Below are 144,179 nucleotides of genomic sequence, written 5' to 3'. Positions count from 1 at the left end.
TGCTGTTAACATTGCCGTACCTGTTAGCAGGTTGTTATTGGTTACGGTATTGATACTTGACTTATTAATGAGTGATCTGTTCTTACTTAAAATAGTTTCAGTGGTTCATGCTCCGTCATTGATGCTGCCAATCTCAACAATATTGAATACGATATTAACAAGGTTTTATCAAAGTTTTTATCAGTAACTCATTAGTGAACCAATAAATGTTTTTTTTCCAAATCATTTGCACTTGCACAGGAATGGAAAGAATAAAAGATTTATTGTATCTTTATCTTCGATGACTCAAGATGTACGAACTTCTGAAGAAAATAGCTACTTGAGTTAACGAAACGTCAGGAAGCAATTCTAAAAAACGTTTAAATATATTGATAGTGAACAACGAATAAATTTATAGTTTGTGTACACGGAACACAGAAGGGGTCCCATTACTGTGCTTTGCGGTACCCCCCTAAAATTACTTTCGTCAATTCTCATCAGAAGCATTTGTTTTCAAAAAAAAATTCATCCAGTCTAGGGAGTATGAAACATGAATCATGTTCTGTCCTATATTTGCGGCTATAAAATCCCAGAACGAAAACGTTTATATCAATCTCCGCAAACCTCGAACGATCCAATAAAAAACAACGACTGAAGTACACAAAGCCGCAATTGGAAACGAAACATTCACCTCTCATACTCGAATGAAACGAATAAATCTCACGGACAAAAGCAGGGCGAATTCGAAATATTAGTAATAACAACCAGCAGGCATGGCGAGGAATGAAACATTTGAGAAGCAATAAATAAATACCAGAATCAAATAAAGCCGTGAGGCACGAGGCAAAACTGTGCGCGCTTAAAAAAGTAATTACACATCAAACGAATCGGGGAAAAATGCGGTTTGGAATTCATATTGTTTTCATAACATAACGAGATAACAAGGGAAGAGCGCGATATAAACTGTCATATATCAAGAGATGATGAGGAGACCCGGGGTCTCCTCCAGGTCCGACTTGTTGCCAAGTGACGTATCGTAAGAGAGATAAGTTGGAATCCTAATTATAATCACTTTATAGGAGAAAGAACTGTAACTTGGATGTACAGTGCAGACGTGAATAGTACCCCTCAATTCTGAACTTTTGTATAAAATGTACGTCAAATGGTATCACTCTTAGTACTTTTTGATAGGTTTTTTCATTATTGTTTGAAGGTCTTTGACAATGTTTCGTGGTGTATTTCATCAGTTTGGACTTCCAATGTTTAATGTCTAATGATTTGAAATCCCTGCTTTCCTGAAGCACATCAACAACGTAAGTCGTTCCATCACTTTCACAATGGAGAAGGAAGTCCACAACGAAATGCCTTTCTTAGACGTATTGGTGAAGAGGACTGACACTAAATGGGAAACATCTGTATATAGAAAAACCACTCACACAGGACAGTATCTGAACCAGAAATCCAACCTCCATCAATCGACTAAGAGAGGAATCATCAAGACTCTACTAGACCGTGCTTTCGGGCTCTGTAATACAAAGGAAGGTTTCGAAAAGGAACTAGGCATCATCAAAAAAGACCTTCAACGGAATGATTACTCCAGAGTGATGGTAGAACAGGCTCTAGCTAGAAGACAGCAAGAGCCCCAGTAGCAGCCTCACAAAAACCAGGCCACCAAAGGCGGACTGCGATTCCAAGAGTTGCATTTACCGGATACCCTGCGAGTGCGGAGAATCATACATCGGTGGAACTAAGAGGCCATTGAAAGTTCGCATTGCTGAGCACAAGAAACACACACAGCGAGGAGAAACCAGCAAATCCGGAATAGCAGAGCATGTTTGGACTCATCAATATAACATCAAGTGGGCTCAAGCTGAAATCATCCACAAAGAGGAACACTGGTTTAGGAGGAAATTCAAAGAAACCGCATACATGTTGTCCTACAATGTATTCAACTGAGCGTAGAGATACGTAACATATGGAAACCTCTAGACTAACTCCCGCCAAACGGTCATCTCCCGCTATAACCAATGAAGCGGGGAGAGGGAAGAGGGGATAGGTGAAAGCACTCGAATGACCTATAAATAGTCAGATCTCGGAGCAATAAGTCCAGTTATCACCCGAAGACGATTGTGGATACTAACAATCGAAACGACGTGACGTAACTTGGTTTGGAATCTTTCAATTTTATTTTTTTCTTTTTTGTTAATAATATTTTTTTTTAAAGTTTCCTACCTTTCTTCACCAAAAACTAATCCCTTGCAATCCGAGCAAGCTTTCTGTGGCTAGAATCAAAAGAAATGACCGTATGAACGTCATTTCGTACTGTCATAGATGGCATGATTAGATTTAACTCATTTGTGACCTAAAGTCCTAATGTTATGAATAAATTGAGTGCTTTATCTTGTAATGTTGTACTGGGCCTGGGCTGTAGTGATACGAGAGAGTAGTGTTAGTTAGGTACCTATTTAGTTCCAGTAAGCAACTCCATCATGAACAGTAACACCAACTCTTAGCAACAAGCGGAAATACCCTAATATGTTTATCGAGAACAATAGAATCTTCCACGCGCTTCGGGTCTAGACTAGAACCTTCCTTATCGATATAAAAGGAGTGCGTCGGCGGTGACGTGAGTCTGTCGAGTCGAGTAATCGAAGCCATACGGTCGAAGAAGGATTATATCGTTGTACTGCGAAGTACTGATTGTGAAGGTATTGTGCATTTGTTTGTGTCGTGCGATTTTCATAATTGTTGGGTCCAGTTCCATGTTTGCTACTATTTGATTTAATAAATAAAATATTATAGTAAATTATGTAAATTTATTATAGTAAATAATTCCACAATTATAGTAAATAATCAGTTAATCTTATTCATTTGAAAATACCGAGTGTTTACGGAATGTATTTATTGAAAATATTTTTGTAAGTTCATAATAACATGAAAGATATCGAAAAAAATCAGATATTCAGTTATTTGACAAAAAATTTCAGATAACAAATAAGCTATATAAACAGCAATAGAAACAAATCGTACAATAAATGAAGAAACCATGAAAATTCTTCATACGTGCAATAAAGGACATCTTCATCTTCTAGAAAATTCATTCCGATTTCTGAGAGTTTTGTAGAAGATATTTGAGTTGTTTTTTTATTATTTATTTTGGGAGCTTCATTATAGCAATTGTGAAATTTACAAATGACAAGAATGTCATAACTTCAGAATTACAACGTGAGCTAAGCCAGTCCTGAAACCTAGGCAAGGGGGTGTCTTGCTTTCGTTTGCTTTGACATGATTGACTATGTTAATATCATTTGTCGGCATATCTAAAAGCGGAGTCAAGGACCGGTGAAAATCCGATCTACGAATTTTATTGTACGACTATCGTCATTAAGGGTGAGGATCTGTCTAAGCTGGGAGTTATTGCTTGCATAAGGGTTGTACATGGTGAGTCGAACAGAGGTATTTGTAAGAGCGAGTTTCTATTGTTTCCATTCTATTTACTATGCCACATAATGTTTATGTGAAAATTTGTTTATTGACACTCGAGTTGATACAAACACAGCTAATTTATTTAGAGAATCAACAAAAACTTATTGGAAATCGTACAAAACATGCATAACACAATAATTTTTTTTTATTTCTTGATTTTGGTAAATTTTTCAATTCTGAACAGGCAAAACTGATTCGTTTAGTTTCACAACTTGTGTTACCAACTTTGAATTCAAATTGTAACATTTCACCATCTTAACATCTTCCTCAGATGTATTATATTCCACCAAGAGAATATTTTTTCATAGAATAATGAAATGAGTCTTTGGTGAAATGTCTACTTCTTCATACATATGAAAAAACAGAAAAACCGTTGAAAGGATGGGAAAAAAATAGAAAAATAAAAGTATACCAATACAACTTTTTATACAGTCCACAGTATGTGGACAAACAGAAAAAAATCCAGAAGTGAATACTTTTCCTAATGAACATTCCCACCAAAAAGCAAAAATATGAAAAACAACCTAAGGAAGTGTATAAATAGAGTATCATTTAAAAAAAACTGAAATATTCATTGAGTGCTGTATATTCTGTCACACAAGTAATTTTTTAGAGATTGTAGGGTTTCTCATACAACTACTTAGTTTAGAAACATTTTATTTCTTTATTGTATTATTTTGTATCATAAAATTTTGTTAGGAAATTGATTTTTTATAACTCTATTATCGAACAGTCGTTCAAAATATCCATCTGCTTGGGTTTTTATGTTATTTCATTTATTCTAATTTTCACTCATCATTTTCGTATTTTCTCATCGCATATCATTGAAATGCTCTCTTCTCTCAAAACGTTTATTGCCGAAAAACAGATGACTATTTAGAACGACACCACATGGGATGTTTCGAGAAGGTACTCGTTGTAAACACTTTCATAGATTAAGACAAGGAATTCGGACCAAGTGGTTGACCCTTCTCGACAATATTCATGTTCCCGATCATTGTCAGTGAGATTTTTCGAAAAATACTTCGAACACATCGAGTAATTCTGATTCTCTTCGTCACGAGGTTACACTGTTATTTTCTGTTTGTCGTTTTGTTGATGATATTAATACATTTTTTTATTGGTAAACGCCGTGTCCGTCTGATTATTAATTCACCCATCACCAGTCCCGACAGAGGATAATGCTTTGGTGGATTGCCACTTGTTTTAACAAAACTCCCCTCTCTTTTTCAATCATCTAAACATTGTTTTCAAGGATTCAACATGGCCTAGTGTCTTCAACAGCCACATCCATATTTTTCAGTTCATTTGATCCCTTTTGACGAAATAACAAGAAGACAGATTCATAAAGAAAAAAACAAGAAATAATGTGCTGCCTAAAATGGTTTCGTTAATCCGTTTCACAGTTTTCAACACAGCTCTCAAATTTACAATTATTTCCAAAGCATAGGACCCTGGACAGTGTTGCTGCTTCTCACTCGCCACCCCTTGTTTTGCCGTCGGCTGTGACAGGACAAATACAGAAGAAAGTCCTCCAGGTCATTCTGATGACAGCTACTATGACAGGATTGGATCTGAAAAATGATTCAATGCGAATCTTCTCAAACTGAATATGGGGAAAACCCAGAGACTGACGTTTTCTTCCAATAACATGCTTTTGGAAGGTAAAACAGCCCAATTACTTGGTATAACTTTGGATGGCTCCCTAAATTGGACATGTCATATTGATGAATTAAATACAAAATCATCCAAATATCTGTTTTTGTTGAGGCAATTGAGAGAATTTGTTTCTATTGACACTCTTCTTGCTGTCTACTATGCCTTTTTCAATTCGCTTATTAGCTACGGGACACTTCTTTGGGAAAGATAGACACTTCTGCTGGAAAGATATTTGTAACACAGAAAAAAGCAATACGGATAATTTTTAATGCGGAATATCGGGACATATGGCGTCCATTGTTCAAAAAATTGGGAATCATGACTCTTCCATCGATTTTCATTTTTCAGTCACTGCTGGAGGTACATAAAAATAAGGGTACTCTTTTAACTAACTCCCACTTTCATAACTATGAAACACGTGGTGCTAATCTAAATTCAATCTACAGAAATCTTCCAAGAATTCCTTAGATGTTAATATATACGCCAACTACAGTCAAGAACTTATCACAGACACTTTTTAAAAAGGGCATAAAAAATTTTCTCATTGATGAAGGCATATATAGTATAGATGAATATATGGCTGATTCCATGGTAATGCCCGGATATATCTTTTAAGCGAAAGTGCGTGTAATAATATCTTTCAATATTTATTTTATTTTGTTATACAGTGCTGCTTATAATAATGTATTTAAAAAAATATGGTATCCCTTGTGGGTGCCTTGAGTTTTCGTTATACTGCAGTGTTAATGTTTTTTATTTAATTTGGGTATTATTCAATTGCAAATGTTTGACTTATCACCTGACTTACAACAAATGTTTATTACATAAACGTAGTCAAATAAACTATCTATCTATCTATCTATCTTAAATGGATCTACCTGTCGCTGGTACTTCAGTGCATACCGTTTGGATTAACTCTATTGTCAGTTTTAGGGTGTTTCCTGAAATTTTCAGGAAGTTTACTTCATAATTTTGTGAAATAGCAGTGATACACTGAACAGATTTCTTAAATGTTTTTTGGGAAGGTATATGAGTTAGGTTTGGCATTTATGGGTTTCTACTATCCTGAAAATGTAAAAAATCTTCAAAATAAATCGAAAATTGAAGACAAATCACTAAATTCATGATGGTCCAGACCAATATAATGATCTACTTCCAATGTGAGGCGAATCGCAACTTTTCATGCATTCAAATTAAGAAAAGCTGATTCTGTTTTCATATTCTTTGATGAATTTTCAATTTATTTGTATCCATTAGTCTTTTGTAAATCCTATTAATCATATCCGTTATGTCTGTCACTTTTGGTATATGACACATTGTGAAAAATAATTATTTTTCAATATTATTACTGTTTTGGATGGTAGGATTCATAATTTATAATTGGGAGTTGGAATGGACACCAATATGTATTGTCACAATCAATTCCGCTGGAATTGCAAAGGCAAACATTAAGTTTACAAAACAGAATCCCTATCCCTACTAATATTATAAATGCGAATGTGAAAACAAACAAACGTTTGTTACGGTTTCACGCGAAAACTACTCAACCCATCATCATGAAATTTTGTACACATGTTCTTGGAGGTAATAGAAGTAACATAGGATACTTTTTATTAGAAAAATTATTTTTTATGTAAGATATAAAAATTGTTTGTAAAAAAAATCTCAAAAGCTAGCTACTTTAACGTCATCTAGCATTCCAGTAATGAAGTTCCAACCCTTAGTACCGTAATACCGTCGCACTGTATTATTCACATTCACGACAATATCCAATACAATTGACTAAAGTTTCATCTTGGAATTTGGAATTTTTCTATATTTATTGTTATTTTCTTCTGTCATTTTTATTTTTAGGTTAGGTTAGGTTGGGTAAGGTAAGGTTAAGTTAGGTAAGGTTAGGTTAGGCTAGGTTAGTTTATGTTATTTTTTTTACAGTGAATTATATTTTAACATTTGTCAAGCATTCAATTCAGTGAAGCATATTTTAAATTTTCGAATCTTCATCGTATGTAATAATTTTTAAAAATTGATAATCCCAGCCAAGCATTAAAATATAGTTCTCATATTGATTTATTTCTATTGTAACTTTGATAACTATCTTGCAAACATACAAACAATGTTGTCTAGAGATCCTAGCAGATTCTGGTCATATTTTCACTCTAAGAATAACAACACAAGAATACCAGGATCAGTAAACCTACTTAGGAAACAAACTCGAGAATCCTCAAGATATTGTTGATGCCTTCAGTAATTTTTTCAGTGAGATGTATTCAAAATCTGGCTCACTTTTAAGCAAAGTTAGTACAGTGAATAATAATGTTCATATTCATTTTTACCCCATTCAAGAAAATGAGGTTATATCTGCAAATAAAAAAATAAAGTACAAACTGACATCAGGCCCAGATATGATCCCATCATTTTTGTTAAAGGATTGTGCAGGAGCATTGGCAAAACCTTTAACGAGAGTTTTCAATTCATGTCTGATATCTGGAACATTCCCAGATATTTGGAAATTAGCTAAACTATGTCTTGTATACAAAAGTGAATTTCTTGTTGCTTGGTGTAGCAATAATAAATTGAAAAGCAATGTGGAGAAAAGTAAAGTCATGAGTTATAGTCGAAAAAAAGAGGTTTATACATTCCAGTATGTAATACAGGATTCAGAACTGCTGAGATGTAATGAGATCAAAGACCTAGGGGTAATATTCGATCATAAATTAACATTTGGTAGACATATTTCACAAAAAGTTTTAGAATCTCTCAGAGCTCATGGTTTCATAGTTAGAAATTGCAGAAACTTTCATAATATTACAGCCATGAAGGTGTTGTATTACACCTACGTACGTTCTAAGATAGAATATGCAAGTATCGTCTGGTGGCCATTCTATGAGATTTATAACATAGCCATTGAAGGAGTTCAAAGAAAGTTTTGTAAATTTCTAATTTTCAGAATAGATGGTTCTTACCCTGAGAGAGGTATCAGTAATGATGTCATATATGAACGTTTGGAAGTTTTTAGTTTAGAGCATCGCAGAAAATGTGCGTCGCTCATATTTTTATTCAAGTTAGTGAATGAGAGAGTTGACTGTCCTAAAATTCTTGAACAAATTAACTTCAATGTACCACGGCCAGCTTCACGATCTCTATCCATTTTTAGACCTCTCAGAGCAAGAACTAACATTATGTTCAATTCCCCAATATATGTTATGTGCACAAATTTCAATAGCATTTGTGCCCATGGTGATTTATTTTTCACTAACCTTCATAACATTTTTAGAATTGCTAACATGTACTTGAAGTAGGTAATTAGAATTAGTTTTTCTTTTTTGTTCATTTTATTTTTCGTTTATGGTTGAGTATTCTGAATGAAATTTTATATTGTCCTGTAAATGAGTAACTGTTGGACAATAAAGCTATTATTATTATTGTACTGACAAAAATGCGAACGAAGCCGCGAGTAAAAGCTAGTGGAAAAATAAATTTTTCTATGTTATTCTGAAAAAACAATGCTTACCAAAAATATATTCCAGTTCAGTTCAATTCGTTAAAATATTTTGCACGTCTATGGTTTTCCGATATGACCCGCGCTTTTTCATTACTTCCACACCACAATTTTGTTTTTAATTTTGCATTTCATTCAACGTTGCGAGAAGTTGTTGAACTTTTATTACGTTTTTCGCTAGGTTATGAAAATTCCCGAGGTAATGGCGCTTCTGTATCTTCATAAACAGAGTTTATACAAACATTTTCAATGTAATTTGAAATCCCCGTGGAACGAAAAACAGAAAATGGATTTTGATGATCATATATGAGGAGAAAGTCATACAGCTCATGTCTGAGACCTCATTACTTCTATCACAAGTATCCCATGATGTCATAGAATATTAAAATTGGTTGTAGCAATTGATTTTAAAGCACCCTCACTTCGATTGGTTTGTCGGGGGAAGGAACCGTTCTCATCCCCAAAATGAAGATTCGTCGATTCCTAAGAATTACAGACCAACATGCTCAAATTCGTGTCACAAGTTGTGTACGAGCATCTCATACACACCGCAGTTGATCGAGTATTCCAACGGATATATGAGCAGAGAGGGTCGAAGAGAGGAGTCGCTGGATGTGCAGAGAATCTGCTCATCGATAGATGTGGAACGCAGGACTCGATTGGTGTATTTCTAGACGATTCCCTTAGTCCTCTTCTTTTTTGTATACAGGGTGAGTCAACAAGATTCCCTCGGTCCATTGCTATTATAGGAAACAATTTTTTTTTTATCTGCTCAATTTTTTTTGCAGTTATATCGATAAATACTATCTTTCAAAATTATTTTCTCGCATACTGGGTGATTCAGCCAAGCGTGGCCAAACAAAGTTATATGTTTTTAAATAGAACGCCCAGTATATGACTACGTCATTCGATTTCATAGTTGTTTTACTATCTAAGGAGTTTTTGTTTCCGAATTTCCATTGCGGCATTGCCAAGTTATTCCAGAAAAACCTATTTTTTGCGGACAATATTTTTTTAGTTCACTACCCGCATGTCTGCTACAGCAATTAAGTGAATTTTCCTTAGGAATAGTTAGTCAACATCACTATGTAAATTTCTGGAATCTCAACTTTTGGAAACAATATATAGAGTGATCGGTAAAACCAGTCAAGTTTCATTCACTTTCAACCAGACATAATTCAACTTTTTCAAAAAGAACACCCTGTATTTTTTCATTCGTATTGAAATCGCAATTGGACAAGACTTACTATAAATAATTACAGAAAGCAAGAACTTGGGTTTGTGGCTAGATGCTGGTCTGAGATTTCACAAACATATAAATTCACTTTGTCGTAGCTCGTTCAGTATTTTACGTCAACGCTATCAAAGTAGAGATAAAATGACTTCGAAATTGAAATTGAAACTTTGCGAAACCCTCATATTGTCTAGAATAGCATATTGCGATTTAATCTACGGGCCTGCTTTGATACAATTTGACGTAAACGAAAATACAAAACAATTGCATTCGTCTTTTGTAAGGTGTGAGAAAATTAGACCATATATCCCCCAAGTTCGTGGAGTCAGGTTGGTTACCGATTGCTAAAACTTGGCAGTTCCACCTACTCGTCAACACACATAAATTCCTCATTCACAAAAAGCCAAATTATATTAATGAAATATATGAAACTTTCTAATCTCAGAATAATTCGAGGACAAGAAACCGTCACACTTTTATTATTCCAAATCACTCGACAGCCTGCTTTTCTCGTAGTTTTATTTACAACTCTATCAAACGATATAACTCTCTGCCCTGTGAATTTAGACACTACGCCATATATAATTTCAAGAAAAAGTTGAAAACATATCTGAAGTCTTCTGGATAGGTAATATATTCATGTTATGCCTTTCTCATATGGTTTTCCCTTTGTCCCCTTTGTTTTGCTATATATTTTACCTTATTTGAGCTAAATAGATTTTTAATGTTTATTTTGAAATTTATAGGCTTTGTTTATTTCCAAGTTTTACAAAGATTCATCAACTACTCACTTATCAATGTAGGTATACTAGGTAATTATTTTTATATTTCTATATAATAAATGCTATCCCCTAGGTTAAGTTGTGAAACAGCCTCTGCTGAATTTCCCCCTTTCATTGATTTTTGTATCTATATCTTCTTCATGAAAAATGTATGTCAATGAATAAAGCCTATTTATTGCTAAAATTAAATGTTTTAACATTTCACTATATTTTTTATCAGAAGTATACTATACGAAAAACTGATATTTTAAAAATTATACCAAGTTTTAATCATTGTTGTAACCACAAAAAAATGTATTTTCTTACGTTCACTTACCTTTGTTTTTCGAATATTCAAACTAATCGCTAGTACATTCGCATTTTTCATACCATCTAGTGATAGTTATCAGCGGTTTGAAAGGTAAGAAATACATAAAAAACCGAAAGAATATTTGTACTGCTTTTTCCTTTAAAAACCCAGTTATCCATGACTGACATCAAAAAATTAATCTCGGAATTTGTCAATAACGCCATGTGTTGACGTTTCTTTCGCGTGTAGATTGAATCATTTTCATTAAGAATTATGTATTGGAAAATATGGTGCAAATGGTCTATACTTTTGGGGAAAGTGACAGAAACTGCCTCCTTGCTTCTAGGATTTACAAACAGAAGTTCCCCGAAAGAAGACAACTAGATGGAAGGGCATTTCAGTCTCTAAAAGCAAGATTTGAAAGAACTGGTAATGTCAATCACGAGAAGTTCGAAGTGTTTGCCCTGTAACAAATTAAGAGAATACATTTCAAATTGCTCTTCACCTTTAGCAACTTTGGTAAATTTTCGTTATGTGATATTTTCACAGTTGTAAATTAAGACACTGTCATATTTGAATTTTCCATGTGCCCCCTTTCCATAGATAATTTAAAAGTAGGACTTTTGGTGTACTTCAAGGTCCTAATCGGAGTCCACGTCTGACGTAGATGATTTTGGGGTCAAGTAAATGATCAACACCAAAAGAAAAAAGTTGCGGTAAATTTTCGTTATGTGGACACCCGGCGATTTTGAAAAAAATTTTGACTGTACTTACGTATTTTGATGCGTAGATTACGAATCCGAAAGAAAAAAGCGGCGCTCTCCCTTATTTAAAAAGTTACGGCCCTTCAAAGTTCAGAAAAGGGCAACTTTTCAGCCTTCTTTTTCACTAAATAAACTATTTAAAAACACATGCATTTATTCACTAGGTCACCTTTACACCTTATTCCTCCTTCTTTAACACTTTTCACTTCAATAATCAACATTTTTCTTATGAAAAACTTAATTTAAAAACGAATGCTTCTCCTGGTGACATTATTCTATTTTTAGGTTAGTTACTAGTGACATTTCAGAAAAAAGCGGTTGGTATTTGCCGTCGCCTACTATTTCAAATTCGTAATACACCACCAAAAACCAATTTACGATCTAAAGAATGAAGGTAAAAAACATTTGAATTACTTCAGGAATATGGACTGCATCAGTCGTACCAACCATATCATTAACCTTAAAAATGTAAAATACAGTGATATGTAACCAAAAAGCAGCTCCGTACATTTTTTAACATTTTCATAAGAAAAATGTTGATTATTGAAGTGAAAAGTGTTAAAGAAGAAGGAATAAGGTGTAAAGGTGACCTAGTGAATAAATGCTTGTGTTTTTAAATAGTTTATTTAGGTTATTTCTGAACTTTGAAGGGCCGTAACTTTTTAAATAAGGGAGAGCGTCGCTTTTTTCTTTCGGATTCGTAATCTACGCATCAAAATACGTAAGTACAGTCAAAAATTTTTTCAAAATCGCCGGGTGTCCACATAACGAAAATTTACCGCAACTTTTTTCTGTTGGTGTTGATCATTTACTTGACCCCAAAATCATCTACGTCAGACGTGGACTCCGATTAGGACCTTGAAGTACACCAAAAGTCCTACTTTTGAATTATCTATGGAAAGGGGACACATGGAAAATTCAAATATGACAGTGTCTTAATTTACAACTGTCAAAATATCACTTATTCCAATTATTGGAATAATTATTAATAGTAAGGTTTGAATAATTACTATAAATTCCCAAAGATGTTCCATATTGCCGCTGATCAGAAACGTTAGATATTTCTTGAAGAGTTGATTCCACAATTTATTCAGATATTTCAATGTGTTTGGAAGAAGATGGACAATTCAATATTTTGTTAGAAATCTCTATTTTGTTATTCAAACTATCTTCTGCTACGGAGGCAGATATCCAGCCACTTTATACAAAAATAACTATTTTGTCGACATGTCTTATACTGGCCACAGTGATAGTGAATCGTGAAAATTGAAGGTTGAATGGATCACGCATCATTCACGCATCTACTGAATAATCCACAGGGTGCGTCAAAACTAGGGTCCAATAAGTGAATGAGAAAAATAAAAAACCCCAACTTTTTCGAATGGGAACCCCCATTTTTTTCCCTTAAGGTTCAATTCTATTATGAAAATAAGCCCTAGTTATGATACACTTCCTTATACCCAAAACTCATAATTTTGGTGATTTTCCGCAATATAAGTTATCACGCGAGGATTTACGTTTTTACCCCCCACTTTTGTCCGGTGAAATTTCTTTGTTGCCTAGTTTTCATTGAATATCTCGTGAAAAATAATTCCATACTCAACGTGTCTTATACTGACATAAATTGAATTCTCATACAACCGAAAGGTTTAGTGAAAAAAACCTCAGAATCAGTGATTAGGTATTTATTTTAAAATCATCACAATGCTGCGTTCTCAAAATACTACTAGTTATAACAACAAATTGATACTATAATAATAGACTTTGGTATATATTTGCACTACGGATTACACATTCAAGATTGAGTCTGAACCCTTTTCCGTTTCAGGTGAATCAAAAATGTGAAAGTCTAGTGAGAAGAAAAAAGTTCAGACCCAATAAAAAATCACAGATATTTACAAATTGTATTTCAGTTATGTACAATAAGAAATCAATGAGTGTTTCCATCTGTACAGAGGTTTTCCAGTTCAGGTAATTGATATTTTCCCATTGAAACTTTACCAAATTCGGTTGAATATTGAAATCTGATACTTTCAATATATCTGATCCATACCTCGTCTATGATCAACAAGGTTCAACTCAAGTTTGGATGTGATAGTGGATACATAAAAAGATGTACCTAAAAAGAACACTGAGGCAGATTCTTTGATAAATAACCAACATGGGATGGCAGAAAACACAGATTTAACTCAGGCTATATCAAGAAAAAAACCAAAAAGGAATCATAAGAGCAAGCAATAAATATAAAAAAGGACCAAGAGATGTTCTGAAACTAACTGGTGTGGTTTCAAATGAAGAGGAAAGAAATAAAAGAAGAAGAATACTGAAACCAACATCGTTGTTAAAATAGTTAAAGCAAGAAGAAGAGAAAAAGAAATAGGAATAAGACGACTGTCTGAAACATCTTTCGTGGCAGTAGGTGCACAGAAAGCACGAAATGGGGTATGCAAAATGACAGAATAAGAAAACCTGGGAAGAATCCAGAAAAAAATGTTGATGAACAGATGAATAAATTAACGGACCAACTCGAGCAGCAACAAGGCCTCTATGAGTTAGAACTCCGGAAAACAATGAACATTTGTTGTGGAAAGTGATGGCAGGTTGTAAAAGAAAAAGTCTGCTGCATCAGCTGCATAATGCTGCTGCATAATGACCAGCAAAAACGATTACTGAAGAATCATGAACTCTTTTGAATTGCGATCTGGACAACAAACAAAAGGTTTTCAGCTGTCCTTAGGTTTTTACTTCTGTCATTTCATTTACCACAGCAGTAGATACTGTCGAAGATGAAGATGCAACCAACGCAGTGCTACTCCATTTAATGTCTGGGTCTTCGGTTTTATTCCGTCGTTGGCGAGCGCGATTTTGTTTTTATCAGTTTTATTCGTATTCATCTTAATGCAGGTAGCTAATACTGTATTCATGTTAATTCCCTTTACCTTCTGATTGAAAGCAACTATATGCTCATGAACTTTTATCGCCTGCCCTCTGTGAACAATATGGGTGATGACGACAACAACCACAGGGGATCTTAAGGCCTATGAGTGCGGAGTTAGGTGGGAAAATGGGATCCAGCTGCAAAACTAGGGCATCGGCATATGACTTCTGGAAAAGATTTCTCATAGTATTCCAAAAAAGAGTTCACCGAGTGTAAAGAAATGGTGGGGTTTTCCTAGATCAAAGTGTCATATCCGATGGAATGAAGATAAAATAAATCCCAAGGGCTCGCTAAATTCGGCAGTCGATATGTGCTACAGCCGTATGATTGATCAGCGAGGGAGTGAATTTTCTGTGGATTACTGAGGAGGAAACGAGAGGAAAATGACGATGATCTAAGAGCTTGGCCTAATTATATTAGCAGAAAATGTCCAAGGCCAGTACTGGTAGTAAAGGAGGATCGTAGGAGGATCAACAGAAGCCCAGAGATAAATGGTAGGTACTCCAATTCCACGAGGAATCAATCATTGCACTTGAGCACTGTGACTGAAAAACGCACCTACAGATTCCGGAATGTTCCATGTGGTGTTCATCTAGGGAGTGAGGGGAACTTTTATAGGCCGATATAGGCCATCGTGGGGCCTCAGCAGATTCAGCGAATCACAGGAAATAAATATAGTTCCGTTCATATTGCAAATCGGTCTAACTAGAGGTGCCATTCTGCAGGGATCAACTTGGCGGTGGTTGGGCAGTGGTCTCAATAGATGAGTTACTTCCAGTGACTGGGATATATTTAACGAACCGGAAATAACATAATGCATCCATAACCCTGTCCAGTTCCATGGAGAAGATCTAATTTTTCGATGACATGGCTCATAAAATCGATAATTCATTCTTCAAGTAGACTTTCCCACTGGAATTGAAACCGAGTGGATAAAGACAGTTCCTCCTCCAACCCAACAAACACATCTCGTACAAATTGAAAACACTCGATCTAATCCCTCACCCCATATTTAGCGCCCCGGCGTTTCTCCCCTTTCCCAAGATGAGGCTCACGTATCTGTTCCCGAACTATTGGTGTCTTGCACGTCTGGCTGAGCATCGTCGAGAAGGAGTTGTTGCTGTTTGAGAACCGCGAGACGTTGATGTGTCAATTCCAAGTGATGCTTCCGCCATTTGATCCTCCTGTTTTGAAACCACACCTTCACCTGGAAGCGGAAACGATTAATTATCGAATGGGTTGTGGTTTTCAGTAAACAGTTAGGGGTATGGTTTGGTGATAATAGGATGAGATTAGGAATATGTTGGAAGGAGGTATACTCCTAGGTAATGAGAAGTGTTTGAATTTATTCATAATGTTCATGTCCTCTTTTAGATATATATCTTATGATAATCCTACTCTAATACACACATCGGAAAAGTCTAGGGATATTTTTATACCATACTAAATATCATAAAAATAAATGCATGAGGTCGTTTAATTTCGATTAAATTGGTACACTCGACCACCCTGTAGATTTCTATGGGTTGAACAAAGCCTGCAAAAACGGTAACTAATCTTTCATCAAGTTTTTTACAAACTGTAGGTTTTCGGCTAAAATGAATAATCTGAAAGTGTCGAGTTTGTACATTCTATGCAGTTCTTGCTCAGCAATTAAACTGGAAATATTGTGCTTTAACATGGAACGCCATCACTTACCATTGGCTGAGATGAATAGAGCTGTAGGGCTTCTTCAAGGTGGCATGCGACAAAATGATGTAGCTCTTCGTTTGGGGGTCTCCTAAAGTGTTATCAGTCGATTGTGGCGGCGTTTCCGTGAAACTGGCAGTCCAGCCGAACAACATCCAGGACGAGGACGCGCTACAACTGCAGTTCAAGACAGATTTTTGGTCTTAACCGCAAGAAGACAACCGACAATCACAGCACCTGAGTTGGTTAACGTGTTGCAGCAGACGCACCAGGTAACCATTGGTCGTGATACTGTCAGAAATCGACTGCATGAAGCAGATCTCCACAACAGAAGGCCACTTAGATGTCCACCTTTATCGAGAGGCAATCGCGGTAGAAGATTAGAGTGGTGTCAAGAACATCAAAACTGGGATGCAAATGATTGGGCCACAGTTTTGTTTACAGACGAATCCAGATTTGGATTTCATCCAGATTCTCGTCGAGTAAGACTGTGGAGACGACCTGGAAATAATGAACGTTTGAGACACGTCCAGGAAGTCCACACGTTCAGAGGTGGTACAGTAATGCTATGGGGCGGAATCATGATCGGCGGCAGAACCGATCTCGTTTTCCCAAATCGCTCCCTCACAGCTCGACAGTACCTGGACACCATTCTTCTACCTATCGTCCGTCCGTTTGCTGGTGCTGTTGGTGAAAACTTCCACCTAATGCACGATAATGCTCGTCCACATGTCGCGCGTCTAGTGACTGACTAGCTCACCAACGAAGGAGTTGATGTATTGCCATGGCCAGCACAATCACCGGACCTGAATCCCATCGAGCATGTGTGGGACATGCTTTAACGAAGAATTACTCCGCATATGGGGAATATTCACACAACGTTTCAATTGAGAGAGCTTTTAATCGCTGAATGGGCGAATGTACCTCAACAAGACCTTTACAATCTCATTTTGTCGATGCACGATAGATGTAGGGCCGTAATAAACCAGCGTGGAGGCCATACTTTGTACTGATTCCAATTTTTTTTTGTATTATGATTTTTTTTCGGGGTGCCAAAGAAGAGCCATATTTTTTTTTTTGCTTATATGCGCACTCAATATTTTTGACCATTTAATAAATTTTGTTGTGAGTTACATTCGTTTAATAATCATCCGTCAACTTTTTTTTCCCTAAAGCGATCTAAAAAAAATTATTGCCATTTTTAAAAATATCCCTAGACTTTTCCGATGTGTGTAGATAAAATGTATTGTTTGTTGTTGTATGATCACGATGAAAAAAGTTTCAATAATCTACATTTTGATATGAAATTTGAAACATTTGAAACAATTTTGAATTTATGAAGTTCGACGACACCTTTTCATAAATCAATACTTATTCTGCTGGGCATTTTTCTTCTGAATAGATACGGGGGTCGAGTTATAGTATGTATTAAACAGGGCATTTCTTTAATGCCCCAAACTCGATACATTGAAATTTGAGATAATGAATTTAATGCATGAATGCTCTATTTTGAAGTGATATTGACAGATGAAACTTTCAAGATGGCGACTAAGCGCCACAGTAACCTCAGGATCTCTACAAATATTTATTATTCTCTGCCATATACTTGTGATGTACTGTTTGGAACCTTTGGTGTAGTAATGAATATTACTGGAGTTTTTTCCCTACACCAAATCGTTATTTTCACACCTCGACACGTGTTTCGATCACCAAGTGATCATCTTCAAGAGGAAGATGATCATTTACCTATATTCCTCTTCGAAAGTCTCCACACAGTAGAAGGAGACACCTCACAAACCTTCGCGACGGAATAAGTAGACTGTTCGGGATTTACTACCATCTCACCAATTATTTGCACTTGCTGTTCATTCGGAATAGACTGATGACATGGGGGCTTTTTGTTATGTACACTACCAGTAGTTGTGAATTTGGATACAAGTTCCCTCAAATATTTCTTACAGATAATCAATCGTTTTAAAACGCCGTTTTTATGGGTCTCTTCAATCTTAAGAATAGGTAAAGGTCGCAGAGGGCCAATTCTGGTGGTTGAGGCGTGGTTACGGAGTTCTTTTTGGCCAAAAAACTAGGAACGAGCAATGACGAGTGAACAAGTGGTGCAAAAGCCATGAGTTGTTTTCAACAATGCCGGAAGTTTTCTTCATATTTCTTCTCGCAAACGGCGCATAACTTCAAGATAATACTCCTTATTGACTGTACGACCATGTGTCAATTATTCTTGATGCACTACGCTACGGCAAAACCTCAACATTTGATCAAACTTGGCGTGCTTGTTTTGGTTTTGCCTCTCCTTGGCTCTCTCATTGGGATGATTGGACAAATGACCTCTCCAAACAAATCTGCGATGCTTATGCACCGATTTTTTTTTTGGTCAAAATTCAGCAACTTCAGATAGAACGTCGCTGCCACACGCTTCATGCTCAAAATTTCCGAAAAACATACATGGCATATGTCAACATTTTCAGCAACTTATCTAATTGTGATTCGACGATTTTCCATAACATTTTTTTTAATTTCCTCAATATTTTCATCAGTTGTTGATGTGCTGGTTCTAACTTTCATGCCTCTCACCAACAACCTAAACGTGCTAAACATCTGCTAAACATCTGAAACTGTAAACATACGTTCGAGACATGTGTACCAACTTAAAACATTTCTAACTGTATGTAAGCACCGCGCGAAATTTAAACATTCACCTCTGTTTTTGAAGAGTCCACGTATTGATAGTGAGAAGCTGAGAGCTCCATCTTATCGCAACAGGCATTTTAAAAGTAGAATTTAATTCACCACCATCTTCATCTCAGAAAGAACATAGACAACAATTGAAGTTACTTACTTGGGCTTCTGTTAACTGAAGCGTATGGGCCAAATAGAGCCTTTCTGGACCAACCATGTACTGCTGCCTTTCGAATTCGGCTTCTAGTCGCTCCAGTTGCTCCGGAGTGAAAATCGTCCGAACTCTTTTACTTTTGCAGCTTTTTTTGTTTTGCAGGAGATTCGATGACATGTGCTTCAAGGTTCCCCTCACTGAAACAATCACCAGATTATCAAATTTAAATGCTACCACAATGTTGTGGGATATGGAAGATATTTATCTGGCTCTATTTTCATTCATGATGATGATATCACTGAAAAGTATTCTGTTTTATCTGGATTCCTGGGAACTGATCCATTACTTTGTCGAACATTATAGGTACAGGGTATATCTTGACGAGGTAACGGGATCTATATATATAGAAAACTGAAAATTGATAGGATAGATGAAGAACTAATAGAGAATTCAACTGAAATATTTTCGTTGAGGTGACGTTTTGGGTTTAACCGCAGTAGGGCGATGTCGTGGGATACGGAAGATATTTTTGACTCTATTTTCATTCATGATGACGATATTACTGAAAAGTATTCTGCTTTTTCTGGATTCATAAAAACTGCTCCATCAATTTGTCGAATTTTGCAGGTATATTGAATAAACCAAATTGAAGAGCAATATAACTTCATGAAGTTGTTATAGGTGAATGCTTTTTAGGAAATCGTTTTCCTAACACCAATAACAAATTACTCTTCGAAGATATCTTTCATGAATGGTGGTTATAAGTCATAGATCGACCATGAGGTCAACAAATGCATCAACATTTTGAAAAAAATATCACTGTCTTATTGGAAGAGCTCATTACTTGGTCCCATTGGATTTACTAATCACAGGTAATACTCATGGTGTCGACTAATGAACACTAGTTTCACAAGGGTCATAACTGGGACCTCTCTCATTGAAAATATATGACTATTCAAATTCTTTTCATTTTAATTACCAGTTTCGAAGTCCTAAATTCAACTTTCGTAAAGACGAGTTTCTTTTCTTGATTTCAGAAACTTCATCTATAGCATTTATGTCAAAACATATATTGATAATGCCAGAATTCTAAATATATTTGCAGAAAACGTTGCCGAGTGGTAATAAATTCATGGTTTCAGTCAGTTGAAGTTTATTTTTTCCTTTCTGACTGGTGAGTGAAATTTTGTACTTAACAATGTTTTTGCTTTTGATTTATCACCTGTTACTTTTGCTCAAATTTGAAAAACTTGATCTGGCGTTAGAAATATGTACAATACTCAGAGAGAACATCAGTTGAAAGGGTAATGAAGCCAGGCTCCAGTCTGCTTGAAATCATGACGACAAACAATACTCAGAGAAACAAATTATTTGAAAATCATGAAGGAAACCTTGGATTTGCTGGAACATATTAACAATTACCGTAAAGATGAGTATTTTCTATCGATCAATGAAGAGATTATGTTTTCTTGCAAATTAATTATTGAAATATTAAGTAGAGCCACTCATACGGTTTATTCAATGATATCCTTTCGTAACTTCAACTTGGATCGGATTACTTTTTGAAAGAAACCCGATATCTGTTATATATCTTCTCAGATGTTCGGATGATATAACACTTTGAAACAACAGGTCATAGACACTTACCTGTTTGTCTGGAGGGTGGGCATCCATGTCCAACGGGGGATAATGGCCCGTCGCTACGGCTGGAGCTCCATGTACAGGAAGTTGTAATCTGCTGCAACCTGATACCAGCGACCTCTCAGGGCCAACTGGATGCACTGATAGGTTCACAACGCTAAGATCGGTGGATGGATTTCCTTGAATGAAAAAAAAAAGGTTCAGCTTGTTATATACAGTGTGACCCATTTTTAATGGAAACACCCCCCTAAAATTTGAAGTTGTAAATCGATTTTAATAATTTTTTTTCAAATGTCAAGTACTAAAAGGTCTACTTTGTGACAAAATTTGAAATGTTCATTTTTTTCTTAGTCGAAAATCGGGATTTTTTATTAGCGATTTTTTTATTTAAAAAATCACTACGCCACTGGATTCAGAGTGCCTCTAAACAGGTGTGACTAAAATTTCATGAAAAAATATTCATTATTAACAAAGTTACCATAACTTAAAAATTCGAAAACTCACACAGCTAACAGTCACAATATATCATTTTTCTTATGATTTCAACAATAAAGTGCCGCCAGATGAAAAAAAACAAATAGCGTAAATATTCTTAATGAAAATAACGGAATTACATTCACACAATTCAACTAACAATGAAGCAAAAAATTTTAATAAACGTAACTAATAACTAATTATTGAAATGTTTCGATTCAGTGCAACAATTAATTCTAACTCATATTCTAGTAGCCTCTACTAATCCACCACGTATTTCCATACATGTGTCGTAGCGTTTACGAATGTTTCTGATTACGTTCCTTAGTTCTTGAGGGCTAATATCTGCACATACCTGTCGAATTCTTGCATAAAGTTCATTTCTATCTCTTGAGCGGTTTTTGTAAACCTTTTGTGTGAGATGTCCCCAGAGAAAAAAGTCCAAAACTGTGAGGTCTGTAGATCTGGGTGGCCACTCTATAAACGGACTACCACGGCCTATCCATCGGTTTGGAAAATGTTCGTTAAGCCATTGCCTCACAGATCTGACATAATGAACTGAACACCCATCTAACTGGACAATTAAATTTGATCGTTCATTGATTGGCAGCTCGTGAATAGCATCCCAAAACTCTGTGTTTAAAAATTCTAGAAACCTCTGCGCATCAATGTTTTCCTCAAAAAAGAAAGGACCAATAATTCGTTCGTTCAATATCCCACACCAGACGCTGATTTTTTGGGAATACTGGCTTTTACAGTTTATTAACCAGTTAGGATTTTCCGCTGCTCAATAGCGACAATTCTGTGATGACACTACTCCATTTGTAGTGAAAGTGGCTTCGTCGGTATATAAAATATTTTTTAGGAAATTTCTATTGTTTAAATATTCCCCTTGGGCCCATAAACAATATTCAAGGCGTCTTGCTTCGTCGCCTTCTTGAAGTGTGTGTAAAAATTTTGGCTTGAAAGGTTTAATATTCTTCGTCTTGAGACATCTCCGAATAGTTTCTCGTGGAATATTCAAATCTAAAGTGGCATTCCTTATACTGGCATTAGGATTATTTCCGAAATCATCTAAAATGATTTAATCATTCCTGTCATTCCTGTTTCGTATTTGTACAGGATTACTTTTTAACATCATTTTTGATACTGCACCAGTTTCATTGAATATTTCATTTATTTTATTTACCGTACCGCAGCTAATACGAGGACGATCTGGATGTCTCTCATTAAATACTCTACAAACCCTCTCTAGCACTTCTAACGTCATCTCCCGAAAGGCGTACAATTTCAATTTTCTCTCTTACGCTCAATCTTGCAGCCATGACATAAAATAATTCGAAGAACTGTAAGGTGAATATTGTTGACAATAGTACACTTAAATCTTTCACAAGTGTCAAACTGTAATATCATTTCCATGGCAACTAAGATTTAAATTGAAATATTAGGTCTTAGTTTTAGTTAATTTGCGTGAAAACTTGAATGTAATTCCTTCATTTTCCTTAAAAATATTTACGCGATTTGTTTTTTTTTCATCTGGCGGCACTTCATTGTTGAAATCATAAAAAAATATTCTCATGGCTATATCTGTTGATATAGGGTGTTTTTTGTAACTGTTAGCTGTGTGAGTTTTCGAATTATTGAGTTGTCATAACTTTGTTAATAATGAATATTTTCTCATGAAATTTTGGTCACACCTGTTTAGAGGCACTCTGAATCCAGTGGCGTAGTGATTTTTTCAATAAAAAAATCGCTAATAAAAAATCCCGATTTTCGCCTAAGAAAAAATATCGTAGTATGCCCTGAAACTTTAATAAACATTTCAAATCATGTCCCAAGGTAGACCTTTCAGTACTTGACATTTCAAAAAAAAATTATTGAAATCAGTTCACAACTTCAAATTTTAGGGGGGTGTTTCCATTAAAAATGGGTCACATTGTAGGATGAGAGAAAAATGAAGGTGCAGTCCTGATAGTCCTTCATTATTCGCCATTGCTAAGTTACTTACTTGATGTGCATAATGGCACTATGACTTGGATAATAGAACTCGAGGGGAAAATGTAGCAATTAGTATTTTATCCGTGTTTTCCCCGTTTTCATCATTATTATCATCCTTCGCTATTTTTAGCAATGATTCATTTAACTCACCTATATTTTTACTATCACCATTCAAGCCTAATATCGCAGCTATTGTAAAGGACTTATTTGTAGCCGAAGAGTTACTACGGCATCGGCCATCTTCTTCCTGAGTCAGGTCGTCGCATAAAGTTGGAGTCGTCTGATCATTTTCCCGAGTTTGCTCCTCCAACTGATGGTAACTCAAGAAATGACTAAGCGAAGTCGAGTAGTTATAGTGGTGCAACATCCCTGACGATTGTCTCTTCGAAATGTTACATCATGCCCTGCAAATAAATATGTGTAGATAAAGTTAGGGAAAGTTTTTTTTTAATTTACTTTATTTAAAGTCGCATCAACCTCTAGGGTTATTGGCGACTGAGCAATGCATCAGTTGAGGGGGTATTATATGGGGTTGAACAAAAATTTTACAGTATTTTCAATATTACACTTAGGTCCTTATGCCATCGTTGAGATGCCATTCAGTTAAGGAATAACAAAACCACAGGTGATTCTGTAATTCCCGTATCCAGCTGGGCTACCAACGATGACTGAATCCTAAGGTGTGTGTATCCGTGCCGGTAGGATGAATGGCACTGAGCCTATCAGCTGTCTCTACGGAACCTTCGAGATACCGGGCGCCATCTCGTCGTAGCATCGCCTTGTCACGGTAATGCGGAGCTCTGACGTGATTGACCTTCTTTCCCTACCTACTCGTGGGACTTTTATGGACAGAGTAAATTCAAAAATTCTTTCTGACACTGGGTGTACAGAGGAGATGGATGTCGAGCTCACGACTCCAAGTGACCTCCCTGTAAATTTAGATCAGGAGCGAGAGCTTTTCTTCTGGATGAAAAGAATCGCTTGGGATGATAATATCAGTATAGCAGGGTTTTCTGAAAACATTGAACTCAAATTTATTCTGATTGTGTGTCAGGTCTAAGAAATTTATCTGTTTCTCGATCTCTATTTCGAGTGTGAACTGAATGTTGCTATTGAGATTATTCATGAATGTCATAAATTGGTTCAGCTGTCGTGTAGTACCTCTGAAACAGGCGAGAATATCATCTACATATCTGTACCAATAATGAATATGCTTTTTACCCAGGTCGGAATTTACTATTATAGTCTCCAAGCTGTTCATAAATATGTCTGCTAAAAGTGGACTAAGGGGTGAGCCCGTTGGTAAACCTGATTCCTGTTTATAAAATTTGTTGTTGAACTGTAGGTAGCTCTGATTCAAGCACACATCGAAAGCTGTTGAAACTTCAAAGGAAGTGATATGGTCTACTTTGGCTTGATCTAATATATCTGAAATGAGGGACTTACACTCGTTGTTGGTATGTTGGAAAACATACTCTTTACATCGAATGAAACTAAAATTGAATCATGTGGCGTGGTTTGGTTCCGTATGTTTTCTACTAAAGTCAATGAATTTTTAATGATGTGAGGTGGGACGAAATTGGTAATATTTTTCAACAACTTGTTAAGACGTATTCCTAGTTCTCTTACTGGACTTTTTATATACGAAACTACCGGTCTTAAGGGGTTATCCTCTTTATGTATTTTTATCAGGCCATATAGTTTAGGGCAAAAGGGGTTCATGTTGGAGATTCTTCGTTTCTCTGATTCCTGAGAGAAAATTTTTCAGTTCATTTTGACTATTTTTCGTTGGGTTTTTCTTGATGACAGTAAGGTTTTCATTCTGAATGACTGATTGAAGTTTCTGAAAATATGTTTCTCGTTCAAGGATAACGATGGCATTCGATTAATCAGCTTCCTCTCGATATAGAACCACACCACGCCTTTTGTGAGTGAGCCTTAATTTTTCACTTCAATACGACCATTTGTCATCATCAACTGGAATGTTGAGGCCTTCTGCTCAAACCAGTGAGATCATCTTTAGAAAATTTGTTTGTGATGCACGAGGAATCAGCAGGTCACTAGTCCTATAGATCGCAAAGGCTGCACTTGGGCCAACAGTGACAATACTAAGGAAATATCGTGAAGAACTGGAAGAGCTCGCGGGCAAGAATATATTGATTTTTTACTGAAGGCAACAAATAAGCTTATGAGTGTGCTAGAGAGAGAGTGTCCTGCGATAGTTGTGGAGGAACCAAAATTTATGGAGTGTGAGCAAATCAGGAATTGGGTCAATGAGAAATATAAATGGTACTGGGAAAATATACCTAGGAATGGACACGGGAGAACCTTTGAAGATAATTTGAGAAAAGAACTGAAGAATTGGATACTGCTCATTTTGAAGACACCTGAACAAAACAGGAGCGTACGTCGAAGACCCTAGCTGCGGCAATTCTAAAGAGATACAGCTCGTCATATTTTATGCGAATGTGGAGCACTGGAACAGGAGGTGAGAAGTCTATGGACAACCTAACATCTTGTAGGTTATGAAAAAAATGTGGACCTGAATGAACTGGTATAGGAAACAATATAGTTTGCAAATGCAGGAGGCTACAGTGTTTCATGGAAAAATGAACAAGCCGGACTGTTCTTAAGCAATAGAGAAAGGTACTATCTTGAAGAAGGTACTGAGATGAATCAACTGTGACCATTATAACTTCGAGTCTAGTTTCAAAAATGCTGGCAGTTTCCTGTGAGCATTTTTGAAAAGCTTGATTCTTTTCTTCTGTACTTGAAACAAGACACATTGAATTGGGAAGCAATATGAATTGCTCTGAGATGGCATTAAACAATAACGGCAAGGCTGGTGGAAATATGAGTAGCTGCAATATTCCTCTGGGTATTGGAAGTTTATCATCCTACATGAACCAAATTCTTCAAAGCTAGGGCCGCAAAAAAGTATACATTTCTGATCTATCTTAGTTTCAATTAGTTTTACTATTTCAGATTACAAATTCTCATTCAGTTTTACTTGAAACTAAACTGTTTCAACTATGTAGGTATTTTGTAGTACTTTCCCTGAATGGCAAAGAACAGCTCCAACAAATTATAATATCGAAGATTTTCGACCAATTTTCCTCAAATTAAACCAAAGCGCTGCCTAAACAGCCACAGCGCATTGTTCGACGTTGGTTTAAGAAATTTCGTTAGGGAAATTTCAGCCCCGAAGATAAGCTTCGAAGTGATCGCAAAATAGTAATTCAGGATGAGGATTTGAAGATCCTGGTGGAGACTGACCCATCACAAACGGTGCGTGGGATAGTGGGATATCTAGGTGTCAGCTTCCATACGGTTTTTGATGGTTTAAAACGTGCTGGAAAAGTCAAAAGCTCGAAAAGTGGGTTCTCCAAGATGTGAACAATCGACAGAAATGGTCACCTTTCGAGGTCTGTTCTTCTTTGCTTTTGCGCAACCAAACCGGTCCTTATTGGATCGGATACTCATGTGTGATGAAAAGTGGATTCTCTACGACGACAGGAGAAATTCAAGGCAGTGGTTGGATACCGATGAACCAACCAGGCACTTCCCAAAGTTGAAACACACCAGGAAAAGACTATGGTGGTCAGAGGTTACGGAGATCAACTATAACTTTCTGCAACGCCAGAGATACATCACCAAACTTGACGAGTACAGTAATTAGTCAAATGAAAGAAAAAACTTTCAAATATATCAGAAGACAGTTGGAAAAGTCACTAAGAATAATTATACGTTTTTATTTCCAATTAAAACAACGATAAAAATGAAATAAAAACAACAATAAAAATTAATTGGTGCTCCGGGGCGACTTCATTATAGGTGATCTGGCTAAAAATTTATATAATTATTTCATTCCAATGGAATGATTTGATTCGTCTTTTACATACATAAAGTACTGTTCCCGAGTAGAGAGAACTGGATCCTACAGGAGTTGGACATATTAAGAGCAGATAGTTGTTGGTTCACAGATGGGTCAAAAACACCTTCCGGTTCTGGTGCACGTGTTTTCAGTCGCAGACCCAGGACAGAGATATCAACCTGCCTAGGAACCTATATGACTACTTCAAACGGAAATTAACGCTAATGAATTGTGTGCAGAGATATAGTCTAATCAACAAGTTCAAAAACATGAAAAATATAGATAAAGGTCCTAAAAATATGAGCGATAGCTCATTCGATTCGAAATCACCTCTAGAAAAATGTTTTTGAAGGATTTTGGTGCAGGTAAAAAATTCCAGTTGTTATAAACGAAATAAGATTTAAAAAAAATGATATTCAGTTTTTCGTTAATAACTCAAAAAATATTATTATTTAAGCAATTTTGAAAAAAGCTCGTTACAGAGGAGGAAATTTCCGATAAAAAAGTGCCCGAAACTCTATCTACATTATTTATAATTTTAATTTGACGTTGAAAATTAGATTTCGCGCGGCTGTTACGGCATGCCCGCGGAATACTATCAAAAGAATCAAAAGAAATAGTTTTTTTATAACATAAAATGTCATTTTAAAAATTTGAAAAAAATCTATGCTTCACGCGATCCTGCGATAAAAGTTCATAAAAATTTATTAATTTGTTAATTATGATTTTTTACAACTATTGCAAAATGAAATATCTAAAAATTGTTGACAAAATTTTTTAGCTGAGTATGTCTGTTTTCACATTAAACAATGGCAAATATTAACAAAGGATAAGAATTTTGTACGTAATTTGTTTATTAAATTGTTTTAAACAAATAGAGAAATTCAATATTTTTGAAAATTTTTTTTACTATTTTGTTGTCTGGAGATAATTATGATAAAAAAATTCTTTCTTAATTTCAATTCTTAATAGTTTGAAATCGATTTTTTTATATTTCTATTATTTAAACAATTAGTTAAGAAATAATTTTGCTTTTAAAAATTATAATTTACACTTTTGAATAGTTTGGCAGAAAAATTATTTATTAAATATATTGCTGTTTTTATAATTTCTTTCTGCTTCAGAAAAAAAATATCACGTTGGTCAATATTTGTTTATAACAAACTGTTAAACTAATGAACAATTAAATAATAAAATAAAAAAAAATCTGCCAAACTATTTATAAGTGTAAATTATGATTTTCAAAAGCAGAATTATTTCTTAACTAATTATTTATACAATCGAAATATAAAAAAATCGATTTTAAACAATTACAAATTAAAATTAAGAAAAACATTTTTTTTAAAAATCATAACTATCTCTAGACAACAGAATAGCAAAAAAAATTTTTCAAAAATATTGAATTCCTCTATTTGTTTAAAACAATTTAATCAACAAATTACGTAAGAAATTCATATCCTATGTAAATAACTGCCATTGTTTAATGTGAAAACAGACATAGCTGAATGTCAATTAAAAAAAAATTTATCAACAATTTTTAAATATTTCATTTTGCAATATTCATAAAAAATCATAATTAACAGATTGATAAATTTTTATGAACTTTCATCTCAGGATCGTATGGAGTATATATATCAAAAGGGCTCCACGAAGTTTAAAATTTATAGGCTAATTATTTATACCTTTTGTCCCATTATTTATGCCAACGGAGATTGGAAAAACATTTGTTAGTTAACAATTGAATAACTTTTTGAAAAATGGTGATAAAACGGGACTCGATTCATTCAAGTTTTGAGAAGATATTAGATTTTTTTCAAATTTTTAAAATGATGTTTTAGGTTATAAAAAAATTATTTCTTTTGATTCTTTTGACAGGGTTCCGCGGGCATGCCGTAACAGCCGCGCGGAACCCTATTTTCAACGTCAAATTAAAATTATAAATAATGGAGATAGAGTTTCGGTAGTCGGGACTTTTTTATCGGAAATTTGCTCCTCTTTAACGAGCTTTTTTCATTATTTTGTTTATAACAATTGCAATTTTCTACCTGCACCAAAATCCTTCAAGGACATTTTTCTAGAGGTGATTCCGAATCGAATGAGCTATCGCTCATATTTTTAGAACCTTTATCTCTATTTTTAATGTTTTTGAACTTGTTGATTAGACTAATATTGGAAAAATCCATCCTCATACACAGGTCAATAAAAATATCCTCCGACACTCAAGCGGCGTTGGAAGTTCTTGGCTCCTACCGAGCAACGTCTAAATTGGTAGCAAATTCTCAAAAACGACTATTCTCGATAGGAAGACTTAACAAATTGTCTCTGGTGTGGATTCCTGGCCATACTACTGAAGCTGCTGACTCCCTTGCAAATGAGCGTGCTGCAAGTAGCTTCATCGGACCAGAATCTGTCATTGGCATTGCTGTAGGCTTTGCCAAACAAAGATTGAACACCTGAATGGGAAAAAGACTTATGAACTTCTGAAAGAATCTTCCAGGATTGGCTCACTCCAAAGCGTTTATTCACCCTTCGAAGCTGGATACCAAACAGTTGTTGGACTACTGTAGGGATAAACTATGATGTCTGACAGGCCTTCTTAGAAGGCCGAAGAATCATTTGAATCATCATATGTAGAGACTCTATTTGGAAAATAATGAAATAGCAGCATCTTTTGTTTCTACCTTGAATAACTTATCCACTATTCTGAAATACCGATTAATACCAAAATAAATATTATGTGTAGTGGTTAATATATGTTTACATGTGCCGTGGCTACTTTGCATGCTTTGCAGCCTGCTTTGTCACTATCGTTCGATATGTATCTGAAAATACTTCACAAACATTGTTAATTTTACCTCATTTCATATCACCATAGATCCAAATATTGAAAGCCACTTCACACTACAGCCGCCAATATCAATCCACTGCAAAACCGAACAGCGAAACGCCTATACCACAGAAAACTACAACTATATTAGCACAAATGAAGACGTAACTTTCAGGATGAGAGTCTGTTATCTCTAGCAATAATATAACTGACACAAACAAGGTGTACTATCGTGCCGGTGCTCATCATTCTAACCCCTCCAACCACACAGGAAGGGTGTGTCCACATCGGAATCCCACCCTCCTAATTTGATTGTCTATGCTATGCGACTTCAGCCCTTCGCGGCTTCTGCTCATCCCACTTTGTGCGAATCGACCTCTGCAGGTTGTTGACTGATGAAAAGCTCATGAAAGTGGAGAAAATCATCTGGTTGGGGTTACTTCTACTGGGTTTGTTTGTTAGGAACAATGCCAGATTGTTCTGCTGTTACTTTAGTTAGGGGGGCTTTTATATAGGACAGGGTGTACACTTATGTCCATTGTAAGAACATTTTATTTATCTATTCATTTATGGCATTGTCTACTTTCATAAAATTATCAACAAATGCAGACTGTAACAATAATTCCACACTAGAATCCACAATGCCGGAAAATACAACGTCTAGTCAGTCGAATTTTGAAACAGCTTAGTATCAACAAGGCGTCTAGTTCTGATGAAGTGCCAGTAATCGTTCTTGAAAAGTGCGCAAAAGAACTCGCACCAGCATTTTGCAGACTTTTCAACCTATCTCACGAAGAAGGGGTTTTTCCTTCTTGTTGGAAGATTGGCCATCAGCCCATCAGCTTGTTGAGGCTACGGAATAGGTGATACTCAAACTGTCTAGCCTGGTCCATGGTCAGGCGGAGCGGAACGCCGTAACGTGCGGCCCAGGTGGACTAGAACGCCCTGGCGATGGTCTCGGCTTCCTGGTCCTGGTCCTGGCCATCGCAAAAAGTGATCGACGCAGGTAAGACGATACCTATATCCCTCGGAGTACGGCATGATGATGAGGTCGATGTGGACATGTTCGAATCGACTAGATGGTGCTGAGAAATTGCCAATCGGTGTCGAGACATGTCGTGAGAACTGGATAGCACTAGATGCAGGCGCGGGCCCAAGCGCGACAATCTCCGTTGATGGAGGACCAGACATAGCGCTATCTGACGAGCTTGGTGGTCGTTCTGGTAGCAGGATGCGACAGCCCGTGGATGGCATCTAAGGCTGGTCTGCGAAAGGCGGCTGTAGAAGTGGAGACGTCGCAAAAGATGGCAGCGTTAGATCCAGAGATAGATCAGGCCAGAGTCATTCCTCTGACGGAGTTCCTGGAGTTCTGTTGCTGGGATGCTGCGAACTCAAGTGGGGCAGCGATGGCATCGACTCGGGAGAGAGCATCTGCAACCACATTATCCTTACCAGAGATGTGCTGGATAACGGTAGTGAATTGCCTGATAAAATCCAGGAGGAGGAATTGGCGAGGAGAACACTGGTCACACTTCTGGCGGAAGGAGAAAGTCAGCGGCTTGTGGTCGGTCAGGACGGTGAAGTAGCGTACTTCAACCATGAGCCGGAAGTATTTGACGGCCTTGTAGATGGACAGAAGTTCTGGGTCGTAGGCAGAGTATTTGGTCTCGGCGCTGCTCAGCTTCTTCGATGAAGAGACACCATAATTTTTGCTTATATCTCATATCTGGTAATTCGGATTATTGGAACATTAGGACATTAGTGTAGGTGTTCCTCAAGGGTCAGTAGTAGGCCCAATATTGTTCCTAATATATGACATCGTTAGAGCGAACCTATTGATACATTCCACTTTGTATGCGGACGATACGTCCATATTTATGGTTTATATGGTCCATAAAATGGTTTAGACTTTCGCGGCTGAGGTTTTCGGTCATTGGTTTTTGAGTTTGAAAGCCGTGGATTTCTGGAATTTCTTCCTGACGTTTCGCTGGCGCGATTGGCTAGCTTCTTCAGAGGTTTAACCATCATGGCTTGCTGTTCCATTACTAACTTTAAGGCTTTAGTGCAGGTACAAGAACAGGTACAAATACAACTGATTACCTGACAAGGCATAAATACGCTTTACGAAGCCTAAAAGTTAGTAATCGGACAGCAAGCCATGATGGTTAAACCTCTGAAGAAGCTAGCCACTCACGCCAGCGAAACGTCAGGAAGAAATTACAAAAATCCACGGCTTTCAAACTCGAAAACCAATGACTGAAAATGTTTCATATATGAGGTTTCTGGGCCTGTGCATCGATGACTGGAGGAGACACTGTGAATCAGTAATTTGGTGTTTCTCGTACCTGTAGTTGTGGAGTTTTTTTTTAAACTTTTCAAATTTCAACCTTGCCGTGTACATATTTGAAGTGTGTGTTTTGTACTCTGTAATTTAAACTCTTTTAAAATTAATGAGCAAATACATACTGTGTGGGAGCAAGTGAGATAACCACACTGTCTGCGCATACCTACGTATATATTTTATATTAAAACAAATGGGCTTGAAATAACAAGCCAAATTGAAAAGTGAATAATAAATAATAGTTCAAAAAATGTTTTAATAGCAACACAAATCAAAAAATAAAAAATAATGAGTCCTATGACTTGATGTAACTAATGACTTTCAATAAGTCCGAAATCATAGTCATAGGATATTATCGATGTTTAACCAAATCTTAAAGTAGTTTCGAATTTTTTTTTGTTTGTGTTGCTATTGAAGCGTGTTTTTTAGTAATTTAAAATATTATTTATTTTAGTTAATCAGCTACAGTTTTTTGACAAATTCTATATGTTTCTGCATTATTAAGTGTTATTATTATCTTTTTAAGTAAGCACACCTATTTATTATTATGTAATATTTCAAATTAAAATTATAACAATAATAATTGTACTATATAGGTATCAGTTTCAACAAGTATTTTTTATTAAATGGGTGAACCTTGTAACTTGTAAAGTATGATAAACCAAACTATACCAGCTGTGGCAAATTATAACAAACCTACAAAATTTTGTTTGCATTGTTGGCATACTTTTATTATGAGAAAACTCAGATTATAAAAGAGATGACAGTTTCCAGAATTTGAATTGATACATCCAGAAATACCCATAAACCTAATTACCAAAATGTACCGGTCTGTATAGGTTTTCTTGCTGATATAGTTAAGAGGCTCTGCACCTTGCTGAGTTTGCAATCTCAATCCAAAATATCGTTCGTTAAATCTCTGGAAATAATTCAACAAATTTCCCTCGTAACCTCACTAAAACGGCCTATGATAACCCGTGAGAGCAGCGTCTCTTCTAGCATTCCAGTTCAACTAATGATTAGCCAGCGACATTAAGTTAACCCCATAATTAACTTGTCGTGCAAACAGCGATAATGAGCGAAACATTTCGGGAGTGGGGGTGGTGGATCTCGAACAACATTGCGGGGGCGTACCTGCCACCCCCTGCCACGCGCATAAACCATCCCCAGCAGGATGAGCTCTTATAGGCGGAGTCGTCGACCCCTGATCCCCTCGATTGGGGTAGACAGATACCCACCGGGGTTGGCGACAGATAATCATCTTGCGTAACCACCTAATCTTCTGGTTAACATCGTGTTCCGTGTCACAGAGTGAGAGAGAGAGGAAGAGACTGTTTTGTCTGCCAAGGGATGAATTAATGTGATGCACCTGAGGTAAACAATTAACAGTAGGTGTTGTTTTTATTATTGTCTCGATTAGTAGGTGTTCAAATTTATTTTTGAGACCAGTGGCAGCGCCAGACCTAAATTTAATGTGGGCAACGTGAAACTCGCGATGGTACAAGAAGAAGGGTACAGAATTCAAAAAATTTGACATCAAACAATTTTTTACTCATTATGAAACACCAAAATTTCCACTTATGTACCATCTTGGAATAATAAATAACAAAATTGAAAAAAACCGAAACCGACTCAAAAGTAACACAAAAATATCATGTTGTAAAGTTGTAAAGCTATTCGAGATCAGTGCTATGAAAATAACATTAATAAAATTGAAGACAGTATTTCTGATAATCCAAAGGCCTTTTGGGGTTATATTCAGAGTAAAAGGAAGGATAATAAGTTACCTTCAGCCATGTTTTATGAAAATGAAGTCTGTAAAAGTACTTCTGACATTGTCAATTTATTTGCCTCTTATTTTTCAACTGCATATGATTACCAGACAAATATCTATACACTTTCGCAATCCTATTACGAAACATCTTCAATCAAGATTTTTCTCTAATCACCTTTCCAGATTATTGGAAACATAGCTTCCTGAAACCAATACATAAACTAGGAGATAAGAAAAATATTAGGAATTATAGAGCAGTTTGCAAATCAGTCAGAGATGGCTAAGATGTTTGATTCTATGCTTACAAAGAAACTTTTCTGGAACTGTCTTTACTCAATTCCTAACAATACAGTTTCTCAAGAGGTAAATCCACTTGTACCAATCTTGCTCTTCACACAAACTACTTAACTGAAAATCTTGAGAGGAGGATACAAGTTGACTTAGTCCATACTGACTTTTTCAAAACCTTTGATAGAGTCAAGCACGGCCTACTTATATCTAAAATTCCATCGCTTGGTATTGGAGGTAATATTTTGCAAGTAATCAATAGCTTCTTAACTGGTAGAACTTTGTCTGTAAAATACGGAGATACAACATCTACGCAGGTTACAACAGGGGTATTGCAGGGATCCCATATGGGCCCACTACTGTTTAACTTGCCGTGTTACTTGCCTCATTGAAACCTTCGAAATGAGCCCAAACACGACGCGTCTGCTGTAAGTTGCTGAGGAATTGGTCCTTCCTTCGCAGACAGTTCTGGTCGCAGCATCAAGTCAAAGCAATAATGTACTTGTGATGCACTATTTGAAACCTTTGGTGTAGTAATGAATGTTACTGGAGTTTTTTCCCAACACTAAATCGCTATTTTTAACACCTCGACACGTGTTTCAATTAATCACCGAGTGATTATCTTCCAGAGGCAGATTAAACTGTGTTTCAATCACCTGGTGATTGAAACACGTGTCAAGGTGTTAAAAATAACAGATTTAAACTCCAGTAACATGTTACTGTACATCCTCTTCAAATTATCGAATTCTTGTTTGTTCAGTGTGTTCGCTTTGAAATTATGTAACACTATCTTTTATTCTCACCAAGTGATTGAAACACAGTAAATTCTTCCTCTGGAAGATGATCACCAAGTGATTGAAACACAGTTTAATCCACACGTGTTTCAATCACTTGGTGATTGAAACACGTGTCAAGGTGTTAAAAATAACGATTTGGTGTTGGAATAGAACTCCACTAATATTCATTACTGGAGTTTCAAAACAGTGCATCACAAATGTTTATAAAAGTTGTAATTATCACTAAGTGTGGTACATTGTCTTTGTGAAGTTTTAAAGTTGATGAATTTGTTGGTCGTTGGTCTTTATGCCTTCGGTTGAAAAGTGATAAATCGGTCTTTGAAAATGAATACGAAAATAGCATTTTTAATCTTCGAAATGATAGAAATATAAATGTTTATAATTGAGTAACGATAATTTTATCATTTCATCAGTTCGGACTTACAGTGTCTAATATAATATAAATTGATTTGAAAACCCTGAAAAAACAATTAAAAAATTAATAAGATTAACGGAAAATAACAATTTTATTAAACGAAAAACTGAAACTACAAAGAAATAACATACAAGCAACAACCAAACAAATGAAAATTGAAATATTAATAAAAGCTGAAAAATAAAAATTAAAAATTATTATTAACCAAAATGAAAAATAAAAATTAAATTAAAAGATTTCAAACCAAGTTAGGTCACGACGTTTCGATTGTTAGTATCCACAATCATCTTCGGGTGATAACTGGACTTATTCCTCCGAAATCTGACTATTTATATCCCCTCTTCACTTTTTTCACTTGATTAGAGGTTTCCATATGTTACGTATCTACGTCAGCTTGACTAAATGCGTTGTTGGACAAAATATACACGGATTCTTTGAATTTTCTCCTAAACCAGTGTTCCTCTTTGTGAATGATTTCAGCTTGAGCCCACTTGATGTTATGTTGATGAGTCCAAACATGCTCTGCTATTCCGGATTTTCTGGTTTCCCCTCGCTGTGTGTGTTTCTTGCGCTCAGCAATGCGAACTTTCAATGGCCTCTTAGTTTCCCCGATGTATGATTCTCCGCATTCGCAGGGTACCCGGTAAATGCAATTCTTGGAGTCGCAGTTCGCGTTTGGTGGCTTGGTTTCTGTAAGGCTGCTACGGATAGTGTTCCCAGATCTGAAGCACGTCCTGATGTTGTACTTGGACCCAATTCTTCTTATCTTTTCCGATAATCCTCTGATGTAGGGAAGTACAAGTACTAGTTGTGGCGGCTTCTCTTCCTTGTGGAGTTCGTGTTGTCTTCTAGCTAAGGCCTGTTCTACCATTACTCTGGAGTAACCATTCCATTGTAGGTCACTTTTGATGATGCCTAGTTCCTTTTTGAGACCTTCCTTTGTATTACAGAGCCCAAAAGCACGGTCTAGTAGAGTCTTGATAATTCCTCTTTTAGTCGTTTGATGGTGGTTGGATTTCTGGTTCAGATACTGTCCTGTGTGAGTGTGTTTTCGATATACAGATGTTTCCCATTCAGTGTCGGTCCTCTTCACCAATACATCTAACAAAGGCAATTCGTCGTGGACTTCCTTCTCCATTGTGATAGTGATGGAAGGACTCACGTTGTTGATGTGCTTCAGGAAAGTGTCTAGTTCTACATTCCCATGGTTCCATATTATGAAGGTGTCATCTACGTATCTCAACCAGACTCGGGGCTTCTTGTGGGCTTCTTCAATGGCCAGAGTTTCAAACCACTCCATATATATATTGGCTATAACAGGTGAAAGTGGCGATCCCATTGGCAGTCCCTCATCTTGCGTAAAGAATTCGTCCTTCAATTGGAAGTAGCAGTTTCGTACACAGCATCCTGGTAATTCCATGATTACTTGTATCGGTAAGTTTGTTCTATCTTTCAGGTCCCCATCTTCGGATAGATTCTTCTGTATGATTTGAAGTGCTTCTTCGACAGGAACATTGGTGTAGAGGCTTTCCACGTCGTAACTGATCAGTTTATCCTGCTCTTTGACTTCGATTTCCCCTGGTAGTTCTAGGGGAATCTTTTAATTTTTATTTTTTCATTTTCTGTTAATAATATCTGTAATTTTTTTTGTTTTTAGCTTTTATTAATATTTCAATTTTTATTTGTTTCGTTGTTGTTTGTATGTTATTTCTTTGTAATTTCAGGTTTTTGTCTAATAAAATAATTTTTTTCGGTTAATCTTATTAATTTTTCAACTGGTTTTCAGGGTTTTCAAATCAATTTACATGGTGTATTTCATCAGTCCGAACTGATGAAATACACCACGAAATATTGTCAACCACCTTGAAACAAAAATAATTTTATTCACTGTTGCCATTCTAGTTTGTCAAAAGACGTGTCACTAGCATTCAAATTTATTAAAAATTATTCAATATGTTGCTCTAATAATATTGTCTATTTCCTACATTTCGCTCCACTTTTTGCTGCTCGTGATCAATAAATTTTTTCTACTTTTCTGACGTGATGTAAATACTTGCAAATACTAATTGCTGCTGAGAAAAACCTCTGAAACTAAATTTACTTTTCTGAACGCATCTATAAAGTGACATTTTATTGAAATAAAAAATACTGTACTTTAACCTCCCTCATATTCGAAAATTAAAATCCTCAAAAGCAAATAAGGGATATTTCATGACCAGTATTATGCGTTTTTATGAGGATCTCATATTATAGCGTCGTAATAAATAGCACAAAGTTTCCATCCCTATACCTATACATGTTTATCGTGAAATATATTCTTGCTGTTATTTAAACATCTATCCGTACATTAATTTTTTTTGTGCAAGAGTACGCATTGTTTTATAAATGAATTGGTTGAAAATATTTTGAGAAAGCATTTAGTGTGACATAAAATCTTCCAATGAGAATTATCTAGTACATAATTTTTCGTTCGAAGAAGCAAGTGAACATATCGTGATAAATACCAAATCTACATATCAAGCACGTCAAAAGCCGATCATCAAAAAGTCCTCATTAACTTTGTTTATCGAATGGTCAAAGGGTCAGGTAAATTGGAAGTGTAACGTAACAAACTCAGTAAGCCGATTTGTGTACAAAATATTCGTTCTTAGTGCGTTGTTGCAGGAGATTTACCTTGTTAATGATTCTACTCTGTGACCTGCTAGTTAACATTTTTAATTAAATCCATTTCAGTAGAGGCAGCGGTAGCAGAAAACAGTATTGGTTGACAGATCATTAATGGGTTTGGGGGCAAAATTATGCAACTCCATTGAGATCTTTGAGCATCCCAAAAATCTCAAAAGAAAAGAAAGAGCTATACACATCAACGTGGTATCCTGTATTTGAAGTATTTTCTATTGGTCGAAATGAATATTCATTCTTGCCTACTCATGAATCTTGAGATTATACCGGCCGATATGTTGGTCGAAAAAAGGTAGGACGCGGTCACTTAACTGAGTATCATCAGCAAAAAACGTTTTTATAACTGTAGTTTGACAATCAAATGTATAAACGGAACATGGCAATGGTCTCACTTCAGATCCTTGAGGGTTCACTGGATATCCAAAGAGGATGTGATGTTTTCGTTCACTTTGACACTCCTATTCTATGAGAGAAAGATAACTTTAGGAAAAAGGCTCTGCTACAGGTCATGAGCGATTGAATGTGTCGAATAACAGACAGTTTGCCAAAGAAGTTTTTATATTTTAGTAGAAAGTCGACTATGGTTTATACGACTTTTCATACCTAAGTTGAAATTACACAGCAGAGGCCACCTAAGTTCCCTGACCTAAGTAGTTTGGATTATTTACTGTAGGGTCACCTCAAAACATCGACAATAATCAGATATACTCCCAAAATGTTGCAAAGAACAAGAAATGTTTTATTTAATAACGTTTTCGGCACAGTGCCGCTGTTTGCCTTTTGTATCCTAAATTAACCTGCTTTAAAAAATCTGTTCTAAATCTGTTTTCCCGTCAACCAGCTACACTACAAATGGAAACAGTCACTATAAATAATATTAAGAAAAAACTAGCGTCGAATATTACTGTTGTATTACAAAAGATATTATATTCGTTTGTTTACTCTAACGTGACGTAATTCGCTCTGATTGGCGTTCGAAATGTCGTGGTGACCTGCCGAATTCTGTAGTTTTACATTATCGAAATATAACATTAATTAACAGTCAGATTCGTAACAAAATTCTTCGTTGAATTTGGCCTTCTGTGATTATGCAAATATTTATGACAGACAAAGGTATGTGGAAATGTACTTTCGATGTTTTTGATAACAAACTGAATAATGCCGATTGGAATACAATCTTTTTTTGATATATTGACACTGTGATGTATTTGTTGACTTGTAGATAGTAACAGTTATCACTGATATGTGTACAGTGAGTTCATTGCAGAAGAATCGTTTCAGTTTTTTTTTCAGGAAGAGAGTTATTCAGATAATGAAAACTCAAAAACGTAGAACACCCACATTATTATGAGAGTGAGCCAGAGATAACTGGCAACAAAAATATAACAATGAGAAGAGAAATGAAAATTTCTATGTTTTTTACCACTTTTATTTGTATATTGTATACGTTTGAGAATGTCCATATAAAACGAAACTGCATTAACGTTAGTTACAAATAAAAGTGGCAAAAAACATAAAAATTTTCATTTCTCTTTTCATTATGATCTCCTACCACGGCTACATCCATATGGATAAATTATAGAGTAGTCAAGTTTGTTGACCTAATAGTTCCAATTTTTTTGCCTAAAAATACCTATTTTAGAATATTTCAAATGGGGGGGGGAATTTATTGTGAATGTTGCATATCTGATACGTAAATGATAGCTTGAAAAATTCGTGAGCATGTATAGGAGGAGTTATTAACCCTTTGTGTCGTACATTGACGTTGTGAGGCTTGGTCTATAGGTGATATCTGCATTGTTCAAAGATGAAAGAACGAGACTGTCACATAGAGTAATTCTTGTGATTTTTGAGGGGAATTTTCGATTTCCGCAAATCAGCTTGAGTGAGAGGTAAGCTTTCTGGATTCGTTTATTCACATGTGAATCGAATCGGAGATCACTATCTACAGTCACCTCAAATTTTTTTGCTTCCTTCACAATTTTCAATCCATTAGAGCCTATACTAATATTGAGTTGTTGTTTGACAATATCTCTGTGATTTTTTGGACCAAATATTAGTATTTTCAACTCAGATGTATTATTCATCAAGCATATGTTTTCAGCAAGGGATAAGAATGTGTCGAGATCATGACTGATCCGTCTATTAGCGTCATCTAGCCTGTGTGCTTCAAGAGAATAATAGATTTGGGTGTCATCGGCATAGTGATGTACACTGCAATACTGAAGGCATTTCACAGATTGACGGGTGTATATCCTAAATAGAAAAGGGCTAAGGATTGATCCCTGAGGAACGCCCGTCTTTAAATTGAAAGGTGTGGAATGTATTCCATCAAGAACAACTTTCTGGCGTCTGTTGTGTAAATGGTTTCGACAAAAAATAACAGAATCATCTGACAAGTCAATATAATGTAAGATCGACAATAACAGCTCATGGTTGATCGTGTCAAGTGCCCTGCTGAAATCTAGAAGAGCCAGGAGTACATTGATTTCGGTCACTTGCTTTGAAAATAATCATCGGCTACCTTCAGTACAGCTGTAGTACAGCCCAAAACCTGGCTGTACTGTTGGTAGTGTTTTATTACTATTAGGCTGAATTTGGTCGATGGCATGGGTTATGTTGGCTTGAGGATCCACACCAAACAGTGACTTTTTGGGATGCATTGGACGCTCTTGGATCTCATGTGGATTGGAATCGTCCTGAATTAAACAACTTTGTTTGTTCACGTACCCATTCAGGTTCAGTTGCCAAGTTGTGGTCAGCGAAAGGCAAAGTTCTCGTGAGCAACGAGAAATCGACTGCCTCGAATTTTCCTGCACAGTCTCACAGACAGCGGCGATGTCTTCTGCAGATCTTGCGTTTCTTTGACGTACGAGAGTTGATCGATCGTTTATCGAACCAGTGGACTCAAATCTATCCACCACAATAGTGGTAGGACGATTAGTGATACCACACTGTATTGATGAAGGTAAACATATTTTCAACGAGTCCTTCAGACAGGGCATTTTCCAGATGTTTGGGAGGTTGCTAATATAATTCCAATTCCGAAAAAGAATGCACCTACCACGTTCAGTGACCTACGCCCTATCAGCATTCTGCCCTCATTCTCTAAAAAATTCAAATAAGAGCTTTTCTTGAAGAAAATCGAATACTCCCGTACGAGCAGTCTGGGTTTCGCAAAAAACACGGAACACAGACTGCCCTTTTGAAAGTAATCGACGATCTTGCGAGTTTCAGAGATCAATAAAGAGTCACCATTTTAGTACTGCTTGATGAAAGTAAAGCTTTCGATTTAGTTAATTTCGATTTACTCATCAGCAAGCTCAAGTTAATAGGATTCGATGACATTTCTCTTAAATGGATGACCAGCTATCCCACAGGCCGACCACAGAGGGTCAAACTAGATGATTACTCATGGTCATCTCTGAAAGAAACAATCTCAGGTGTACCGCAGGGAAGTATTTTAGGACCCTTGATGTTTTCAGTGTTTATTTTTGATTACCCCACTTTCTTATATCACATTGTCAAGTACATCTATACGCAGATGATATGCAGTTATACTTGTTTTCTCATAACACTCATACAGAAAGTTGCGTGGCCAATATAAATACAGATTTGCATAAAACATTCCTATACTCGGAGAATCATGGACTGAAAATCAATCCTAATAAAACTTTGACCTCGTACATAGGATCTCGAAGACGAATACTAGAAACTTAGTGTAACTTTAGGCTCACTCTCGATAACGCAGACATGGACTGGGTAGACAGTGCTAAAAATCTTGGCGGAATTGGAGCTCGGGCTCCAATTCCTGCTCTCTCATGGTTACGGACCATGAGAGAGCAAGGGGATCCGAACTCCTGACGACTTTACAGGCTGTAACCAGCACCATTCTGTCATGTATACACTCCAAACTCAAAAGTTCACGGCTTCCTTGTTGTCGGGGGAAGTACAACCGTGGAACGGACGATTTGGGATGCAAACTCCTATAGAGATGCATCATTTTTCGGGTCTTTACATCGAGTTGATAAACTCCTCCCGAGTTCACTTCACTACTCCAAACGAGTAGAGTAAGGTTGGAACGGCAAGCATATTTGTTGCAGCAACTTTGTTCTTCCCCGACAGTTCCGATAACCAGATCTGTCGAAGTTTATGCTGATACTTGCCGCGGAGAGAGTTTTTCACTGTTGTTACCTCTTGTGAGTGACGTTGTTCCACCCCGAGGTAAGTATACGTCTCTCCGGCATCCAGATGGTGTAAGATGCTTCCATCTACGAGCTGCATATTCACTCCGTAGTCCCCGCATCGTTCTCTTTTGAGATGGACCATTGCACATTTGTCTATCCCGAATTTCATACCCTTAGCATGTGTGTACTCTTCCACCACCCTCAAGGACTGATGGAGATCCTTCTCTCCAAAGGCATAAAGTTTAAGATCATCCATATAAAACAAATGGGTGACCTTGTGCCTCCGGTTTCCGGGGGTGCCACAGTTATACCCTCGAGTGTTTCTGAGCGCAACGGATAACGGCAATAGTGAGATGCAGAAGAGAAGGGGACTGAGGGAATCACCCTGAAATACACCCCTTCTGAAAGTGACCCACCCTGTTTGGACTCTTGCTTGACCAGATGTTATGGTAAAGCGAGTTCGCCAAAGTGGTATCAGTTGTTCAATGTATCCCACTATTTTGTTGGGTACCGCAAGGCATCTGAGCAAATGCAAGATGAGCTCATGCAAAATTGTATCAAATGCCTTACGGTAATCGATCCAGGCCATAGAGAGGTTACGCTTATATTGTATCGAGTCCTGCGTTACACATATATCGATGAGCAGGTTCTCTTTACATTCAGTGACTCCTCTCTGCGACCCTCTCTGCTCATATATCCGTTTGAACACTCGGTCAACTACGATGAGTATTCGTGTGTATAAGATGCTTGTAAATAAATTATAACACGAATTCAAGCGTGTTATCGGTCTGTAATTCTTAGGAATCGACAAATCTCCATTTTTGGGGATAAGAACGGTCCGCCCCTAAACAAACCAATCCGGAATATGCTGCTCTCCGTTTAGCCGTGAGTTGAAAACTTTAGCCAGATGGTGGTGGGTGCTTGGTAGTGTTTTCCACCAATAAGTGTTCAGCCCATCTGGGCCTGGAGCAGCAAAGTTCTTGGAACCCACAAGGGCTCTTTGAACGTCATCCGGGGTTATCGTGTTGCACAGTTCATTGAGCTCAGGCTGTCGAAGCTCTCTGTTGATAGCTTCGAACTGCGCTAGGGCTGGAGTGTCTAAGTTGAGTGGCTGCGGGTGTTCATAGATATCCTTCCAGAAGGATTCCACCTGGATTCAGTGGTCGGCGGATTATCCACACGTGGAGGCTCTTGGAATAAGCGAGAAGGTTTCTCGCGGAACCTAAGGTTTTCCGCGATACCTCTCGTTCACCTCACTAGTGACTTCTTAGCAGTCACTAGCATTGGTATCCTATCAAGGTAGTGCTGTTTGGTGGTCAGTAGCACGCTTTGACTTAAAGTGTGATGGATACGTCGTAGTTTGGCGGCTATTCGCCGCACTGCGGGCGTGAAAGGCCTATTGGCCGCCCTGACATCCATCACACATTAGATACGAGACGCGTGTTGTCTCGCCGACTTTTTCTTAGCCTCCATCTTGTGTACACGCCGTTCAATCTTCCGAACCGCAAGGCCGGGATTTCGTCCTTCCGATTCGGAAAGCGATTGGACGACGTTATACACGGCGATGTTGATTTGCCAGATGTCAGCCTCTTCTGACATCTTCTTCTTTCTTCTTTCTTCTTCTTTCACATCACAGAGCATGCAATCTCGCCATGTAACCTCTTCGCGCGGGCTCACTACTCTCGTAGCAATGCATAAGGCTATCTCTTAGCTCATGTGTCCACTCAAAATGTCCGTTTTCATTGCCAGGGTTGCCATCGGTAGACAAATCATCATTATGGGCCCCACCACCTTGCTTCTGACCCCTCCGAGCGGGTCGATTGTGGGGGCCCCTTCCATGATTATTGGGAACCAAGTGTTGGGTCCACCGGGTGGTTAGCCCTGTGGACCCATGGCCGGTACCGGAGGGAGAATAGAGTTCTCCTTCCCGGGTGCGCCTGGGCTGCCGGTCCGGTTTTGCACCAGTTGCTCGGGTAAGTGGTGTCGCAACTCACCAAAGGCCAAGGGTGTTAGTGTCCATTCCTGCTATTTTATTATTATTATTATGGTGGCCTTTAAATGGGTGAAGCGCGCGGTACGTTGCCCAAACAGAACACCCATTTTGATTGAGAAATTTAATTATTTGCACGTATTGTCAATTGCTGTAAACGTCCATGGTGATTTGGCAAAACAGACTGAATACATGAGAATGAATGACAACTAATTTGACAGATGTAGATGGCCGTTCCTGTAGGAAGACCCTGTATAACTTCTCAGTTTTTCATAATCCCATTATTCCTGTTGAAAACCGATCCATCCCTCTCCTTCTTCTTCGGGGTTTGGATCTAATCTATTGAAACGAAGAAGTCAAAAACGCTTTCAAAACAACCAGAAGCAATTATAAGTGAAACATTGGGTGGGTAGAGTTGATCTCGAACTCCCATTAGGCAAACGTCGCCGCATAAGCTATTAATATTTTCCGATATGAGTGACAACTGTTTCGCGGTTGAGTATTTGATTTTCCTCGGAACACGACGTGGTAATGGAATTTACGGATTGCGCAGATCAGGGGTTGGAGGATGGATGGAAATCGTGCCGTATATAAGAGATTATTAATACAGACTTTATTTAGTTAATGACTATACTCAATTGCAGCAAAACACCCTTCAGCTACAGGTGAGCAGACGTCAGTACTTTCAACTGCGTTCTTCATTTTCCAATCGCAGGAAATTTTGGTGATTGTGATACTGAACCAAATATTTGAACTGTTTTGTATTTGCAATTCTTATTGGTGTGAGATTGCTGACTTTGTTTCCAGAAATCTTCGAGTATACTAGCAGGTGAGTTACAAAAAAGATCCACTTCATTTGGGATAACTCTTTAATAATTAGTAACCTCTGTAAATTTAAAAAAGATTTGTAACTGACCCTTGACAGATATTTTTGTCAGTTTTCTTGAACCTTTCTGGGACTCAACATTTCTACTGTCTTCATTCTCAAAATTTTTTAAAGCTGTACTATGCAAACGAGTGACGGATTTCTTCAGGCAGTGTAATATTATCAGTAAGTGGCAACATTAATATCAGAAAGGGAAATCACACATACAGCAATTTTTCAGTTCATTCAGAATATCTTGTTACAACTTGAGAACAATAATTTGGCATTGGGATTATTTCTAGACCTGTCAAAAGCTCTTGATTGTTTGAACCACACAGTTCTTCTTCAAAAGCTGGAATCATATGGCATACATGACCCTGCGCTGAAATGGCTTAAATCATATATATCAGGTAGAAAAAAAATGGTGTTAATTAACAAGGAATTAAAGCTGAATCAGATATAAAAATCAATCAATACTGGCGTGTCACAAGGTAGTATAATTGGCCCAATGATGTTTATCGTTTTTCTCAATAACCTGGAGGAGATTTGTGGGGAAAATTGCAAAATGACAAATTATGCGGATGACACAAACTTGCTGGTCCATGCAGTGGACTATCCCGGTCTGATATCCATAACTGAAGAAAACCTCTGTAAGGCAGTGAGTGGTTCAGGAGAAACAAACGTATATTGAAAGACCAAAACTGTAATGTTCAAAACAAACCATGCAGGATTTGACTTACCTCAAGAAATTCGGCTGACGGAAATTTCACTCAAAATAGAAAATGAGTGAAAATTCTTAGGACTGCACATAGACAGCACACTGAGTTTCAACAGTCATATTCAAAATGTTTGTCAAAAATTGAACTCAGTGTTGTAGTCAATGAGAGTTATTGGTCAGTATGTCGACACAGATGTAATACAAATGGTCTATCATACAAATTTTGAATCTGTTTTTAGGTATGGGATTATTTTTTATGGAGATAGTAGAAATGTTAAGCAAATTTTTATTGTACAAAAACGAGCCTTAAGAACTGTGCTGAAACTAAACTCAAGAGAATCATGTAGAGGCAAATTCAGTAGTCTTAAAATACTCACACTTATAGGAAAAATAAAAAAAACACGTCAACAATAGTTGACCCAGAGCATGTCACCAATTTTATTAAAATGGAATACCCTATATGGTTTTGCATTATCACATACTCCATGATTAGCAGAATTCAACGAAGCTTATGGTTCGGGAGCTACAAATTATTTGAGTTGGAAACGAGCCAGCCTGAATAACTTTTGAAATAATGATTTAAAGGAAAAATAAAAAAACAGATCTTGCTGATGACTGGACAATGCGAGAAAAACATTTTCTATAGTAAATGTTCTTCACATGGTTGAAAATCTCCGGAGTTATATCTTCATGACATTCTCTCTCAAACCTTCTAATGTTATTGATTCTATCTCGTACACTTTCGACTTCAAATGACCCCATAGAAAAAAATCTACAGGAGTGAGATCTGAAGACCTTGGTGGCCATTCTGTAGGGCCTCTTCTGACAATCCAGCCACCAGGAAAATGATCATCCAAAAATTGTCGCACATGAGCTGCATAATGAGGAGGTGCACTATCCTGCTGGAAAACTATTTCGTTTTCGAATAAATTTATATCTTCCTCAATTGCCCTATTGATGCATGGTATTATTCAATTCTCCACCGTATCCAAATATCTATCACTAGTCAAATTATCATTGATAAAAAAGGTCCTATGAGGTGGTCACCTAAAATTCCTGCCCAAACATTCAGTTTTTGAGATCGTTTGGTATGAACTTGACGGTATAAATGAGGGTTCTTATCACTTCAATGTTGACAATTTTGCCGATTTACCTCTCCATTTGAACTGAACGTACATTCATCCGAAAAACAGATTTTATACAATAAATTCTGATGCAAGTTGATCCGTTCAGTGAGACTCTTACAAAACTCGATACGTCTAATCTTATATGGATGAAATTTGTACTCATGAGGGATCCTGCAAACATTTGAGAATTCTCGAGATACCTTAGTGAGAAATTGCGAATTTCTATTACTCCAACGTGTCCTAAAACTGCAGTACATATAGTTTCATCTTTGACAGCTCCTGAACGGTTATGCTTTTTATTATTAACAGATCCAGTTTCCATAAATTTTTTCAATAATTCCGAAACGTATTTGTGTCGTACATTTCTTCCTGGATGATTATCATTGAACATAGGAGCAGCAGCTCTAGCACTACCATTCTGGTAGTACAAACTCACTATTTCGATGTTTGTTTGAAGGTGATTGGCAATGTTTCATGATGAATTTCATTAGTTCGGACTTCCATTGTCTACAATATAAAATGATTTGAAATCCCTGAAACAACTAAAAAAGAAGAATTGAAAATGAATAGCTGAAAATAACAATAATATTAATCAAAATAAACCTGAAATGGAATAATAGTGAAATAAAATACAAGTAATAATAGAATAATTGAATAAATAAGAATGAAGAAATGAAAAAAGAAAATAAAAATAAAAAATGGAGAGATTTCAAGTCACGTTAGTTCACGACGTTTCGATTGTTAGTATCTACAATCGTCTTCGGGTGATGACTGGACTGATTCCTCCGAGAGATGACTATAGGTCGTTCGAGTACTTTCACTTATCCCCGCTTTCCATTTTCCGCTTCACTGGTACCGTGGGAGATGACCGTTTTGGCGGGAGTTGGCCATTTTTCGCTTGATGATGGGTTTTCATATGTTGCGTATTTCTACGCTGGCTTGGCTGAATACGTTGTTGGACAACATGTATGCGGCTTCCTTGAATTTTCTCCTAAACTAATGTTCCTCTCTGTGCAAGATCTCAGCTTGGGACTCGATGTTGTATTGATGGGTCCAAACATGGTCTGCTATTCCTGATTTGCTGGTTTCCCCTTGCTGTGTGTGTTTCTTGTGCTCGGCAATGCGAACATTCAATGGCCTCTTAGTTTCCCCAATATAGGATTTTCCGCACTCACAGGGTATCCGATAAATATAATTCTTGGAATCGCAGTCCGCGTTTGGTGGCCTGGTTTTCGTGAGGCTGCTACGGATAGTGTTACCGGATCTGAAGCAGGTTCTGATTTGGTTCTGTATTTGGAACCAATTCTTCTCATCCTCTCCGATAATCCTCTGATGTAGGGAAGTGCAAGCACTGGTTGTGACGGCTTCTCTTCCCTGCTGTCTTCTAGCCAAAGTCTTTTTTACCATCGCTTTGGAGTAGCCATTCCGTTGAAGATCATTCTTGATGATGTCTAGTTCCTTCTCGAGACCTTCCTTCGTATTACAGAGCCCAAAAGCACGGTCTAATAGAGTCTTGATGATTCCTCTTTCAGTCGATTGATGGTGGTTGGATTCGTGGTTCAAATACTGTCCCGTATGAGTGGGTTTTCGGTATACAGATGTTTCCCACTTAGTGTCGGTCCTCTTCACCAAAACGTCTAAGAATGGCAATTCGTTGTGGATTTCCTCCTCCATTGTGAAATTGATGGAAGGTCTCACGCTGTTGATGTGTTTCAGGAAGGCGTCTAGTTCAGTATTCTCATGGTTCCATATTATGAAGGTGTCGTCAACATATCTTCACGAAAGACGATGTTTTTCCTTGTGATGGTTGTATTAAGGGAAGTAAAAATCTAGACAAGTTTTGAGTAGCCGAATCTCTGGAGCTGATGATCGGTCTAAGCGGAACGTCCTCCTTGTGGATTAAGGGTAGTCCATACAAGTGAGGAGACTTACTGTGGTGCGGTGTTAGCAATGATCTTTCCTTGTCCGAAAAATAGACTTGGTGTTTTTTCAAAATCTGGTACAACTTCCTTTCGATTGATGCAGTAGAGTCCCGTATTGCCGACCACAAGAAACACACACAGCGAGGGGAAACCAGCAAATCAGGAATAGCAGACCATGTTTGGACCCATCAACACAACATCGAGTGGTCCCAAGCTGAGACCTTGCACAGAGAGGAACATTGATTTAGGAGAAAATTCAAGGAAGCGGCATACATGTTGTCCAACAACGTATTCAGCCAAGCCAGCGTAGAAATACGCAACATATGGAAACCCATCATCAAGCGAAAAATGGCCAACTCCCGTCAAAACGGTCATCTCCCACGGAACCAGTGAAGCGGAAAATGGAAAGCGGGGATAAGTGAAAGTACTCGAACGACCTATAAATAGTAATCTCTCGGAGGAATCAGTCCAGTCATCACCCGAAGACGATTGTAGATACTAACAATCGAAACGTCGTGAACTAACGTGACTTGAAATCTCTCCAATTTTTATTTTTATTTTCTTTTTTCATTTCTTTATTTTTATTTATTCAATTGTTCTATTTTAACTTGTATTTTATTTCACTATTATTTCATTTCAGGTTTATTTTGGTTAATATGATTGTTATTTTCAGCTATTCATTTTCATATCTTCTTTTTTAGTTGTTTCAGGGATTTCAAATCATTTTATGTAGTAGACAATGCAAGTCCGAACTAGTGAAGTTCATCATGAAACATTGTCTATCACCTTGAAACAAACACTCATATCATAAATAGCAATTTTTACATATCGAATTTCAAATAAAAATATGTTTCATCCGTAACACGATGGGCGAAGGACGGATCCTCTACTATTCAGTAATTAAGTGGATGACATGAATGCCAGTAACAGAAAATGCTTTGAACTATAACAATAAGCGACAATCTTCGACAACATCAACCAATGACCCTCGAATCGATAATGAAAAAAATTCCTTCCCACCGATTAAAATTCTAGCAACCCCAGGAGCTAATCCTCTCGTCTCGAGTCAACGAGGAACAATCAAAGCTACAAAACGATTAGAATCCAGGGGTGTTTCGCCCCGTGCCGTATACTCCACTGAGAGGCTTTAACCACCCCGCATTCCGCGCTGCCGGGAGCCAAGAGGGTTTCATTGTAGCGAGCCGGGGGGCCGCCAATAAAGCTCATTCATTTATCACTGCTGATAAAGCGCTTCTTTGGAGTTCGCTTGTCCTTATATGCGAAATTTAAATGGAAAAAAATTGGTCGTTGACTGATTGTGCTGTTTGGGAAAACAACAACAAATGCAGTGTTTGACTACACTGTTTTCATACAGAGGTATGCCTAGTAATTTCACAGTATTTCAAGCGGAAATTTACGGTATTGAATTGTGTGCGGAGAGATTGGATAAATCCAACCTCACTCACAAGTCAATAAAAATATTCTCGGACAGTCAAGCGGCGTTGGAAACTCTTGGCTCCTGCCGAGTAACGTCTAAATTGGTAGCAAATTGCCAAAAACGACTCTCCTCGATAGGAAGACTTAACAGGTTGTCTCTGATCTGGATTCTTGGCTATACTGGCCTGGAAGGTAATGAGTCTGCTGATTCCTTTGCAAAGGAGGGTGCTGCAAGCAGCTTCATACGACCAGAACCTGTCATTGACATCGCTCTAGGCTTTGCCAAACAAAGATTGAACGCCGCGTTATACAAAAATTGACATTTTTCAGTATGACCATTTAAAGTTTTTGACGCAGCATTTTGGCCAATATCTTAGCAAATAACTGGAAAAAAGAATGCAATTAATTTTATTAGTTAGTTTGACTATCTTATTTAAGTTATATACTGAAAACATGCCGGTAAATTATGGAGTTATTTCGCATAGTGCCACTTTTGATTTCCGTAAACCCACCTGTTTTAGAATAATTACCCATTACTACCGAAAAATCAATAATGGGAGTTAGAAAAATATAATAGAAATAAAAAGAAATTATGTCATAGAAACAAGAAAAAATATTTATTTGGCAAAACAATTAGGTTAGAAAATCTAGAGAAAAAAATTGGATTGGATAATTTAGGAAACACTTGTTACATGAATAGCATTTTACAAGTGTTGTTCATGACGAAGAATTTCAAGAACGAAGTTTTAATGATGAACGAGAACGGGAATGTGTCCTGCCTATTCATCAAACTCAAACAACTGTTCATGCAGCTGCAGTTTCGTAAGAAGGTATCATCTTTCCCTCCAACCGATTTCCTGGAGTCTTTGAAGTCCACTAGATACTCGTTAGGACAACAAGAGGATTGTTCCGAATTCTTGGGGTTCTTGTTGAATACTCTTCGTGAGCAAAACAATAACAAAATCAATACTCTTGACCGCTCTGGACTGAATGATTCCGTACAACCCATCTCGTCTTGTGTTTGTAAATCTTTTGCTGGAAAAATCCTCACTTGTTTACTTTGTGGTAAATGTTCAAGAAGTACTGAAAACTTATGTGAATTTCTGGAACTTCATCTAGCTTTTCCTAATACGACTAATTACCAGTCCGTGCAAAGCTTATTGTTAAATCATCTGAAAATGGAATTTTTAACAGGTGATGATCGACTGTATTGTCAAACATGCGCCAAACTAACTGACTGTTATAAGGAAACAAGTATAGCTGAGGCACCAGTCAATCTAATAATAACACTGATGATTTTCAAACAAGACTCAACCTCTAACGGAAGCAAAAAACTCTTTGGAAGGTTCGAAATAGATGAACATTTCAACCTAGCAGACCACTGTTATAATATTCATGCAGTCATTGTTCACTGTGGTTCTGGCGTTGAATGTGGTCATTATTACGCCTTGGTCAAAGAAGACTGGTTTAAGTTCGACGATAGTCGTGTCACGAAGTGTTCTGGCGATGCATTGAATTTATTGGAGCCTCTGGAGACACCCTACATTTTGTTTTATGAGAGAGAGGACATTGTTAGATCAAGATCTTCAGATGATGTGGTGCTGCAGGTTTTTCCGGGTTTTCCTGCAGCTGAAAAAGCGAATGCGCCACTGGAATCAATGAAGTCTCCCCGGAGCGCCAATTAATTTTTATTGTTGTATTTATTTTATTTTTATCGTTGTTTCAACACATTGTAATAATTTTATAAATTCTCTACAATATTTTGGATGAAATTCAAATGAATATCAAAAATAATAATTCCCTGGTGATAAAAATTAGGTTATAATCAGTACAATCAAGATACACTTTAATTATGTAACGTTTTTCGTTGAAATGCAAGTTTTAGGTATGTATAAATCACAATTTTTGCCGGTATTACTTAAATCTTACAACAGTAATAATGAAACAAACTTTAAAATTAAACATGAAATTTAAATTAAAAAAAAAATAAAGTATTTTTCAGAAAATAAAAAATGAACTCTTCTAGAAAATAAACTGATCTAGGTACTTATGCTTATATTAGTGATACCAATAATTTTAATGAGATCGTTTGAAATACGTAAGTTGTATCAAAATTATCGTTTGGTACATACATACTGCTATACTGCTGAAATATACTTTCATAGCAGGAGGTATAATAACTGGGAATCAAACCAGCATTAATGAGGCTCCTTATGTCAGTCTTCTTTCTTTCGGATATTTCCAATTCACGCTGATAAAGCGGTTTGCGTTTTGTATGACAATTATTTCTATTTGTTCTTTTACTCAAACCAAGCTCTTCAAAATCATCAAAATACGATGTCTTGTACTGTATTTTTATCTCATTATGTTAATTATTCTCAATTTTGATAACTTTTATGTCTGACAACTCTACAATTTGGCCATCTACATCTTTATTTAGTCTAGGAACTGGTAGTTGAACTGGTAGTAACCCATTTCATTTACAATGAAAGGTGTTCCACGTTTTTTAGCGCCTCGAATAGCAGAAATATATTGCGAAGGCACGTATATGGCCCCAGATCTAAGACATCGTTCAACTTGTTTCTCTATTACAGAATGTACAGAATCTCCCTCATTCTGAGTATGACCGCGTATCAGGAACTTTTGTGTTATGGACTTAATTTTTAAGTATTGGACTGCGTAAATATACAATCCGATAATAAACTCTTCTGCTGACCACAGCAATTGTCAGAGTAAAAAGTTATGTCCAGACATTTGTCGGCACAAGAAGATTTTTTTTGCAAATATTTTAATACACAAGTACATATTTCATTTGCTTCTTGGTGTCCTTAAGATTCATCCCAGAAGAAGCATTCAGTTTTGTCAAGTTCAAGCTCAGAGATGGTAAAGTTCATGCAATTCATTTTAGACTTATAATAAAACGTAGAAATCTCTAGTTGTTGACAAACTGTTTGAATTGGATATTGAGGCTTTAGGATCTGAATAGTTTTCCTTGTTTGGAATTGCTAGCATTAATATTTTTCTACCCCTATCTCTTGTCGGATTCATTTTGATAACCTTGAACAAGGAAGAAAATTCTTTCCTCAAATGCAACAATGAAATCCAAATATAGGAAAAACTATTCCCGAAATCTCTATGAGTAATAGGAAAACATAATTTAGTTATAATTCACTATAACAATATCATTTGAAAAAATTGTAGATGTCATATTTTACAAAACAGTGGCGGTATTCTCAATATGACGCTTATCTAACAAAATGAAACATTTTCATCCTCTTTACTGTGTGTGCCTCCATGTTGTCTTCAACAATCAAAATATTTGTACCGTTAGCATAACTTGTAACGAATGCCGAGTTTGTTTTACTGATGAACGTAATCAGATCATCAGCAAATAACAAGAAAAAAAAGGGCCTAAATTCGAACCCTGGGGAACTCCCTGCTTTATATCACGATCATCGCCGGTACATTGACCAATTCTCACTTTTTGTCTCCTACCTATAAGATAAGATCTCACCAAATCATGTGATACCCCTCTTACACCTGATCTATAAAGCTTGGATAGTAACAGTTCATGGTCCACACAATCAAAAGCACGTGAGAAATCTATAAAAAGGCCCATGACACATATAATGTTATTATCTACCAAGGCTATGGCTAAATTTTGGTGGCACTCTAGTACTTGCCCTGAGGTAATTCATCATCCACTAGAGTGAATGATAAAACTGAAGTGTATTTTGAATTATGTTTTCCCAAAACTGATATAAAACTGCTAATCCCTCAGAAATGGTTGATCCGATTTCCAGAAGTGGACTAGTGTTGGACAGAATACTGAAATATATGTCAAACAAAATTTAGCAACACTTCCATTTCCTGAAAAAATATATAATGACCTCCATATACAGTGTGTATATAACAACGAAAACTTAACAGACCCGTTTTTGAATATAAAAAGTAAGATTTTTAAAAAAAGCTCGGACACGTCTATTTCTAATTGAAGGGGGACACCTTTCAGACTAATCAGATTTTTTGTAGAACGCACCCCCTCGGAGGGATGCGTCCGACAACCCTTATTTAGATAGGGAAAGTAGGTCGAGTGGCACCTTGTTTTAAAGGTCTTTCGAATACCTTCACAACTCTATTAAAAAAAAGTTTTGTAACGTTAGTTTTCGAGATAATTTGAAGTTAAAATTGCCATGTTAATAATACATTAGACAGACGAAACTTGTATGCCTAAATAAAAAATTTTTCGAGCAGTTCTTCTTATCAGTTTTTTGTTAAATGAAATCCCTTTTTTAAAATCAATACCCACTCCTCTTCTTCCAGTTTTCATTAGTACATCGTTCGATTGTTTTGTTTAAACGGGTTGTGTATTGTTATGTGTTTGAAAATGCCTTACACTACTGCTGAAAGGGTTCCAGTTATTGCTTTATTTTTTGGCAACGACCAAAATGCTAATAGAACATCAATTTTATTCAACGAGCAAAACCCTGGTAAACACCTAAGCAGAAATCACGTTCTGGATTTGGTCACAAAATTCTGGGAGACAGGTTCGGTTTTAAATAAGAAAAGAAATGTTCAGAGAAGGGCAGTGAATGACGATAATGCGATTGGTGTGATTAGTCAAGTCATCGCCAATCCCAGGTTAAGTACTAGAGGTTTATCAGCAATGGCCGGAATAAGCCATATGGGCTCATGAAGAATCCTTAAAAACCACAAATTCCATCCTCACAAAATTAAACTTGTTCATGAACTCAATGAGGATGATTTTGACCGAAGACAGGAGTTTTGTGAGGGCATGAGTGAGAGATTAATGCAAAATTTCGAGCTGCTTTATAACATCTGTTTTTCGGACGAAAGCTCATTTTATTCAAATGGTTGCGTGAACCGTCACAATTGCCGTTATTGGTCGGATGAAAACCCAAGACAATACGCAGAAATACATACCCAACATCCTGAAAAGTTGAATGTCTGGGCAAGAATATTATAGACAATCATATTATAGTCCATCATTGATGGAAATTTAACCTTCTTGAAGAGGCAATACAACCTCGTATAGTTGAAATAATTGAACAGGATCCAAGATGTCAAGATGAATTCATCCATTTTCAACAAGACGGTGCATCACCCCATTATGCCCAGCAGGTTCGAAATTTTTTGAATAATTTAAAGGACAATGGATTGGCAGAAGAGGTCCGATTGAATGGCCAGATTTAACACTACTGGACTACTTTTTGTGGGGATATTTAAAGTCTAAAGTTTACGCTACACAGCCAGCCAATTTGGATGAATTACGTCGTGGAATTATTGATGAATGCCGAGCTATAACTCCTGAGATGTTGAATAATGTAAGAGCAAAATTCGAACAAAATCTTTATTGTTGCATGGAACAAAATAGCGCACATTTTGAATATTTACTCTAAATTTCCTATGTGAGTTACCCTTATTAGGTGTTACTTTTTTTGTGTGTGCTTTAAAAACAATTATTGGGATTTATTAACCCTAAAACAGTTTTTTAAACTTTTCTGTGTCATCAGCATTCAAGGAAATCAGCAGGTTGTATTCGTTGTGTAGGTGAGTTTTTAGTATGATTCACTATTTTATCAGAAGCATAAAATATCCACGTCAAAAGGCAACCTTCATAAGGAGGTGCCACTCAATTTACCTAAAATGTAAGGGTGGTAACCAACCCCATCCCCCGAAAAAATCTCCTCGTGATAAACAAATAATTCTTACTTTTTTACGAAATCAAATGGACACGTATTAGCAGGTTGTCATAAAAAGCAAAACGTAAATTGTACCTTAAAAACAATTTGATTTATTTTAAAAAGAGTTGAACTCAATAAAAATACCTTTAAATCTTCAAATTATCTCGAAAACTAATCGTTACAAAAATTTTCTTTTAACAGAGATGTAAAGGTATTCGAAAGACCTTTAAAACAAGGTGCTACTCGACCTACTTTCCCTATGTAAATAAAGGTCGTCGCCCCCTCCGAGGGGGTGCGTACTACAAAAAATCTGATTAGTCTGAAAGGTGTCCCCCTTTAATTAGAAATCGACGTGTTCGAGCTTTTTTAAAAATCTTACTTTTTATATTCAAAAACGGCTCTGTTAAGTTTTCATTATTACACACTGTATTGTCTCGTTGAAAAGTTATAACTTATATATATTATATCAAATTCTCACAGACTTTATTTTTCAGAAACTATGTCAACGGTTTCATCAATGCTGATCGTGATTTGTGGTTGTGCAGTAGTTTGTCTCCTGTCAGAAGTTGGATCTCTCTATTTGCCAAAGAAGGTAATTATATCGTGGGTCTCATCTTTTCGAAATCAGATCACTCGGGTTGACTTTAAAATAATCTCCCTCTAAGAATTAGTTTGCAACAACATGGAACAAATTCATTAAATCAAAGGTGTTGTTTCTTTCGTAAATATGCTCGAACACGTCGATTAGTATTTTGAAGTGCCCTTATTTTCATGCAAAAAAAATTATACAGTGTGTCTCAAATACGAGATATGACTTCATCGATAATTTTTTTTAATGACAACCCTGTTTTTTTAATTACCAAATCAAACTCTATTTCCTACACCAACAACTGAAAGTGAAATTTATAGCATAATAGGGCTAAGTGGGGTAAATGTAAACGATTTTTGCATTTCATAATTGAACATAAAATATGTCGAGTTGAACAAAAAATTATTGATAACTGTAATAGTACCCATACCGTTCCATCTGTTTCGAACATTTTTCCCAAATTTCAACTTCATGTGAGTGTTTTTCTGAGTTTCAACAGCTGTTTACAATTACCCCATCAAAAAATAGACTCTACCTAATATAGGGGTAAATGGAAACACGTTATTCGGAGTCCTATCAGTTTATTGGTGAATCTAGTAGGGGGAAATATGAACAGCAATGAGAATAAGCATTTTAACTTCACATAATATACTTTACTTGCCTGTTCACAATTACCCCTATGATATTTGGTACCTACGTCTGAACCCCGGTATAACGTACAGTTTACCAAAATAATGAAGGTCAGTTTAGTATAAACGAGTTTAATGCTTACAAAATCATTTTAATGACAAAATTGAGTCAAAACAAATGTTATTTTTCAAAAACACTCACTGATCCAGGAAATATATGAATTGTTTTCCTTTCTTTAATTGAAATTTCTGGATCAGGTAACAAGGCTTCGATCATTTCAAATTCAATTGAAGAGATATCAGTTTCTTTCTCAATATATTCAGCTCCAATTCTGTCATTGCGTCTGAATCCAACAATTTCAATATCTCCAGTTTCTTCATCTACATCACGCACACGACAGACATATTTATAGGATATGCTACTCCTGGATCCTCCGAGGAATTTAACTAATAAGTAAATTCCAGGCTGAATCAAGTGCCACTCAGGCAGTCTATATTCTACCTCTGGATAGGTTTTAGCTACAACTTCTTCTGCCCCTTCATCTTCATTGAGGTCTCCTTCAGAGTCTTCATCATAAGGAATCACTTCGTTCTCTTCCCCGCTTTCACTATCTTCCTTGCGCTTTCTCTTGAGCTTTTCATTGGTATTCTTTTTCATGCGGGGTCTACATTTTCGTGTGGCTTTTTCTTCTTTCCTGCGTTCTGCTTCTTTCAATCGCTCTAAAACTTCTTCAGTCGTTAATACCTCTCCATACTTGTCCTGTTTCAATCTTGGAATGACCTTCTTCGGCTCAGCAGAAGTTTTGCTAGAGTCAACGTTCAAAGTTTTAACGATTGCTGATGAAAACATACCAATGATATCTGAAGCTACAGTGATACGATTAGCATTTGAATCAGCAGGTGTAAACGGAATTGATTGAAGTTGTTTCACTTCCGCTTCTTCTGGAATTTCTTCACTGTCATTCGATTCTGGTTCGACATCAGTGATTTCATACTGTAGAATTTGACCATTTTGTTTATCAGCTTTTCGCTGCTGTTCTTTGAATCTCATCAGATCAGTAGGATTGAATTCATCCTCTGGAAACTTTTCAGCGTTGACTGGAAATATTCCAGTGGTAACAAATCCGCTAATAATATTTTTTTCAGTGAAAGACTCTTTCCAGACTTACCCCAGAAGTTCGGTGAATTCATTTTTCTTCAATCGCCCTGCTCCAAGCCCCATGTGTTTCTTTCCATGGGCAATGAGTTTTTTCTCCCAGCAGGTTTTCACCGGACCGAAAACACATTTATCTAAGGGCTGAAGCCTGTCTGTCAAATGGCTTGGAAACTTGAATAGTATGATTTTATTTTCGAGTGCACATTCAATGATTCTCAAACTTATGTGACTTTTGTGTCCATCGTACAAAAGTAACGCATTCTGGTCTGGTAGATTTTTGACATCTCTCAAATTTTTCACCCATTTGACAAATACAGTTTCAAACCAGTTGAAGAACTGGGCTTCTTCCATCCATCCATTGGTGGACACAGAATAAACAGTTCCTGGATAGGCCTTGGGTGAGGTCCATCTAGCTTGCACTGCACCGCCTTTGAAAACGATAAAGTGCGGCAAAAATGAACCATCAGACGCTACACAAGCTAAGACACTTGTTGACTCCCTTCCAGACCCACCAGAAACTCTTGACAAGGTCTTTCCTCGTTCCCCAATGGCTTTATCCTGGAGGGATCATTTCCAAAACCGCTTTCATCAGCATTGAAAACAAACGCAGCATCATCAATTCTTTCTTTAATAACCACCTCTTTTAATTTTCTATAGAAATTATAGATTACTTCTGGTTTTCTCTGATCCTTTCTTGCTTTTTGAAGATGCTCAGGCTTTTTGAATGACAAAGTTTTATTTCTATTCATGAAGCTATAATACCAGTCTAAGCCAGGCCGGCCATCCTTGAAAGATGTTTTCAAATGTCTTTGTTGGACAGATGTTGCAATGAGGTCTCGTAACTCTTCTTTGTTACATGGATAACCCATCCGTGCTCGAGCTTTCAAACATTCCACTATTTGCTCCTCTACTTCGGTACTTAAGGCAGTCCTGCTCCCATTTTGGTTTCAGGTACATTTCGGCCCTTTATTCTATGGAATACAACTGCTACGGGAATATTATATTCTTGTGAGGCCTGACGATAAGTTGAATTTTTATTTTTAACGTCACTGACTGCCCTCAGGAGATCGTCTTTAGAGTATCTCTCCGTCGTCTTCTTCTTTATATATTTTCTAGGCATCCTTCTGTTTGTCTGGAATTAAATAAATGCGCTTTTGTAGTGGTAAAGTGTTGTTTACATTTACCCCAAATTGGCGTTCACATTTACCCCTTGTGCATATTTCAAAGGGGTAATTGTAAACACTCATTTGCTCAATTCACAATGATAATTTGGAGGTTAGTTCCATGAAATATACTTCTTCACATCAAATCACTACCATCGCAAGCAATATTCACTTGAATACTCACCTCGAAGCACTTTAAACACTAACTACCGGTACTAGTGTCCAAAACGAATTATAAATGTTTTAACACCATCGAAAACTTTTCGTCAATGCAGACATAAAAACAACTGTACGGAACGAAGACATGCGGCTACATTACCGGCTGGAGTGTGTCGACAAGCGTTAGCGCGCGAAAGTGAACAATTTTGAATACTTTATAATACACAGAGTTGTTTCCAATTACCACGAGTTCACAGTTACCCCACTTAGCCCTACTATCTCTAAAAAACATCAGATCTGTCGGCTATGATGAAATTCCTGTGAAACTACTGAAATTCACTGCGCAAGAACTTTCAAAACCCTTAACATTGATTGTCAACATGATGCTCAGTAATGGCATATTTCCCAATAAATTGAAAATTGCTCACATAAAAGCAATTTTCAAAAAAGATGATAGAAATCAAATTGAACATTATAGACCAATAGCTCTACTATCCACCATTAGTAAAATATTCGAAAAAGCCTTTATATAATCCCCTTATAGCGTATCTATAAAAGTTTGAGTTATTGAGTGACACCCAAAATGGCTTCCGAAGAGGCAAATCTGTCTAGATCTGTCAAAAGCTTTTGACAGTGTCGACCATAATAGGTATACTAATAGGCAAGCTTCGTTATTGGACAGACAGAAACCCATACTGGGTTCAACATCCAGAAAAAGTCAATGTTAGGGCAGAGATTGTTGGTGATCGAGTTATAGGACCGATTTTCTTCCAAGAGAATCTTACTGGAGCAAGATATTTAGAATTCTTGCAGGAGGACCTAGTTCCGAATTTGGCTATTTTGTTCCCTTGTCCTATAGAAGCTGATGTCCCGAATAGAAACATCTGGTTTCAACAGGACGGCGCGCCTCCTCATTTTGCAAGACCTGTCCTTGAGTACCTGAGTCATGTATTTCCAGGCAGATGGATTGGTAGAAGAGGACCCTAAGAATGGCCACCTAGGTCTCCGGATTTAACACCTTTGGACTTTTTTTATGGGGTTACTTAAAGAGCAAAGAGCAAAGTGAAAAGCAAAGAGCAAAGACCATACCGGCATATATTGAGGATTTGAAAGAACAAATAAAACAGGAGTGTTGGCTAATTTCCGGCGAAGTAATCAGAAACGTTCAAAACGAGTTTCATTGACGTTTAGGGTATTGTTAGTTAGTAAATGGACAACATTTTGGATACTTGTTAAAGGAAGACTATTGAATTGAATTCATTTTTTGAATTAGATAATGTTTGTTAAATATCTTTTAAAGGACAAGGAGTAAAAAATTGAAATTTGGCAGGCACGTGCAACTTGTTGAACCCTTTAAAAAAAGTCATTAAAAAACAGGGTTGTCATTTGAAAAAATTATCTATGACGTCATATCTCATATTTGAGACACACATATTTGAGAGATTTTGGTTTGGCTGCTGTGCCAAAGCAAAATCTTCGTCGAAGATTGATGTCGATCTTTTTTGTTCCTCTAGTCTCCAGGAATGCGGTAGCTATACATGAGAGTTTTTCTGAGCACAATGAACAGTTTAAAAAATTAAACGTAAGAGCGTGGAATACAGCATCCAAATTGAGGTTATGTGTAGCAAAACAGCATCAATTGTTTGATAAGTGTTTACAATCACGTAACTCTGCATTTTTGAATGGCGGAACATCATACTCGTATGTAGTTGTGATTGTAGTTTTTTCTCTAATTCCCCAGGGTCTTGCACCATATCACACAAGAGAAAGAGTGTTCTTAGAACCTGAGAAGAGGCCTTTTTGTAATGCATTCACAGGTGAGTAGTTGCAAAATGATCAAATATGAATATTTACCTGGATATTATGTAATCTAGAGGGCGTTTGAAATTCGATCCTCAACATTGGGATCTGGGAAACTATGAGAGATACGAAGATGGTTAAATTGGGGCAAAGTTACACATTTACCTGACTAACAATATGCCATTGGGAAAGTTCTGAAATTTCGAGTATATCCGGAGATATCAGGAAAAAACAGAAATTTCGAAAAATGGTTTTATTTTTTCTGGCTTTATTTTTCGAAGGGGTCTAAAATAAATTGCACTTTCACATTGCCACTTTTTCCCTGCCACATAATGGTGTTTTCAGTTCTGCTATCCGACGTTTCGTCTTCCGAACACCAGCATCAACTAAACTAAATTTGGCTTTCATGAATTTCACTCAATAACATTTTGTTATTGTACAAGTCATTAAATTTTTGACGAAAAATGGCTTTCACGAATGAAGAAAAAAGAGATATGAGACAAATTTATTACAAAAATACAGAGTTAGAACATCGGAAATGTATTTAAACTTATATCCCGAAAGACGACAACCACATCGAACTATGTTCAAGTTATTGGATCAAAATCTCACCGAGTTTGGTTCGTTTGAAAAGCCAATGAAACAAAACAAAGACAGAATCAACAATCAAAGTTTGATAGATGAGGTGTGTATGAGATAAATTAGACAGTGTGTCTTTGTCAATGAAAATAGACCTTGAGCAAATGTTCAAAATGCTGGCTGTCCTAACACTGTTTCTATCGTATTTATCAAAAATTTGTATCATATCTCTTTTTTCTTCTTTCGTGAAAGGCATGATAAGAATTAATTTTTTTCAATATCTCCAATTTTTTGAAAAAGATTGTTGACTTATGATACATCGTTGGAAAGGTAAAATCTGGTTCTATTCAAAACAGAAAGGATCCAATGTAGCGCCCATAAGAAAAAATGAAGTTGATGATGGTGGCCGGCAGAGGGAAAGTCGGATAGCAAATCTGAAAACACCGTTATGTAGTAGGGAAAAAGTGGGAATGTGAAAGTACAAAATGAAGCCAGAAAAAAAATAAAAACCATTTTCCGAAATTTCTTTCCCAACAAAAACGACATTCGATGCTATCTTGAATCACCAAACCTCTCGCAAATAATTTGCTTTTCCTTCAGGTTGCGGCAAAAAGCGATCCAACTTGCCAGCCCTGGCGGACAATGGAGAAGAGATGGACGAATCCATAAACAGCCTGCTAGAATTGAGCGCGGAACCTGCAGTGGAGGACCTCTCGCGGCAGATCATGTCGGAAGCCAAAATCTGGGAGGCCATCCAAGAAGCGAACGTCGAGCTGAATCGGCGTAGACAGAACCCCAGACTACTAGATGGCGAGCAGAACGACGCTCCCGTTCCCGCCAAGAGCGCCACGGCGAGCTGTGCCCTGCCACCATGTTACATCTAAATATCGATTTGGTTATTCAAGGGATGTTGGAACGAATAAGTCGTATTGAGGCGAATTTTTCACGTAGACGTCGAGAATACAGGATAATCTTTTCGTGGCTTGCTATAAACTTTCTTAGTTAAATTCTACACTGAGAGTCAGAATTATTATTATTATCGGATTTTTCCACGTCTTTTGCTGGGGCTATTCACACAGGTCCAATATATCATGTGATAATTTGAATTTATGAAGTTTTCCGTACAGTAATTTAGTCTCAAAGATTTCATCATTAAAATTACTACTTTACTTCGTGAAATCAATAAAACTGTTCATAAAAATAATTACATTATCCTTTATTATCCTTTATTTAGCACAAAAAAGCTAATCACATACAGTTACATAGAGTTTGTCAGAATACATAAAATACAACACATTCAACTTGAGTTATTCACAGTTGAAACGAGAGTTGAAAAAAATGCAATGGCTAAAGTCAGTACTCAAATAGATACAGGTAACTTCAAAATATGACGCTTTAAAGTTGTTTCAAAGGTATAGAGAGAGGTTGCCTCTTGAATAGAAACATGTAATTCATCAAAAGCATTTGTAGCTTTCGTAGTCTACATACCTTGGTAATGATAGTTCATCTTAAATGCATTAGTTTTGATTATATAGTTGGCAAGATCTTCAAAACATAGCTTGTTTTCTATTATGTCTTCTAAGTGTTTTACTTTTTCTTCAACTGCAATTTCTTCATTACCCACATTCATTTCATATTAAAACTCCTGTTGTAAAGTTGAACTGACAGATCAATCTATTTTCTAATGTCTTTTATATAACAAAAGATAGTTACAACTCAATTAGAAAAAAGATTAATTCTAGTATAACAGGTAGATTTTGAATATAGGCGAAGCATATGAACATAATTTTTCGATGATATTTGGACAATTGTGACAATCATCACGATCTAGAATTCTTCAAACAACTAAACTCTTGAGCAGAACATAGTTTATCCCAGTTAAATATTTCACATAGTTCATTAACATAAGACAGCAACAGTAGAGGCCCTAAATTAGAACCCTGAGAAACACCTGAGCCAGCATAAATTGACGATTGCATGATAATATTTGCCATGTTTCCGTTGACTACAATTATATTGGTGGGGATGGATGTCTTTTCAGTAAAACCACGTTAATACATTGAAACATAACCCCGGACTGATGAAAATATATTCTACTCTAGCTCCAATAAGAGCCTGCATCATCCTCATGAAACGCCCTAGTTCAAAAGATTTGACAGTATAAATCACAAGAGTTAAAAAAAAAAATCTAAAATGAAATATGCAGTATTTTTGTCTGTGGATATTTTGAATGGTGATTAACATTTTGTTTCAATAGTTTACTTTTCCTTTACTGTTCCTAATATTTCACCTTGTTGAAATGCCATAAAAAATAATGTTCTCCAAGAACTTGATATTCACTTCATTTTATCATGTATACTTCATTTTTTTATGTATCATTTTTGACGATTCTGAATATACCAGTTATGAGAAAAAAATAATAAATTCATATATTTATGGATGTTGATGTTTTATTGAACTGAAATTTGCATTTTTATCTTGAAGACTGACAAATTCATTCTGAAGTGAATATACAGGATGTCACAACAACTAGTATTTCTCTGAAGTATCAGATTGGCTGACCGACACCACTCTGTATCATAAGTTGAGTTGAGTATTCCACAAGGTTACATTCGGAGGTCCAAAAATTCGCAAAATGAACTTCATACGACAAAGCATGGAATTTAGTCATCTCCTGATGATGCTTACTTGGTTGGCGAAACGCGCTAAATGACAGCTGACAGATGACTGTCATATTGAAACACGAAGATACAGCTTAACAAAAGGGAAAAAAATGAATGCAGGCAAAATGGTCGAAACGCATGTAAAACAACGTATTTTGAAATGGCATTGCCCTACCTTCGAGACACCCTGTACACATTGAGGGATCGCACGTTGAAATGTTACAGCCTCGTTAAACTGTCACGTTTTTCAAGATATATTTTTTGTCGCACCTTGTACACATCGACGCCATGAATGTTGTATTTTGACACACCCTGTACACATTGAGGGGTCGCCCGTTGAAACCTCACAGCTCCGTTAAACCGTAATGTTTCTTTCTTAAATGATGTATTTTGACGCACCCTGTAAAACTCCAATGAATGCCTGCTACTTTGCCGCCATGTTTTTTCCTCAATCTGATTTTTCATTCGTCATTTTTAGTAGTCCACTTTCACGCTTCCAAAATTTTCATCTACATTTATTATTTTTATAATTCAACCACGCTCTTGTTTTTGAATCCCTCCGATATTCATTCCATCCTTCTCTGCATCGATTACGCCGCACATGTCCCACTCACTAACGTCTCTCTGAAACACTTACCAACGACGCGACGCGAGACCTTGAAATGCGCCTTGTTCCCCCACTTTGTCCTTTGAAGAAAGTATAGCAATGCATGCAGTCTTGGTTCATCATAGCAGCACTGATGATACCTAGGCAGGTCGAAACAGCGCTATCTGATGTTGGGAGAATCCTTTCTCTTTGGGCTGTGGTGCCTAGTTGCCTAGCAGTAAAAGCTGTTCTGAAATATATGACATTCGATTCAATTTCGGTTCATATTGGAAAACTGACGCCCATGAAAAAAAATCTTGGCACTTCCGAAGTGTGGATCCGAAGTGATGAGGTTGTTATTCGATTGAGTGGAAATCCTTGATCAAAAAGTCGAAAGTGGTTTTGAATACCATCAACAGTGATAGGGAGAGTTAAATGGGCTGTATCCTTTTTGGGGTGTCATTTCAAAAACTAGGGGAAGACATGAAGTTTCAAATGAACTGGACAGTTGTTGTGGGTGTGGTTTCCTAGGAACTGCAATGATTACAATCATTTCAAAGATGGTTTCGGTAGATCATTCTGATCTACCGCCCTTGATTTATTTGTCTAGCTTTACTAATAACAGAAATATCACGTGTTAACTGAATTTTGCGACACTCTGTACATATAATGATACTGATAATTTATTGATCAGCTGAGTGATAGGTTCTCCTTATACTGGGTGTACATTGAAAAAAAATTCACTTAATTTAGTGTGCTAATACAGTCTACCAACACGCTAGCGAAACGTCAGGAAGAAATTCCCAAAATCGACGGCCTTAAAACCCTAAAAATAGTGACAATGAAAACTTCGGCCGCGAAAGTCTCAACAATTTTGCCAGATTATGTAACTGGGCTGTTTTGGAATGGACGCATAATACAGGGCGTAACTGAATTTGAGGAGGAGATTCCTCATCGAAAAACCTATAGGATCTTTCATATAAAGAAACTTCATTGGAGCATCCCTTGTTAAGATACAGCTCCTTAAAGGAGGTACATAAAATTTGTATATAACAATTTTTTTCATAAGCACTGAAAAAGTTGCAATATTGAAATTAACCTGACGTTTTGTACTACCCAAAAGACACTTAGCCAGTAATTTATTTGGTTTACTCCATGGTTGTAAGGGGTGGAAAACGCAACCCCTAAAATTTATTTCCAATGTAACTTTTTGTCTTATCATTTGTGTACCATTTAAAAATTCATTTCCAATAGCCTGTTTCATTTTAAACAAAAAATGTCTTTTGGGTTTTTTGCCCAAAATAAACCAGTTCGCAGCAAAAAAATATTTTAGGAACAACTACAGAGATACATTGTCATAAATGCGAAAATAAGAAACTAATCTATCTAGTAGAACGCTATTAGCGATAGTGACAATTAAATTGGTATGACGCTGTAAGTTTGTGAATTTTCGAAATTGAATTAATACTAATTGTGTGTTGTTGTTCTGTTCTCAATTTGTTACTTTAATAATTCACTTTTTATTAAAATGGCATACACAAATGAGGAAATGGCTGATATGCATTACGTTTACCGTCTGTCCCAGGGGAATGGGTAAGAAACTTCTAGAAGATATGCTGAAATGTATCCTCAACGGCAGCATCCTTCACATAGAATATTTGCTCGACTTCATCAACGATTACGAGAATATGGTTCATTCGACAAAAGAACGCAGGATTCTCAGACAAATGTAGTTTTTCTTGGGACAAGATTATTAATTTTCATAATTACCACATATGGGCTGATGAAAACCCTCACGCTATTGTCGAAACTAACCATCAAGAAGAGTTTTCTCTTAACGTGTGGCTCGGAGTTATTGGGGATGATTTAATTGGGCCTCATTTTCTACCTCCTCTATTAAATGGTGAGGTATACGTTCAATTTTTAAGAGAAGTGCATCCAGTACTGCTGGAGGAAGTTCCTTTGGGCGTCAGAAGGAATATGTTTTTTATGCATGATGGAGCTCCCGCCCATTTTAGTCAAGTAGCACGTCAGCATTTAACTGAAACATATGCAAATCAGTGAATAGGTCGAGGAGGACCACAGAACTGGCCAGCTCGATCCCCGGATCTCAATCCTCTCGATTTCTCTATTTGAGGCCATTTACAGCATTTGGTTTATCGTACTCCTGTTCGCGATGTAGAGGACTCAAGAAACCGCATCATCGATGCGTGCAGGATAATCAGAGAGACTCCAGAAATATTTGAGCGAATACGTGGCTCAATGCGCCGACGTCTAGACGCATGCGTAATGTCTGAAGGTAGACATATTGAACATTTACTATGATTTCTACATGTTGTGTGTTTTGTTAATAATAAATTAGTTTTGTTTATTACCCTTCAATGGTTTAATGCAGGTAATAATTACAAAATAACAATAAATCCAGTTCGCATTCATGACGATGTATCTCTGTAGTTGTTCGTAAAATAATTTTTTGCTGCGAACTGGTTTGTTTTGGGCAAAAAACCCAACAGACATTTTTTGTTTAGAATGAAACAGGTTATCGGAAATAAAGTTTTAAATGGTAAACAAATAATAAGGCAAAAAGTTACATTGGAAATAAATTTTAGGGGTTGCGTTTTCCACCTCTTACAACCATGGGGTAAACCAAATAAATTACTGGCTAAATGTCTTTTTGGTAGTATAAAACGTCACGTTAATTTCAATATTGTAACTTTTTCAGTGCTTGTGAAAAAAATTGTTATACAAATTTTATGTACCCCCTTTAAGGGGCTGTATCTTAACAAGGGATGCTCCAATGAAGTTTCTTTATATGAAAGATCCTATCTTTTTTTCGATGAGTAATCACCTCCTCAAATGTTTTACACTTACACTTACAGTTACACCCGGTATTACTTTAGCTTTATGGTCGAAACTGTTGAAGTCTATCTGTAAACCTAAACTGGGTCAATGTAAATAATCTTTTTTAGGAATATTGAGATAGTCTTATTTGAATAAAGGTTTAATATCCAGCCAAACTAAACAGTAACAAACATTTGAACAACATCCATTTCAGCAAGTAACAGGACTAAAAATATTCGTCAACTTCTCGTATAAAAACCACCATTTGGTCGAAGGTCAATGTCAGTGAGATCTTGGCAACGATCAGGCGTCACCAAGATCGTTAGTCATATCCCTTGCATCGGCTTCCACCATGTTTCTCTGCTGAAAATATGGATATCTCGATTTGGCCAACCAAAGCTCCAGTCTTAGACTTGGATCCATGGGTATGGGTAGTGCATCGGTTATCGAGCTTCTTTTCTTCAGGTAATTGAAGCAACAAGTCCTGAAGTGTCTAGTGCCGCAGGCGGATTGACATTCTGAGCCGCAGGAGTTGCAGGATTGGGCTTCGCTCCAAACGACACCTAGTAAAGTAAGGTTTTTTTAGTCTATAAGGATATTAAAGTACTTTTATTTCGTGTGAATTAAAAATGAAGGGATTGCTTTTCCGACCTACAAAAGTATGTTATACTGAGGAAATTGCCTTGATTAAACTGCAAATAAAAATTTCTGATAACTGAAAATTTGATAGAATATTCATTACGATTCGATAATAACTGTTTTATAACAGTTTTTGGCTTTCTTTATCTCCATCAATAATAAAAAAATGTGGGATTTTTCTAACTACCCGTATTGAAGGGAAATATGGTTAGTGGCGAAACAAACTAATATCAGAAAACACCTTGTATTACATTGTATGTATGTATGAAAGGGGTATATTTCTAGAAGGGAATTATTTTTTTGGGAAAAGACGTTTTGGCTTTCTACTTCTTCATCTTTTTTACAAAGTAGTTATAGAAAGTAGTTATTTCAAAAGGGCGTTTTCTTTCAGTTTTCGTCTGAAAGTTACTTCTTTGCATGATCTACATAACTTTGTAAAGAGTTTGTTTTGAAATAAATGAGTTTTATTTACAAGAATGAGATGTTGAAAAAAATTACAAAATTGAAGAAACTAAAAGTTAAACTTTCCCTCGGTTATCTTGAAGGCGCGATTTTGTTCCATCCTTTACATAAAAGAGGACGTATGCTTCTCCACTCACAAGCGACTTTGGTGAAATTGGTGACACGTGTGAATCGTTGTATTTGTGCCACGCGCTAGTATACGGGTGTCTGCAGTATGCTGTATAATGTCCTCTGTTAGTAGTCCCACTGTGATTTAAAAGTGCATATAGATTATAACAAGTAGCCACATTTTCTCCTGCAAAATTGTCCATATCCAATCCTTCTAGAGGAAATTCGATGACATCATTCAATTTGCCTCTATTTTCAGTTGTAGAGAATCTTTTTAAATGTATTACTAAAATATAGGGAAACTTGTGGATTGATAGGGACTTTATGCATTTTCTCCTTTCCTTGCATTTCGAACACGTCGGTTTTTCAATTCCATCCAAAGTTTCTTCTCTTGTAAAATAATCTAAGCATTGCCACAAAGTCAATTGGTCGGTTCTTTGTGGTATGGAGAGATACAAATCCCAGAAAGGATCAAATGTTACTGAAGAGTATCCACAGTGTGTGCATTTCATCGTGGATTTCAATTGGCCAACGAAATTATCTACAATCTTAGAGTTATGTATCCTCAAATATGTGAGCCATGACTCTTGTGCATTTCCGCTGTCGCTCAATTTTTCGTCAATCTCCGTTAAGATTGGTTTAGGTTTCTCATTAATTATATTAACCTCTTCATGTAATCCTTCTAAAAGATAACGGAGAAACTCCTGGGCGTCTTGATGGGAATTACCCATGAATCGAGGAGCAAAACTTTGAATCTGATTTTTTAAGGAGGCTGTATTTACTACTTTATCAAAAGAATCTTCTGACCACAACTCCTTGATGACTTCTGCAAACGATTTTATTAAAGCACCCTTCATACTAGAAATACTAGTATTGATATCTTTCATGAATTCATCCTTTTTCAAATATTGAAAATATTGAAATTGATTGATTTCTTTCTTTCATGTTTGCAGTTGATTGATATTCGTTACACGAAGAATAATTTAATAATCTATTTCATAATTACCAGCGAAATGAATATTTTCATTAGCAATTTGAATAAAACGATCAGATTTTCATAAATTTCGAATTTCATCGTTTAAAATAGATTGTCAAAAAATTTAAGATTTACCAAAGAACAAACAGAATCAACATGAATGAAATATTAATATAAAAAAAAACAAATATATTAACTTTCAAATGTACTTTAGAAGATATGCCTCTAGAAAATGAGAAGATTGAAAATAAAGACTGCACAAAATTTTTGGGCATATATAATGACAGTAAATTGAAGTTTGAAGCACACCTCAACCAATTGAAGAATAAAATCTCCTCAGGGAGCTATGCAATGAGAATTATTTCAAGGAAGATCAAAACAGTTTTAATCTTCCTCTTTGAAAATGATCACTTGGTGATCGAAACACGTGTCTAGGTGTTAAAAATAATGATTTGGTGTTGGGAAAAAACTCCAGGATTATTCATTACTACACCAAAGGTTCCAAACAATGCATCATAATTATTATTAGTGGAAGTCAAAGTTTGAAACATTCACTGAAAATCATTATCAACCATCTTAAAACAAATCAGACTTTTTTGTGAAATTCTACTTACCGAATATGAAGAGCAGTGCAAGAAGAGCTAACTCTTTCGTCATAGTCAATTCTCTGAATGCTGCGTCGATGACAAAATCACCACCGAAAGTGAATTTCCAATTCGGCAACAAGTTCTTTTATAAAGTTCCATCAACTCGCCTATTTTTTCCTCCAGTGCAAGAGAGGGGATTTGCTGTGTATATCTTATCAATGTCGTGGCCAAGAGGAGGTAAAGACCCAGTGGTGTGTCTGGTGGAAGGGGTTCACGAGGATTTCTGACAGGAATATTTTTCCATTACACTCCCACATGCATGGGAATCCCACAAATCACAATCTTTTCCGTCGTACCAAGTGTCAACCAATCTAGCAGAAAAGTCATGATTTTCAGAATATTAGATGTGTCAAAATGACATTTAGTCTAGGTTTTTTTTAAAGACAAAACACAAGTACTACAGAAAAATCCTCAAGGCGCTATGACAGCGGTGCCTGTTGGATTTTAATCATGACTCCATGGATTTTTGCGGAATTTATTCAGAATATTTGCCGTGCAGCATGTGAAGGAACGTTTGAATATCTCTTTCTTATGGGAGGGTATAGTTATAATTCCTCTTCTACGAATATTGACATTATGAACATGGCTTATAAAGATGATTTTTTTGGGTAAATATGGATTTATTTCTTATTTTAAAATTTTATAGAAGAAACAGGTTGTATGAAGTAGTCTTCGATTTCCACCCAGTTTATTTCCTTCAGTCAATCGACACTCTCTGTCTTCGCCTTATACCAAATATCATATGTTATCACAGAAGTTCATGTGTGAGAGAACAATTAAATTACATAGTACTTTCTTTCTGCTTTGATTCATAAAATTTCTCTGGTGGTAGATCATTATCAAATTAGCATAGCCAATTCTCAACTTTGACGTGACGTGCTCCGTGAATTTGAGTTTATTGTCAGTTATCAAGCCCAGATTTCTAGCGGATGATCTGAAAGAAATAATCTCATTAGCCATCCTGATGTTCAAAGATGCCTGCAATTCTTCTCTGATTCTATCATTACAAAAAAGTATAGCCATGGATTTTTTTGAATTGATTTTCAATAAATGTTCATTTGATATTTCAAAAAGTTTTTGCAGATGATAGTTGAGGGAATATTCTACTCCTGCAGTATCTGATGGGTTAAAGAAAAAGTATAGCTGCGTGTCGCCTGCGTATAAATAATACTTGCAACGAGTTAATGACTTTACGAACTGTGCAGTATAAATTGCATAAAATAATGGACCCAAAATAAAGAATTCGTCCCTCAGTTGGTAATAACAGTTTCGTACACAGCATCCTAGTTATTCCATAATTACTTCTATCGGTAGATTCGTTCTCTCTTTCAGTTTCCTGTCTTTGGATAGCTTTCTCTGTATGATTTGGAGTGCTTGTTCGACCGGAACGTTGCTGTAAAGGCTTTCCACGTCGAAGCTAATTAGTTGATCCTCATGTGTGACTTCAATTGACCCTAGTAGTTCGACAAAATGCCTTGAATTCTTCACAAAATACGATGTTTTTCCTTGTGGTTGTATTATGGGAAGTAAAAATCTAGAAAACTAGTGAAATTCATCATGAAACATTGTCAATCACCTTCAAACAATTCTTTCAGAATATTCAACATTGAATCGATTGTATCTGAGTCCCCTAAAATAAAATCAGTTACATACCGCACTGGCTCAATTGAATCTCAAAGGAAAATCTGCTGCAAATTAGGTGATAGGTTTATGCAAACAGCATTTTTATTTTGGAGAATCAAGTTCTCGCTGTTGCTTGTTTAGTGTTTCAACTTTATGCCACGTAAACTAATTTGAGAAGCGGGCTTTTGATATTATGAACTTTTCCAATAAATACATCGAGGGAATATATAATCGGCTGTCGATCGGAAAAGTGCATTTCATTGTTTTGGGGTGCTAAGTCAATTTTGATGTTTGTACTAGGTGTATTATTATGTATCAGAATATGAAACAAACTTGTACTTTATCGACCTTTTTTGGGTAATTGTTACCTTCCACAATCTGAAAAAATATAAAAATTATAATGGAGAACTTTATACAAGTGTAGAAGGGCAAACTTTTTAGTTTACCCCGATAAGTTACTGCGTAAAAATCGAAGTATTTTTCACAGAGAAAATCTTCTATTTATCAGTCGTATATAACAATTTTGCCTATCAAAAAAAGATTATTAAGAAATAATACTTATCTTTTACGTTTCGGAGGCCAAAATGTGCCTCCGTCTTCAAAAATGGATAAAAAAAATTCGAATATATACGCAGTTATTCCTTTTTTGATAGCTTATTTCTTTACTTCTTCGACAGATGTCAAAGAAGTTTTGAAATATGAAATTATGTCAATGTTGTTGATTGACAACTGAAACATTCGATGTAATACAAGGTACTCTCCGATATCAGTTTGTTGCCATTTCGCCACTATCCAAAGTTTTCTTCAAGATGGGTAGCCAAGTACGGTCTATTTCTAAGGAGCTATTCGAGATACAATTCTCTCCAGACATGAGAATATACGCTGATTCTTTTAGCTTACGTCTCTTAGAATGAGGCTCATTGGTAATCTTTCTTGTTCTATTCCATTCCACCCGATGTTCACCGTCTGATTTTAAAATGTGTTCTGATAATTTTGATCCTGTCAATTGTCTATTTTTTATATAATCTCGATGTTCATTCTCACGCACTTTCAATGGTCTTGAGGTTTCACCAATGTAACTTTTACCACAAGAACAAGGTATTTTATAAATACAATTTTTGTTTTTTCTTCAGTGTTGTTGGGTTTTGTATGTGTGAGTATAGATCTCAGCGTATTTTTTGTTTTGAAAGTAGTTCTAACATCATATCTATTTCCAATTCGTCTTAATTTTTAAAGGGATTTGTTCCTAATTCACATATTGGCAACAGCGCCTATATCAAGTTGAAATAATTTATACGTACCTATATATTCTACTAAAAAAAGGAAAATTATCTTTATAAATCAACAATTAAGGCAAAATATAAATTATAGTTCAATACCACCTCCACAAGCCACATAAACAACAGTTGTTTTGTTATTTATTTATATAGAGGAAGATAGGTTAGGTGCACAAAATGTCATATGTTACAGAATGACTCGGAACATATGTAAACAGAACAGCACGCCTCTGAAATATGTCATCTTTGTTTGTCTCAGACAGGTAACAGATTCATTGTCCTTTATTAGCTATAACCGATGTTGCCAAATGGTGAAATAGAAACGAATCTCTTTAAATGTTCAATGCATTATTTAATTCCTCTTTTTTAAATATTCAAATAGTTTTTTAAAGAAAAAGGTTGAAATGATAAGTTTGAAATGCGTTGTTTTAGAGCTCTTTTATGAAATCTACTTGATTTTCTTCAGGAGGAACATTCCCCATTTCTCAAGGCCAGCTATAATGGTATCCATAAAGAAAAATATGTTCGATTTATTCAAAACTTAGGTTTTGGCACAGTCGTCACAATTGTGGCATTAGAGGCAAAATCCTAAATCCGTGCACATTCATGCAATACATGAAAATGAACGCCACATGGGAAGATACACATTCTGATATGTTAAATGTTGTTATTGGAGTTCCTCAGGGGTCAGTATTGGGACCCCTAGTATTCCTTCCATATATCAATGATTTTCTTCAACAGATAATAACATCGTCGATTACACTCTGTGCTGTTGATACATTTGGTAACAGATGAAAACTCGTCGCTTACTTGCATCTAGTGTCAGAGTTAGAAATGCAAGTGGTGTAAGATTTTCACAGACTGTCGCCCTGGACGCCCCAGCACATCAACAACCGATCAAAATATTGACAAATTGAGGAAAATTGTAATGGAGAATCGTCGAGTCTTAGGCATGAAGCGTGTTGCAGCAAAGTTCGTTCCAAAGTTCCTCAATTTTGACAAAAAAAAACTGTTACATGAGCATCGTCCAGGGTTCTTGCCACATGGTCGTTCGGTCAATAATATTTTATCTTGAAGCTATGCATTGCAGTTGGGGTTGTTCTCATGCCTAAGCGTCGCGGAGCCATGAGAACGGAGCACTTGAGGTCCTACTCGAACTTCCACCATTGCACATCTACATACAAAGAGAAGTTCGACTGGCGACACAGAAGCTAATGCAGGAGCAAACTCTAATCAGTCAGTCACACGGTGCAGAAAACTGGAAACTGTACAATGAACTGAAGGCAGATCCAATACTAGTAATGCCCGTGGATAACATAGTTCCGCAGTACAACTTTCAAAAAGATTTCAAACTCATCATACCAAGTAGAGAGGACGAAATGGCCCATCGCTAAAAGCGCAAGAAACTTGGTATACAGATGGCTCAAAGACCCAAGAAGGAGTGGGAGCTGGTATGTATGGAGGCAGAGCAATGACGAGAATCGCACTCAGCCTCGGGCATAATGCAAATGTGTTCCAGGCAGAAGTAGCGGCCATCCAACATTGTATAGGAGAAATAAACAGGCGAAAGCATGTAGAAAAACATCCATAAATTCATGGATGCAAGCCGAATAGATAGATTGGTGGAATGAGCTTCCATGGATGAGGCAGGCGAAAGATTTCATAAAGAAACCATCGCCCAGATTCACGGAAGACCTGCTAAACCACAACCTCAAGTAATATATGAGCAACATGGGTCTGACAGAAGAAACTCAATGCAGGTTCTGTCAAAAAGCGGAAGAAACCGCACTGCATGTGGTCTGTGAATGCGAAGCGATAGCAAGGCTGAGACACGCAAGATGCGGGAAGAGAAATCAGCTGCCAGCTATATGAAGGGGTCAGTGTCAAGGCTATGGAGTCTCATCAAAGAAATCAAGCTAGATAATGAGCTCTAACAACCAAGAAGCATCACAATAGATCTGAAGCGGTCGCAGTGAATCAAGCTATTGGCTAGCTCCCCAACAATCGAATCTAATCTAATGCACTGCTTGCGGGAAATAATAAGAAGAAAATGGCCGGTATTGTGGAAAAACGAAGCATGGTTTTTGCATCACGATAATGCACCTGCTCAGCCATCGTATCCACCAGATTTGTCCCCCTGCGACTTTTTTCCCAATATTGAAGAGAGACATGAAAGTACGGCATTTTGCGACGATTGAGGAGATAAAAACCGAATCGCTAAGACAGCTCAAAGACATACCAAAAAGTATATATCAGAACTGCTCTCACAAGTGTATTACATCTGAGGGAGGTTAGGAATGAATGAATATTTTTTGAAAAAAATTTAAATTCACCATATTTTTGAACAGACAGCGTATATAGGTTTTACGTAAGAGCGGTCTGTTATAAATAACCGATTCATAATATAATATGTTTCACTTTGTTATTTGGATTTATTGGAGCTATAACATCCCGCAGTTTTACTACAAGGAGATAAAAATCCCCTCATTACAAGCTAGATTGTAATACCTGTTTATATTATGATTTATTATCAGCTATTCAGTACATGAATTAAATTTTTAGTGTCAAGGAGGAATAGTTGTGAATATTCGACAACCAATATTGGAAACTGCCATTATTTATTATATTTCAGTTTTGCCTCTGGAATATGACATTTTGTGTATTCCAGATCTTAGAAATGAAGGAAATTTCTAGAATTTGACTAACAAAAAAGTTTAATAGGGTATGACCCTCCTGAGGTGGGTTGGGGTTATCTATCGGGCGCGTCTCCAGGTGGTGGATAAGGAAACGGCCAGGGGACTGGAGACCAATGTGGCCTTATAATAGGGGAGCCCAAGCGGAGATTTCGGGATTCACTAAAGCGCGGCAGATTAATATACAGGGGGATGCCTTGTACCCGGTCAAGTACCTCCACCAAATATGAGCCCCAAATATAAGGTCGCCTGTGAGGGATAAAGGATCAGATTAGTAAAAAAAATGGATCATTAGAAATTGTCGAGCGCGTCAGATTAAGGTAGGGTGAGTTAATTACCTGCTAAAAAGTGTATATTCCAGTAATCTGACAATTTGAGAGTGACGTAAAGAAAGGGGAGGGCAGCAAAGTTGTAAAAAATAACGTCAATTCGACATTCTCGAGCGTAGCTAATTTTTTTTTTATTTCGAAGGAAATAATTCAAGGATAACGAAAAATATATAATCTGACGATTTCCGTAAGCCGAAATAACAAAAATTCGTCGATAAAATTTAATGCGTGCAGCTGTGTGATACCTATATTTCCCTCTCCGAGTTTCTATTCCTCTATTCTTTATTCACTTTTTCTCTATTTATTACTCTCTCCCTCCGTCCCCACTCTGAATTCTGTTTCCATAACGCCATCACAGCTGATCACAGAGACTCGTTCGAGAGTGTGTGTTCGGCGAGTCTTGGCCTACACCTGCCGATATAAAGAAGATGTCTCCCAGTGACCTGTCCACCTTCCTGGAAAGGACAAGATGGACGATGACCTAGGAGGACAACTTCTCGGGAGGATGTACAACGGGTCACATGTGGTCTACACTCACTCTTCCTACTCTACAGATGCCAGACAGACCCCTCTAAAGATTGTACTTTGATTGGTCACGTGCAATGAAATGAATTGAAATATATCAACAAAAAAAATTCATTTTAGGGAAAGATAAGTTTTGGCTTTCTACTCCTCCTTCTTTATATAAAGTAATGTGGGAATCTTCCAAAAAAAGAAATTAATCAATTTCAAACAGCTGCTTTCATATAAACACTGAATTATACAAAAAAACATTTTTCAATTCAATTTGTACTCCAAACATTTGTTATGGAATCGAATCAGATATCATTCACAGGATCGCTGCACAATATAGTATGTGAAAGAGATAAAATTTGATTTACATGGAACACTGTTATCCTCACCGGTGGATATCTGATGTTTCGGAATAAGACATCAACATTATTGCCTCTTCAGCACTAATGCACTGATGTGGATAACACTACCAGATGAATCATCCAATTCATTTATCAAATTACGACTTCCTGTCATGAATGTCATTTCATCGATAATGACATTCATTCGCTTCTTTGATTAAATCTCAGCCATAGGAATCTTGTTCAAATTGAAAGGAGTATTCAAAAAACACGGTCAGAAATAAGGCAGAGAAGTTTTTGCGGAAAAGTAAACGTGCGTCTGTTATATCTGAAAATAGATAACGGTTGAAGCAAGGTGGCGGAAAGAAAGCTGGAATAAGCTAATGAGTTTCACAAGGGTCGGTTTTGGGTCCTATAATCTTCTTCATATACTCACGACCTTCTGAGAAATGGAATAGTTGGTGTACCAAACAGAAACTATTCGCATATGATATCACAATATTGAGTTTAGTTAGTTTTTCTTCACTGTCGTCACCAGCAGTAACAAAACTGCGTCATCTTTTGAAATACTATCACTTCTTTCATCAACAATCGAACCCGAAGAATCGCTTCCACAACTTGAAAAACTCGACGAAGATTTTTTCTATACCCAACCATCTCTCAAATAATTTCAAGGAACAGGAAGTTTCGTTAGCGCGAGCCCTGCTGGTTTATTGAAATCAGAATCAGCAGCAAGCTACGTATACACAACAAACCTCTAACCAGACAAGTTTAGCTATATGGTCAACGGCTCCAGGGACCTAGGCCATATTTACTGCCTGTGACAGTTGTGACAGGTGACAGTGTTGCTTCTGTTCACAGAACTAATTGTAAGTTATAGTTCTGTGGTTCTGATCGAGACAACGGATAGATGACAAGATCACTGCCTCTGCCAAGCTCTCGGTAGATTTTCAATATACCCTTTTTGAACCGTCTTGTGATAATGGTGTTCAACAAAAGTCGGACTGTTTAATGGCGAACTACCAATCGTTACAAATTCACTAAACATTTCACAATAATTGAGTAGAAGACCGTATTATGATTTGTATGAATTTTATAATACCTCTTTATATATTTTTCAATCTTCAGGCCTGAAGTCAGTTGGTTTCATTTCATTACTTGCACAATTTTGATCATGATAACGTCATACGCTATTGAATTTTTAAGCAAACTTTTTTCATAAATCATCCAGTGTTTGTATTATTCACGTGGCCATCGTTAGAATGAATATTTGATTGAACGTAATGGAAAAGATTAATCAGCCGTAATTCAATCGTTGTCCAATACTTACGAGTTTTGTTGGTTGGGTGTGAAAAAACATAATGAGACTGAACTACAGTAAAAAATCCATACTTTTTCTAGAGCCGTTATCAAAAGTGGCGGTATTATTTTGTATATCGCCAAATTATAATTTCAGACGTCGTACAGTTTCTCATGGAAAGTTTTTCAGCTACTATAATTGGACGGCGTTACTCGGTATGATTTTTAGTGAGATATTCATTTTACACTACAGATTTGTGAAAGTCTATATTGATTACCATCCCATACAAGTATGTCTGGATATATCGACAGATATAATTGGATGTATTATGTTCACACTGTCAGTATATGGATCTTCATTCGAAAAGACAAATGCATGGCAAGATCTATTCAACCACTTCGAGTATCTGGAAAGTCTTGATAATTTGGATTCGGCTGGTATAATCGAAAAAACTACCCTAAGTAACACCTACTACATTTACTTTCTGGGAAATATTTTATATGGTGTTAATAATTGCATTGGAATTTTCTATAATGATTATGTGGACAGTATCCAAACTTTGAAATTATTTGGAAACCATTTCATCTTGGAATACGTCAATTTTCTTCAAAGTTCTATCATTTCGAATTTGTACATCTACGTCAAATATAAGTATAGAGATTTAAATAATATATTGATGGGGGAAAATATTCATGTGGCTGATTTAGCAAAACTGGTAGATAAATCTGAAAGGCTATATTTGGTCATGGATAAGATAATGGAACAATTGAACGAAATGTTCGGACTACTACTATTGATGAAGTTGCTTCACTTTGTTTCGACAGTGCTATACGCCTTGACTTTTCCATTTCTCAAGGAACATTGGATTTTCCAGGAAAACAGGGAAAAATCGTTTTTCGATTATTATTTTTCCACATCTACCTCGATATTCTCTACGGTGAGTATGTACTCCTTGTTGTATTAGATGCGCATTTTTTTATTGCCAAGATGTGAAAGACGTGAAAGGACTTGAGGGGATACTGGACGGATACATCAGGAGGGTGGCATTATGTGCATCCCTCTGAATAACCACCAGTATGCTTATCAAACCGGCAAATCGACAGATTCAGCATTAAACAACTTTGTAGAACGGTATAAAATCGAACAAAACTTGCTTGATTTATGCCGTGCTGGTAAACAGAACTACAGTAACGACTCTTCAAGGCGAGGTCATCAGGTTCAGGGTCACCAGAGGTTGACCTCAAGGTGAAGTACTATCTGTGGTCGCTCCTGATGAATAGTCTGCTTGATGTCCTCGACAGAAGAAAAGTAGATATGCAAACTTATGCAGATAACCTTGTCATCTTGCCAAGTCCACGTTGGAAAGGGTAGCTTCTAATATCCTCTAAAGCACGTTGGACGTTGTTCACAGTTGGTGTCTGAGGGATCAGATGTCTGTCAACCCCAGCAAAACTGTTATAATCCCCTTCACTAGAAGGAGAAAATTGGACCATCTAACGCCACTTTCCCTCAATGACGAGGTCATTCCATTTGGAACGCTCACTTGGAAAAAGTTCTACACAAAGCAAGACTATCCCTATGGACAAGTCGAAGGATTTGTGGTAAAACTTGGGGTTTAGATCCCAAGCAAAATTATGTGACGATTGTCAGACCAATGATCTGGTGGCCAAAAGCTTTACAGAAAACTGCTTTATAAAATACTGTTCTCGAGTATAAAGAACTGGATCCTCCGGAAGAAGGAAATAATAAGAGCAGATAGTTGTTGGTTCGCAGTCGGATCAAAAACACCTTCCGGTTCTGGTGCAGGTGTTTTCAGTCGCAGAGCCAGGACAGAGATTGCAACCTGCCTAGGAAGATGTGCGACTGTATTTCAAGCGGAAATTTACGCTATTGAATTGTGTGCGGAGGGTTTCGAAGAATCCAAACTCATACACAGCTCAATAAAAATAGTCTAAATAGTCTCGGACACTCAAACGTCTTTGATAGCTCTTGGCTCATACCGAGCAACGTCTTAATTGGCAGCAAATTGCCAAAAACAGATTGTCTCTGGTCTGGATTCCTGGCCATACTGGCCTGGACGACAATGAGGCTGCTGACTCTCTTGCAAAGGAGGGTGTTGCAAGTAGCTTCATGTCATTGGCATTGCTTTAGGCTCTGCCAAACAAACACTGAACACCTCGATGGCAAGAAGATTCATAGACAAATGGCAGAATCTTCCAGGAGTGGCTCACTCCAAGGCGTTCATTCACCCTTCGAAGCTTGATACCAAACAGTTGTTGGACTACAGTAGGGATGAACTACGATGTCTAAACGGCCTTCTTACAGGTCACTGTCATTTGAATCATCATATGCAGAGACTCGGACTGTCGGAAAACGGTGTGTGTTGCCTCTGTTTGGAAAATGATAAAACAGCAGAGCACATACTCTGTACCTGCCCCGCTTGAGACCGAATCAGGTTTTGAGACTTCGGCAGAGCCGTACTCACCATGCAAACTAATCGGCTTCGTTAAGAAGCTGGGTTTATTTAGTCGAGTGTGAATAGGAGTGAACCACAATAAACCCTTGCGGATTGCGGAGAAGAGTAGACCCACTCACTTTGGACCTAACCTAACCTAACCTTACCTTTTGTGGCAGCGAAGTTCATTCCAAAATTGCTGAATTTTAACCAAAACAAACCATCGCATCAACAACGCTCAGGAATTGTTGAATAGCGTCAACGGCCATCCAGATTTGTTTGAAAGGGCCATAACTGGTAACGAATCATGGGTATATGGCTATGACTTCGAAACCAAGGTTCAATCGTCCTAATGGAAGAGCACAGAAGAGGAAAGACCAAAATAGGCCCGCCAAGTGGTGATTGGTGATTTGTAACTTCAGCTCCTTCATGTTTTGAAATTCACTGAAAATAAAATCCTCCTACCACACATCATTTATTAGTTCATATTTATATCCTATTTCATTGTATAAATAGAATTCCCAGTAATCGAAGATAATCTCGTGATGTGTGAACATCTGAAAAAGCTAGCCACTTGACAGCCTTCAAAACCAAATGAAAATAGTAACATTGATGAAGTTAATTCATGTCGAAAAATAACGAGTACGTATTCAGTTGCAGGTTATGGCACTGGTTTTTTGCATCGATTCGGCTACCAAAGAACCAAACTGCTCAAGTTCTGCACCAGTCTACGTAGGAAGTTTCCTCTGGGAACACCACAGGATGAGAAAATCAAAAACCTCGCTGATCTACTCAAAGATTTTCCGCCAAACTGCACTGCCGCGGATTTTTTTCCGATAACACGATCTACATTGCTCTCTTTGACTGGCTTTATTACTGCATATTTCATAGTTATCATACAACTGTTGCAGAGCAACCTATTTTGAGCAAAATAATGCATCAAACAAATTTGACCACGATAGTTTGTAACTTTCACATCGCACTGAAGTAGCAATGATGATTTAGGAATAATAAAACATTCTGCGAATGAATGATTCTGAAAAATTTTCTTGTTATTAGTAATTAGGAACATAATAAATTCAGTGTGATCAAAAACAAATAGTAAGAACTCTATTGGAGCCATCAAAGACGGCTGTAAATTTAGATCAGGAGCGTGTCTACAGAGGAAATGGATGTTGGACCGGACATACCCAGGTACCTGTATTGGTAGGGGAGGAATGTTGGAATGTCCTGCTCGTTTACCAGATTTGACTACTATCGATTTTTTCCTTCGGGGTTATATCAAACTGAAAGTTTAGGTTACGCAACCCTGGGATAACACGGAACTTAAAGAATTGCAGGAACGTATGCTTATATTGCCTCAGAAACATCTCAAAATGTTATAAATAGACTCGAAAATAAACCGTTTCGCTATCAGGAGGTTTATACAGTACATTTTGAATATTTACTCAAAGGTTTTTTCCTAATAAAGAGGTTAAAATGAAATTCCCTTGAAATAATCCGGAAATTTATAAAGTCCGGACTGTATAAAGTCTGGCTACCTTCCCTAAATAGATATCTATCAGATAATTAATCTCTAATCGTGATAGTACACAATCTCTTATTTTGAAAATAGTCAATATTCAGTCTGGCTAGCAACTTATCCTAATAATGGACTGAATCAATTGTTGATGAACAAAAAGGGTTCTCAATTTATAAATAATAGTCAACCGGGACATAACAATATTTATTTCCAACTGGCTGAAAATCATCCAACATATCTCCACGATCATAAGTTCGCTTTCCATATAACAATAATAATAATACATAACTATAGAATAGAAAATTGTGTTTCCTAAAAAGTAAAAAACAATTATATTGAAAACAATATTATTACTCGTATTCTATCTAATCTATACAAGAATAACTTCATAGTCAACATCGAGCTAATCATTATATAATTCGATGGCCATTTTAAACTATTTGGGAAGAACCAGAAACTTCTAAGCGAAATTATTTTTTCAGTTTCAAACTTCAATACATCGAGATTTTTAGTCGGTATATTATATTCTTTTTCAAGTAACAAAAAACCGAAGTACACAAATATATACAGATATCCTTTTAACATTTATATTATACCCCATAAGTTATACAGGGCGGATATATACTAGGAAACTGAATTCCGGAATATTTTCCGTATTATCTTATAGACTCACCCTGTAACATGTAAGTAAAATATCTAACATCTCACGTACATATAACATTTTATAAAAATACATTTTGGAAAAACAATCTGAGGTACTTCTTTCAGAACGGTGATTTTTCGAAAATGCAATTTTTCGTATAGCAGATATTATTTTGAATCCAGAAAAAGAAAAATGTTTTTTTCATCAAATACAATCTGAAAGAGGCCCTCCGAAATTACATGTTGTCAATTGAAAAGTCAAATTCCATTTCATTTTGGCAGCAGAGCGCTCATTATAGAAGACGAATACAGGGCGATACTTTGGTGTTGGTTATTCTGAAAAGTGGCTCCTTATTTCTGAAAAGTTTTAGACCCCCCTATATCCATCGAAAATAGCACTCAGTTATTTGAAGCAGCTGTACTTTACAAAAAAAAAAAGATTTGTTTCGAACATTTATTCATAAGAGCAGTACGATTCTTATAGTCTAGAATTGATTATACTAACGTCAATAAAATGCATCTTGGAAATGTTTACAGCCTTCAACTTTAAGTCATAATTTTTTCAATGATTATTATAGAAAAGTACGTTTTACAAATCAATGTACAAACTTCATTCTTTCAATCCCCATCGTGAACGAAAATTCTGGCGCATTCCCCACTACAAACTCATCCCCAACGAAATATCTCACCGTTAATTATAAGCTGATGTTGGAAATAAATCTTTCGTCAAAAAAAAACAATTTTCTGGTTTCCGTGTTCCCCAAAAAAAAATCTAATGTTTTACATCAGCACGTATAGCATCTGCGTGATTTATTACAGAAATGCCCCACCACTCTGGAAGAGCTTGGCAGACTCCGAACAAAAAAGGTAATTAATTTTTAATCGAAATTGATGGAAACAGTCTGAAGGCAATAAATCTCTGGGATGCATTTTGGGCGGGAAAATTGTCAGCAGCGTGGTGGATTAACCGTTCTTTCTAGAATATTTTTCATTTTCTAGTGGAGGAATATATAAGGAATATTTTTTAAAGTTTCACAAAAGTCCTATTCTCAGAGTCTTCATTTTTTCAATATTATGATAGTTGGTTTGACATTTTTTGATATACATTGGAAATTGGTGGTGATGCTTCCATTTTGGGAAATGTACTTTTGAAGTTTTCATTTTAAAGAAATTTTCTTTCATTGAAGTTTAGGATGATGTTATGTAGGGCTTTAATCCTCTCTAATTTCATCCATTCATACCTTATGGTCCAAGTTTGATCAGTCAATATAAAGCAAAATTCAAAAAGCTCAGAATTCCTGCTTGCGACTCCTTCATAGCATACGGAAGCGTCAAATAATAGAAAAGTTCTCCATTCTGCATTCCTGTTTCATGAAATCATCTCGAGTGAAATCTCACATCTGAATAGAAAAATTTTCCGTCGGACAGATCACAACCTCATTGTTAGATTCTCCCCCAGCCATCCATGTTTAACTTAATATGAATAATACCGCCATCTATCAATATGTAATGGAATTAATTAATCTTGAATTGGAGATGATACAAATCAGAAGAAGAAGCTTACAAAGGCGATTTTAGTGTTTCCTGAAATTTATAGTATCCATCCTTGCCATCAGAGGGCGATGGCAGCACGGTGTCAACAGGTTCGGGTAGCAATCAGCCAAAAGGATCGCTGACAACCAGTCATCCGGATCATTAATAGTTCGTATGTATGCTAAAATTAAATTAAATCAAAAGGCTGACTGGTTGTCATTGACTGCTACCCAATTTTGTTGGTAACTACATTAAATACTGACATTATACTGATTAACGGAAAAACAGATTCCAAACAGATTTTTTTGAACAGATATACTGTCTTCACTCTCTGGTGGTCAGAGTAGGTACTATAAATTCCAGGATACACTAAAATCGTACTTATGAGCTTGTAACTTTCTATGGGCGTTGTTTTGGTGCAATTATTTTTGATATGAGAAACTGATGAAGGGGTGGAATAAATTATACTCGCTCAAAGGAAGCACAAGACATCACAACTATATGTTGTGAAGTAGTTTTGAAATGTCCGACAGAGGTCGTATCTGGACCAAGAACTACTCTACAGAGCTTCAAAGTTAGCTACAGTGGTTGCTAGGTAGAGTGCTGTTAATGAACTAGAATTATTATTTTACACGCTTCCTCGCTTTCACTATTGGCTTCCTTCCATCTTTTAGCGAAAACACGGAGGCAATAGTGGGGTTTTTGAAGGAAAAAAATCATTTTGAAATCAGGTACTCTATGATGTTTGGATTCTAGTAGTCTCAGAAAAATAGAAACAATTTGTATGACTGAAATGTCTTCTCAACAATCGTGATATTTCGATTGTTGAGAAGACATTTCTGTAACATTGTTTGTGGATATCTAACACTACATTTAAGGCATAGACATGATAATGATAATATATGGACAGGCCATTACGTCACTTTTACATATATTCCACCTACAGATGGCATAACGTCTTGGCCACTGCGCCACATCATTATGTAACAAATAAAATCTAAAAATTTCCATATGGAAATATGCAACACGTAAAACATCATGACGTTGAATCTGAGTGTATGAGTGACGTGATGACAGGACGCGTATCTCCATCTTTTTTTATTTGTTGGAGTCATCTTCTTCTCTCTTCAGTGGCCAGTCCATATTTATCATTATGTCAGTGGTTTGAAGCTTGGTAAAACAAGTACGAAGAGAAAAAATCGACGCTGTGAAGTAGATACACTCCAGTTAATCCACCATTCTGGTAGGGGAACATCTAGTTACAGTTTTTCAACTATACCGTGGGCTTTCGAAATAAATTTCCTGTTTTTCTGTCCTAGTGGGGATAAACTTCAGACCGAACTACAAACATGTCGCACACATCATTCTATCTCGAAACGTTCCGATGGCACTATTTTTCAGATTGAGTTTTGTGAATTCAAATTTCTTAAGTGGAGTGGATGGAAAGATGGAATTGGATTCGTTCAGCTGTAACATTGCTGAAACTTTTCAAATTATATAAAATGCAGCTTGTCAAATGTAGGCAGAGCTTTTAAAATTCCAATATGGTTCTGTCCATTAATTGCGCGTTCGTTGAAAGATGGCGAGAGTGAGAGAGAGAGAAAGAAACAATTCTACAGTCTCTTCCTACATTCGACCAGCTGGAAATAATACCCGTATTGTGTTATGAAACTTTTGTTGCATAGCTTGTAGTTTTACTGGGATTCACAAAATGTTTTCACTAAAAGGCAAGAAATATACAAAAAAAGTGGCTTTTCATCAACGGATGACTCATATGATGGTTATTATCAACACAAAAAGTGATATTTGGAAAATATTTCATCTGAATGACCTTTAATTTCCTTCTCGTTTTTTATGGTCTTTTCTTCCCTTCGGTGCAGTAGACCGAAACTTGAATTTTATTTTTAAATTCTCTGGTGAAACGTTGCCACATCTTCATTCGACCGTTACGGATGAAGCAAACAGGAAGCAATAGTGAGATTTTATAAAATCTTTCATAATTATACAGTCCGGCCAGATGAAAAACTATCAAGTTTGAGACAAGAACATATACTGCAGTTCAAGTATGGAAATAAGGGCCATAATGATTCACTAACTGAATTCTTGAAGTTGAAATGAATGATACAGGTAAGTTTCAAAAACAACAGAGACTTCAGAATTCAACATACATAAGTTGTAACTCACAGAGGTGTATTCAAAGAGGACAATCGTGGTAATTATGCCCCATAGAGCATATTAAGTTTGACACTGCCATGAATTCAAATCATGAATATATTCGTATCCCATTTTGAAATTTACCTGCAGTCAAATATTCAAATGTTACGGAAATATTCTTCATAAACGCATTATGCATGTCGTTTACATGTTAAAACGTTGAATTACGATTTGCAATTAGTAGTTGCAAGTAGTTTGCAATTAGTAGTTACGAAGACGTAAAATTCCACACGGCGGAGCATCTTGCGGCAGTTAGAACTTGGCTCCCGTTTTTTTGGAGGGAAAAAATATCAACCTCAATTTGTATGATGTGATTTAGAAATTCCTACATAAAAATCAGACTTCAGACATTATCCCGTATAACTCAACCTATCCCCAATCTGAAACTGAATTTATTCATAATTCTTACATGAATTAGGTTCTTAAATTTGTTTATAAAACAAATATAAGATATGTTCTATGGAAGGTACCTCTAAATAATTTGAAAATGAAGTATTACTGTTCATTTCTCTGTTTGAGTAACATATTTACACATGATCAACGGTTAAAAAAGTAAAATACTCACTTAGAATTTGATTGTGTATGGAAATAGGTGAATATGTTATTAATTACCTTCCGAACTCTCAGCAGTTGACAATGAAGCTCGGGTAACTTAACTCGGTAATATTGATTACCGAGAACTGATGAGTTTATTAATCAAGAGGAAGAATAATGAGAATGTCAAAATATTCAATTTTTTCTACTGAAAATCTTGGATTATAAAACATCCTGTAAACAACCACGTCATCGCCTACCCTCTTTATTGAATAATGTAGTAAATGTATTGATTTTCTCGTTGAAATAAATTAAAAATGACCAATCCATAGTGAAGGGACACAACTGAACTATCATGTATTTCCATTTTATTTATAATTATTCATTGACTCTTCAATAGTAGAAACACGTAATACCAATGCTATTTCTCTGCTGACCTTTTAACTCGTAATCACTTGAATGACACAAATGCGTTTAATATACGGTTTGTTTTTTTGGGTTATGAATAAAGTTTTGAGCCTGGCAAAGGTCCAAATGAAAAACTATCACCAAGTAAAATCATGTTGTCTATTTTTTATTGAATTCTCACCCGATTTTGATCGTCACTAGTGACAAGAAATATTTTCCAATTATCAACGGCATCACTGAAGGACAGGTAATTATTCAAAGAAAAAATAATATTACTATCAAATACGTGACCAAAATCTACAGCCTGTATCAAAAGAATCTCCCTGTTAATACCTCTGAATCATCAATCCGATCTTTCCACCCCACCCTACACCTCTGACACCATTCCACAAAGTTTGTCCCAATGCCCTAGGCCTCTTTCTGCCGAATCACCGGCAAGTTAGCGTCGAAGAAGAAGAAGTCCACGATTATCATAGCACCGCGTCAAACATCTGCAATGACCTAGTGATGACGTCATCTTTTAGGCACGATTCCATGAATTCCTCTATGGTGATGACCCCGTCCTGGTTGAGGTCGAGCTTCCGGAAGACTCGGTCTATCTGTTCTCTGGCTTTGCGATCGTCCTCGACCTATGGAAACAATCGACGTTTTAGCTTTTTGTCACGGGGTGGCTCAAAACTTTGAAAGATACGGGGTGGCTCAAAATGATTCGTATAAAATTTCTAGATATCAATGCTTTTTTGAAATGTTTTTGTTACTACTAACAACTGACCAACTTTCACACCCTTAACTTCAAGTTCTGATGATTTTTCTTACCTGGTGCGCTCTTCTGCCCATCAGCTCATGTACTGCCACGACAATTTCTGAAAGCTCTCCTCGGCTGATGCATCCATCACCATTGACGTCATATAGTTTGAACGTCCAACGCAGTCTTTCATATACCGACCCACGTAGGAGAGTAGAGAGCGATATCAATAAGTCCTGTAACAATCTGCGATTAAAAAAAATTGTTCTCTTCATTTCAGAAATGGAAAATATGTTCCAGTGATGCAATCTCGCAAAAGGACAACGTTCACAGGAAATACAGTCCACGTACATTCGATACCCAACAGCCACAATAATATGACTAGCCTGTCTAAGGAAAATAATAGATCACTTCATAAACACCAATTTGGTTTTCGTGCAGGTAGATCAACAGTTAATGCTGTCTGTCAAGTTGTCGCTGCTATCTTAAAAGGATTCGAAGGCTTTAATTTTATGTGACCTCATGAAAGCTTTTGATTGCGTATCCCATGACCTACTGGTCAAAAAACTGGAATTTTATGGTATAAGAGGTCCAGCACTTTTTCAATTCGTTCATATTTGACCAGGGGGGGAAACAATATGTATCTTTGAAGAGCGGCAAATGGGAAATATACGAAAATCCACATGGTGTCCCACAGGGGTCTGTCTTGAGACCACTCATATTTATCATATATATTAATGACCTATTCTTTTATATATTCTTTTATGATATGGTGTCATACGCGAATGATGCTACTTATTTCGTCGGCCTTTAAGTTAGTAGTGAGAGTATTGACCCTTTCGTAGTAGTCAGATTTATCCAGAATTACTACTTTGTTACCTTTGTCGGCTTCCAAATAAAAAAAAAGCTTATTTCTACACTCTCATAGGCATCCAGCCTATGAGAGTGTAGAAATAAGCTAGCCTAGGTTGGATGCCTATGAGAGTGTAGAAATAAGTAAACACAATAATATTATGAATAACGATGACGAACCTATACCAAAGATCATACTATATAGCTTGTTAAAATAAAATAAAATAATGTTGTTGGGTTTACTGATTACTACATAAGGACACATTGCAGAAATAAATTTTGTGAAATTAATTTTTATATAGGTGAAAATTGTTTTATATAAACATATATTGTAAAATAATAGATAAAGCAGAATTGTAAAATTAATTTAGGTTGGCATACCTGTATGGTTGGTACGCCTGGATGGTTTACCTGTATGGGTTACCTTTATAGAATAAATAGGTCTTAGTTTTAATCTTCCTCTTTGAATATGATCACTTGGTGATCCAAACACGTGTCGAGGTGTTAAAAATAACGATTTGGTGTTGGGAAAAAACTCCAGTAATATTCATTACTACACCAAAGGTTCCAAACATTGCATCATATGTGCAGTATAAATTGCATAAAATAATGGACCCAAAATACTCCCTTGAGGTACACCAGTGGTGAAAGTAATCGCTGTCGATGTCTCATTTTTATACACTACAAACCTATCTATCTATCTATCTATGGATAGTATATTGTTTCTTTTGTGACAAATCGCATCATATATTCAATATTGGGATGAAAATCACATCTATGTTATACAAGTGAAACAATTATTAATAATCACAAACTGTTTCGCCAAACCGTAACCAATAAATAACGTATTTAATATTTCAAGTCGAATGGAATCAGTCAACTTGTCAGTTTCTCTATCGGGCAACAGCTGGGCTACCCCGCAAGTAATCTGGCTAACGCCGCTGGCAATATATCAACGTCGGCATAAAACTGGCAGAACTGTATAAAGCAATCCATCCTAACATCATTCAACAAACAGTGGCATAGATTGATTCGGTTTGCTGCGTTTCTAAAACATCCAAGGAGCGAAGGGTCCAAATTATGTATTAGAATCCGATATTATTTTATATCTGGACTGTCTAGGACTCGAATTTAGTCTACCAACTAGTAATTTTTTTGCAGCAGCCATTTTGGAATTTGCTTAATCGTATCCTCAAATATTTCATTTCAATGTAATATCCCTGTAAATATGCAGTCGATGTTCGTGAGACCCATAACCCTAGACGAAATCATAGAACTATCTAGAAAACTAAAAAATGAACATTCCAGTGGAGAAGATGAAATTCCTACTAGTGTTATGAAAAAAGCTAGATTGCCAGTGACGAAATCATAGCCTAAATCATCAATAATTCACTGAAGTATGGCATAATTCCAACAGGATTTAAAACCTTCATTGTGAAGCCAATCTTTAAAAAAGGTGATCCAGAGAGTCTAGAAAATATACCGGCCAAATATGTAAGTAAAATTAGAAGGAAGATATGGAATAAGAGGTTAAGCGCTGAAGTGAGTTGAATCCTACCTATCAGATCGCTTTCAATCTGTAGAAATAAAACGAAATGGAAGAGTCTACAAATTCGAAACCCTTCCTAGAGACGTGGGAATGCCGCAGGGGAGCATTGCCGGCCCTCTTTTGTTCGTCATTTACTTGAACGACTTATGTAATCTAAACCCAAATCAACGTCAATTCAAAACGGTCTTCGCAGATGACACAAGCCTGTTATCAGGTGGTGAAACCAGAGATGATGGTGAATATTACAGATCTACATCAAAATATCTGCACAACGAGGCTATAAAAACAATATATACGGCTAACTTCGAATCGGTCTATCTATGAATGCCTAATGTTCATTTATAAAAATTGACACCTCTTCACTGAGAATATACCTGCTCATATGTATCTCACCACAAACAATGAATATATGTATCCCCTTCATAAATAAACAGTAACTGAAAAAAGCGCCCACTATATGTCAATCAAATTGCAGTTTGAAGAAGACTCATAAAAATGGACAAAGCTCTTCAAACGACCTATTACCGTGAGGTTTTCATAGGAGTTGCGACTTTAAGCTTAAATAATTTATTCATTTATATGGAAGGAATACAAACGGGGCTGACCCAAAACAGTATTCATAGATATGTTATTTCTCAATATTATAATTTATATCTATAAAAAGTTTTTAAAATTGTTATGAAATTGACAGTTTTTGACAGTTGTCAAAAGTTCACACCTCCACTCAAGCTACACTTCAGAGGATAAATCATAGCTTTAATAATAAGTTGGTTTGGCACCTCCGCCAGAAATTTCATCGTGCACCGGTTCCTTCGCCAAAACGTACACGTTTCGATAAATTGGTGGATTATCGCTAAAGCTTTCTCTGAGGTAAGTATAAAATGATTTCAAATCAAATGGTTACTAGTGAAATATCTTGTTTCATTCCTGATTCCTTTGCCGGGGTTCTAACGAGAATCCATACTCACCCTGAAACTAATTGCCCCGTTGCAGTTGACATCAAAGGCCTTGAACACGTAGTGTGCATATAAACTAGAATCTGAAACAAAAAATATATTGAAAACGCGACACTACAACTTGATTACGAGCTCTATCATCTTGTTTCATGTAGATATAGAGTATAACGTTTATCTGACTATACGTTGCTGTAATTTTTACGAAAAACTACATGGAGAATAGAGAATGAAATTACTTCGTTTTGCAGTTAATGAAAACTACTGTTAGACTTGAAGTAGTTTTTTGTTCTATTAGAAGATTGATTGATTGTAGTTCGACAATTAGTTCAAGGTTTGTTTGAAGGTGATTGACAATGTGTCATGATGAATTTCATTAGTTCGCACTTCCATTGTCTAATATTATATAAAATAATTTGAAATCTCTGAAAGAACGAACAAAAAAGAAAAAATTAAAAAAAGAAAAGCTGAAAATAACAATTATATTAAGGAAAAAAACCCTGATATGAAATTACAGAGAAATAAAATACAAAAATAGAACAATTGAACGAAAATTTTAAAAAATTAATAAAAAAATTCAAAAAAATTGAAAAAAGTTGAAAAAATGATATAAAAATAAAAAATTAAAAGATTCCAAGCCAAGTTACTTCACGACGTTTCGATTATTAGTATCCACAATCCTCTTCGGGTGATGACTGGACTAATTCCTCCGTGACGTGACTATTCATGGGTCATTCGATTGCCTGCACCTATTCCCTCTTCCCTCTTTCCGCTTCATCGGTTTTTAGCGGAAGATGACCGATTGGCGGGAGTTGGTTATTTTTTGCTTGAACATGGGTTTCTATAAGTTGCGTATCTCTACGCTAGCTTTACTGAATACATTGTTGGACAACATGTATGCAGCTTCTTTGAATTTCCTTCTAAACCAATGTTCTTTCCTGTGTATGATCTCAGCTTGAAACCACTCGATGTTATGTTGATGGGTCCAAACATGCTCTGTTATTCCTGATTTATAATTGAAGATTGAGTTAATCCACGCATAGCTCAAAGTGAGGGATTGTTTGAATATGTTTTTTTGAATTTGAACCTTTTATAATTATTTGTGTTCATTTTGTTACTTGTTTTTATCGCTATGATTCAAAGTCCTTCCTCGATAAAAATCAAGCAGTTTATTTTCTGAATGCACTACGTATAGACTATTCTAGAATGGCATTATCTCCAGGGAATTGTACTAGAAAAAACTAGAATACAGTGGGTATTATTAGAGATATTCAATAAAAAAATCTTGAACGAATTAATACATCGATGAGTGCATGGAGAGTCATCATAACTTTTTTTTTCAAAAACTACACCTCACGATTTTATCTCCAAGTTTATGGAGATAAAATCTTTTCATCCTTTTAATGAGTGGAAAAATGGTTTGGAATTATTTCTATGACGATGTGGCGTGTAACAAAACAATGAAATACGTATATTTAAATTGTCACGCACTTCAGGTTCATATTTCACGAACGCAGGGTTTTTCTAGCGAAATGGGGAACGATGATAAGCATCTGAGCATTTTGGCATGAAATTAACCTAATTGTGTTCATTGGATGGTGTATTAAAAAGAACCACGGTTGAAACGGCCATTACATTTCGTTTTTCATCATATCCGTAGTAGCGGGTTTTCGAGTTTACGTTGAAAGTTATGAAAGCGCAAAAAAGTACACATTATATAATTTGTTTTTGGTACATTTCGACTCTAATCTCGAGTTTGATCTCAAAATTTCGCCTTTGAACTCAATGTTTCGACTTTAATATCAAAATTTTGAGTTGAAAGCCGAAATTTCAAGATTAGAGTCGAAATTACTAGGTTAAAGTCGATATTCTCAAAAAACAACATGATAAAAGTTTGTAGCCCTTCTGCTCTTCCATAAAAATTCAATAAACATTGATTTTAACAATGTGAATTTAAAAAATATACTTCTAAATATGTTTATTTGATTTTTTTCATATTAGTAACAGTTCCATATTAATAACAGTTCTCACTCATGAATAGGAATCTGAAAATATGTTTTTCTATTGTGGTTATGGAGTCATGACACAAAACGACATGGAATGAATGTTTGTTTCATGTTGTTTGGTGTTGTTGTCTCGGAAATTTGGTTGTTATGATGTTTTCTATTTTTTTTAATATGTGTCTAATGTGTCTGATGGTTTTTACAATAGTAATATTATTAACACGAAAAAACTACTTCACGAGCCCTGAAGAAGAATTTAATCAAATTCGAAATGTCGGCAAAAAGACAATTGTTGTTTTCAAGAAAAAATTGATCCAGTTTCCCAACCAACCTCTTTTCACTGAACTAGTTAACTAATTAAAATAAATATTTATTGAGATAAATAACTTAATAACTTCAGAAAGGAACATGATATCAAAAATGCAACCAAGTTCACGAAGAAAAGCATCATTTTCCTTATCAACTTTCAAATTGCGAAAGGCTCTTGTGAAACCACCTTTGGTAGGTCTTTCGGGTATCCATTGAATGCTGCTTCATTTCAAATCAAGCCAGCCGTTTCCAAATGATTAGCAGGTTTTATAGATTTCTTGAGAAATTTGCAAACATAAAATACCATAGTTCCAATGGAAAAATCATTCCAAACTGACTTCAGATTGAGGGAACAAATAGATGTCGCCTGGAGCTAGATCTGTTGAGTAAGGCGGATGATCTAGCAGTTCAAACTGTGATTCATCTGAGCTTTATAAAGCATTAAAAGTTGCTGGAGTGTGTACAGTTTTCTAGTTCGGAACAGTGTTCCAAACTTTTGAGAAGCAGCCTTTGCAATTTCAGCGACATGGTTGTGGATTTTGTAAAGTTCTGATTGACAGCTTCAGCCACCAACCAGAAGGATCTGTAGCGGAAACTTTTCAGATCACCCTCGTGAATTTGTTTACAAATTATGTTCTCGTTCATGTGTTCCGGAATGGACTGCGTCAAATTATCGTGATATATCTGTTCTGAATCAACGAGTGAAAATCTGTCAATAGCTGACTTGATCAAGTTCAAAGGCCAGATCAAATCAAAGCATGCTTTATTATCTGAAGAATTGAATTCTTATTGACAAAGCTTCTAAATATAATAGTACATAATAATAGTACATGATAATTAAATAAAATCAAAATCAAAATTATGCAAACCAATATGGATTGTCGGATGTTGAAAGTTAATGTACTCACTGTATATACCGGGTGTCCCACATTTTATGTGACAGGCAATATCTGGTTTGTTGAAGGAGATACACAAATATGTTTCATACAAAAGTTTTAGGAGTTCATGAGAGCTATATTTTGATATAATTTTTAAATATACAGGGTGTTTGGTGTAGGTGCTACAGACCAAAATTCCATTTTTTAAAATAGGACGCCCTGTATATCATTACATATTCAGATGCTACGTTAAATTCTGATATCATTTCATATTTGGTTTTTGGAATTCGGTTACGGCGTTGTTGAGTTATTGCTTAAAATGTAAAGTCTTGAGAACGACTATTATTTTTTTAAATATCTCATACAATTATTCTCTCTGCATCAGATCACATGAAAATTAGTCAAAATTTTGGGTGTTCGAAGTAATGGTTTCAATTTTGAGTTGTGGAATTCAGTCAGGAATCATTTTGAATATGAAACAATTGCGAAATTGAAAGAGGTGTATTCGAAAAGAAATCTTTAATTAATAACAATGTAAATAATATAACTTGATAAATCATTTCATAAGAATGGTAGGTACCTAGAAATAAGTCATAAAAATTGTTCAAAGTGATGCCCACATTCAAAGGGGGAGTAGTGAAAACAATATCTTTTAAATAACCCCATAGGAAAAAATCAAGCGGTGATAAATCTGGGGAACGAGCCGGCCACCGAATTGGACCCTTATTACCAATCCATCTATTTGGGTACGTTCTATCCAGATATTCAGTAACAACCTGTGAATTGTGAGGAGGAGCACCATCTTGTTGCCACCAAATTCCTTGTCGTTCTGCTATGGGAATATCTTCCATCAACTGGATCAAATCATTTTCTAGAAAATGTAAATATCGCAATCCATTGAGATTTTCATTGAAAAAGTAAGGTCCTATGATGAGGCCATTGAACAATCCACACCATACATTAATACCCCAAGTAGTTTGAAAATTACTTTCGCGGACCCAGTGGGGATTTTCTTGAGACCAATAGTGACTGTTATGTCGATTCACAATTTCATTGTTGTGGAATCGCGATTCATCGCTCCACAAAATTTGACTGAATATGTTAGGACTTTCATGTAATATTACCTGAATACAAGCAATGAATTCAAGTCGTCGTTCAAAGTCAAACCTTGTACCAACTGAATTTTGAATATCGTATCGTATCGTAGAGGTGAGAATAATGGTTTGTATTCAGTAGTAGTCTAGTTCAATTTAATAAAAGATATAGACTGGATTCGTGTACGAGTAAATAAGTTTTTTTGAAACTTTATATTTAAGGAAAAGTGCAATAACTCAACAACGCCGTACCCGAATTTCAAAAACCAAACATTAAATGATATCACAATTTAACGTAGCATCTGAATATGTAATGATATACAGGGCGTTCTATTTTAAAAAATGGAATTTTGGTCTGTAGCACCTACACCAAACACCCTGTATATTTAAAAATTATATCAAAATATAGCTCTCATGAACTCCTGAAACTTTTGTATGAAACATTTTTGTGTATCTCCTTCAACAAACCAGATATTGCCTGTCACATAAAATGTGGGACACCCGGTATATGTATATATACATAAATGGAAAGTGGAGTCGAGTGATATATCATTTGAAAGGGCACAAAATTATCTTTCCAATGATACCCAATTTGTTGTATTTCACTCAAACATGTAGGTATTATGAAGAAATGTGTAATTGACTTTTCACGGACAGGAAAACTAACCTAACCTAACCTAACCTTCGATCTAACATTTCAAACCTTAACGGGGAGAAGAGGTCATACCGAGAAGAAGAAGAAGAACTCAGGTACCAAAACATACAGGTACCAAATTCAGGTAATCACCAACGGTATATATGTAACAGCATCATTATACCCACATAGTAAGAAGTCATCTGAGTAGGGTCAGACAACTTCCGAACACTTAACAAAAATCGCCAGAGGATGACAAATATATATACATATACTTATATACACATATATACATACACATATAGACCCATGTACACACAGTATGTTTTTTTCTTGAAAATATTCGAAAATTCGATGTTGTGCTTTGACATACCTCGACAGATTCAATGAATGACCCGATTCGACGAATTTCTAGATCAATTCAGAGAGTTTTGCTACGTCAAAATGTTTTCATTTCCTCCCGTTCCGAATACGCTTTTTTTTCGTTTTTCACAGAATTGAAGTTTATTAATAGATCTCCCATTTCCATTCATCGGATAATCAATTGAAAAAGGCAGCCGAGGTATGGAGTTTTATCAGAAAAGTTTTGAGGAAAATGGAACGGTTTTTCAGAAATATCGTGAATATATGTGGGAGTTCGTGGAAATGTTTACAGTATATTTGAATCATACTTGAGCGTAAAAATGCGTAAAAATAGATGGTTATGTGAGCAGGGAAAGGGTAGTACAGTGTGGAGTTTCACAAGGGACGGTTTTGGTACCGATCCTATTTGTTATCCTATAAATTGTTAACTATTAATTTTGATAAAACTATCTTTCTGCCTATCACAAGTTATATAAACAGTTTCCCCAACTACAAATGTCTAGAAGTGAAAAACCATAGCAATATTTTGAGAGTTAAGTCTACTGAAAATGTTAAATATTTAGGAATAAAAATCGACTGTCATTTACGTTGGGATTTTCATATAGATAGTGTCACTAGTAATCTGAGAATTATACAAGGGAGATTCCGATACATGAGCAACATATTCACCATGTCCCTTCTGAAAATACTTTATTTTGCATCAATTGGATCTCGATTATGATATGGGATTTTGCGTTGGGGTGCTACATCGTATACACATCTTCAAAAATTGCAAGTTATGCAAAAACTTTCCTTCTTTAAAATTATGCTCCATAAAAAAAGAACCTATTCGTCTGATCTTCTATTTAAAGAAATTGAAATGCTTGATTTGAGACAATTGTATTTTTTCAAGTCAGTCGTCTATTTGTTCAAACACAAAAAACTAATGAGCTTGATTATATGTCGCATAGATATCTTACGAGAGCAAAGGACTCAAACAAACTCAAAATTTCTATTGCAAGGAAAACGATAGGTCAAAAATGCCAAGCATTCTTAGCACCACGATTTTTCAATTACCTACCAAGAGAAATTGTCGAATACACTCCTTTTCAATTTAAGAAAAAAGTACGGCATTTTATATATGTAATTAAGATTATTGGGGTATCTTACTCGTTACAATATTATTAGATTTTTGAAGAGTTACATCTTCTTTTTAATGGGTTAGCATTAAGTAACTTGGTAACTACTAGTTTTCCAACATTTATGTACACCTCTCAGAATAATGTTTAAAGATCAGAAATACATTGACTCAATACCACGGACAGTTTAGGCTTTGTGGAGTTATTTTTTATCGTAGTTTCAAGAAACTGCTCTTTTTTTGTACATTGTTTATATTGTCACCAAGAGACTGCTAATAAACTTATTATTATTATTGTATTGCTTTCAATAACAATTAATCGGGATGTTTGCCAATTCACAGATTTATAATGAAGGAAATCGATTTGATCATTTAACCCGCACCCGCAATGTTTATGCTTGTGAATTTCCAAGGCTTCTCAATAATTGAGTTTGCATCCCTTCCTTGCATAGTGCCAAATTTTCGTAAGGTTTAGATTTGGGAACTTGTGGTTACATGCCAAGGAATGGTTTGAGAACGTCGAACCATTTTTTCTTAGTCTAAAGGACCTTTCATGTTCAGCATACCGTTTTTGGAAATGTCGACCACATTGTCCCACATAAACACTATTACACTCCGAAGACTTGAGCTTATAAATTCCAGATTTCTCCAACTTGTCCACCTTATCTTTGGCATTTAAAAGGAAATAAGATAACCTGGCATGTGGTCTGAATACCTGAGGGTATATTAATCTGTAAGTGAATTTACGGTTTTCTGACTAAAATTTCGAAATGGAATAATGAAAATAATTAAAAAATGAATAGTAATAAAACGAAATATATGCTACAAGGAAAAAATCAAAAGGAATTTTTGCAGCCAGTGACTTTATCACATATTTCAAATTGAAAATCATCTAGAATGCAGAAGGATATCAATTTCACAGTATTAAGGAATCAAGAAGGATGTTGGAATATCAAGAAACCATTTACATACTTACTTCCATGAGGAAAAAACTTCGAATAAATGTCCTTAAAGCTATCTTCATGGACGACACCCTCCGGGCATTCCTGAAACAAAAAAATTAGTATCAATTATACTTCATTCGTAAAAACTGGTTTGGAAGAATTAAATTATGAATGAATCTGAGATGATTATAAATATTCATCCAGACAGAATAACTGAACTCAAGAAACTTTAGTCAATAGTGCTACCACAAAAATAGGTATAATTCTGAGGCAAAGAAACACTTTTTGGAAACCCACAAATAGATACTTCCAAAGCATTTATATTTTATATGCATAATACTTGATAAAACTTTTTTTCTCACTGAGATTAGACTGGCAATTAGCAGTTTTCTCTCACAAACTAGTTGTTATCAGTCTTTGCATTCCCTTTTGATACAATGAGCATTTTTTGTTTTTATCGACCTTTTTTGAGTATTTTCACCTTCCACAATCTGAAAAATATGAAAATTATAATTGAGAACTTTTCAGTTTACCCCGATAAGTTACTGCGTAAAATCAAAGTATTTTTCACAAAGAAAATTGTTCTATTTATCAATAACTCAGGGCAAAATCTGCCTCCGTCTTCAGAAATGGACAAAAAATTTAAAGAAATTTGCAGTTATTCATTTGCTGATTATTTATTTCTCAACTTCTTCGACAGATGTCAAAGGAGTTTTGAAATGTGAAATTATGTCAATGTTGCTGATTGACAACTGAAACATTCGATCAGGGCCGTCGCCAAGGGGGAGGGGGGATGGGGGGAGCCTCCCCCCCTGCTTTTTCGACTTGGGAAAAAGTCGGGAAAAGTTGGAAAATTTTGGGCTATTAAAGTTGGGAAAAAAATAGTAAAAACATGAATAAAAATTGAAAAAATAAAAATGAGAGAGGTAATAAGAAAAGGGAAAGGACCAGAGAACAGAATTCTGAGTTGTTTGAAATCTTCAAAAACGTTTAGTTTCCCAAATAAGGAAACAGTCCTGAACAATCCACAAGTTTTGAAGTGGCAATTTTTTAAAATTCCCAACTTTTCGCTGTTTTTCCGACTTGGAAAAGTTGGGAAATTTCGGGCCGTGAAGAAATAATAGTAGAAAACAATGAGCACAATATTATTCAAGTGTTGTTTTCTTTCATTTGTATTGAATATTCCTATACATGGTGGAAGACCAAGAACCTTGGTCCAAAGTAGAATAATTCCCATTACTATTTTTATAATCACCAAAATTTATTTTTGTTTGTGCATACCCTAACGGGCATAAGCATTCAGCCAATCTTTGGATAGCTAAGTAAAAAAATTGATATATTATCCCTCGGCTTTCATTTCTTCCAAAGTTGGGAAATTTCGCTGGTGGGGTTGGGAAAATTTGGATTCCCTCCCCCCCTGCTTTTTCTTTTCGTTACGGCCCTGCATTCAAGGTGCATTCCTATATCAGTCTGTTGCTATTTCGCCACTATCCAAATTTTTCTTCAAGATGGATAGCCAAGTACGGTCTATTTCTAAGGAACTGTTCGAAATACATTTCTCTTCAGATATGATAATATACGCTGATTCTTCTAGCTTACGTCTATTAGAGTGAGTCTCAATGGTAATCATTTTTGTCTTGTTCAATTCAACTCGATGTTCGCCGTCTGATTTTAAAATGTGTTCTGACAATTTAAATCCTGTCAATTGTCTATTTTCTATGTAATCTTGATGTTCATTCCCACGCACCTTCAATGGTCTCGAAGTATCACCAATATAACTTTCACCACAAGAACAAGGTATCTCAAAAATGCAGTTTTTTGTTTTTTTTTAGTGTTGTTGGGTTTTGCATGTGTGAGTATAGATCCCAGTTTATTTTTTATTTGAAACTAGTTCTAAATTCAAACCTATTTCCAATTCATCTCTTATTTGAGGTATAACTCAACCATTTTAATTCAAATTTTCCTGAAAAAAAAAGATTTTATTACAAGGACAATAATAAGAGATGCGTAGATGATTCAATCATACAATCTGGTACGTCACTGAGAGACTTGTTTACTTTAAAAAAATACATATTCAACTTTTTTGCCAGTCTATAAAGAGGCAAAGAGAAAACACCATGCCTTAATTAAAGAAAAAAAGAAAAAATATTGCCAAGATAAGATATATGAAGCCCCTAATAAGAGCCGTGCCTCATAGAATGTGGTATCTGAATTAACAAATAAACATAGAACATACAATGACATAAATATTAGGTTGGATGACCAGCTGATAGTAGACCCAGAAACTATCTCTTCCTTGTTTAATACTTTTTTATCAACACTCCTACTAATTTGGTGAATCAAATACGCTCTACAAACAGTGAATTTGAAAAATTAGTAGATTTCAATCCTCACATCATGTATTTGACTCCATACACAGGTGACGAATTGTTTATACTATTAAATAACAAACTAAAAAATAAAAAATCATCAGGTCCAGATGAAATACCTATGTTCATATTAAAAAGAGTTCTTCCTGTGATTATTGCGCCTTTGACACATTTGATTAATATGTCATTTACAGTAGGTGTTTTTCCAAATCATTTAAAAACTGGAAAAATTATACCCATTTTCAAAAAAAAGGATCCAACATCAATGGAAAATTATCGCCCTATTACAGTTCCCTGTGGATTATCTAAAGTTTTTGAATACGCTTTTCTTGCACGCCTCTGTTCATTTTTAAATAAACATTCCATATTAAGTCAAATGCAACATGGATTTCGTTTCGAAAACTAAATTAATACAGCAATGTTTTCATTATTAAACAAAATCCTAGAATATGTAAATGGAGGAGAATACCCAGCCGTGATTCTTTGTGATTTAAGTAGAGCATTTGACTGTTTTCGCTAGTTATATCTGCACCAAAAGAATTACAAAACAATTGTGCCAGAATAGTAAGGCGGATATCAAATTATTTCAATAACAACGATTTATTTTTCAATGCAAACAAAACAGATGTTATTCGTATTCACAACTGGCAAAATAGAGTGGAAAACATACATTTCATGGTGAACAATGTGACCCTAACAAATACTGATCACAATGTAAGATTCTTGGGAATCATTTCAGATGAGTTCCTCAATTAGAAAGGCCACTGTCAACAATTAATATCAAAACCTAATTCATTGAAGTTTCTCTTCATCAATTTACGAACAGTTTTAACAAAGAGTCAGCTGCTAAATATATATTATGCTCAAGTAGAATCAAGACTTGGGTATGGTATCTGTTTCTAGGGTGGTTCCACGCACAATAGGAAATGTTTTCATAGCACGAAAGCGAAATCTGAGGTGAATAGCAAATTTTTCTAATAGAGAATCATGCAAGGCATTTTTTAATGAGTATGGCGTTTTAACTTTAACATCAGTTTATATTTTTGAACTATGTATGTAATGTGTTCAAAAATAAATCAAGATTTACAACAAATCTAAAACTTCACCAACATGATACTAGAACCAAGAACCATTTTCACTTGCCATTAGCTAGATTCAAAGTAACATCATGTGGACCAGAATACATAGGTCCAAAGATATATAATCACCTTCCAGATTATTTGAAAGCCTTGAATAGTTTTTCTCTGTTCAAAAAATCATTAAAAAAATATTTATTAGAAAAATGCTTTTATGCTTTGCAGGAATTCTTTGAATAATGCATAGTCATCTTAGTTTTAGAGCATGAGACTGTCTTCCTCTGTTCTTTTCTTTTTTCTTGTTTTAAATTTGTATTGTATTGACACTTCCTACACAATGTTATTGTCCTACTGGAAATAAAGAATTATTATTATTATTATAATGTTAGTTGTTAAAGGTGTCGGTGGCTGTTGAGTCGTTAATTGTTGACTTGGATGTTGGTAAATTTGTAAAGCTGTTTGCAGGGTCGTTTGGTTTTTATTTGACTCTTTATTTTCTATTGCATCCATCGTTGAATTTATGAACGAATCTGGATAAGCGTTTTGACGTTCAAATATACAATCTGAATAAACCTCACCTAGAATCGTTTTGTCTTCAACTATTGTATTCCGAATGCATTCGCAATGAATCAGTGTGCTTGCGATAAATGTATTCATGCCAAGCTCCAGGGATGAGGGAAATAACTCTTCAAGATCGTAGCCGCCGTGAGATGAGTATTCTTCATCTGGCCAAGACCGTAGAATCCATACATTTTCATGATATAGCGAGCTCCTCGTTTCGAATGAAGTGCAGTCTCAGATATTGGAATCAATAGTTGGCTACCTGCGAGAATATTCAGCCAGAGTAGTTTTTTGTTCGTCAGCATACTCTACGATATCCGCATAGACGAATAATAGGCCACTCAGTTGCGCCAATTTTCAAGATATACGGGGTACGTTCAAAAAATAATGTGAGCTCATTTTTCTCAAAAAATATTTATGTAGCCATCAATTTTTATTTTGTGTCCTCCAAAGTAGCCCCCTTCAGATAAAATACACTTGTGCCAGAGTTTCTTTCAATCCTTGAGATCTCTTAGCGATTCAGTTTTTACCTTCTCAATAGTCGCAAATCGCCGTCCTTTCATGGGTCTCTTTGATCTTGGAAAAAGGAAAAAGTCGCAGGGGGTCAAATCTGGTGAACACGGTGGCTGAGGCTCGATTACGGCAATCGAAGAAAACAGCGAGATTAACCTTGTCATTCGATCAAACTTGGCTTGCCACTGCTGTGCTCTTTGATTAGGACGATTGAACCAACCAAATAGACCCAACTTCTTAAGGAAACCGATTAGTTTGTCTCTTGTTTGACAATTTCCTCTCTGTAAGCCAAAGGCTTCGCCTGGGTCATTTTCTGTGAAGCCTTCGGCCACCAGGTAATTGCACAATAAATGATCATTGATCTGACCATCATCACATAAATCCAATGGATTAGTTTGGGATGTGAACCCCAAGTTTTACCACAAATCGTTCGACACAAATTATAATACTTATGGGAATTGTTTCGTAAAATTTCATCCATTTTGGGCGGATTATTTGATGGCGTTGGACAAAAATTTAACAACATGGTAAAACTGGTAAGAACCTAAATACTTATAGAATGGATAAAATTCTGTACTTCGTTGATTATTGGAATTTGAGCATCTTTCAGTCAACATACATCAATAACACAAGTTTCTCAAAATATATCACAAAAACATTGAAATATATATTAAAAAAATATATATAAACAAACAAGTTGGCTGATTTGGAAACTTAAATCATTGAAATTCTCTTTATTGCCGGAACTGGTGATTGTTCAGTTATTTATCGTATTTATTTTTTTATCCTGATTGTTTTCTTCAGGAATTGGCGTTCTCATATTTATGAGTGTCATAATTTGCAATTGTGAGTGTTACATTTTCAGCAGTGATCAATTTTTTCGAAAGGAAGGTTTTGACTTTCTACTTCTCCATGTTCATACAAGAAAATGTGGAAATCTACAGAAAAAAAGAAGAAAGCAACGAATTGAATGATACGTTTGCCCAAGTCTAAAAAAACGTACCTATTTTATTGAATATTATTTATATTTTCAGTTTTGTCATAAAAATATTCCGAGCTCATTTGTTTCATTCTCAATTCACCTCTTTCATGTGAAACTAATAATAAAAGTATTCTTATCACAAAATTCGAACAGAAATCAAAATGTAGTGATTTCCTAAGCAAATATATTTATCTCATTCCTAATTTTACGACGAAACTTAGTAGAGACTTTTGCTTATAAGCTTCAATTTGTTAGTAAACATTTTCAAATGAAGGCGTCTGCTCCTAGACTATAAGATTTTTTAAGAAAGGTACAATTCTGTTTCGACAAAACTGCTCGAAGTTTATCAGCTCGTTAATGAATGCAACAATCAATTATGCAAAGAAAGTGCTTTCTGGCAGATGGCCAGCTTTCCGACGGTGCTCAGTGAAAACGGTCTGGTTAGAATTCAAGCGTCAACATTTATCGCTAAAATTTACATGAAAATTCTACCATTTGAATTTCAACACGAATAGTTTTTGTGGGGTCTCGGTTTGTTACATGTGCTTTATGGCGGACAGCGGTCTGGTAGAACAGAAATTAGGGCGAAGCGATAAAACGTAGTACAATATACAGAATGTTCGTTGAGAATTTACAAGTACTTTTCCTAGGAAACACTTTTTTGTGTACTCTGTTGATGCGAAATGAAAAATTATCCATTTATTCATTCTTTTAATTGCCGTTATTCGGCCGAATAACAGACTGCCACGTTCTTGAGGCATATTACTGTATCACCAATAGCAATGTTAGCCTGGTTCACATGTAGCCGATTTAGCTCTTTTTGGTGACATTTTTCAGCCCTGTCCAAAAATTACGACCAAGGTATCATTTGATTCGTATTTTTGCCTAGAAAGTTTAAGGAAGGGGACCTCTCCTTAAACTTTCTAGGCAAAAATACGAATCGAATGACACCTTATACGTAATTTTTGGAGAGGGCTGAAAAATGTTATAAAAAAAGTACATGTGAACTTGACTATGTTAACATATCTTTCCATCAAGCTACGATTAGTACCGAAAACAAGCAGATTAGTTTTGTTTGAATTGATTTTGAGGTTATGAGCTTCAGATGCTGAAATAAGACAAGCTAGATCTTCATTCAATTTTCTATTAGCAGTAGCAACGTCATTAGGGTTAAATGAAGTATTTCCTTGAAGTTTTCAGTAATGCAGGAAATTAATGTATTTTGGGCCACACTGGCTGCTTCTAGAGCATTCCGCCGACAGATAATTCGTAACGATGATGTTACTGGAAGTATATATTTGAAACAAAATGAAAAAAATCGCCGTAATCAAATATGAGTGATATATCAATCAAAAAATATGAGTGATGAGTGCATATAATTTGAAATCATCAATCTTGAAACATTCCGATAGATTTTACGTACTCAATTTCGACAGTTTGTTTATGTATTAGAGTGATTCTGGTGAACATCGAATACCAGGATATCCTGAAGCTGGGTTGCATTATTCAACAAATGTTCAATCAGGTAAATGAAAGGGATATAAACCATTGCGTCAGTGGGATTACTTTCGTAATAAACTTGTTCTGATGGACTTTCATGTAGGTACAAGAAAAATAAATAGATCTGTTTGCGAAATGGATCAAAAAGTTTCGAAAGTAACATCGTCAGTCACACGACAAGAGTGACTATTATAAATTATAGTAATAATAACAGATTTAAATTGAAAAGAGATCGAATTTTGGAAAAGGAAAGTTTTTGCTTCATTTTATTCAAATTTAAAGATAGAAAGCGCTTAATGAGAGACCCTGTATTAGATATACGCCAGATTCGTAAGGTTTCCTGAAACATAATATTTCTCCATTACTTTCTCTCACGAAACACGATATCTTCAAACTCTGGTGGAAAATATCTGGGTCAAAAAGATATTTACCAATCATTCCGAGTCGAACATTTTATTTCCCTTCAGAGCGTTTGTGGCTTTTGCCAAGTATTCGGGGTAATATAAAAGCCTTTATCGCCACTTTTGATCCCAGGTGAGATCAATAAGGAGTGGATGAAGGGCCAAACTGGCTACCCCTTGAATTCGTTCATCTACAGAAATCTTCTGGAAGGGAACAGTTGAGAGTTGAATTCAGTGATATGGGTTTTATAGATATACTGGATGAAGTGGGGACTTGATACTTTGATAAAAATTCAGAGGTAGCTTTAGACTTCCAAAAGAACAGTACAAAACGAAAGAAATAATCTGCAACAAAAAGCGTAGAACATGGAGCAAGAAATGGAGTTAGAAAAGGAGGTAGCTGAGGCGCTATAAAATTACTGCACCAGAAATCAAGACTAATTCACGAAGAATATAAAACTTTCGAGAGAGAAAGGTAATGAAAATCGATGAGGCTACACGAGTTCTTTTGGCGTTTATTGACGAAACGGTGAAAAAGTCAAGCCATCATCAGAATGGTCGTAATAATCGATGTTGAAGTAAACGAAAGTTGCAATACGAGTATTTCAAAGTTTCAAACGAAACTTCAAAATTGAAAAACATACACTCACTGACGAAATCAACAGACGCCAACAAACCCGAGAAGTGCAAAGTTCTTGAGCCGAGATCATTTTAAAAACAGCAGCTAATGAGAAGTTTCTACTTGTAAACGTAATGCTCAACACTAGACTAATTTTGTGTTGATAATTTCAGATGAGCTCTAAAGTTGAAGGTAACAGACGAATATAATGGAATAGTTGTTAGATTTATTTATATGAAAAGCGAGGAAAATCGAATATTCTGCATATAAATGACTAAGATTCTGATGTGAGTCTTTTGGACATCGCAGTACATAGCAATGCGTCCTGGAGAACATCCCAACTAACAAGTTTTCCAACAAAGAAAATGTGCAATTCATCCTGTTGGAATCAGTACTATTGACAAGGTTTCTAGAAAGATTGCAGACGTCCTAAAACTGTCGAATTCGCAATTGTACACAGGACATTGTTTTCGTCGCTCTAAGCAGGCCCTGTACGTAGTGACAGGCGTAGTGACAGTCAAAAGACAAGGAGGTTGGAAATCATCTTCGGTTGCTCAATCTCTCCGAACATTACGGTGTCGAAGTATGTACTAAAAAACAAGGCGGTATTATTGCAAGAAGTATCTAGTTCACTGCCCAAAATTGACGTTCACGGCAATGTGAATTCTCAAATGGAAATTTACATAAACAGCTTTGAGCAAGAATGAGGGCGCAACAAAGTTTTGGTGAAATTATTCGTCTGTATAATGTGTTTCATTGAAAATTTAATTTTGAAGTGATATTTTCTTATGGGAGGGTAAACCGCTTCGTTATCTAACGCGTAACGGCGCCAGTTAGTCAGGCTTCTCTTTCTCTCACGCATACGTCAGCGAAAGGCAGGCTACTCCTCTCTCGTCGGACAGACCCTCAGTGTTTAGTGTGCGATGGACATATACTGTTGGCAGTATTATAAAAATTCAATCAGCAAACACGTAATATTCTTCTATTATATGGAACGTGACTAAAAAGTGATACTAAGTCTGTGTATGTACATTATTAGTATCGTTATTTGATTCTACGAAAGTAAAAATTGGCTTATGGTAGCTGTAATATTTGTACATACACAAAATAATCAATGAAAGATTTCAATGAAAAATAACCTTTCCTCACATTGTCAAATCAATATACATGAATATAAGTAATAACCTAAGCTTTTCTCAACTTAAACAATTTCAATATTGAATAGTTCATCTTAGATTAGTTTAATTAAGTTATTACTTCTGTCGGGCGTCCGGGGACGCACACGGTTTTTTTCTACTATATGAGTACGAAAATAATATCAAACTGAAATACTTCATTTATCCTTCCAGTTAAAGTGCTACTTCACCTATCATTGACCATGAAGTGCATATAAATTCTACATTTTTGGCTTGATATAAACACACTTTAACATGTGCTATAAAAAAATCAGGAATTCACAACGTACGCTCAAAGATGATCCAATAAATTAATTGAACGAATGATAGATAGATCCCTTTACCGGTCTCCTGAACACCGTTTATCCGTAAATGTCTGATTACCAGGAGGATAAAATTAATTTGTGAGAAGTTTACCGAAAAACTCCGGGATTAAAGCTTCTTGAACAGCAAATGAGATTACGAAATGGTGTCTGATGCTTGTAAATTCAACTGACTCCAGCGATAGAAATGAATTGAACCTCGAACTGTTTATTATTAACAGCTTGTTGGGGGGTATGACAACATATTTCTAATCATAAAACAGTAGAAATCAATTTCATAATGTCTGGTACTTGTGTTACTAGAATATAACATTAATAAAATGTGCATGAACCTTGAACTCTCCTTTTTATGCATTGTTCAGCTCATCTCTCGCCAATGTCAAAGATATCCACCCTCAGAATATTGGGCAGGCTGAAATAACCGTAGGCTGACATACAGGTGGCGCTACTAATATCAAGTCCTTGTGCTCTGCTGTTCTATCGATTTCCAAACAGAGGCGACACACACTGTCTTTAGACAGTCGCAGACCCATCCTGGGTCTGCGACTGTCTAAAGACAGACCCATCCTGGGTCTGCGACTGAAAAATTATACAACAATCGAATTTTGAGCAAAATATCTGTAATAAAAAAGACAGGTCCGTATTTAAAAAAAAATTGATGGCGGCCATGTTGACACGAAACGTTTTATCGAATATTTATTATTACATCGTCATAGTACACCTCATAACACTTTCCTTTTCCATTTTTGATATTCTCCAAAATAAGAAAGCCATTCGAAAAAAACGAAAAACAACATTTTTTGTTTTCTCCGTATAACTCTGAAAGGGCGAGAGTCCCCCGGAATTTTCTTCTACCATTGTATTGTTCCCGATAGCAGTTATCTTTTTTCCCATTTAATCGTCTTCATATCTGTTACTGTTTAGAATACAGCAGTGTTACCACATGATGAAAGAAACGGCCTGTATAGTGAACAGTAGTGGGCCCAGAATGGATAGTTGTGGAACTCCCGAAAAATGATTACATTCAAATGCATCTCACAGAAAATACAGTCCACGTACTGAACAGTAGCTTTACAGCTGCTATCATTGTTATAATCATAGAAGTAATTCATCAAAATATGGCACACTACATTTCGCAACTTTGTATCAACATTATATTTATAGACGCCTCATTCATCTTCCTAAATTTGAATGTTCAATATGTGATGCAGGAAACCGAATCTCGAATAACTCCATCAAAATCAACAGGTGTTTGATAACTTCGATGGGTTAACGTCTACATAAGCTTCGTCCCCGTGATATGTTCGGCTGCGTAAGTTTGATGGCAAATTCGATCATGACCCGGGTAATCACCAGAAAGCATAATAACAGCGAACCTTCAGAATTCGTATATTCTATTGGGTTTACCTCAATTATCTTGGAGACGAACAGAAATGTGTACACATATCCTTGAAGGCCGAGCTAATTTCCTATTCAGTTTAATTGGTTGTTTCTAAAGTTTTTTCCGTTTCAATGCCATGTATTTTCGTAACCTACAAAGAAAACACAAAAAAATTGGAAAAAAAGTACTTTCTTTCCAACATAATCTCATTGAAGCCCTATACACTTTTACCGGAGACATTCAAAAAGTTCGATACCGTTGTTGGGAAATCTTTGACCACTGTACCATTTTTAAGTTTGGGAACGAAACAAATACTGAACAACACAGCATCTTCAAACTTGAAACACATGCTTCACATATTGTGTACTTTCTAATACGGTTGCTGCCACTTCCAGAAACCCTGCAGATAAAGAGGCATTCAATAATTACCGGGATCAATACAGAGCTATGATGTCATTAGAAATTTGTCAAATATAGCTCGAGATAGTTGGGAAATAATCAACTACGAGAGAAACCGTTCATATGCTACGGATAATGAAGACATTATTCTCCCAGATGACTTAAATAATTATTTCGTAACTGTTGCTAACGATCTTATAAACCCCTTGCCATCCAACGGCATTGATGCATCTGGTTACCTTAAATTCGTACCAGTTCAAGGCCAGTTCTGGAACCTGTAGCGGAGGCTGAAGTTGAGAGTGCAATACTTTCTTTGAGTCGTTCAAATAGCTTTGATGCTTATGATATCAACAGCAAAATATTAAAAGATTCTCTTGGAATTATTCTGAACCATTTTACAATTCTCATAAACGAATGTTTCTGTCAAGGTGTATTTCTCACTGCTTTTAAATTATCTAAAGTGGTGCCAATTTTTTACAGTTACAATTTTTACAGTTTCAAATTACAATTACAGATCTATCTGTATAATATGTACTCTTGGCAAAGTTCTGGAAATAATTTTGAAAAACCGTTTAAGTGCCTATTTCGAAAAATTCAATCTTCTCCACAAACACCAATTTGGTTTTCGTGCAGGTAGATCAACAGTGAACGCTGTCTGTCAAGCTGTCGCCGCGATCATAAAAGGATTTGAAGAAGGTAAACATACTGTTTTAAATTTTGTGACCTAATGAAAGCTTTTGATATTGTCTCTCGTGATCTCCTCGAAAAACTGGAATTTTATGGGATAAGAGGTCCTGCACTTTCTTTTATTCGTTCATATTTGAACATAAAACAAGTCAATAAGGGAAACCACATGGACATTTGGGAAAACTTAAACATCCATAATTTAACAGTCAAAAATCACTCATCGAGAAACAAGTACGAAACACAACAGGACCTAACATTCACTGTATTAAACAAATCAATATACACTCCTAGAAGCAATGAACCTGGAGAAGATTTAACATAAAGAATAGTACCTGATGTAATCCAAATACAGACAAATTTACCTAAAGCAACAGAAGTACCTGTATTGAGGCGTTCAGACCGTATAAAAAGACACACAACAGGATAACACGTTCAGATAGAAGAGTGTCTAGAAGATGTATATAGGAAGAGGAAGATGAGTCTTATCTTCCTATTGAAGATGATCACTTGGTGATCGAAACACGTGTCGAGGTGTAAAAATAACGATTTGGTGTTGGGAAAAAACTGCAGTAATATTCATTACTACACCAAAGGTTCCTAACAGTATATCACAAGTAATACTGTATCTGTTGAAAATGTTGTTATTATTCTCGTAGGTGCACAGATCATTGAAACACATTAAAGGATTGCAAAACAACATCAACGTGTATGTTTATATGAATCAATAATAGATTAGCATCTGGTGCGGACCAATAGAACGTTTATTGTCGAAAGGACATAAATATTTGTTCAATTTCCATGACTGTGCCTACGTGCATGATCATTAAAATCCAATATACTATGTTAGTTGTCAATAGAGATGAATAACATCGTAAAATTGTATTATTTGACGCATTTCATCATTTGTTCGGAGTGATTATTCAAATATGTGGACACCTGGGTGTCGAAATCACAAATCATCAAATAATTAATGGGGAACAGTTTGCTGAAAAGTTACATTATAATAAGAATAGTTTCATTGAATGAGATGAAAAGTTTATAGTGTTGTTCTACCGGAAAATAGAAATTAACCATCGAATATTTTTGCCAAGTTTTTTCTCCCACTATTGTTATTAGAATTCAAAACAATTTGTGACATTAAAAATCGTAATTCACGAATGAATTGTGTGTATTTTCTATAATGTTATCCAATTTGGTACTGAAGAGCCCTAAGGCAAGTGTCTTATGGCGAAACATCGATGTATACCAGTGAGGATGACAGTGTTCCATGTAAGTGCAATTTATTACCATTTATTTAAAGTATTACTCCTGTGGATGATATCTGAATTTCATTCCATAACGAATGTTTGGAATACAAACTGAGTAGAGAAACGTATCTTCTGTATAATTCAGTGTTCATATAGAAGTATTTGTTTCGAAAGTATTTTTTTTTTTTCGTGTAATTCAATGTTTATATGGAAGTAGCTGTTTCAGGAAGGCTTTCTTCCAGTTTGTGTCTGAAAGTTGCTTTTTTGCATGATCTACACATCCATGTATACAGTTACTCATTTTCAAATTGATTACTTCCTTCCTTTCTTTGGAAGATTCCCACTTTTTTTTTTGTATCAAGATGGAGTAGTAGAAAGCCAAAAACTTTCTTTCCCAAAAGTAGAAAATTATTAGATACTTCTGATTATTGGCCTGCTGAGCAATTTGTTGATAATTTTCTCTGAAGTAGTCAGCGACAAATAAACATTTTTCATTAGGTATATTAAAAAGAAACCATCATGACCAAATAGCTGCACTAATAAAGTATATTTTCGGAAACTAAATTTGCTGACGTCAATCTTCTTCAACTGATTAGATAACAACCAAACCTTGAATGTGTTAAAATTTGGACAAATATCTCAGCACACTAACAGATTAAGGCATAACTTGTAGGGTTTTTCCTGCAACTACTTACTTTAGAAACATTTTATTGTTTTGATTTTTATTTTTGTATTATGAATTCTTGTTAGGAAATTAATTTTCCAAAACTCTATTATCGAGCAGTCGTCCAAAATATCCATCTGGTTGGGGTTTTACGTCAATTGTTTTATTTCAGTTTTCACTTATCATTTTCGTATTTTCTCATCGCATATTATTGGAATGCTCTCTTGAAACGATAGTTTATTGCGGAAAAATAGAAGATATTTAGAACGACAGGCACAACTTGGGATGTTTCGTGTAGGTACTCATTGGTTAACACTTTTATGAATTTAGACAAAGAATTCGGGTACAAGTGGATGACCCTTCTCGACTATATTTATGACCCCGGCCATATTGTCAGTGATGATTATTCTAAAGTTACTTCCAACATATTTTTTAGCCCAGATATTTATTCTGTTATGAGATTTCGGCCGGGAAGTAATCCTCATTCTGATTCTCCTCGCCACGAAGTTACACTGTCATTTTTTCTTTTTGTCGTGTTGGTGTTATTAATAAATTTTATTATTTGTAAACGCTATGTTCAACTGATCAATGATTCACCTATCACCAGTCCCAACAAACCAAATCACAAATACGTCTATATTTGAAAAAAAAAAGAATTTTCCTACGACAATCTTTTCTGACTAACTAATCAGGACACAACTGAATCACAATTTCGAATTTAGACAAAAATCTCTCCTCACTATTCAAATGACAAATACATGTATATTTGCAAAACAAATTTCTGACAACAATCTTTTCAAACTAACTAATTAAGACATATCTTAATTACAAATATACGTAATCACATACTCACATCACATCAAACCATCTGTGTAGTTTTTACAGAACTGACTTTTTCAACAACAATCTTGCCTAACTAATTAGGACAACAACAAGTTTTCCTAACCAAACTAATTAGACCGCAACTAAATCACAAACATGTGTATCCAAGTATGTTCGAAAAATGAGATGAATTTCTATTATTCCCAAAAATATTTATTAAATCATCAATTTCTATTGTGTCCTCTTAAAAGTAGCCCCCCTCAGTCAAACTTCGCTCTCACATGCTTCATCTGCCAAATGTCCGAAAAAATTGGACTGTCAACATTTCAAGTGTTTTTTCAGCGCTAAATCCCATTCTTTACATAAAATTTCACACAAATTCCAAAACAATTTTGCCAACCAACTGATTATAAGAGAACTAAACCACAACAATGTGTACTGTTAAAAATTTCAAAATTTAACAACCTTTTCTCAGTCTTCTTCGATAAATATGATACTTCTTTGATTAGCTCTATTAGCTTCTCATAAAATTTTGGAAAATTATTTTTTCGCCTGATGCTATGTTTCAATTTTTTCCAAATCAACCCGATGGGATTGAAAACACAAAAATATACAGCATACTCCCAAGGGCATACACTTTTTCGAATGTTTTGTCTGTAAAGTGATAGGAAGCGTTGTCAAGAACTATGTGGGATCAATGTATTTTCAAACCATTCTTCGAAAATATTAGCTTCCATGTTCTCATGATAGTCAACATTGTAGTCCTCAAAGAGTTCGGAACCCATCCTTTACTTCCTCCGCAATGCACAATGATTATTCGCGATCCTTTGTTTTCAGGCATGTTAGGCGTACACATTCCCGAACCATCAGTCCACCCTTTCTAACTGTGTCGTGAGTGTCATACCAAGTTTCATCCAAATACAAAATTTGCCGTTGTTCTTGTCTATATTTAGTTATTTGCTCTAAGTAACTATTATTCTGCTTTCCATAGCTACTTGACGTTTGTTTATTATTTTAAATCTAAATCCTAGTTTCTTTATCCAATTCTGAAGAGTTTTGTCACAGCAGCTCACGTTATGACCGGAAGTATTCGATTTCTCCCTTATGATTTCAGTTGTAGGTATCTCATTGCTATTGTAACCGTCGTATATTTTTTTTCAATGATCTTATCAGATAAACATCTAAAGGTTTTGGTAATCCTGTACCACATCGCGTCTTGCGTTCATAAGGTCTGTTTTTGACTATTTTACGTACAGTTAAGAAAGAAATTTCGGTCAAATCTGATGCCGCTTGTAATAGTTTGTTTCCCTCGAAACCAAACTTGAGATGTAGATTCTTATATACGTTGAAACATACCCTCTGTTTCAATATTCAAATGCATCCGAATCGTATTCACTGGTATCTCTTTTCCGCATTGTTCACCATCGCTATTGGAATCACTACACTGAAAAAAGTCTGCGTCTTCATCACACCCGTTATTACTATTAGTACTTGTCCAAGAACGCCACATTTCAAACAGATAGCAGAAATTTTAAGTAATTATAACTGCACCAATATCGAATTTCAACATTCAAATCGCGATCAGTTCCTGAACTGAACACGGCGACGATAATCTACCCCGATTTCTATTCGTCACCGTAACATGCCTTTAAATTCAATTTTATGACTCTTCAGCCTATCATAAAACTCGGTTAGTAAAAATTATCCAATATGAACCGCCACGTAAACTATTTCGCTGCCGATTTATTTCTATGTATTGGTTTTTTTGGCCTATGAGAGTGCCACCACCTTTAAATGTGCACAATACCGTTTACTTTGACTATCCTTATTTCCTGTTGACTGTCCTTATTTCCTGATACATCCATTTATATTTCCTCTCACAACCATCTAGTGACCACATTGCGGAATCTCCCACCCACCACAACCGACTTACCGGAAAACTGTACAACACGCTCTTTTCGAAAGATCCTCGATGTAAGCAAATTGTGTAGCACCCTCAAGCAGACAATATACATTTGAACCGTTCCTTCCAAGTATTAATCACCCCCACAGTTTGCTGGCTGAGCCTACTTGAGAACGCTTCAGTTCATTAAGTATCCATTTTCCTTTCTATCGCTATATCTGCCTCTGGGTCTGAAATCCACTGACACGATACTTCGACTGCGAGACCGAAGTTGACTATTAAAGCTGAATTACAAGTTAATGTTTAATGGCTGAATGTAGGAATCCCCAAGAGATGATCGATAATGACTGTGTACTAATTCGAAATGGAATAAATAGAGGCTATTGTGAATATAAAAGTATTCGACCAGACCAAAAGTTGGCAGTAGTTATTTAAAAAATATTTGGTAGCAGAGTTTGAACGAGACCGTATGAGCTGCGAAGACGAGCATCGCACAGCAATAAAGCAGAATTCTTGCGTCGTTTCATAACAATGGACGACCAAAATTAACGAGTTAAAGTTGAATGAGATGGTGACCGTTGAATATGATTTCGATTGTCAAGATTCCGGAAATTTGGACGAAACATTGAAGAAAAACATTTGCAAAGTTGTCGAAGCTTCGAAACTTTATTGTTTCATCTTCAAGACTCTCAAGTATAAAAACAAGACTTATATATTAATATGAGATTCTAGAATGTACTTGTTAAAAACAAAAGTGTGAAGGGATGACTTACAATTTTCTGCAAAGCTATAGGAATTTTTTATTGTTTTCAGTGGGTTGTATTTATTTTTACAACCCCTGCTATGTTCAGCCATTCAGTTTTTGCATTTTCCGCTTTTCCAAAGCGGAAGGAGGAAAATGCCAAACTGTGGTATTAGAGCAGCTATATGACCAGGTCATCTCGCACAAAACCTAACCTATTGCGGGACACATTTTTATGAAATACCCAACTAGGATGACCTGAGAGAAATATTTCGCTTAAACGGATATTACACCGTGCAATGAAATGAAACCCTTTCTTCCACGTCAAAGATTCGCTTCCAAACTACTTTAAGCACGTCGTGCTTTCATTACCCCGGAGTCCTGCTGTACAAACTCTGAAAAACATCGCAAATTCTGGAATGCAAAGTGAAGTAAGGAATAATACGAAAATAATGCTATTATTACGATTCGCGAGAAGCAATAGAACGATGATGACGCCTGTGTTTGTGCCACGGAACATCAAAGAGTGAAGTAAGGATCCTCTCCACATTGTTTCCCGACGGCGTAAGTTGTTTCATCCTGATGAAAGGAATACCACCCACAGACGTACCTACAAAGAACGATGCTTATAACGAGGGGATATTTCGCTTCCTGGAATATTCTACATGCTCTAACTCAGATATGCCCGTGGACAAAATTGGTGTCAGCAGTGGGATAAGTAATACTGGATTATAAGTGTCTCACTTCTGATAATCTGTTTCATGTTATTCGTTAGAATGGTAGAGTGCATTCTTGATATTCATGGGTATTTCCCAAATCATCTTCAGAAGTACATAAGTAGCTTACATGTAGAATTGACAATGAAGAGTTGATATGGGATAGAAAATGTATCTTGAATTTGAGTTATTTTAATGTCTGCGAGAAGTTTGTTCATCCTTCCATCAAATAATAAAACGCACTCATTGAAAAAGTAGTATTTGATAGAAAAGTTACTCATTTCAATGAAATGGTGGTAGTAATATAAAAAATTAATGTTAGTAACTACATGCGTGTTCTGTGACAAAAGAATAACTCCAATGTCAATCCTCCCACACACACACATACAACTACATGCGTGAAACCAAAGTACAATTTTGGACGTTGGTTAGCGGAATTTCGTTCCGGAGATTTCAACTTCGAAGTGGTCGACCTTTCTGCAACCGGGCCAAACCAGCACAACAGCACTGCACTTGTCAACAGAAAAGTTCCGGTCCTGCTCCACAACAGCGCTCTTCTCGATTAAATTGAATTCATATTCACTGAGATATTACAGTTCCAAGTAGAATTGACAAAACTTTTGAAATAACCTAAAAGAATATTATTTCCATTCAGTGTGAGGGTTTCACTCGAAATAGGAGTTTTGTTTCATTTCATATTCAAGTATTCCAAAAAATTAAAAATATCCAATGCCACTTCCAAAAATACTCACGTAGAATGACGATTACCGCACTACATAAATGTAGTCACTGCGAAATATAAATTCACTTCTTGGAAATGAATAGTTCACTTGGTTTACTTTCACAAATTGAATATGAAATTTGCGGATGTTTTCGAGAACGTGATGGACTTGTTTTGACGTTTCACTACAAACAATGTTGGCCGAAACTAAATATGTGATTCAGAATAACGGAGTGCACCGCTTGCCAAGATTACCTCATGAATGGGAAGTGCACGAAAAGATAGTTTAACAAAGTGTTCTGTCGAGTAGTCGAGTGGTTTGTTTATTTTAAAATTGGCGCAGTTATCACGTCAGGATATCGCGTCTTTCTTTGCAAATGTTTTGTTGGCGGCGTTGTGAAACGGACTCGCCTAAACAACTTTTTCAAAGGGTTTATCAAAGGAAGGGGACAGAAGAAAGTTCGTATAGAAATCAAAAGTTATAACATATTCAGACAAAAAACATTCAAATTATAAAAGTTGTTGGAGATAGATGGATTGTTACACATTCAAAAAAACATTTAGGGTATGTAGAATGTCATTATGATTAAGTTCCATCTTGCTGGACGTATGGAGGACAAGTCACTGCCAACTTGCCTGTCAAAAATGTCAAAATATGAGTAATTGATCTGTGATCACAGATCATGGAAATACGAAACAATCTAAGCACTTGTTTGGCGGGAGATTTGAAATGTCTAAATGAGAAAATGCAATTAGAAAAATTTGTGTAACTATGTAGGCAGAATGTTTTGTATCAAACGAAAAGGAAAATTCATTCCTTTAGAGAAAATTCATTCCTTTAGAGAACTGACCATTGCAGTTCCTTAAAATGCAATGGTCAAAATGAGCCTTCTAAAAGAAACTCCAATTGACGCGAAAGGAAAACAATAACGTTTCATCTTTGCTGAAAACGTCCTTCGAAGAATTTAAGGGTAACGATTAGGGGCGTGAAACACGGTAGCTGTTGATTTGAATCGATTCTTTTAATTAAGGGACGGCGCGTGATGTGACAATTAGCAGCGCTATAATGATTTCGCGTGACGCCGTAATAGTGAAAGGCATGTCGAACCATTATTCATTGGAATTATTCAGATATCGGAGTTGATGAAAGTTGTGGCGTTTGTTGATTCCCGATGTAATTCAATTTTAATTGGATCCGAAATGGGTTTATTTCAATTGACATAATAGGACGTTAATGGTGTATTCCAAACCAAGGTGTAACAGGAAGTGAAATAAAAAAATGTTTGTATATGTATACTATACACATGTATATACATATGTTAGTTTTATACAAACATTTGTATTCAATATGGGTTTTTATTGATGAATTAACATTTTTGAATACATTTTTTATTTTCATTTATTTTTATCATTATCGGATACCTTGTTTTTACTATGGGGCTATCAATTTATGACATCACAATATTCGTAAAATAAGCCTTCCATTATCCTGGAATCAGTGGTACTAATGACGTACCCCTCAGCAGAACGGCATCTGACATACCAGACAAAGCTTTCTTTTAGTTGCGTTCCGATCTATCTGAACGTCGTTCACAAAAGGTATTGCATGATTTGCTGTGAAGAGAAAACTTAATCTAGAAACAACAAAATCCACATAATTATTGTAACAGATGAGGAAAAGTAGATATATCATTGTGAAACGGAAACAAAGAAAATGTCTATTGTTTGGGCGTTTTGAAATGAACCGAATCCAACGAAGGTTGTTCATTCACAAAGCACTTTTCAGAAAATGAACAATTTATGTTGAATGCTTCACAATAATTTGTTTGGCGAATTGATTATTTGATTGAGATAAATATCGAGTTGCCAGACTTCCCTATGTCGGACAAAAAGTAGTGGATAGCATTTTAAATACCCAAAGGAGCCTCTCAAAATCATCAATTTAAGAGTGGGCAAACCGATAATTAAGCGTTTTTTCTATGAACCATCATGTTTGGGACACCTGGTATACGGCGTCATGTTGCGTTTTTTGGGACACTAGTTACACCCGTTTCTTATCTTCAGGTCTGTCTAAAGTCTAACGCTCACTGCGGCAGGAACAGGAAGCGAACATGATGTGACGTGGACATCTAGCGGAAACAGCCAGGCATCTGCCTGACCCGTCCTGTTCCCGTCCTGGCATGTGCCTGTCCGTTGCGTCTGTCCTTCGGGGCGTATGTACATCTGTACGTCTTTCGTAGGCCTTGTTCGATCGTTTGTGAATTATCCTGTGACAACTATACTTAGAAAATGTTATTTTGTACCTACGGTGCATTTTATAACACGAATGTGTTTTTCAACATAGATCTTTACTTTTTGTTCACTTTTTGCTGTTTCTTTTTCCAACTTACACAAGCAGTTTTTCAACTGTATTATTTCCTATCTAATTCGACTACTATCTATTTATTCTAAAATGTGTCGTACAACAATCATTTACTTGTTGAAAAAATACCTTTTCGAATCCACTTCCACAAATCCGAAACTTATTCCAAACCTAACATTCGAATAAATATTTTCCACCCTGAATGACATTTCGGAGAGGAAGTATACAAAATATCCTTTCGCAGAGTGACATTCCAGAACCCCCTTCAATCCATATTTTCTAATAAATCGGTCGATTTGAGTCGGAAATGAGCACGAGTCATTCTATAGCGACAGTTTTATTGGTATTTACTACCAGAAGTACGAAAATGGAGTCTCTCCCGAAATGTTCCAATATTTGTTTCGAAATTTCAAATAGTTGGGAATAACATAGTCTTGTGATACATCAATGAAAATCGCTCGTGATTAAGGATGAAATGAATACAAAGGCAGTTGAAAGAGTGTCTTGAAGTTGTTTTATTCTTTAATTTCAAAATAAACATGTATATCTGACAGATCGAAATTCACTGAAGAAATTTTTACTGTTTTCTCTGGATAATTTTCACATAACTGCTTCGTCTACATATGCGTCTGGCAACAAAATCAATAGAAATTCAACGGAAGTCTAGTGAATATAACAGAGTTTTGCTAAATCTAGTGACAAAGTCGACAGGAATTCAGTTAAATTTTAGTAAACACAATAAATCCGAAATTCTAGTGATAAGATTTTCAATGAATCTAGTGACAAAATCAACAAGATTATATCTGTTTTTCTCTTATATAGATTTATATGTGTAAATGAGGATTTCGGTCCTCGTACTCTCATTAATATGATTCTTAGAGAAAATCTAGTGAATTTTTGGAAAATCTAGGAACTTTCTGAAGATATCTACTATCATTTTTGACAAATCTATGTGATATTTTTAGCAGATCTAGAGAATTTTTGGGAAAATCTAGTTAACTTTCCGATCAAATTCAGTGACTTTTTGGGAAATCTAGTGACAAAAATGTCATGTTTTTTTCTCAAGCTCCTAGTTCTCTCATAGCATATCTACTGAAATGTGACATGTTAATCTTCAGGTATTTAATATCCCCTGAAAGTAGATTTGGTTCGTTATGAATACATATATTAGGCGTTCTATTAATAGATTTATTTTCGAAGTAAGTTTTCAACTCGATATTACGAACGTTGAAAATGTTTCGATATACCGCGAATTATTATTAGTACGAAATAAATTTTTCGTTACGCCGACTGAATTATGATTATCATTTGGGATTGATCAGTCCAAATAAACATATTTTTATGGGTTGAAAATAACTTGGTATGACTGAATTTGTAAACAGTTTACATCTGAACTCACTCCGTTTTAGTTTCAATATTTTTTTATCAGGCCAAAGAAGATTTTATTTGGCCTGAAACGAAGTTCCGTCGACAATAAATGGCTGATGATTTTTTTTCTAAATCTTTTTTTTTATGTTTCAATACATATAGGTATAATAACTATGTTAGGTTAGGATAAACAAGTCTGCGCTTGAACAGTAATATTCAGGCTTTTCAGGTTCATTCAACTCGCTTGGTTGCCCGTTTTTATTTCATTATCTTCGGTTTGAGGTTGATTTTCACCAATCTCTTCATACACAAATCAGAATCATAGATTTTCACCGTTTTGTAACCAAAAACTATCTGCTCTCAGTATTACCCCTCTAGAATAATGCAAAACTCTCTACTCGTAATTGGAACTGTATAAGGCAGGTCATTGTTGACAATTAGAGGCATTGAGGGGGGATCTTTCCCAGAATGCTTTCACTGTCAGTCTGTCAATGGCCTACTACGCTGAAAGTTGGCTATCTAGCCTTCCTCTTTAGGAAGATTTGTAGAGGAGGAAGCTCTAAATGGATTCCTATGGTGTGTTGCTGGTGGCAACTGAGGTACCCAGACATACCTGCCTCAGTACGCCAGAGAATTTTACCTCTAGTCGTTTGCCACCAGGCAATTACTCAGTTCGTGATCACTGGTCTGAACCTCATAGCAAAAATCCAGTTTGTTTTGGGCCTAAGCCCCAAAATTTTCCAGAAATCCTTCGACATATCCAAAGAGAGAATCTGCCTTTGTCCTAAACGTTCTCCAATTGAGATTTCCATGTGAATTTATTGTTGAGAGTAATACCTAGATATTTCATCCTTGCTGAAAATGGAATGTCATCATTATTGAAAAAAATTAGAGTTAAATGATCCAGATTTCCCTTTCATGTACCAACTATATCACTTCTATGCCCTCTAGCACCAACTATGAACATGCTAAGGCTTTGAGATCAATCTAATGTTTTTTGCATCAAAGACATTACAAAAACTACTTGTCAGGTGAATTAAGGACACAGCACTGGCTATCAGACCATTGGCATCGATACCAGTATGCTTACATATTGAGAAGGTATCGAGGAGAAGAGGAGTCAACGACACAAGCTGCATGTGTATAGACAACATGCTTGGAGGAAGATTGGTATACTCAACTATCATGGAAATGACAGTAATGGCAAGGGAAGTGAGGGGTTGTACTCAGGGGAGGTTAGGGGTTCATGAACCCCTGTAATGGATGAATTACTGGCTCTTCTGTTGGGACATGCAGACGACTAAGTCATCCTACTCCAAGGCAAATGTAATGATATATTGGAGAGACGCATGCAGCATACTTTGAATGGAACGATGAAGAAGGGCAGAAATCAACCATAGTAGTATTGGCCAAGATAAACAGAAGGCCTAGGACCTCTGAAACTTCGAGGTGAAGACAAATGTGGCTCTGATGCTGGCCGGAGACTTGAGAGAAAAGAGCAAGTCAGACGGCTCCCAAATTATAGACAAGAAAATTAACATCCTCCGGCGTTCTTATAACAACAAGCTACCCTTTCCGACGTTGTCCTTGCCAGGAAGACATGGACATCTGCATGAGCTGCAGATCTACTTCTCTCCAGTCGAGGCATCAGGCAGACTATCCATCAGGAGTGACCAAACAAGAGGGAATAGTACCACACCCTGGAGGCAGAGCATGGAGCATGCATATAAAGCATATCTTCTCAACTTCTTCAATAGGTCGTACCACTTGGGTGCGGTTCTTTGTGGTTCAGGTATAGCAAACCAATTGTGTGGTATACACATAGGTTTTAAAACGGAAGTAGTTGTGGAAACAAACTCCAGCATGTATGGAGCTCCACCCCTAAGTATACCTTGAAGCTGCTGGATTTCATCCAGAAAAAATCCATACGCCTGATTGGAGACACGAACATCATTTGAAACTTGATAGTCTGGAACATCGAAGAAAGGTTGGAGATTTGTCTCTCTTTTATAAATACTTTCACAGGAGGTGTTCAAGTGACATTTGATTCCACCAAGAGCGGTAAATGTCAGAAATACGCGACAGACTGTGGCTGCTCATCGTTTTGAGGTTCAACTCAGTACACCACGTACTTCACTGCTTAAGAACTCCGTCATTTCTGTAATGCTTGTGTCCTGTTTAAAAAAAATATCTGAAAAAAATCACACTTTCATCAGCTCGAGTTCACCTGTGACTTTGTAAATTATTTACGCATCAGGTTCAGATCAGTGAACTGAAGTTCTCGCAGACTAGAAGCAGACAAAATAAATTAAAACTTCGTGTTCACATTCAGATGCGATCAGAACGAGTATAAATAGATACGTGCCTACTCTCAGTATGCAGATATTGCGGAGTTGATAAATGAAAACACGTTCTGGCAGATACGTCTGTTGATTTTGTAACTTTCGAGAACTTTATATCAACATGGATAATTAGTTTTCTAAGTCATTTTCCATGAACTACGCTGGAATGTTGGTAGTGGAATAATGATTACGTTTTCGTTAATTATATTTGGGTTTGAGATTTTCATAAACATAATCTACTAGTAAATCTAAATTAATACTATAAACAGAAGTGATTTCATGAGCATTCGTTTGACGGCCGGCAAAACTGCTTCAATCAACTCCTGGTATAGTCAAAGTAAAAGATTTTGTGCACACTCAAAGTTGGCGGCACTCACAAAAAACCATAACATAGAAATGAACCGGTTCAGGAACTGATCGCGATTAGACTGTTGAAATTCGATATTGGTGCAGTTATGATTACTTAAATCTTTGGTTATCTGTTTAAAATGTGGCGTTCTTGGACAAGTACTAATAGTAATAACGAGTGTGATAACAAGGCAGACTTTTTCCAATGTAATATAGTCAATAGTCGAAAACAAACCTCGTGAACGCAAGACGCAATGTGATACAGGATTACCAAAACCTTCAGATGTTCATCTAATAAAATCATTGAAGAGAACAATATACGACTGTATGTAATGAGAGTCCTACAACTGAAATCATAAGGAAGAAATTGAATACTTCCGGCCAGAATGTACGGAAGCACAGAAGGGCCACATATTTTTATTATTTGTTTTTCGAAAATTACGACTTCAAACTCGAAATTTCGACTTTTATCTCGAAACTTCGACTTTAATCTCGAAATTTCGACTTTAAAGTCGACATTTATTAATTTATTCATTAAAGAATAATTAATATAGATTGGATTTAAATTATAATGTAATATATATTTTTTCCTCTACAAATTTATAACTACACGGGCAGGTAAGTGTTATTAAATCAATTAATACTTAATTGAAAATAAATAATTAATGAAAAAAATATTTAATATGTATTTGTTGATGAAAAATAAAATTATTGATAATCATTTATAAAGTAATAATTTATAAACCTTCAATGAGCTGATTTCGATCGGGACAACCAGTTGATTTCAAATAATATTTAATCTGCGCTCGCGCTGCCCTCTATCTCAAAAACGATTCAACGTATAAAAAAATGTTTGAAACAAAAGTTGTAGAAAATTTAATTCTCTACAATATTGATAATGAATACAATTAGCATAAAACTCATTGGAAACGAGATATTGGCAAAAAACTTGCAAAAAGTCGAATTTTTTGACTTTTAACCCCCAATTTTTGAAGTTGCGGCCCTCGAATCATATTTGGATTTTGAGAATACTTTTATGATACCAGAATAGAAAAGTTTAAAGTCGACTTTAAAGTCAAAATTTCGAGATTAAAGTCGAAATTTCGAGTTTGAAGTCGTAATTTCGAAATTATGAGATTAAAGTCGAAATTTCGAGATAAAAGTCGAAATTTCGAGATACAAGTCGAAATTTTGAGTTTAAAGTCGAAATTTTGAGTTTAAAGTCGAAATTTCGAAATTACGAGATTAAAGTATAAATTTTGAGATAAAAGTCGAAAATTTGAGAATAAAGTCGTAATTTCCAAGAAACAAACAATAAAAATATGTGGCCCTTCTGCGCTTCCGTGAGAACGTGAGCTGCTGTGACAAAACTCTTCAGAATTGGATGAAGAAACTAGAATTCAGATTTAAAGTAATAAACAAACGTCAAGCAGTTATGGAAAGCAGAATAAATACTTAGAGAAAATAATTGAATATAGACAAGAACAACGGCAAATTTTCTGTTTGGACGAAACTTGATATGACACTCACGACACATTTAGAAAAGGTGACCTGATGGTTCGAGAATGTGTACGCCTAACATGCCTGCAAACAAATTTTGTGGCAAAAAAATTCGAGGACTGCAATATCTGCATAATAACATAGAAGCTAATATTTTCGAGGAATGGTTTGAAGACACATTGATCCCAAATTTGGATGCGAACTCACTTATACGAAGGTTTAGGTGTAGGTAGGTTGCACTATATCGTTAACTTGAACTATACTGGTAGGAGGATTTCAATATTATGAAATTTCGATAAGTCCAGATCTTTTTTTATTCTCTCAACACTCAACTCTAGATTTTCTACCACTACAAGACCACTAATAACTCAGTGGTTGTTGCGTATTAGCAACCACTTCAATAGATTGTGTCGAGAGAACAGTGGACTGTATATTTAAATCGTAAATTTCATCCTGAGAATGAAATAAATTTGTTCAGACTTACAGTTCTTGAAATCGTTTGAAAATACGGGGACCCCCAGTAACAGAATTATACCTGCAATCGATGATTATTGGCACAAACTTGATTGTTCAAAGTGTGTACAAACTAACATGCGGATTATGCCTAAAAGAGTATGAAGCAAGGACTAGAATATTGAAATATGCAGGTAAGTTCTTTGTATAACCTAAAAAAGCATCAAGAAAGGAAATCAGGAATATCCACCCCCAAGGGGGAGAACTAGGTAGTTAAAGATTGCATTGAATTTTGTAACTATTGAAGTTGGAAACCTGAAGCTTTGGGTTAATAAAAAAATATTCTGGTCACGAAACTCAATGTGACAAACTGAATTCTACGTGGGCGAAGCCACGGGAAACAACCATGGTAATCATTTATGCCATTGGCCTTGGCTCATTTGCAGTGTTCCCAGCTGACTCACCCACAAAGCCCAAAAACATTTCCCAAGATTAACAACTGTATCAATTTTCAAACGAGACCTTTCGTTGAATTGTTGCGATTCAGATAAAACTACTTCTCTTAGAAACTTGGAGGCATTTTATTACATCATTCTTTTGATTTATTTTCATCCCCTTGGGGAAAGATAGACGATCTTGGCATGGGTTCCAGTAATATATGTGTTCGAAAATAGTTTATTTGCAGAGTTTCATTCCGTCTGATTGATCGAGTTTTGGGAACTTGTCTAACTGCTGATGCTGGAACAAATCAATAGTATCATCTCATCTTGAATAGGGTAAGTTTCCAATTTGTTCGATTTGGTAGAATCCTCGAACATACGGTGTACTTCAAGTTTGATTGTGAGGGAGACAAATTTTGATCTGGAAACGACTGCAAAATGTTCAAGTCACTGAGTGGGGAAATCTCTCCCAAATGCTCATCAAATGGGGCATAAAAAGGGCTTCAAATCCCAATCCATTGCTGCCAGAGATCCGCGAGTTAACCTAACTTTTTTTAAGGACAGAAAACAAGCACTACAGGAAAATCCTTAAGGTGCTATATTTATTGGGACTTCTGAAGTTATCCGACTGTCAAGAGTCAAGACTCTTGACAGAAGTGGAACAGAAGTGATGCCAAACTAGCAGTGACATTTCGATCAATGAATTAAAAAAACAATTGAACAACGACAAAAGAAAATATTTCGAAATGAAAATTGGAAACATTCCCTTCCCCAACATTCCTACGCAATAAGATAAAGCAAAGGTCTATCGGAATACGACTATTTTCCCGACTAAACCACGACGGATATCGTGCAAGTTTCCACAAAGAGTTAGTTCTTGCAGATGCAAGCTCCGCTTGGAGCTTTGCTTATGAGATGAGTCTGTTGATAGTTAAAAGATTTTCAGTCGTTAAAATGACTTTAATTTCTCCAATACATAAATCATAAATTATTAAGTCTTCAATCACATACGAGTATATTCAATTAGGAGATGTGCAGTTCTGTTAGGACGCAAAACTATAATAATATGTATTCTTGCCACTCTGTTCTATCCTGCTAAACCGTATTTTTTTCATAACTCAGCCACAATGTGTTTTCATTGGAAATTTTCTCGCTTCCAGTCTTGAATCTCCAGCACAAACAAACTTCAGAAATATATTTTTTCTGAGCTGTAAAAAATCTCCATCACTTTCACTTACTGATATCGTTTATATTCCATATTATGGAAGTAACTAAGTTGATGATTCATAGTTAATTATTGAGAAAATTGATTTTATGGTACATTCAAAACAGCATTTACTAAAATAGAATGGCTGGATATTCCACTTCACACAGCCATACTGAAACTTTCCTGGGATCATAATAAATAACTGGAAATTTATTTTGTTATGTCGTGGGTATCTGAAAACGAATTTTTGGTCAGTTACTAAATGATTTTCTTTCATATACAGAGTAGATCACAGTTATCTTAAAAGAGTTTTTCAAATATTATATACAAATTATAGTGAAAAAGAGCATAGCATCTGTATGAAAACTTTTAGTCCAGTCAATACTTCCAATAAGATGCCAAGTTTTCGATAGCCATCATTTCATAAATGAACTGAATATAGTACAGATGCAAAAAGCTTCCTCCTTCTCAACTTTTGATCATGACCAAAATATCAACGTTGGACAAAATGTATGTGAAAAGGTATAATGTTTAATGTATAAGTTTGAAAATGACCTTATAGGACGAAACAGCACTAATTTTTAGTTACAAATAAATCTCTTACTGAGAAGCGCTTATTCTGCAACACGAATGTTTATCAAAGTCTAGGGGAGCATATATCACACGAACCCTCCAATTTTTACGCCATATCAATATAAATAACCTTATTGTGAAAAAACTAATTTTATAAAAGCCTCACCTGGGTAATTCGAGGTAACTTTTCCAAAAATGATTTTTTTCTTTTTTTGCTGTCACGTTTTTGTACGGCGTTTGGTTAGGATAATTCTCAGTCGTAATTAGTATCTGAATTAATAGACGTCATGTAAGAAGTTTTGGCATATTATTTACACCGACAATTTCAGTTAGAAAAGTTTTATTACGATTTAATAATCAGCGTCTGTATGAGGTCAGAAAAAAATGCACTCCTATTTTCACTGGACTAACACAATGAACAAAACGATGGAATAATATATTTCAACTTGGCAGGTAACACACGCTGTCAGTCGAGAAGTTTACGCTGGACATGAAGCTGTAAGTAATCTAGACAAGATAAATATAAGTCAGTCACATTGATAATTGATTGTTTGACAGTCATTTCCAGTCGATATAAGTGAGAAATCAAAGCGTTATTGTTATACGATAATTTCACATGAAAGTTTGATTTGAAAGGGGAATATTTTTAGAAGAGATTAATTTTGGGGGAAGAAAAATTTTGGCTTTCTACTTCATCATCATACAAAAAATGTAGGAATCTTCCAGAGAAAGGAAAAAAAGAAAATTGATTTCAAAATATACACATTTTTGTACACAGTTCATTTTTGAAGTGATTTTTTTTCTTTGAATTTTGGAATATACTAATGAAAAATGAATCAATTAAAGGTATTCAAGAGGTACAACCTTCATTATTTTGAATAAAATTCCAATTATGGGAGCTATTTTTTGTCTTATTGTTTCAATGTGTTTTCTCCATGATACATTTTCATCTAGAATAAGACCAAGTAATTTAGCACTAGGAGAGTAATAATTATTTTCATTATTGAATTTAATTGGATCTTTTGAATCAATTGATATAGAAATTTCGTGGCAAACTTGACCAAAAGTGAGAAAGGCGCATACTTCCGTTATTTTTCGTGTTAGGATGAAATTCATAAGAATCTTTTGAGTCCAGAAGCCACTTGGCACAGTATCAAGGTAGAAATACACTGGGTGCCTCGTTTTTGTCGGCACTTGAGTTTTATCACGCTGTATATTTCTCATGAATACAGATTTATTCCTATTATCCTTATAAAAATACGTGCAATAACTCACCGTTTTGAATCCCCTGTACATGATCCGAATTTCCTGCCTGGTGAACTTGGTCAACCTGCAGAGATCCTCCAAGGCCACGGGTATAGGCTTCGGTACCCTGGACGGTTCAATCTCGAACATAACCTCCTCCACTGGGCTGTCTGAAGGAGTGCCCATATTGCCTAATCGTCCTGTATTTTATTCCTACAATAATTTGTTCGTTATTTTCGACGTGATTACAGTTTCCAAATTGTTTCTGTTGAAGTTCACTAAAAATATTATCAGCTACCTATACTATATACTATATCCTATACTATATACTATAACAATTTTCAATTGAAGGTAACTCATATACAAATTGAACTGAGAGCTAACGGCAACAATGTTAAATGTTAGAACTAAATTCTTACCGGGGTCATTTTCATTGTCTATGCATCGCTATTGTAAGTAATTGAAAAGTAAGATGATTCCATAAAATTTGCCCCCCGTAATAAGATAGCTTCTGCATATCGATAGGATGTACGAGCGAATAGGTGAACCAGTTCGTTAAATACTTTGAAACCTCGGTAAACTGATCAAAACTTCGCAGGTCTATTATATTTGCATCCTCAAAATGCCATAACTAGTCATTCGGTTTCTTCTTCATCAAGCGTCCTTATCTGCATAGGCGTAGTGTGTTCTGTTTCTTGTGAAGGTGACTTTGTTTTGTATTTATTAAATATATTTTATTATATTTATTAAATAGACTGTTATATTTATCAACTTTAAAATATTAAGATAGAGTTGGCCGATACTTGTTCTTCAAAATACATTATCATAGATTTTCATCACATTCACACTTTATTGTAGGATTATTAGTTGACCTAGTAATTAAACTCAGGTATAAATGTTCGTTAAACTCAGGTATAACTGTCATTAATTAGTTTCCAGAATATTATTAGTTTCTAGGTAGATAGTAATATTTCAATGTATGTAGAATTCAGTTTGTTAGTGAACACGCTTGAAAAAGCTACTGTGCAGCGAAACACGTGTTGCGGATTTTGCAGGTTTGTTAATCTATTCTAGTGAAAATCTCACAATAAAGTGTTTTTCAAAATACATCAACTTTAAAATAGTTTTTGAGGTAAGTAAACAACTGACAAATAGCTGAATAATATTATTGAATTTTATTATTTTTATAGTATTAAGATGGATGTCGTAGCAGGTCCAAGTAATGTACAAAGAAAGTGGAAGTTTATGCCATTAGAAGAAAAACAGATTGTCTGTAGAGTTCACTAAAAATACACTCCGTACAGTAGAAGCTATAGCCCAGTGTTCATTTTTAACGGGAATATCCGTGTCGACAATTGAACGCATTGTAGGTACGTGAAAAAAAGGTGACTGGGATTGTGCAGGCTGCAAAAGTACATTGTCAAGGTAGAAAAAAAATTTAATTGGACGAGTACCAGAAAAAATGTGTACGCTATACCATTCATTCTCTCTTTTTGAGAATAAAGCACCAACCCTCGAATCTATTAGAACAAAGGTAATGGATAATGATCTCATTCCAAAATGAGCAAAGAGAAGTTAAGGAAAATAATGAAGAAAGATTTAAAATTTATATATGCCAAATGATCCCGTAAATCTGTCTTAATAGAAAGAGAATATATAGTATCATGGCGACGGAGATATCTTCGCTCTATTAGAGAAATGCGTTCTGTTCTCAAAAAGATTTATTATCTGGACGAAACGTAGGTGAATGCTGGTCATACAGTATCTAAGATCTGGCAAAATACTACTGTAACTAGTTATCGTCGAGCATTTGTGGACGGTTTATCAACAGGATTACGCGGACCAACGGGTAAAGAGCAAAGACTAATTGTCGCCCATATAGGTAGCGAGAGTGGCTTTTTAGACGATAGTGCAATAATTTTTTCATCCAAAAGAACGGGGGATTATCACGAAGACATGGACGCCCAACGCTTTGAAGAATGGTTTGAATCCCTTCTTTCACGAGTCGAGCCCAATTCGGTAATAGTAATGAATAACGCTTCTTATCACAGCCGATTAGTAGAACAGCTGCCAACTATAACCACCAGAAAAGCAGACATGCAGAGTTGGTTAGGACAAAAAGGAATACCATTTTCCGAGGACATGGTTAAGGCCTAACTTATGAGTGTCATTAAACTGCATCATGATAGATATCACCAGCATGTGGTGGATACAATAGCTTGTGTTGAAGGCATCACCATTTTGAGACTTCCTCCTTACCATTGTGAGTTAAACCCGATATAATTAATCTGGGCTCAAATTAAGGGTTACGTAGCTCGTGAAAACGTGACATATACAATTTCTGATGTCCAACGTTTATTAGAACTCGCAATGGAACGCATACGGAAAGAAGATTGGGCTAATGTTGTAGCCCATGTGATAAAGGAAGAAGAGAAAATGTGAAAATTGGACGGGATGGTAGACACTGTTTTCGACCAAATAATAATAGATTTAAGTTTGATTGGGGATTCCTCTTCGGACGAGTCAATGGATTCTGATACTTCATGAGCATAACAAGGGTAATTATTTCTTTGCTTCGTAGTTCTCTTTCTTTATAAAAGGAACATAATAATTATTTTGTAAATTTTTCTGGTTTTTTGAAGGCATAATAAGAAAATGTAATCAGTTTTCCCAATGACACCAGGTAGCGCCACCTACTATAACAATTTTTACGTAATTACCGATGTGTTTAAATATATAAAAATATTATTTTGGTACGCCTCTGCAGAGTTGGTAGGAGGATTATCCGTTGGTCACTTCAAATACGACGTTGCTATCGAATCACCTTCAATTGAAAATTGTTATAGTATATTTATCAATTTATTGATACTTTTCGTTATAATTTGTACAAACACGTTCCTTTGTAACTTTTGGTTCTTGAATACAGATGAATTAGGTTATTTTTCTCCTATTCATCATACCTGTAAAAGTATACAGAGTGTTTCAAATTCATTCCTCACCATCGGGATCTCGGAAACTATGAGAGATGCGAAGATGGTTAAATTGGGGCGTATTTCTCAATAATATTACCGTGTTAGGAATCACACGTTAAAAGGTAAGACCTCGTTAGTCCTTAACTCGCACAAGTTTCTCAACTTCTGAGAGTTGTCGTTCGTATGGGGGCGACAGCTGATTAACGGAAAATCAGATTTCAAACAAATTTTTTTAAACAGATTTATTTTCAAATCCTTCGAAAAATAAAGCCAGAAAAATAAAAACCGAAATTTCTGTTTTTTCCAGATATCTCCGGATACACTCGGAATTTCAGAACTTTCCCAACGGCATATTGTTAGTCAAGTAAATGCGCAAAATTGCCCCAATTTAACCATCTTCGTATCTCTCATAGTTTCCCGGATTCCAGTGGTGATGATCGAATTTGAAACACCCTGTATAGGGCGTTCCAACGAAAACTTAACTCCCCTGTAAGTCAGAAACGGAAGTGTAATCAAAAATTTCAAAGAACACGTCAATTTTTATTTATAGAGGGACTATATCTGATTTACAAATTATACTCGAAACTTCACCCCCCTGCGATAAGCAACTACTACCCCTATTTTTTTCAGTGGCTTGGGGGGAAGTCGAGTGATACATCTTTTGAAAGGTCTTTTGTCCCTTTATTACTTCTGTAATCTTTTTCGAAATTGGTTCATTCGTTATTGAGAAATTAAATGCTGAACGTTATATTTAAGAAAAAACAGAAAATTCGTGAAGTTTGTGGAAATCAATTCGTCAGGTGTAGTTTTTGGAATAAAGTAATGTCGATGGCAACAGAATCAACGGATAAAGTGTTCAAAATAACCTCCATTTAGTTCTATACAATAATACAGTCCACTTTCGAAAGCGTTCCTTACAGACAGAAATGGCGGAGTTGGAGGTGCAGTTTTAGGACATGTACAAATAGATAGTAGTGTATTTCGGATTCTGAAAGCCGACAAATTCCATCCTTTCAAAATTGAGCTAGTTCAGGAATTAAACGAAGAAGATCCTGATCGTCGACTTCAGTTTTGTGAGGAGTTCAGCAAGACATTGACCAATAACCCAAACCTACTATACAATACATGTTTTTCAGACTTAAGTTCTTTCATGTTGAATGGTGCAGTGAATAAACATGATTGTCATTAGTGGAGGGATGTGAATCCTCATCTGGTGATGGAAACACATTCACAAACTTCTGTGTCGGGTCGTCATGTCGTCTTGCCGTGTCTTGTCGTGTCGACGTGTCTTGTCTTGTCGTCGTGTCGTGTCCTCTGTAGATTTCAATAGAGTGGGGGCCACATACTGAATTTGGATTTGTCTGGGAGAATCCCTTGTTCAACTGACAAATTTATTAGATATGTCACGGGAAAACTCAGTACTACATTTCCTAAAAAGATTATTAGATATCCCATCAAGCCCACATGAGTTATATTACCTCAAATTCGTAAAAGGGGGAATGAAAATAGTGAACTTGAACAAGTAGGTATCATTATTTGCGCAAATTCAAGATCAAACCCGACCTTAACTGGAAAAGTGGCATGTTTACTGAAATTCACTTCTCAATCACTAACAACGTAATGCTTTCAATAACGGAAACAATTTACTCGTCAACAACTCCAAAAAAATAACCTCAATACCTGATAAATCAGATTTCCAAATGCTATCTCAGGTAATAAATATCTTTAAAGTACTCACAGTGACTTCCAATCAAAATATTCGCCTGTTTCGCGTCTTTAGAGAGCCGCCGTCCTCATTCACGCTGGCCTGCTAGATACGGGATTCAACTACGGACTGATCTATCATCTGTTGAGATGCAGTAGTGAATTGTTACGCCTCATCTTTCTCTATTAATAGATCATGCAGAATGCAGGTTCACAGCTGGGGGAAATTCGACGTCTAGCAGCGAAGCGTTCGTTATCTGTGCCACATGGGGATGAAGGAGACGCTGTTGATGCCTGCAAAGAACAATGATCAGTGAAAGGGAAATTGAATTGATATCTATTCGTCATCATCAAGTTCAATCTGAAGTTATGTGCCTTCGTCAAAGGTAATAGTAATCTAAAGGGTCTTTCGTATGACTTATCCAAAGCTTTTGGCTGTGTCAATCACAGCATATTGCTTCGGAAACTCACAAGGTATGGTTTTAGGGACAACACTCATATTTGGATTAGTTCATACCTTTCTGATAGATAACAATTTGTAAGAACGTCATCTAACTCAGACGTTGTATTAGGCCCTATACTGTTTCTGTTATATATTAACGATTTAACCAACATATAGGAAGAACAAAACCGCCATAAATGTTCCGTTATACAATAGCTTCCTCGTGGGTTTTTATAGAGATTCAAAATCGCAACACGTCTTTTGCTATACAAATTTCATCTGAGTTTAGTTGAGAACTAATCTAAAATTCAAACTCACTAACTAGACATGTAATAAGCTAGTTACCGATCCAACGTTAGAAAATAGATTCAACAGGAGGATATCATTCAATTCTATTTGATCATTCAGTAACTTTTCAGAATTCTCAAACCTAGTGGTTTCCAAATATTCCAAAAGATTGAGTTTCAAACCACCTTCGAAATGTCATACTTGCTCCTTCGTCAAAAGATGGTTTGCAAATATGGAATTGGTTTCATATTCAAAAAACTACTCCGGTGTTCTCTCATTCTTTGGGAAAAATTTCTGCCAGTTTGGCCGATATAAAGTTACAGTCAAGAACCACAAGTCAACTCATATACTCCTGATCTATCGGACACTGAAGTTTTGTCATTATTGTTTTTAATAAATTTGCTTAAACTTTTGAACTTTAGGTAAAATTAACGATGGTTTTGCTGGGGACAGCGGAGTATGTTAAAGTCCCATGACGCTTATTATCGTTTTTTGAAGTGAAGTAGTCGATAATATCTGCCATGTAACTGTTGTTTGTGGCAATTTTTCTTGATAAAATATAGTTCCTTGAGGAATTGTTTGACAATGTCCGTATAGGATGGTTTTTGAAAAATTGCCACTGAATTTTGATACTAAATTAAAAACAGCGTCAGAACAATGGATGCCATCGCAACCGAGATGAAGTGTTATTATGAATTTCATTGCTGAGTTTGTCCACAGAAATGTTAGCTAGCAAAACACCCAACGGGTTTCCTATTATTAGTCCTTCGCTGCATTAATGAAACTTTTCATTAAATTGAAAATAATTTTGAAACAGACAAATATTAAGTAGCTATAGTCGAAGTAAACAGTATTGTGCACACTTAAAGTTGGCGGCACTCTCAAAGGCCAAAAGTCATGAAATTAAACTACTTTGAGTAGTGCCTAGATGATGACAGTACGACCAGCTGTCGAAAGCGCTCGCAGATAATTAAATAGAAGTTATAAAGCTTCAAATCCTTTTTGTGACTCACATTCAATATTAAAATACTGAAAGTAAAAGAAAATTAGTTGCATCATTCAAAAAAAAAAAGTATATATATACAGGGTGTTTGGTAGCTGGGTGCAAACCTTTAAGGGGGTGATACACTAGCCCATGTAGAACATATTCATACAAACATTTTTATTTTCTAGCGCGTTTTTGATTTTTAAGGGAACTTTTACGACTTTTAGTACAAAAACCCAAAATTGGTCAATTAAATGCTAATAACTTGGAATCTTAACAGAAATGTCCGGTTTTTTAAATTTATTTTAGTAGTCTTATGTGTCCCCAATCGTACTAAAGTAGTTTGAAGCACCATTGTGCCCAAAAAAGTTATGTACAGAGCATTTAAACTTTACAAAAAAAGAAAGAAAATAAAAAATCTGACCTTTGATGCCAATTAAAAAAATAAATAAAATACATTCAGGTGTTCAGACACCTTTGAAAACATGCTTAGTTATTGCTCTTTCGTTTGAGGTATCATTTACCTAGCTAAGTCTTAAACTTTTTTAATTAGGGTACCTCAACCAGTTAAAGGTCGTAAATATAGATATTTGAAAAATTAAAAAAAAAAGTAATTTAAATGAAATTCAGCTCAAAAACCTTTAAACGAAAATCCTAAAGCAATATGCGATATTATTTTTAGACTTACATGGAATAATAAGAAACTTAGCCCAACTTGAAAGAAGAGAAAACTGAACAAAGGCCGGTGCCGGTGGCATGCCTTTCGCTCCTGCAGGTGTTGTTTATTTTGGACTATCGAACTTTTTGTTGTGTGTGCTGCCATGGCTGAGTTTACGAGTCATGAACAAGCCGATATCATTTTTATGTATGGCAGAGCTGATGGTAACGCATCTCTGGCACGACGTTTGTACCAAGAACGTTACCCGAACCGCAGGTTCGGGTAACGTTAACATGTATACATGTATACACAAAAAAATCGTATTACGTCAATTCATATCTTCAATTTATTGTTTTTCACTCATTTTTACTGCCCTGAAGAAGCTTCCCATTAGAAGCGAAAGCTTGGCAAAGTAAAGCAGAGTTTGATTTTTGATTTTTTGACTGAGAGACCCTGTTAATCCATTTTTCCATACATTTCTCCAGTCGCTAACATTATCCAATGGGTCCAGTGGATTAACGGGGTCTCTCAGTCAAAAAATCAAAACTCTGCTCTACTTTGCCAAGCTTTCGCTTGTAGTGGGAAACTTCTTCAGGACCTATAATTCATTGAGTTGTGGGTTTTTTGCCAATGAATAACATTACAAATCATACTTTCAGTAAAAATGAGTAAAAAGCAATTAATTGAACATATAAATCGACGAAAGAGAGTTGAACAATAATGGATTTTTTTGGTTTGACAAATGTCATACCTTCACATAAATGACATTTTTCAATGGGCATGATGATTTGATAATCTTTGACTGAGAGACCCCGTTAATCCATTTTACTGTACATTTCTCCAGTCGCTAAGATTCTTCTATATATATATTTATATATATCAAAAATCCAAACTGCTCTACTTTGCCAAGCTTTCGCTTCTAATGGGAAGCTTCTTCAAGGCAGTAAAAATGTCAATTTATATGTTCAACTTATTGTTTTTGACTCATTTTTACTGCCCTAAAGAAGCTTTCCATTAGCAGTGAAAGCTTGGTAAAGGAGAGCAGAGTTTTGATTTTTGGTTATGGTTATGGTTATTTGATTCTTATATAAGTTATCTCCCTAATTATATTATTAACGGGGAGCTGTTGCACTGTATCGTTTACTTGAACTGTAAGTCTAGAATTCCCTAATTAATCACAGAATCTACATGGTTTATGTCTCAGAGCTCTAACCAGCCAAATTGTTTCAATTGGCGGAATATTGAGAAACAAGTTACGGACATAAAACGATATAAATTTAGAGTTATCAGGAAGAGTTATGTTTTTAATGTTATTCACTGATTATATGTATCATTTATACTAAATTTCAGTTTGAAAGTAGTGTGAATTTCAATCAATTGTACGAGCATTTTTGACATTTCCACACAATGAGCATTTCAGAAATTTCCACCGACTTTCGAAACGACAGTTTCTTGAACTACTGAATAAAAAAATACGTTAGAACAAAGGATGTCATCACAACTGATCTCTTCAAAAATATCAGTCCTGTACTAGAAGCGAAATCAGCACCGAAACAGCTACCCCGACCCCTCGACCCACTCCTACCACAGATCTTATCTCCCGACCATCCCAAGACTTATGTCATACGCACCTTCTGAACGCTGCGCCCGCCGCCTCCACTCTCGTCGAGGTGTTCCCTGAAGACCCGACGGCGGATCGATCGGCCGTCGCGACGCTAGCAGAAACTCACAGGGTAACTTTGATGGAAGAAGCCACCCGGAGCACGACTTCGCGGAGTGATCCCGGACTCGACCCGGAGCCTAAACTGGTCCGTGTGCTCGGCTGCAGACCGTGCTTGAGGCAGCGCGCGCAGCTGTACGCGCAAGCACGCTGGAGGCGCGAGGAAAAAACGTGTCACTCGCATGTGGCCACACGCATCGTAAATACCGAGCCGTCTGAAGTCATTTCACATTTTACATTCCAATAACTCTTTCAAATCGTGCCGCTATTTCACTTATTCACTGCTGCTTGTAGCTTTTCCGAACTAATTCGCGTTCTAAATTAGAAATGAAACGCATATTCGGTTACCACCCGGTATGCGGCCTAAATACCGGATAACTAGTACCTATCCGGCAGCGGCGGCTCGTCAGAGGAGGCAAGGGAGGCTTAGCCTCCCCATAAAATTTGAGGCTATTCATCGCAATAATTCAAAAGATATTGACAAATAATACATAATATGCCCGAAAAAACGCTATCACTCACTATGTAGTACGTACCACACTGTATCCTGCATCAACAAAACTCAAACACACCGCCCATGAACGAATAACGAATAAACCATCAACCCGAAATAATAAATGCCATACGTTGCAAGGGAGCCAAACCTCCGAAATTTTCAAAAAACACAAGCTTTGCGAGCCCGATCCAACCAGCGTTATACGTCCCGATTTGTACTTTTAGTTGCAGAAATTACAGCGCTAGAGGAGGCTAGCCTCCAGTTGGTCTCCGTTAGTGTACGGCTGCGTTTGTAATTATTCGGACGGAATGCCGTGACGGACCGGGACTGAAAAATATTTCGGTAAATCGTTTTAGTGTTTCTTGATAATATTTGTCATTTGTGTATAAAACAGGCAGTATTGTATTACAGAAGTGCTTTTTGGTAATATTTTTAATGTGTTTTTGAAGTGTTTTCTTTCAATTTCAAGGTGTTTTCAGGTTTTCACATTTATTATGGATTAGCCGGTTGGTTGCTGACAAATAATTTTAAGTCGTTATCTTATGATAATAAATTTTACATTATTAAAACTCTGGGAAGGCCTCAACCAAATTTGATTTCAATTAAAGCGTCAGATAATCGACAAAGCAGTCGAGGATTTAATATTAGTTGGTACGATTAATGCGATTGGTTAACCGGCTCCATTAAACGAGAAAAACTTTTTTATTGGCCCTGTGTTTTATTTTCTGTACAAACCGTATACCAAACGTGGTCTAAAATAGGATACTCCGATTTAAAAAATTTACCTCGTTCTACAGAAAGACATTTTAAATCTAAGGAGCATATATTTTCGTCTTGTAAATCAAAATTGTTTAGCAAACAAAATATAGAAACAGCTTTAGATACAGCTCAAAAAGAGGCCATAATTTTTTTTTTCTATACCCGTACTCTAACAATACACTTATATGACCATAATCCGTTTCATAATGATATCCATTATAATACAGATTTTTCATATTGATACAGATTATCAACCAATAGAAACCCATAATTTTTCAATCAGGAATCCTGTTCTTTTGTTTGTCCTAGATTCTAACCTAAGTAACTAATTGCTTTATTGGTCAAAATCAGTTTTCATATTACCTACCTATATTGTCAAAATGTCTGAAAACAGCGATATAGAAGGAATACCATCGACTCCAATATTTTTAAAAGATCAGATTAATTACAGTTGTTATATTCAATATAAATATAATTAGAATCTTCATAGTTTTCTTATATTCATGATAATACCATTAAGTTTGTGTTTTTTAAAAAAAATATGAGTTAATTACTGTAAATGTGTTCAATGCAAATATAATATTTATAGTTTTTCATTATTTATCGGGTTTAGAAAAAATAGCGAATGCAACTCTCATGTAATGGTTATTAATACACTCGCATATACCATACAAAACTCGCCTTCGGCTCGTTTCGTATCCCGGTTAATGCTCGTGTCTTAATAACCATCATTACATGATCGTTGCATAATATACTATTAATAATCAGGTTAGGGAAAAATCTGTCAAATTTTAAAAGACTTATCGATATCACGATTTATTTGGGTTCCCCAGAATTATCTTTTCGCGAACACGATGAAACTGAAGATTCGATTAATCGCGGCAATTACAAGGAACTGTTGATGTTATGGGGCAAATATGATTTCCAATTTGTCACTTTTTTAAACGGTAGCCTCAAACGGGCACCTCAAAAACCATCCAAAATGAGCTTGTAGACAGTGTGGCATATATTATTAAGGAAAATATAAGCAAGGAGATTGAAAGTGTTTCTTCTTTCGCATGGGAAATTGATGAAACTACCGATATTACCTGTACATCACAACTTTCAATCGTTTTTAGATATGTCAAAGAGAAGCATAATTAAGTACTTGTGCTTATAAAATATTAGTAGCAATTCTGAACAAAACTGTTATATTATAAGAGAAAAGTATTATTATTTATTGACTGGGAAGAGTTCATTTATATTAAATAACTCAAAGACAACCCTTTTTCTTTGTTTTTGTTTTTTTAATTATCAGTTTTATACGTATAATTTTCGGCAATACACAATTTTTGTTTGCATTTATGCAAATATTACGTATTTTGCTTTAAATAGGTGCGGTACCCCAAACAATTTTCGCGCCTCCGGCGGGCTTTTCTGTGTGTGCATATAGTCTTTATGACTTCAGCCTCCCCTGTTCTCCAATGCACGAGCCGTCACTGCTATCCGGCCGAATACTGGAAAAAAAAAATGTTTAGGTAATTTGTTGCTTTGTTTAGTTAGTATCACCAGGAGTAGGGATGAACTATGATGTCTAATAGGCCTTCTTACAGATCACTGTCATTTTAATCGTCATATGCAGAGACTCGGACTGTCAGAAGACAGTGTGAGTCGCCTCTGTTTGGAAAATGATGAAACAGCAGAGCACATACTTTGTGTCTGCCCCGCTGGGACCGAATCAAGTTTTTAGAGTTCGGCAGAGCCGTACTCTTACCATCTGACCTGAAAGACCCCTTACAATACAAACTAATCGGCTTCGTCAAGAAGCTGGGTTTATTTGGTCGAGTGTGAGCCACAATAAACCCTTGCGGATTGCGGTGGAGGGTCGAATAGACCCACGAAAGCAAAAAATCCTGCAAGAAATAAAATCCACATTTCAAACACACATTCAAGAACGGCGGCACGCACGTAATAATTATTCTCCATGAGCATCTGTAGGTAGACTATTATTATTATTTATGGCTGCAAAAATATACAATTTTCTACCCGAATCGCATCAATTCCACCAATTTATTTAAAAAAGTCATTCAATCATTTCTATATACTACCAACAGACATTTATCGCGTAATCTACTCGAAAACTGACACTTTTAGTGGACTTGGAAAAACATTGAATATAGAAAGCAGATACCTGCTCTTTGATGGAAATCTCTACTTTTCTCATACACGTTAATAGTGGAAAAATAACTTTCATTTTTATTTCAACGTTCGCACATAGACGTATGAAGTATTCAAATATTTCACATTCTTGTTTATCCATCTTGACCGTTTCGAGGATTAGAGAGAACAAAATTCATGTTAGGAGGACGTTGTTGAAAGGAACGTGCAGTACCAAACATTTCTTCAGATACATCTTTAGAGCGTTCAATTCCAATTCAACTTTCGTCTCAATAACGCCTGTCAATTAATTTATTATTCTTTTGTCTTGACTTGTCTTATTTTGCTTTGTCTTGCTTTGTCTTGTCTTGCCATGCCTTGTTGTGTCGTGTCTTGTTTTATCTTGGTCTGTCTTGGCATGTTGTGTCTTTTCGTGTCGTATCTTGTCGTATCGTCTTGTCTTGTCGTCTAGTCTTGGCATCTTGTACTGTCGTCGTTACTTGTCTTGTCGTGCCGTTCCGTCTCATTTTGTCTTGCCGTGATGTGACGTGTCGTGTCGTCTAGTCTTATCTTGTCGTCGTGCCGTTTTGTGTCGTGTCATCTTGTCTTGTCATATATCGTCGTGTATTGTCGTCATGCCGTGTCGTGGCATCATGTCTTGTCTTGTCGTGACGTGTCATTCCGTATTGTGTCGTATCGTCATGTCGAGTCGTCGTGTTGTGTCGTCTTGTTGTATCTTGTCATCTTCTCGTCTTGTTCTCTTGTGTCATATGGTCTTGTCTTGTCGTCGAGTCGTCATGTCGTATCGAGTCGTGTCATGTAGTATTGTATCGTGGCGTCTTGTCGTGTTGTGCCGAGTCGTCTTGTCTTCCTTTTTTGTCGTCTCGTCTTGTCGTAATTCGTCGTGTCTTATTTTGTAGTATCGTTTCATTTTGCCGAGTCGTGCCATGTCGTGTCGTCTTTTTTTTCCCTTAGAGATGACTGTGACGATCAGAATGTCGTTGTCAAATAGCCCGGCCACTCGACTTCATATTTGTTGAATCACTATCAATCATTTGAAAATCGTATATTCAAAACACCGGTCCCCGAACAGAGTTACTGATTGTTTCTTATCATAGCTTGCTAGTGGAATTGTTCAAAGTGGTCATTCCTCTACGGCTCTATCTTTATTTCACCCATACATTTGAAAACTGTATATACAAACAAAAAATAGCTTCATATTTTTCAAAACTTTCCGGTTTACAATTACAAACTTCTAATACAATTAACATTGTTTCCACACTTCACACTTTAGATGCGAAATACAAGCTCTGAACACCTCATTAA

At 36.0% G+C, this 144,179-nt stretch overlaps 4 protein-coding genes across 6 annotated transcripts; 1 reads left to right on the top strand and 3 right to left on the bottom strand.

Moving 5' to 3' along the window:
* Positions 1-13,397: 13,397 nt before the first annotated feature.
* LOC111502795 (uncharacterized) lies at positions 13,398-23,683 on the bottom strand. The gene is given in 5 exon segments (XM_074184995.1): positions 13,398-15,840; positions 19,177-19,367; positions 20,818-20,856; positions 20,859-20,977; positions 23,421-23,683. Coding segments are annotated over 5 exon segments (735 nt in total). The 5' UTR covers positions 23,651-23,683; the 3' UTR covers positions 13,398-15,684.
* Positions 23,684-45,074: 21,391 nt separating this feature from the next.
* CCAP (Crustacean cardioactive peptide) lies at positions 45,075-64,713 on the top strand. Of its 2 annotated transcripts, none has more exons than XM_023156952.2 (4): positions 45,075-45,123; positions 56,727-56,824; positions 61,670-61,745; positions 62,908-64,713. In XM_023156952.2, the coding sequence occupies exons 2-4, from the start codon at positions 56,732-56,734 to the stop codon at positions 63,189-63,191; spliced, it is 453 nt and encodes a 150-aa protein (XP_023012720.1). In that variant the 5' UTR covers positions 45,075-45,123; positions 56,727-56,731; the 3' UTR covers positions 63,192-64,713. The 2 variants fall into 2 exon arrangements, with proteins under 2 accessions (XP_023012720.1, XP_023012719.1); XM_023156951.2 differs by having other exon boundaries at positions 45,076-45,287.
* A 3,824-nt stretch (positions 64,714-68,537) lies between these two features.
* Positions 68,538-73,805, bottom strand: LOC111502792 (uncharacterized). 2 transcript variants are annotated; one of them, XM_074185060.1, is made up of 3 exons: positions 72,883-73,805; positions 71,197-72,771; positions 68,538-68,960 (listed from the first exon to the last, which is right to left on the bottom strand). In XM_074185060.1, the coding sequence occupies exons 2-3, from the start codon at positions 71,237-71,239 to the stop codon at positions 68,701-68,703; spliced, it is 303 nt and encodes a 100-aa protein (XP_074041161.1). In that variant the 5' UTR covers positions 71,240-72,771; positions 72,883-73,805; the 3' UTR covers positions 68,538-68,700. The 2 variants fall into 2 exon arrangements, with proteins under 2 accessions (XP_074041161.1, XP_023012721.2); XM_023156953.2 differs by having other exon boundaries at positions 71,197-73,805.
* A 9,666-nt stretch (positions 73,806-83,471) lies between these two features.
* Positions 83,472-139,524, bottom strand: LOC111502802 (A-type potassium channel modulatory protein KCNIP1). The gene is made up of 7 exons (XM_023156962.2): positions 139,374-139,524; positions 135,404-135,663; positions 130,724-130,906; positions 100,087-100,156; positions 92,728-92,798; positions 89,430-89,594; positions 83,472-89,242 (listed from the first exon to the last, which is right to left on the bottom strand). Exons 3-7 carry the CDS (start codon positions 130,877-130,879, stop codon positions 89,084-89,086), a joined length of 621 nt encoding a protein of 206 aa, XP_023012730.1. The 5' UTR covers positions 130,880-130,906; positions 135,404-135,663; positions 139,374-139,524; the 3' UTR covers positions 83,472-89,083.
* Between the last annotated feature and the right edge of the window lie 4,655 nt (positions 139,525-144,179).

Source organism: Leptinotarsa decemlineata, unplaced genomic scaffold, assembly GCF_025532065.1.
Source record: "Leptinotarsa decemlineata unplaced genomic scaffold, Ldec_3_MD MMD2_tig00026361_RagTag_RagTag, whole genome shotgun sequence".
In the NCBI taxonomy this organism is placed as follows: Eukaryota; Metazoa; Arthropoda; class Insecta; order Coleoptera; family Chrysomelidae; genus Leptinotarsa; species Leptinotarsa decemlineata.
This window is presented reverse-complemented; position numbering and strand designations above follow the sequence as displayed.

Bases quoted from the DNA above. Each gene is read 5' to 3' on its own strand.
- LOC111502792 (XM_023156953.2), bottom strand. From the start codon at position 71,239: ATGACGAAAGAGTTAGCTCTTCTTGCACTGCTCTTCATATTCG. The intron at 68,961-71,196 runs GTAAGTAGAATT...TTACTTTACTAG, and splicing joins TGCACTGCTCTTCATATTCG to GTGTCGTTTGGAGCGAAGCC.
- LOC111502802 (XM_023156962.2), bottom strand. From the start codon at position 130,879: ATGGGCACTCCTTCAGACAGCCCAGTGGAGGAGGTTATGTTCGAGATT. The intron at 92,799-100,086 runs GTAAGTATGTAA...TTTTTGTTTCAG, and splicing joins GAAGTTTTTTCCTCATGGAA to ATTCTAGTTTATATGCACAC. The intron at 89,595-92,727 runs GTGAGTATGGAT...AGATTGTTACAG, and splicing joins ACGGGGCAATTAGTTTCAGG to GACTTATTGATATCGCTCTC.
- CCAP (XM_023156952.2), top strand. From the start codon at position 56,732: ATGTCAACGGTTTCATCAATGCTGATCGTGATTTGTGGTTGTGCAGTA. The intron at 56,825-61,669 runs GTAATTATATCG...CTAATTCCCCAG, and splicing joins CTCTCTATTTGCCAAAGAAG to GGTCTTGCACCATATCACAC. The intron at 61,746-62,907 runs GTGAGTAGTTGC...CTTTTCCTTCAG, and splicing joins TTTTTGTAATGCATTCACAG to GTTGCGGCAAAAAGCGATCC.